The 131,143-nt window shown below is 42.9% G+C and overlaps 2 protein-coding genes and 1 long non-coding RNA gene across 3 annotated transcripts; 2 read left to right on the top strand and 1 right to left on the bottom strand.

Annotated features, from left to right (window-relative positions):
• The first annotated feature begins 2,160 nt into the window (after nucleotides 1–2,160).
• Nucleotides 2,161–10,112, top strand: CKAP4 (cytoskeleton associated protein 4). The gene is made up of 2 exons (XM_064654866.1): nucleotides 2,161–2,597; nucleotides 7,092–10,112. Exons 1-2 carry the CDS (start codon nucleotides 2,253–2,255, stop codon nucleotides 8,421–8,423), a joined length of 1,677 nt encoding a protein of 558 aa, XP_064510936.1. The 5' UTR covers nucleotides 2,161–2,252; the 3' UTR covers nucleotides 8,424–10,112.
• A 23,384-nt stretch (nucleotides 10,113–33,496) lies between these two features.
• NUAK1 (NUAK family kinase 1) lies at nucleotides 33,497–82,293 on the top strand. Its single transcript, XM_064654865.1, has 7 exons — nucleotides 33,497–34,252; nucleotides 57,562–57,682; nucleotides 68,238–68,389; nucleotides 69,706–69,771; nucleotides 76,573–76,692; nucleotides 77,001–77,133; nucleotides 78,195–82,293. The coding sequence occupies exons 1-7, from the start codon at nucleotides 33,512–33,514 to the stop codon at nucleotides 79,346–79,348; spliced, it is 2,487 nt and encodes an 828-aa protein (XP_064510935.1). The 5' UTR covers nucleotides 33,497–33,511; the 3' UTR covers nucleotides 79,349–82,293.
• A 3,908-nt stretch (nucleotides 82,294–86,201) lies between these two features.
• Nucleotides 86,202–88,102, bottom strand: LOC135415274 (uncharacterized). The gene is made up of 3 exons (XR_010431042.1): nucleotides 88,044–88,102; nucleotides 86,781–86,874; nucleotides 86,202–86,418 (listed from the first exon to the last, which is right to left on the bottom strand). It is a non-coding gene; the product is annotated as an uncharacterized LOC135415274 (long non-coding RNA).
• Between the last annotated feature and the right edge of the window lie 43,041 nt (nucleotides 88,103–131,143).

Below are 131,143 nucleotides of genomic sequence, written 5' to 3'. Positions count from 1 at the left end.
GGACCAATCAGTGGAGAAGATTTTTAGCATGTTTTTAGGCTTTTAGGATTTAGAATTTTAGGATTCTCCAGTACAAACTCTGTTACATTGGATGCTGTTACAGCACTGTCTTAGGTCCAGAATCCTGGATTCGTGTGCTTCACAGAAGCTTCCAGCAACATGCAGACTCCACATAATTGCAAGTTATCTTCTATTAACTCTAAAATAGCAACTTCCGATATGCATCTTCCTTTGAATTTTCAGGCACTTTATGAGACAGAGTTTCTGAACAGGAGGATAAATCTGGCTTCCTGTTTCAGAGAGAACAGTGAATGAGACATCAGCACAGGGACTAAAGAACTGAAGAAGGCCAAGCAAATACAAGTGCAATCTACTCCATCAGCTAGTATATTAAAAAATCTGTATTGCTATTGCCTGCAATTTATCTATTAAGGTTAAAAGAAAATATGTGCCAGTCCTTTCTTGTAAAAATTAAGACTCACTTACAGAATTGTAACCCAGTTACAATAATCAGATGAAGTGACGCACCTTGGCCCTGCACTGTGCATGTGTGGACAGCTTTACATAAAAGGTCACAAAAAAATCTTTCCCTGTAAGCCATCAGTGATTAAGGGTCTAGACCCAAAACATCCTAAAACTCATCAGTGATCTGGCAGAGCAGTTAGCTGCCTATTACACGATAGTCACTACATTAGCCACTTTGGGCTAAAGGACAACACTGATGAATTCAAGATGTAGTTTTGAAACAGTTAAGTTTTTCTGTGCTAACACCTGTCTTATAGTCTGGTCCAAAGCAGTAGACAGACAGCAGAAGGGGACTTAGGTTGTATTTTTCAAGTTTCCACAATCAAGCAAGTCTACGATAACAGTTTAAGACACAACTACTCAGTTTCTCAAAAGGGTTTAAGCAGCTCTTTGTGATGCTGGAAAATCTGTGGGATTTTCAAAAGACGTTTCAAAGTAATTCCCATATGATATCTCCATTTCACCTGAAGAAAGGTGTAGTGCACGTTCTCCTCCCCTTTTCACCACGCAGAATACCCATACCCATACCTCTGTTACCAGTGCCCTAAAATTGCGGGTTCAAGCCCATCCAGTTCCCTTGCATAAGGATCCTCAGCAACACGATGAGATGCATCCCCCCCGAATTGACTGCTGATTAATATAACGCACAATAAACTGTTTCCTGCACCAACACCTTATCCCTCTGCTCTGCCCCACTCTCTCCTTCCCTACTCTCCTTTTCTTGCCGGCATGTCCAAATCACTCAGCTTTCACCTCCCTCTGCCTCTTTATTCACAGGAGAAAAACGGAGAGCACGAAGAAGACAAGCGGGGCCCCGTGCTGCGCACACGGGGCGGCTCCAGCTGGAGCCAGCGGCTCAGGGAGAAGGCCTGCTCAGCCTTCCCTATCCTGTCCTGTGCCGGGACTTGCTCCGTCGGGAAGATGAAGGCAGCGGGCTCCTGTAGGCGTGGGGAGGAAAAGGAGCACGCTCGGAGCGGAACGGCTCCGCGGGCACTCGCGGTGCTGAGCCTCTTCTCCCTTTCGGACAAAGCCGTCCGTGAGCGATGGGCGCTGGTGTCGGGCCAGGAGCGGTCCTGCCAGCCAGGGCAGCTGCTGGGAGCCCCAGGGACCAGCCCGATGCCAAGTCTCTGCTCTACAGCCACTAGAAGGGGGATGGGGATGGAAGGGTTGCGGATGGAGAAAAGAACTTTTTCTCCACGCCTTGCTCTCAAGTCACTCCGGAGTTGCTGCAGTCATTGCAGCCCAAATCAGAACCCAGCAGTACACAAGTTGCGTCGGCGGAACGCAACCAACACTACACGCAGGGCTAAAAACTAGCAGCGGGACCAAGCTGGGCTGGGCTGGGGGACACCCGGGGGCCGGAGGCTGCGAGAGTGGAGGCCTTGGCGCACCCCGCTCCCGGAGCACCCCGCTCCCAGAGCCCCGCGCCGGGTGTCGCGGCCGACAGAGGCTCTGTCACTGCGGGGTGGGGCGGAGGCCGCCCCTCTATCCACCCGCCGCTCCCCCGTCCCGCTGCCTCCCCCGGGCCCCGTGTGCGCCACGTCCGCCCCCCGGCCCGGCCCGCAGCCCATCCCCGTGTGCGTGGCGGCTCCCGGGGCGGGGGCCGGGGCGGGGCGGGGAGTGCGGCGCTGCCCGGGCCGGCGCCCCCGCCTTCCCTCCATCCTCCCTCCCTCCCTCGCCCGCTCCTGCTGCTCCCGCTCTCCGCACGACGGCGGCGGCGTCCCGCCATGTCGGCCGCCAAGCACCGGGGCGCGAAGGGGGGCAGCCCGCCCGCCGCCGCCAACGAGAAGGGCGCGCAGCCCGGCGGCGCCGAGGAGCCGGCGGCGAAGAAGCCGGCGGCGGCGGGGCACGGCCGGGGCGGCAGGGCCGGCGGGGGGGGCCGCTCCGGCGCCGGCCCCCGCCGCGGTTGGGCGCTGCTGCTGGGCGCCGCGGTGGTGCTGGGAGCCGCTCTGCCCGCCGGGTGGTACGTGCAGCAGCTGCGGGAAGAGGTCGGGCGGAGCGCCCGGGAGATGGAGGCCTCGGTCCGGCAGCGGCAGGAGGTGGCCGGCACTCTGGACGCCGTGGTGCAGAAGGTAGCGCGGCGCCGGGCACCGCCGGGGGCGGGCGGGAGGGAGGCCGGGCACCGTCTGGGCGCTCGCTGCCGCTCAGCGGGGCGGGGGGCAGGACGTGGGGTTCGCCCCTTACAAGGAGCTGTGCCTCTGTCGGATGGCTGGGCTTGCGGGAAAGCAAATCTGTCCCGCTTCCACCCGCCCCCCCCCGCCCTCCTCTCGCATTCTGTGCTCCCTCAAAGATGCTCTCATAGCATCAGAGGGGCAGATGGAGTCAGGGCCGCGGTTTCCCCCGTGCCTGCAAACGTGGCCTCAGTGCAGCGAGGAATCCCTGCCAGGCGGCGGAGCTGGGCGGGACGGGGCGGGACGGGACCCCGCGGCAGTGGCCGCAGCCCCCAGCTCGCTTTTCCAGGGCCTGAAGCCATTTTATGGAATGCAGCCCGCACGCTTACGTGTTGGCAGCGGTGCAGACCTGCCGTTCCGAGAGAGCCTGCGGCCCGTAATTCTGTATCTCCGAGGCCCGAAAATCGTTTAACCCAGCTGCCGCATCGAGCGGCCAGGTGTATGTGCCGATGTGGCAGCGCCGTCAGACGTGGCAGGGTCCTGTCTCGATGTCTCCACACTCTCTAGAAAACAAAACCCATGTCAGCTTCACCGAACAGCAGAGGCTGTGCCAGAAGCGCTGCTTCTGCTGTACCCTGCCTCCCACGTTCCTGCTGCTGTCTCCGACCAAGGGAGTGAGACGCAGTGTCCAAGGCAGTCCAGGACCCTGGAAGAGGTGTGAAGTTGTTGGCACAGGGTGTGGCTCAAGTGAAGTGAAATAAATGCTCATTTCCTTTCTCATTTTTTTCACTCAGGCCCTGACTAGCCTCTCAGCTGGAGTTTCACAAATAGCACTGTCCATCTGAGTACATCTTAGAGTGCCTAAAGCCTTTAAAAATGGCATCTATGAATGCATATCATCAACACGCAACCAAGCTCCTGTCTAGGGAGTAGTTAAATTGGTTGGAAGGCAGTATGTAAAGTTATGACTGAGTCAGATCAAAGAAAAGGAAATTCTTGTCTCAGCTTGACTGCTCTCTTCATATCAAACCATGCAGATTCCCTGTGTTCCCTGCGAGCTTGGGCCTGGGCTGGCGATGGGGGGACAGGGAGAGGGGACAGGCACTGGCAGAGATCCTCTTCAGTAGTACTTCCACAAGCACAGCAGCCTGCTCACGTGGAGACTGTAGGGTCAGTCTTGGTGTTTCCTCTCCCATACAACAAGAAGGAAAAGGAAAACTTGCGTGAAGGGGGGAAAGGGGCTTTAAAATTCAGGGCTATAATGCTGTTTCTGAAACTAATTTTAAATCCTGGGGGTTTTACTCGCTGTTGACAGGGCCATGATTGGAACTAGCAAAGGTTGCTTTTTACTAGTTTTTAAGGCATTTTTATGGACTATTAGTAGGAAGGAAGAAATTGCGATTACAAGATGTAAAACTACAATATGTGAATATAGAACCCAGATGTATGTGCAACATATAAGCCCTTCCAAGCAAAGGAATGGGTACAATTTGCTGCCTTCCGTCTCCATGTCATTGCAGAAAATCATAGGTATGTGTTACATATTCTAGGAGAGTATATACCATAAATATAGGTATATTTATAAACTTCATATATTCTAGGAAGTTTATAAATAGTTGGTTTCAAAGAGAACTGAAACTTACTTGCCTGTGTACAGCAGATGGCTGATGTTAGACATACAGTAGTGCAAGAATTAAAGGTGGGCGAAAGAGATCACACAGAGTTTCGATGTAACCTTGAAAGGCTTGCTTGCTGTGGTTTGGTGTTGTCTTTACAGAAGAATGTACTTGAAGGAGAGGAGACCAGGCTGTATTTCATTGCTTTACAAAGGTGTAGAATCCTGTGTTGTACTTGCAGAATGTGGTCAGTGCAGGCTGCTGTGTGGCTTTGCCCTACAGTCTTTGACTGCAGGGAGCTCCTGTCAGGAGTAAGCATTATGTAAACTCATCTGCTTTACACATCGAGGAGAAAGGAAATCATGTGGAAGTTTAGTCTTTAACATAGCACCATTCTCAGAGAGGCCAAGGTCATTTTGTGTTTAAACACAAGACAATATGACCAGTTAGAGAAGACACAGTCATTAGCTGTAGGTACATTTTTATGTCCTATTTGCAATGTTAAATATTTCAAGGGCTATGGCATCAAACCTTACCAGCCAGGTGTGGCAAAAAGGCAGACTTACCTGCGGGTGCACACATAAACCACTGCCTAGTGAATATGAACTCCTGCTTTGGAGTTGTGAGTTTTACCCCTCTTGTGCAAGGGGTTTGCTTTGGGCCCTGGTGGCTCTTGGTTAGGACAGGTCAGATTAGAAGCTGGTCTAATTTGAAGACCAATTTAATTATATCAGAGCTCACTGATCTCCAAATGGCTGGTCCAGCTGGAAGTGTAGGAGAATAGCTTCAACTTTTACACCATGAGCATTGCCTAAAGGCAGTGGAGGAGCAGGTATAAAATACTTCCACTGTGGAGCGATAGGATCTGTCTCTGTCAGTCATATAGCAGCAGAGACCTGGCCCTGTGGAGCGTTCTGGCTATTTCTGATGCCTTTTTTTAGACTGACAGTTGAAGATAGTTACTTGCAAATACAAATTTGGTGATTTAGTTGGAGTGCATCAAAGAAAATAAATTCTGTCATACGAGGGGGAGAATTTTCCTGTGCCCTCCTGTAAGATTTCTAAAGTCCATTTATAGTGATAAAGAAAAACCTCTTTGTGGAAAGAATCAGAATGACAGCTAAGATGTAATGAAAATGAGGTTGGTAAATCAGTCTAATGGCAGGTGCCCAGCTGCAATGTGTATAGCAGTACTACCTTCTCCACCCCTCCCCCTTAGCTCATTTCTAGTTTGGTATGGGAGCACTAGAGAATACCAGTGTGGGGAATGTAAAATCGTTAGAAACCTTTTTACTGAAGAGTGTGGAAAAAAGAAGTCACCTTCATGGGTATTCCTCAAACTGGAGTGATCTGTTGAAGCAAGGGCAAATCTCATGGCAAACTCTACAATCCTTACACAGTGTAGACTTCCATGAAAACTAAAGAGGATTTGGCCAGGGCTTTGCAAAAACACATAAAAATAACTTAATTTCTAGTTAGGAAGTCTGTTAGGTCTTTTGAAAATAATTTCTAGGTTCAGAGTCAGACTGGGAACTGCTGGAGCTTCCTTCAGTTGCAAAGAAAAAAAAGACAGCTCTGTATATTTCTTTCTAGGACCATATAAAATATACTTACTTCTATTTATAAAATAAAACCACCCCTCCAGCTGTGTATCTAATCAGTAAACATGGCAGTGCATGTGGCACGACTGATTAATATACCCCTTAGACACAGGGAGTAGCGTGAGGCAAGGCAACATGCATTACTCAGCACTTGCCATCCTGCCAAAGCCTCGAGGTATCTTCTGTGTGATGGATTCCTGTTGCAGCCAGTGGGAGTTCTTATGTTGCTTTACAAAGTTGAAAAAGGTACAACCCACACACCCATCAGTCTTAAGACTGATACTCTGCTTGGCCTCAAAATGAAGTAATGTGTCCTTCTCTGGCCTGGATCTTACCTTTAAATGCGAAAGGAAATGAATGTGGTGGCCACTCACCCCTTGACGTTCTCCCTCTTCCTGCTACTAAAACCACTTGTAAAGGTAGTTTTTGTAATTGGGAAGTTTAATAGCCTACCTGATCCGGAGGTAGCAACTTTCTGTTAACCTGAGCTAGATGCAAGGCAGGCCCCTTGGCAGCTGCTACGCCTTTGTTCTCTGCCTGTGTACATGCATGAGCCCTGTTCACTGAGAGCATGTGGGTGTATGCAGGAGTGAGAATAATGAGGTACTAAGTATTTAGAACATTAAAGCCTTTCTAATTTTTTTATCTTAAAAAATACTTAGCAAGAAAGATCTATTGTGTCGCCATTGGTGTCTAGGAGCGGTAAAATGTCATGATTACTGCTCCCATTCCTCAGTCCATCCCAGCTCCCTTTTCCCCCTAATTTTTCCTGTCTCTCTTTCTTGTCTACTGTGAAACTCCTTTTTCGTGGTCAGGAATTGGACTTTGCTATTATTGCCTGATAAAGTGTAATCCCAGCTTTTCTATATTCAGAAGCTGATGCCAGATGTTCTTTTGGCTTTTTTTCCCCCCTCCCTTTCCTCCCTTATGGACCTGTGGTCTATATGCAAAGTCTGGAGACTTGAATTCCTTTTTCACTGGATTTGCTGGATCATCTGTGACAGGTCAGTGAGGCCAGGGATCCTCAAAAGAAGACATGTATCTATGATAGAGCTGTAAGGCTCTAGAAGCCGGACTTGTTATGCTTCCCATACCTGTATGCCATAGGGTCACTTCAGGTAGGGAGCATGAAGGATTGCAAGTTGATCATTTCATTTGGTAACAAGGGCTATAAGGATCTTGGACAAAAAGGGAAAGGATGAAATTACAGGTATTAACTGGGTGTATTTGTGTTTTAGGTACATTCTCTTCAAACCACATTTGGAGAATTTGAATCCATGATGAAAATTGTGCAGCAGAAGCAGGAGGTTACTGAGAAGGCTGTTAAACAAGGGGAGAGTGAAATAAACCGGATCAGTGAAGTGCTTCAGAAGCTGCAAAATGAAATTTTGAAAGACTTGTCTGATGGCATCCACATGGTGAAGGATGCAAGGGAACGAGACTTCACATCTCTGGAAAACACAGTGGAAGAGAGACTAACAGAGCTAACAAAGTCTATAAATGATAACATTGCTGTATTCACTGAAGTCCAGCAAAGGAGCCAAGATGAAATCAACAATATGAAAACAAAGGTTGGTTCACTAGAACAGGCAGATGTGTATAAACATGAAATTAAGGTGCTAAAAGATGCTTTTGATGAGATGCAAGCATCCATGAAAATCAAAGAAAAGGACATAGAGACCTTGAAGAGTACAATAGACTCCATGGAGTCTGATGTGTATACTGAAGTGAAAGAGCTAGTCAACCTCAAACAAGAACATGAGAAGTTCAAAGAGGCTGCGGACACTGAGCACCTTTCATTAAAAGCTTTACAAGAGAAAGTTCTGAGAGCTGAGGATTCAATTATGCAGCTCCCTAGTGACATTAAAAGACTTGATGAAGATTTACTGCAAGTTAAAGCTGACCTCAACAAATGGGAAGATAATGAACTCTTCAGAAGAGCATTAGAAACTTTTGGGAAGAACAGTGAAGGACTGGAGTCTCGCTTGAGGCATATAGAAGACAGCCTGGAGTCTCTAACTTCTGTTGTTGCTCAAAGCAGTGAAAAGTTGCAATCTTTCTTTTCTAAGGAGGCAGAATATGAGAATAAACTCAGTACCCTACAACAAAGCATTAGTACCCTTCAGGGTCTCTCAAATACGGATGTAACTTCAGTCACAGATGTTCTGAAAAGTCTCGGTGAAGCACAGACCTCGCTGTACAATGACGTGGAAAACTTAAGGAAAAGTATCAGTGACCTGCCATCCTCCGGTGCTCTCCAGGATGTCCAGAAGCAAATTAGTACTTTGTTGGATCAAGGAAATCTTCAGGCAGGTCAAGCACATTCTCAAGGCTACCTTGAAAAGTTTTCTTCTGTGGAAGGCTCTGTAGATGAACTGAGATCTTCTGTTAGCCAGGTTGATTCTGATTTGAAAATGATAAGAACTGCAGTGGATAGTTTAGTCGCCTACTCAGTGAAAATAGAAAGTAATGAGAACAACTTAGAGTCTGTGAAAAGCTCAATAGATGACCTGAGGAATGATCTGGAAAGGTTGTTTGTGAAAGTAGAAAAAATACATGAAAAAGTTTAGGCAGCAGTGCTTCTTGGGCACATAATGGATTAAGGAAAATAGCTTTTGTATGCCCCATTTTTTACTCTTTTTAAAAGCAATTTGATACCTCCAAAGAGAATGAGAATAATAATAGAGACAGTTCTGCTTATTTCCTTTATATCTCTTCTGTGTAGTGTTTTGGGGGTTTTTGTTGTTTGTTTGTTTGCTCCTTAAATTCTGTTTTAAGAAAACATGGGTTAGTTGGGGGTTGAGTTTCTAAGGGCGCGTCTTCTCTATAAAGTTGTACCGCTGTAACTGTAGTGGTGTAACTAAGGCTTTACAGCCTCGTTAGCATGGGCACATATCTAATGGCATGAAGGTGTTTCACACTATGACACCAGATATCCCACACAGAAGGGCTACAGCTGCTCTGTACACACTGCTGTACACACTGAGGATTTTACTGGTATGTTTTGGCTTCAGAAACAAATGAACAAAACTGCACCCTGTCTTTAACTGTTTACTGCGGTAAACTTAAGTGGGGAGCACGTTTGAAGCACCTCATCTGTTTCTGGAGTTGGGGACTCAGCCATGTGTCCAGTTTACCAGGTGTCAGCTGAGCTGTACTAGATTCATGAATCCTTAATCTGTACCAAGGAGCTAACACAAGTCTGAGGTAAGTGGCATTGCCTGGGGCTAAGGCCTAAGAGATGGGTTCCACCACATGACTGGAGAGGTTGATTCTTTGTGATAACAGGCTTCTTTGCCAGCATCTTCAGCTGCTGGTGCAGAAGACCGGTGCTTGGAAGGGACATCTGAAGGATGGGATTAATTTCAAAAGGGTACAGTGTCTTTCCTGGGAAGGCCTAATTTGGTCTTTGATACAGGATTTCTCTGTAAAAATGATCACGAATTTGAATGAGGAGAGAGAAGGACCAAAATTCCACCCGTTGTGTTCCATATATAACAAGCATGCTAACAACAATAATAATAATACACTCCAAAACACACAAGAAGGAAAATCACCATGAAATCAGCAGAATTGCTTCTATGGCATATACGTTTCCAAGTTTTCACACAGCTGACAGTGACCTGAACTCTTGTTACATATTCAGGACTTGGTGCCTGATTCTTGTCACCATTTTTGTCATCAGGCTGGGGCATTGGTAGCAAAGGATCCTTTTAGGAGATGGCCAAGAGTGAGGAGAAAGTGTCATAATTCTCTAGATGCTCTTTTAAAAACCCCTTTGTCATGGAGGTTTTTTGGGTTTCTGTCTTTTTGGAGAGCATTTCTAATATTTCAAGTTTACTTTTGAACTTTTCCAAAGAATTGGTAAAGGAGTGTGCACATGGATACCTTGGAAATAGGTCATGGGCATTGTGCCCACCTCACCCTGCACTAGATAGATCCTTGACTGTGTTAGATGAAGAATTCCTAGAAATGGCATCTCCCAGAAGTAATGTGCTTATGGGAACAGCACCAGTAAAAAGGAGTTCTCCTAGGTAAATAAGATACTTAACCATATCTAGTGTTGTTCCCCCTGCGAACAGAAAAGGAAGAGGGACCCATGGCATTAAGGTAACCATTGTTGTCACTGTTGGAACTGCACTGTTCTTTGTTGACTTCTCGAGTTCTTGAACAATGTTGTTTAGGTTACTGTGAAATGAACTGTATGGCTTATTTGCAGTATTTTTAATACATAATAAACATTTGGAATATTCTTTGCACCTTTTTTTTGATCGCTGCTTACTTACTGTCGTGTTTCCCAGGATGCTTCCAGTGGGGTACAGGAAAGGGCTTGGGGAAGCAGCAGATGTGCTGCAGCCCTATATTTGGTCTCAGCTGCCATGGGGGAATGTGGAGGTGCTCTTACCTCTTATGGTTACAAGCCTAGGCTTGAAAACGGGGCTTGAGTCAGATCAGCATGGCAGTGTTGACTACTGGGCTTGGAAGCCCAAGATGGTGGTTGTGAGGTGTGAAGTACATGATCTAGGCAATGAATGAGTGCCATGCCAGACACCACCAGCAAGGCCTTGGTAAGACTTTCTCCATGCCCAAAGCATGTAGAACAGAAACATTGTACAGCAAGAACCTGTGCAATCTTTCCAAAGCTGCTCCTTTTGCTTAGCTTTGAATGCTGGATTGTAAGGCCCATAAACTGATACCAGGTTCATGATGGATGTCTGCCTTTCAAAAGTTTGGGAAAGGGTGTTTTCAGGAGTATGGGCATCATCGTATCCTGGCAATTCCTTAGGCTGAAGTCACAGAAATAGCTAATTGTTATTAAAATACATATGCTCAACAAGGCAGGTGAGCACCCATGCCCTTGCATCTAAAGGTGTTTGATACAATATGTTGACAACAAGCTGGCGAAGGGCACAAAGTGACTTTAAAGGGTAGTAGCTGCATGACAATGGAACTTAGGCTGTAAAGCCAGCAGTGCAGCTTTACAGTAACTTAATTTTTATGGCAAGCTATTGAAATTACTTAATAATAATTCTCCATAAATAATGACATGTCTGGAGGCAGGCACAGAGACAAGGATCCTTTGGCAGGCTGGAAGTTCAGCTTTTATATCTGGCTTGACATTTTCATCCAATACAAACATTTTCTAATTCCCTCCTAAATGCTTACAGAGCACATGCAGTCCTAGTGCTGCTCTTTCCTGTTGTTCTTACACTTTGTAATAAAGCAGTAGAGAAGGTCTCAAGCAAGACAATGCATTGCTAATGTTGCTTTATATTATTAGTTCATCAGTAATGTGCTGTTTCAGTGACAAATTTCAACTGAAACTGTCCACCTGATTGATGAGGTATTGATTGAGCTGGTTCATTAACGTCTGCCTTCATTTTCATCTCTCCTGAAGGGAGGAACCATTACACTGAGGCACTGTGGACTTGATCACTCTTGAAAGGGCTTGCCCAAATAGCTATGTTTGCAAATGTGGTGGAGATAAATCTTGTGCTGCTGCCTGGACTTCTCCCAGCGGGGTTTCAACAACTGCCTCAAGTGAAATAACCAAGAAGGGTGGTCTGGTGGCCTAAATGTGTGTGTTAGAGGTTTCATTAAAACATGGATTAGTGATTTAGTCTTTTTACCATCTTATTTGACATAGCTGGTACTGTAAACAAAGCTGCCGAGAAGTTTAATGACCATGGGAAAAAAGTCTGTCTGAGATGTACAAACACCACAGCAGCCCAAAAACATCTGCCCGGCTTGGCACTGCCAAGGGCAATCTCTGTCCAGTTTGAAGCGCTGCAGGAAAGGAGTGGTTGGGCTGGAGAGACCCTCCAAGAGAAAAATGGAGGTGATCGAAGGTAAGATGTTCCAAGAGAAGAGACTGAACAACTGGGCCTATTTAGACCTTGGAAAAGCGGAGGGAGGATTGAAGGGAAAGGGGGGATGAAGTGAAGGGCGAACCACCTCCGGCCCCGCACAGGGCGGCGGGCGCCCCCCGGTGGCGGCGGGCGGGCTGTGCTCCCGCCCGTCCGAGCCTCTGGAATTCCTCCTCTGGGCAGGGGCCGGGAAGATGCCCGGCCTGGCGCCTTCGGCTGGCAAAGGACAGGCGCCAGGTGCCCCTCCACTTCCCTCCCCAGGTCCCTCCGCGGCACCCGCCCGTGTGCCGTGTTTAATGCTCTCCTGCTTTATTACTCTATTGTGTCATCACCTGCTTGGTTTATAAATGTTTAGGTAAGGGGAAGCTGCAGCTGTTTTGGGTTTAATATCAGCAGTATGTGATACTTGGCACTGTGAGATAATAATAATCCCTGTTGGTCCTCTGAGTGCTTGCACATTGCTGCTGCCCTGGCCTTTCCGCGTGCATTTTCAATCATTGTCACCATCTGCCAGCCATGAGCAGAAATGCACCAATGCCAGAGATCAGAGTCAGAATATTTACTCTCAGGACTTTGTGCACAATTATTTGTAAATCCAGGCATGAGATGGTCAAACAGCAAAGTGATTCCTTTGCCCAAGAACCCACTTGGTCTAACACTGACTGGGGATGCTCAAAGGGCAATTCTGTCTTGGACACCAAAGCAAGAAGTGTATTTTCTGCTTGCTCACATATCAAAACCTCTCCAGAGTGTCTAGTATACAATTTATTGCAATATAATGTAACTTCTCTGGAGTTAGTGCTTGCTCATGCACTCAGAAAGTGAAAGAACTTGCAAATCTCTTTATGTGAGCAGAGCTCGATAATTCCTGCATTTATAATGCAAATACTAAAACCCAGAGCTATTCAGAGTTAATACAGCATCACAGTTGTAGCTTGCTAGACCTCAGACAAAGAGACCCCTGAACTCTGCTTTTTTTTTTTATATTGGAGCTTATGGAGCAGGTGTTCCCTTGGCTGCCACGGATATGCAAATAATACATCTCAAAATATTTTCCAACATGATGCTATCTTGATGCTGTGCTTAGCATCAAGGGGACAAATCTTTTCTCAAGTGATCCCAGTTTCACTGTGAGAGGAATAAAAGCCAAAGAAGCAATTTCTCATTTTACTGCGTATACTATTTAGAAAAAAATAGTTTTGAGAAAATACTTATCACACAATTAACTCCTGGGCCTCACCCTGATGTCCATCTACAATTCTAGAGGAAGAAGCTAGTTCAAATAAGGCCGGCTTTGTTCCACTCAGAAGGACTTTCCTTTGGCACTCTCTAGATATAAATATGTCAAATTCCAGTGGATAATCCCTTCCTGTCAATATTGCTTAGGTTGGGGTTGGGAAGGAATCCTAGAGTTATGAGTAAGGATGGAAAACATAACAAGTGGAGAAAGAATCAGGGTTACCTTGAAACTTTCAGGGTTTTTTTTATTGCTCTGACTTTCAAACAAAGATTTGATAATGTTTTCTTTTCCCCTCTTTTCTCTCTTGTCACTAAACTTCACATCAGGATATACATAGCGTGGAGATGCAGAATATTATGCTTACATTATAACTGATTTGCAGTAATAATTTGAAGTCAGAAGCAAAACCAGATGAGATGAGAGCCACTGCAGAGCCACTTGTTTAGAGAGAGCACTGCAAGAAATGTGATCTAAACATAGATAATGGACATCCTTGTTAGTGGCATAAAACCAAAATATTGCAGTTCTCAGAGTGTGTTTGCATAGTTCACACTTTGGTGTCAGTTAGGCCAAAAAACCTTACTGATGAGTACTTCCCTGCCCTGGAAACTCAAAATGCTCTTGCAAGGGAGTGAGATCAAACCTGCAAGATGGTGTGCTTGTGAGCCAGAGACCTGGGAAGGGCAGCAGGATACTTCCAATCTGTGCGGCCTGGGAAGCTTCCCTTGGACAACCTCTGTGGAGTGCTCAAAGTCTGTAAATTGAAACAGCGAGGTTTTAAAAGAAAATTTTCACACAGATGGGAAACTTAAAAATTACAGAGCGACAAGGGTCCTGATCCACATCCCACTGAAGTCAGTAGCTACACTCCTCTTTTCTTTCCTGGTACAAAATTAAGGCCAAAGCAATTCACCCAAAGGCACAGAGAAAAATGTGTAACATACCCAGCAATGATTTCCAGTACCTCAAGCTCAAAAAATCGTCTCCTTTCCTATGAGTGCATCAGAATTGCTTACCAGAATACCTACTAGCTAACAGATCTTCCCGTACTGAGCAAGCCTTTCATTTTTCAAGTTCCCTTCTCAGGGTCTGGACACAGCAGCATAAGAACATTATCAGAGACGACAGTACTGACTTATATGGTTTATGGTTTAAACAAATGTGGTTTATGGTGTCAGGGAAGCAGGCTGGGCCTCAGGGCACGTTTACTGGCTATTTCTGTTCAAAAGACTAACAACTGAGACAGTCCAATGCTCATCAGTAAGCTCCAGAGTAAACACCTCACTGAGGGACAGCCTCCTTGATAATGTTGTTTCCAGCCCCCTGGAGTTTCAGGCAGAGTAGTTACGCTGGTACATGTTCAGCTGATGCCTTGAGAGATCCCATCACAACCCTCAGAGCTAGAAACAAAAGGGACGATGAACGTAGTGCTCTGAATGAATGAAGCTGTTGTTATTCCTACATCAAGCATATAATACCAGTGCCCAGAGGTTCAAACCCTATCCTAACAGGCACTGGATGAGAAGACTTATTTAGGCACCTGTCCACTGGAATGCTCTGGGCACCAAACCACTGTCCCAGTCACATATTTTGTAGGATTAAATGTGGACTTCAAGCACCCCATTCTGATAATTTTTGCCTTGTCCCCATACCAGATTTCTAACATCATACATGCAGGTCTGAAGATGGTATTGTTTTTAGCACATCCATTAAGGATTACACATTCTTAGGATGGTTTCTAAGAGAGAAAAAAACCCTCTTGGTTCTGTCTAATGTGTTTAACATTTAAAAATAAGATATGCAAGTAAAAGAGCAGCTTTTCCATTCAGGAAGGAGATATTTGTACTGCTAAAAATAGCCCTACTAAGCTTTTGTGAGCATGAGATTGATGGAAGGATAATTAAAGTTTGCCAGAGTCTGAATCCTTACAGATAATTAACTGAGGTGATAATAACCTCTTAGAGCCATGAAAAGTACCTCTGTAGCTGAATGTGTTTGGTGATCAAACTGCATTACAGCATTCCAGAAGAATGTCACAGCCTCCCAGTGACTAAAGGTTGGGGACACTACTGGAAACAGCCCTGTACCTCCTCCCTAAGTCATTGGGGTTTTAAAGCTGCAGCAGCTGTAGAAACAGTGGGATGGCTCCTCATGGCTTCCTTTGGGTTCAGAGGAACCTCTTTTGATTAAGTCAGGCCATGAGACATTGTACAGCATTCAGAGTGTATTATCACACATGCACATTTGAGTTATCCGGTAACAACACAGGGAAAAATTCAGCTGTGGAGCTGTAGGAAGTGAGGCTGCAGGCTACAGCTGTCCTTTGTGTCACTGCTCCCTGTGTGTCCACTGTAAATTCCCTGCCCAAAGACATGAACCACCCTGCCCAAAGGGAGAAAGACAAGGTGTGCAAAAGCAGTAAGGCACAGCAGAGAGATCCACCAGTCCAAGGTGGCTGGTGGCAACCACAGCACCTGTTACATTCTTATGTTAACTTTAGGTGTTTCTACATCCTCCCCTCCCTGTCTTCTGTGGAATCGCATCTTTCATGCAATAAGATCCAAGGTCCATGGACACTGGTCTTTCTCTGTTGATTTCCTTAGTCATTTGAGTGGTTGTGTGGATAGGGGAAGGTAAAGACAGGGATAGGGGAAGGTAAAGAATTCAGTTACAAAACAAAATTTGCAAGTACTAACTAGAATAGATTCGTACTGCTTTCCAGCCTCCAGCCCCAGGATACATTTTCCAGTGCTTTGGGAGCTTTATTGGTTTATAAATCTTCCCAAGGCAAAGAATCTTCTGTTTCTTCTCTCCATTCTTTCAGTATGGACAGGGAATACTTACAATGCAGTTGGCAATAGATAGTGGTATTATTTGTTAAATATAACCCTTAAAAATAATTTTTGGTTCAGGTCAAGGAATAAGATCAAGGACTTCAAGCATTGCAGCTAAGTGCTCCAGAAGTGCTGGCAGCTCCGTAATGCAAGATAGAAATCACATGTTTGAATTCTCTAGAAGTGGTGTACTTTCACCAAAGTCTACAGGAACAACCAAGGGTAGGGTGAGGGGTTGCATACAGGTTTCATTATTTGTTCATCTGGTCTGGGGGATCACTACTCACATGTAATCTTGCTGTTGTAGTGGATGCTCTGCAAATACTTTCGGCAGAGAACTGTGTGTCTCATATGACATCTTAGGGACCTGCCCCTTGCAGAACTCATACTGATTCTCTACTTATTGTGGCTCAGTGATGCAGTGCTTGTACATGTGAAGGTCTGCCCCAAACCTCAAACAGTTAGAGTAAAGGCTTAATCTAAGTCCTACTACTTTGTCCTTTGTTCAGATCCTGATTTGCTTTCTCTTGCCTTCACAGAGCTCTTCAGTTTCCTTAGGTTTACTATTTCACAGTCATTAGAACTAGTATAATTTACTACTTTACCTATAAAATTAATTCAGTAACAGAGCTTCTGTTTCAAATGGTTGCACAGAGCTAAATCCCTCTTCATGAATTTGAACTATAAAAAGAAACACATCTATTAAGAAGAGTTTTTGGAGTGCTGTTTACTGTTCCTTTCAATTTCTCTCATGTCACCATAACAAAAAGTTATCCTCCTCCTGAAGAGCACTGAAATAAATCTAAGTGCTTACAGTCTTCACTGCACAATCCACATTAAAGACTAAGTGTGCTTTCTTGTGTTGGCAAAAGAGAACTGAGAAAAGATGTACTATAGCAAGTGAAGTTCAGTGTTTGTCATTTTTGCCTGAATTACTTAGAGGCAGCCTTGATTTCAACATTTGCTGGACAAAGTCTAGAGGTAAATTTGTCTTGAGATGGTGGCTGACTCTAGAGATTCCCGCAAAAAGGAATCAAGAATGCAACAAGCAAATGTACATCACCACATGAATCCTGCCAACTTCATTACTGCTGCCTGCAAAAAGGAAGAGAGTTTTGGAGGGTGCAGCTCTACTGTATCTTGAGTGTGAGCCCAAACTTCCTCTATACCTAAAGCGTTTGGGCAAAAGCCTATGCTTGGGAGTGGGGTTAACTTTGCATTTGGGCAGAGGAACCCAGAGGAGCTTCTTTCCTTCCCTCTCTTCCAGTCTGCATCCAGAAAGCAGAAGCAGGGGTTTACTATGGGTTTGTATGGACAAAGGGGGGCTGGAGGCTCAGGCTAGCAGCTAACTCTCCCAGCAGTAAGTCAAAACTCCAAGCCAAAGTGCTGACACCCAGTTTGAAGTGCTTAGGTCCCTCTGAAGTTTGTACTTAGTAGAGATAAACACATCCTGAAGTGCTTTGTTAATACCACAGGGACGGGCTTGACACAGCAACCTGGTTTGAGACAGGAGTTCTTCACTACAAATGAAAAAAATCTAGTCACTGGGTGATTTATTAGTCTCTCTTCAATGATACTTTTGTTTTAAGAGGGCTTCAGTTACCCTTCAGTTACCCTTCTTAAAGAAGTATTGCTCCTTGACTTGAAAAATTACTTCCAGTGAGCAATAAATGCTGTGGGCCTCATCCTGTGGCTTCGGGCATGACGGCTCACCACCGGTCACTTTGCCACGGGATCCTTGCCATTCTTTCCCTGTTTTCTTTTTCTTGCCTTATGCTTTACACATGTTTGTAATTAACTGGTTTTTTTTTCTTTTTTTTTTTTTTTTTTTTTTAGTTGCCTTGTTACATCTCCCTCTGTTCCAGGCTGTCAGCTCTGGGTTTCCCTGTATTTAAATCCCAGACATTCCTCATCAGTGTGCTCGCTGAAATGCTTTTACCACTGGAAGAAATCCTTTTCTCATATTGTTTCCAGTACAGTGTGGCAGAGGGAGTCCTTGCAGTTAAAGAAAATACCCTCCAGGGAAAGATCTTAAGTGCAGTGAAAGACCACCAATTAAGCTGCTTTCAAAAACAGCAACATTTTAGGTGTAGCTGAAATTCTTCTTGTACATTTTTACCTTATTTGCACATTTCTGACAATGAAACCTCTGTCTGTCTGTATTTTTGAGTCTTCTTTGCAGTTATTGAGAAAAAAGGTTGGGTGTTTTGGCAGTTCTCTAATGCAGGTTCTACCAGTAAGTTTACTTAAAACAACTGTTTTCTTTAATATGAGTCCTGGTCTTGTGGAGAATCTTAATATTGCTCTACCTCGTATTAACCCTCAGTAGGGATCTGTGGGGTCTGTCCTTGCCCTGCTTTCTTCTGCTCCTTTCAATAGGAGTATTTGGCAAAAACAAACACTCTATTTCAAGGCAGTTCAACTCAATTTTCTCTTTTCAAAGTCAAGATTAAACCATTTTAAAGTAGGTTTTTTACTTATCAAAGAAACTCTTGCGTGCTTACAAATGACAAGAAAACAGCATGCTGCTGCGATGCTCTAACAATGTTCTGTGTCTAAATGTGAGTAAGCAGCTGTGTGGGAGACCTTCCCAGGGCACTTGGGTTCAGCAGGGTGCAGAGGTCCATCGCTGCCTGGTCACCCTCCTGCACTGCTCCAGCAGCGGATGGCAACCTTGGGACATGATGCCACAACTGTGGCACCCTTAGGACAAGATGTAACGCTGAAGCCCCTAATTCTGCAGCTTGGTCTGTTGAGACATCAGAGCCCTTTCTCATCGGTCTGGCAAAGTAAATGTAGTTTAAAGGTAAAACAATTCCATAACTGGTCAAGAACTTTTATTACTGAAGATGTTGTGTAGAACAGGTCTGGAAGTGCCCATCTTTGGGCTAAACATGATGATTAACTGCCTACTGCTGTCCCAAATCCCACAGTATTCTCAAACTGGGGCAGAATTTCCCATTTGCTGCCCTAGCGATGCATAGATAAGCCAGCTTCTGCTGGCCAAACTTCCTGTGGTGACTGAAGAGATCACATGAGTAATTCACACAGCATTTGCTGAAGTGACTGTGGATCTCTGAAGAACACTGATCACTTTTATAAATATAGTATAATTTATAATTTATAGTATTTCTTAAACATAGTATAAACATGTACAAGTCTTCCAAAGTACAGGTATATATTGCAGTTACCTTTCTAGCTGATTTGCCTGGACAGATTTTCAACACTGATAATATCTTCTGACAATGCTTGAAATTCTCCTTATTTTTCCTTATAGTCCCTTATATTCTTATGTAAGGTAATGGGAGTTGTGCCTGGGGATCCTTCCACAGCCTCCAGCTCAGCTACTGCAATAGCAATGAGCAGTACTCACTCCTGTGGGAGTAGCAGTGCCTCTTGCTTCATGCAAAATTTAAACTTCAGCTTTGTGCTGAGCCTTCTTCAAAGGAGGCCAGGAAGAGCAAGGTTGCCAAACCTTGCTGCAACCCTAATGGGATTCAGTCATCCAGTTCCCCACAGCAGCTGTGAAATCCCACTCTCAGCTCCCTATCTTGCTCTTTGCATAATGTTCACACCCCCGTGCTGCAGCCAGGCTAGTCAGTCCCAAGGCGGCAACTTGTCTTTGGCTGTCTTAAAGAGCTGCAATTTAGTTGATGTGCCCAAGAAAACACAGGAAACACATCAGATTAAAGAATGGAATCAAGAGAAAATCAGATAACAACTCTCATCTTCTTCCAAATGAGATGTAGAGAACAGAAGGAGCAGCCACCAACTGAATAGGTCAGGTTGCCAGCATGAGGCTATTTAGACAGAGAGAGCAGGAATGGTGATCAGATATGCAAAGCTTTTGAGATGTAGATTAAAATTCTCCTGGTCGAATGGCTTCAGATGTGCTCTAGTGTAGCAGGGCAGAATTTTTTCCACAGTAATCCTGCTTTCTCCTCCAGGTTTCAGTGACAATAAACTTTTCATGAGGGCCCTTAATATGAAGCACAAAAGACTTCAAACTAACACCTGTTGCACCTATTTTTGTAAGTTGTGGGACTGATCAGTTTTACAGGGGATTCAAGAATAAAACATATTTAGTAGCCACAAAGGTTTTCTATTAACTTTATGTTTCTTTTCCTTTCAAAACCTGGGGCTATATAACCTATATGTGCCACCTGCTGCTGTTCCTTTTTGCATAAACCTCTCTTTGTTTTGCTCCTTTAAACTTAGTGCCAGATTCTGCTCATGCTTGTGCCCCTGTAGATCCAAAATAACTCCTTGGGAACTAGTGGTGCAATTCCAGGTTCTCTCTAGGGTAACTGAGAATAGGACCTGGCCTTTGTCAATTCAAATTTACCCTTGATGCAGCTTCATCGAGGGCGAAGGAGCTGCCATGAGGGTATTTTGGCCTCACTGCCCTGTGACACTGAGTATTTCCTGCAGGCTGCTAACAGAGTCCAGCCAAACGTGGTGAGTGCAGTGGGTCAAATACCTCTCATAAAGCTCTGGAGCTAAACTGGGTCAGTGGAGGCACAACAGTCCACATCAGCTGCAGAGTGGCCCGTGTTATTTATGTGAAGGAAGACAAATATGTGCGCACGCATCCATCCAAACCTGTAACTGGAACTGACAGAGGTGAGGGGAGTTCCCCGCTCCGCTCTCTCATCAGATATCCTCGATAATAACCCCTGACAGAGAAAGCCTCTTCCTGGGCAGCTGCGGATTTAATTTTGGTCTTTGTCCAGCCCAAGCAGCTCAGATCTCTAAAGAAGTGGATTTTCTTTACAATAGGCGTGGGATGCACCGAAGCGTGAGGAGGAGGCGGGACACCAGATGTCTATGAATGAGCTAACCAGGAGCCTGAAATGCCTCCGTAGCCCTCCCCTGCCCCCTTGTTCTGCCCTTGGACTGTAACACGGAGCAGCACAATGAATCACTATTAGCCCCGGTGCAGCTGTGAGAGGTCAGGCCCTGCACTTTTGTATGGGCATCTTTAATTTAGGCTCCTCGGGGACTCATTTTTAAACTGAAGAGAGGGCTAATGCTCGAGCTATCAGGGGAAATTACATCAGTTGGTGAGAGGACAGGCTTTCAGGAAAGGCAGCTTGTACTTTAACCTCTCCTACCACACCCTCGGTGTGGTGCTTAGGTAGCCTTTTCTGCCTTGGTCTCTTTTAAGTAGCCTGTATGAAATCAGCAGTCCAAATCTGTTCACCTATTTTGCCACTGACCTTCGGGAGTGCAAAACTTAAGGAAAAAGGTAATTGTTTTGGTGGCACTGGGTGCAAAGTTAAGTCCAGAGACACAAAGTCTGACAGTAAAAGAGCAGAGATAGATGTGTGCTTTTGATAATTGCATCAGAGGGAGAGTTGAGATTATCCTTGTTGTGGTCTACACTCCTGGCTGCTAAATATTAAGCCATTTTGTTTGGCTCTGATGGTCTACAATGCTGCCTGCTACCTCCACACTATTATTTTCTACCTGGTTTTATTGATATCACCTTATTTATTAACTGCAAGCTATTTCTCCACGGAAAATCAGGTTACCTAGCCAACCCACAAGGAAGATAAGGGATGCCTCATACACATGAAACAGGACCCCTCTGTCTCCAGTCTCTGGGCAATTAACAAGTAGCATTAATGAACTTCTGGAGAGCACAGCCTTCCTGTCTGGAATGGTGGCAGCTGTGACGGTGGCAGGAGGGAAATGCTGGTGAAGGCAACACGGCAATCCTTGGCATCAGAAAAAAATGGGGAAAAACATCCACTCTAAGGAGTAGGTAGTGGATATGGGCACTGAATGCCTGGTTGCCTTCTCTTTGAGACTACAGAAATCTGAAAAAAATCAGAGGAACACCACCTGCAGAAAAACTACAGTAAAGTAGGAAAGGAAACAGGCTATGAAAGTTGTCATCTGGCATCTATGCCGAAAAGCAAAAATAAAAATTTTCACCACTTATATGAATTAGTATTATTCCTACCAAAGTGGAATTACACTGGCATAAACACAAAGAAAAGTGAGGTCTCTGGATTAAGTCCATTACTGGTGTAAACAAATGCATTCCACAGACCTCAAAGGAGCCATGGCTGCTTGTACACACGGTGAATTTGGTTCATTTTCCCCAGAGGCCTTTTTCCATTTTAAGTATAGCGTGCATGCAGATGGCCAGAGCTACAATGAGGTGCCCAGCTTTGTACTAAAACAGTCAGCTTGACTTCAGCTTGAATGTAGTGCTGCGCTTCGCTATGATTATATTTTTAAAGCTACAGATGAACAATATTTCAACTCCTTGTTGACATATACATAAAAGGACTTTTAATATTGGTAGCTAATGTTGACAAGATCCCTACTACAGCTGTTCAAGCAATATGAGCAGTATGAGCTTTCATGTGTACATACATACATGTATGTAGATATTATTGTTTATATATATTCATATATATATATGCTGTTGTTTGTTATATCATGAACACACATGCACAAATGCATAGAGTTACTATTGATTATAATCATCCCTTGGAAATTAGATTCTGCCATGTGTTTTGACTCAATTTATCTACTCTCCCATAGGGTCAATCTAGCCTTCCCGTCAGGAGTGCTGAATAGCCATGCTCTGATCCAATGCCGTGGCAGCCATGCATAATCACCTCCTCTGAAAATCACACTGAGCTCTCAGAAGCTTGTTTAAGATGGGTCCTGGTCTGTTGGTGCTTTTCTTCTTTTCAAATAAAAATATTTCCATTATATGTCTCCAGTATCATACTGAGGAGGATGAGTCCAACAACCAACAAAACTGGCAGCTGCTCTTCTTGAAATGGGAATCTGCAAATCTTCACCTCAGACTTCATGTCAGGTCCCTTTCATCTTTGCCTGTCATGCTAAGAAATGTATTTTTGAAAACATATCTCTGTCATTAGGAATGCTGAGTCCTTCTGCTGCTTTTCCAAACAGCAGCACCTTAGGCATCTCTGGCTGTGTTGCAAGTTTGCAGGCAGGCAAACAGAATGGCCACTGAACACCTGCTTTTTTAATTACAGAAGCATTAGCTGGTACAGAAGAAGATGCCCTTTTATTACTCCTGGGGCTCTTTTCACTTGAGCAGCTCCCGTGAAGGGTAGAGATGCCTTTGGTCCCTGCTGTTCCTGGAGGAAGAAGAGAGCTAATGCAAAAGGTCAGCGATGAACACAAGCTTCAGTGTCCAGCTTCTTGGCCAGAAAACAAGTAGGGGTCATTGGCTGAGACCTAATGATACCTACAACTGATGAATGCAGCAATTAAAGGAGGACATGATAGCTGAGAGGCATATTACACCACATGCCTTTCTAAGGGCTAATTACCACAGATGCAAGGGTTTTACTCCTGCATTGAAACCTGCTTAAATCCATTTTACACAGATGTATCCTGATGGCCAGAGCTACAATGAGGTGCCCAGCTTTGTATTAAAACAGTCAGCTTGACTTCAGCTTGAATGTAGTGCTGCGCTTCGCTATGATTATATTATTAAAGCTACAGATGAACAATATTTCAACTCCTTGTTGACATATACATAAAAGGACTTTTAATATTGGTAGCTAATGTTGACAAGATCCCTACTACAGCTGTTCAAGCAATATGAGCAATATGAGCTTTCATGTGCTCTGTTCCAGTACTTTAGTCTTTCCATGAGTCAGATTTGTGGGTTCAAATAAGCTGTGAACAGGACAATGCCACTGGCTTGGTCTCCTAAGCTGGATGCTTCTGTGCTCCCGAGGACCATGTTGGGACCCAGGCTTTACAAAGGCCATCCCAGGCAATCCCTTTCCCTGGAAGTCTCTTTGTAGTGGGGGTGAGCTTGAGCAACCAAGATGTTAGAGGCTCCTCTCCATTGTAACAAGACTCAAGGTAAAGGAACCCTCCTTGAATAGCAACCCTGAAGATAGAACGGCAACAGCTTGTAACATGTCATACGAAAGAGTTTCACTGGTCATATATCACTGGCACATGACAATTTTACACCAGCAGCCTCTAATGGTGCCAGGAACCAGCCCCTGTCTTAATTTCTATCACCCTTGCATGAATCACTTCAAATCTGATTTATAAATTAACACTTTTTTTTTTTTTCCAGGAGAAAAAAAGTAAATTCTGCTAAAAAAAAGCATTTCAAGATCTTGCCTACCACTGATTCTTGATACCACTTACCAGTGAAAAAATTTGTCAGAGACCTGTCTCTCACTCTGTGCCTATAGCACTCCTAATACATCCATGTCCTGGTTCACAGATCAAGAGATCTGCTGACCCACACCAAAACCAGATAAGTATTAAGGTTTTGTCAGTCTTCTCCTGACAGCTTTAAGTGCAACACATCTAATACTGTCTTCACCCACAGCTGCACTGACATTAATCCAAATTTACATCCATTTTACAGGCCAAAAATCATATTTACCACTTAAAAGACTGTAAAGTAGTTAGAAAATGTTGCTGTGAGGCACTGCTGTTTGTTTTGCAGACAGGTTTTTCCAGAGATGCTCAACCACTTGGTGGTGCTACAGAAAGGTTCTGCTTCGCTTCCTAAAGCAAAGCAGGTTTCTTTTTCCTCAGCAGTAACCAGAGATCGTATTAGATAAAGCTGTGGCAAGCAGCACCTTTCTTCCTTTCTCTTTTCTCTTTTGAGTATCATCATTGCAATGGTCGGGCTGAAATCTTAGAAATCTAGCTATTGTATTCCTCCACCAAATGTGTGTGTAAAGTTACAACCTCAGCCAATTAATTTCCCTCTGTTGGATATTTGATCTACCTATTTCCCATGGAGCTGAAAACTGGAGGAGATGGGGTGTCCTGGTACAATTCACCAATCTGAAAATGCCCCACTCCACGGTTGCTTTTCTTGATGATCCAGCTGTAATTTTTCTTTTTCTCTGGCATTACTACTGGCAGAAATCAAGCAGATTGCAGGTTCGAGAATTCACACTGCAGTGACACAGAGTAGAGGATGTGTCACAGAGCAGACAATGTGTGTCACTCGGTGCAAAAACAGTGAGATCCAGGCACTGACACCCCTTCACCTCCTTGAAATACCCAGGCATACTCTGTAGATGCCAGCTGGCACACGGGAATGAAAGGTGAAAACTGTCCTTTATATCTAGCCAGGGCAGAAAGGCAATGAAAACCCTGATGGAGCAAACTGTCTATGTCCTAAGGGAGAAAATGTCCCCAGCAAGCCTTGCATCTGTCCCAACAAATGATTGGCTTTGGGACTGAGGGAAGGGAACAAAAGTGCAGAAGGATGAGACAGAAGACTTCAGACAGTATCATGGTGAGGGGGCATGAATATGGAGGGAGAAGAATAGTAATTTCCAGCTGTTTTGCAGCAGCATGTGGTTGATTCTAGGCAGTCTAACTAGTGTCATCTTCATAAGCTTCAGTGCTGGCAAAGGCTCCTGTGTGTGGAGCCCTCATGGAGATTAGCACAAGCTGAGGTAAAGTTAAAAGGATTTGGCCTTGCTAAAGCAATGGGAAGTATGCAGAGGTCATGTTGCTCCTCTTATTAAATTTGAATACTTTTTTCAGTTTAGTAACAGACCTTCAAACATGCTCTTTAGAAATGAGTGTCCTGTTCCATTAAAAATAAATCTGTTTCTTTCTTATAACACAATTAGTGTCAGCAAAGCATTCTGCAGATCCAAGAAGATTTATTTTTGTATAATTCTTGGGAGGCAGGAAAGAGTACTCTAGTTCTTCAGGAGAGATAAGGAGACACAAGTTTAAAAGTGTTTTTAGGCCCTGGGCCAGATATTCTGATTGGCCATAGATCATGGAGGAGATGGAGGCATCTCCTCAAGCCTCTAAGGACTTGCTGGGGAAGGTGGCTCTTTCCTACAGGCATCATTGCCCTAAGTGTTGTGCACTTTGCATTAACAGAGGCAAGGTGGTGGCATCAATGTGTTGCCTTGCTTCTCCCTGGGGGATTGGGGCTGCATCCTAAGATCTGTGTTGTCTTTTTGGGGTTGTTAAACTTTGTCTGTGGCTTCAGTGCAGGCTGGAGAAGCCTAGGGGTGGTGGTCATGTGGACCAGCTAGCATCAGCTTCAAAGAAAATGACCTGTCAGTGCATCAAGAACACCTCTTTCCCACCCTTAAAGCCCTCCACCCCAGGCCTGACACTCACCCTTCTGCGGGCCCAGCAATGGGGACAGCATTGGAGTCAGAGGGGCTGTCACTGTCCTCCTGGATGACAACAGATGAGGGGCTGGCATCCTCTCTCTGCTCCCCTATGCCCACTGTGGGGATTTTAGAAATTTGCAGTTTCCTTTACAGTGTATGAGAAGCACAAAGGAAACACAAAGAGCCACAAAACCTTCCCCCTCATAATGCCAGAGCCAGCAAAATGAAATTTTCATGCATAATGAGGCTTTGATCAAGTTTGTCACTTAGCCAATTTGCTATTGATTTAAAGAGTCCTCTCTGCTAGCAAACAGGCATAAAGGATGGGATTTTAAAAAGATCTAATAGAAAATTATATTTGGTTCTCAGGCATCTATATGCAAACAGATCCATTTTCCACTTAACTGCTCTTTGCAGCTTGCTGCCCTAGAATTCTGGGTAGTCTTTTTCCTGCGAAAGTCATGCTGTATCGTCCGTACACATCCTAAAGTTGTAATGTTCTGTTTACATCCTTCTAATCACTTACCATAAAATTATTATATTGCCATCAATAGTTTTTATTATTTGACCTAATTTTATTTACAAGTCACAGACAACACTATTTTCTAAAGCCAGGAAGTGACTGCAGACAAATGAAAAATAAACGAAATAAAGCTAAAGGAAGCTGGCAGCCTCTGTGCTGAATCTATTTTATAATTTAGTATTGTTTTGACTCTGACAAACTAATGATCAGTGAAGGAAAAATACAGCCAATCTTACAGCTATGAAGCCATGATGCACACTACGCTGAATTCCAGTATATCAGTGGGAATTTAAGGGGAGGTGGGGAGGAGGAGACGATTTCTCCATGTCAGATTTTGCCCCTAGCGTGGGGCCTGTGACAAGGTGTGGAGTTGTCCACTGTTCCCCAAAACACCTCCAGGAGGGGAAAGGGCTGCCTTTTGAGAAGGCACAGTTCAGCCCTTGCTCCCCTTTGTCTATGGAGGGAAGGAGGTTACCAGGCAGCCTGCAGCATGTGTGAGAAAAGAGAGAATAGAGGACTATGTTGTCATCAATTCCCTATAGATATGTCTTCTGACAAGAGCCAGGTGGCACACAGTGCCCATTTCTCCACTAGATTTGAACTGTATACTCACGCTGCCAAAGGAAGTGATGCATGTTATCAGTCTAATATAACAAATGCTGTTCTGTCTGATGGGGTAAATTGTATATCTATCATGACATGGTAGATGTTCTGTTCTAAGTGTCGTGGAATCCATTTTTGGTAATTGGGCATCATTTGCTGTCATCATCCCAGATACCTGCCTGCCAGTGATAGTCATGGGGAAAGGCTTGTTCAGGTGAGTGCATCCAAAGGTATGAACATCCAGTAACTCATTGGTGTCCAGTAACACATGCAGCATGACTTTTAGCATAACATCTTGTGCTTAATCATCTTCACTCTAAAAAATATATATATAAGAAAAGAAAGATACGTATATTTTTGTCTTTTTTTATTGGAGCAGCTTTACCCTTGTATTTGCAAGAAAACTGGTTAAGCATCAAATAGCTTCATGAAAAGAGGGATACAATCTAGACACAGATCCACAGACCTCAACATCAAAACAATCATCTTGTGCAAAACATTTGGTTTTCTTCATCATAGGCGTCAGCACAATGAACACCATACAAAACCCACAACTAAGGCTAATACCTTGCGCCTTGCAGGATCTACCCAGTGGCTGTGATGTCTCCATTCAATCGGACTGGGCAGGAAATCCCAGAGTCCTGGAGGGATGTATCTGCCCCATCTCATCCGTGAGTCATCCAGGATGAAGGGGTCACAATGGCAAAAGTTCATGCTTCCCCGTTCTGTTCCCAACAAACATCCCTAAGTGAAGGCCCCTGCAGCGCGCAGCTCCCCAGCACAGGCTGGCAGGCCCCAGCACCTCGTCTGCATTTCGCTTCCCCTGCCTCTGCCCCAGCTACCTCCCAGCCCCAAACCAACCCGCGGCTGCACAGCTCCACCCTTTTCCGCCACAACCCACAGGCACCACTGAGCACCAGCCGTGTTTACACGGTAAGGGCTCGTGGTTTCACCACCAAAGCCCAACACTAAGATACCTCGCTTGCCTGCACCATTGTGCTGTGGGAGTTGGGGCTGGAGGAAATGGTGCAAAACGGAGGCCAGTGATGACCACTCCTGGTGATGCTGTGGAGAAGCTGTGTGTGTATAAGCTACGCTGAAACCAGGTGCAGCAGCTGGCAGTGGGCAAAATGAGCTGGGTGGAGATCTGGCTGCCTACATGTGGCCTAATGGGCTGATGGTGGAAATCAATGCAGTCAGTCAGTCTCTCAAAATAAGGGCAAAAAACCAGAAGCAGCGGAAGGGAGGAAACTGAAGGCAAAGAAGGGAAGTGATGAGAGGCGGGGAGTGTGCTGCTGAGTGACTTAATTACATTTTAAATTTATTTTCTTGCACTTTGCGTTGGTGGAATGAGCAATCCATTGACAGTGGCCCAATGCAATTCCCTGCTCATGGTGATGGAACTTGTATGTGGACTTTAATCCCAAAAGTATTAATGTGCAGGGGGACAGAGGAGGATGGCAGTTTGGATTGTGTTGCTAATTAATTCAATAAAATTAATATATAAATAACACGGTAAACACACCATCACAGAGTTTTACATCTAAAGAACATTTAAACTGAATGAGAAATAGGAAAGCAACAGAAGAAGGAACTGTGTGTGCTCAATCCTTCTGGAAACCCTGCAACAGAAGAGACACTGAGCCTCATCTGCTACATTTCAGTTTTGTCTCCTGAGCAGTTCAGGTTGTTTCTCTTCACTTCTCAGTGGTGTTGAGTGCCCCATTTTAGCAATAACAGTCAGGAATTTTGGTGTCATGTGGAATTGTTGATTGTAGAAAAGCAGATTTTGTATGGATAAAATCATGTGACATAAGCATACAGGCACAGATACGCTTATGTAAAGGAAGCACATGATGTAAATTCAGCAGGTGACTGCTATCCTCTGTGCTATGGATATTCCAATAAAACATAACAAGCAGAAGAAGAAATGACCAGTATTAGAGGAAAAAATTGTAACTCATTCATTGTTTAAATTCTCAATGGAAGTCACTGAAACAAAGGCTTGAGGCTTGGAAACGGAATTTTAAAAGATATTTTATGAACATACAGCTCCTCTTCTATTGAAAGTCTTACAGTCTTACGAAGAACCCCAGCCTAAATTCCAAAGTCCTCTCCAAACAGACATTACAGACATTATTCAGTTTCTTCACTGCCCATAAAGCTCTGTAATGGGTCCGGGATCCAGACTCAGAGGGCTTAACTTCACCTAAGTCTCTATTTTTCCTATTGCATGAACATCTCAAGAGGCCTAGAGGCAATCAAATAACAAGAGGAGACACATGAATTTAGAGGGAAGTTATAACCTCTGAATCTGGGCCCTGTCAGTGTTCATTATTCGACTGAAGTATTGTTTTAATAGTAAATCAACATCTGTGGGATGCAAACAAGACACATCTCAAAAGGCCACTACTTGTCAAGGTAAAGTTTTTTTATATGGCTCACTACAGAGAAAATCAGCATTACCGTCTTAATCCTGAACTTTCTTGACTCCTGCAAGTTTCATAAAGCATACAATTACAAAGACTGGATGTGATCTGCCAGGGCAGATAATATGCAGATACCTGCCACAGCAACCAGATGGATGCCAGCTGTCTCTGCCAGCCGCTGCTTTCTAAAGGATAATCCCTATTCTTGAGTGGAACACATTAGCATGCTTTCACTTCATCAGACCAAAAAGCTCTCTCTCAGCAGGTACTTAACACAGAGGAGAAAGTTCAATTGAGAGAATGTCCTCTGGTTGTCATCTTTAGATTTGCAGTCTGGACAATGCTGAGCACTCTAGCTTGGTCCAGCAAATGCATACACCTACACTTATTTTGATTATCAAGTGTGAGCAGTCAAAGCAAATCAATTGATTTTCAGAACTATGGTTATGTTTTTCTTCATGTACAGACTAGAGAGCTGAGCGGAGGGGACTGATATCTAAGAGAGCAGCCTGTAAGTATCTGGGAACACGTCTGTTGCATCTTTGAATCCCTTTAGTACTCATTTCTCCCCTTTCTTTTATCTTACACTATAGGGAACAGTCAAAGAAGGTGTTCCAGCTCTCCAACAGACCCCCCGGAAGCCAACTTTTGTATGGGTGGTAACAACACTGTTGAACATAGGCAAACACTGAGAAATGCTTATGAGCAAAAAGTCTGAGTACAAATCATACCATCTCACCAAGTTAAGCTGCAATAAGCATAATCGTTGCACAGAGAGTACCTGGTCTCAGTTTGTAAAATAAGTATGTGTAGTAAGTATCTTTGAAATCCTGTTTTGTTTTGCTTTGGTTTTTTATTTAGCTAAATATATGGAATGAATTAACATCAGCTCTATGAAACTCATGCCTCATTTTAGACGCTGTCAGCTTTCTGAGGAGACCTAAATATTTGACTGAGTGCTATTAAGCCAGTGGGTTTTTTTATCCTGAGTGTCTCTATGCCAGATAATAAATGAGTTGTGCTGTTTTGAAAGTTCGTGGCAAAATTAATCCTAAAAATGCACTGAATTTTATGATAAATTTTTATTGCTAGCATGCTGCAATCTTTTAAGACTACTTTCCAACTCATATTGATTTAGGAAGGTAAGCCTACTGAAATCAATGGCTGTGTTTTTGTTGTTATTGTGATTCTCTCTATAGTTTAGATTTGGTGCAATATGTCCTCCAATACTGTTTTGCAAATTAGAGCCTAATCCTATTTCCTTTGAAGCTGGCTAGCAGAAGTCTGCTGGTTTCAATGGAAGGATAATTCCTTTTTGTGAATAAGGAAAAGCATTTACGTAAAATAATACTGTCAGAAATGAAGAATTCCCTAGTGGTGTCTATAAACTCAGAGAGCTGAAACTCTCACCAAATGTTTATTTCAGAAACAATGAAACACTACATGTTTTGTACTGACATGCTAAAAATTAAAAGGAAATACCTCTGTATGTTGGTGATACACTCAATCAAATGCATACTTCTATATTTATCATTTTCAATTACCATTGCTATTACATATGAGCACAGAAAGTTTCTCGTGTCCAATTTTAATTTACATATTTGATTTGCTCAGTGCTCTCTGGCTTCACACTTAAGAGCATGGACATTCCAAAGGAAAAGTGGTATTTCTAATACTACATAGTACCTGTGCTTACTCCATTAAAAAACTGGCATTTTTCATTTTGGGGTTTCTGGTATTTTATCTCTCCAATCACAACATATAGCAATGGTTCATGACATATTTCCTTATGGAACTGATGATGTATGCTTCCAAGCAGCTAGAAGAGAACACTCTTGGGAATATTAACCACGCTTATGAGCGTAACATAATGACACCTATTTTCATCACTGGCACTCATGCTTTTCGGCTATTCAAGTGGTATAAAGGACCTGAAAACAGGCTATACTGAGTTCCAGCCTGAAGGGAGCTTCCAGATAGTCTGACAGCCATTGCTCTTCCCTGCTGCCTCTGGGGGGCCCAAGCCACTCCTGAGCTGCTCCTGCAGTCCAGCGCGCAGTCAGCACAAGTCAGAGCAGGACCCGGGCTGCTCTCCTCTTTGGTGAGACTAGGGCTTGCACTGGACATGCAAAACCACCAGGCGGTTGCTACTGTCATCTTGACAGACTGCCGTGCCTTTGGCACGCAGCAAGATTGGACTCTGATTGAATCTATGTAAGTGAAGTTGTGCTGAGGTGAACAAATGCCAGGACAATTTTTCACTTCTCCTGGCAGTCAAGGACACCCTTCATGTTCCTTGTGTTGCCAGCCCCTCTCCTAGCTCTCTCCTGCCTCCTGGTGCTGCTGCATTCCCATCCATGTGCCAATCCCTACTTGAAGCAGGTTTGCCCTGCATTCCTTCATGTGGATGTTTCTTGGGGCATCCCCTCAGTTTGAGAAGAGCTACGTAAGTGGGTTTCAGACTGGGGGCATTGAAGGCAGCCACTGCAGCAGTGATGTTCCTCTCCTGTGTGTAGGTAGCCCAGGCCTTGCTTTATTCTGTGCCAGCTGGGGGGAATGCAATAGCACTTCAGAGCACTAAAACAAAACAACAAAAATATCAAAGCTACAACTGTCACCTCACTTCTTACAAAGAGAGGGCCACAGAATTTTTGTCCTTTCCTCAGCTAAAATAAAGGAAGGGGCTACAGGAGGATGAGGCACTCTTTTTTATCTGTAAAGTAACAGAGTGAGGCTTCCCTTTCCCTTTCTGCTTTGGAATAGCCAGTTTGATGTGTAGTCTGTGAAAGAGATGTTAAATTTCATGCTCTGGGGCTTAAGTCAATATCAGGCTTCCAAAGATCAAGAAGCCAGCAGAGGAGGTGTTACTTCTGACAACTGCAGGATTCTTTCTGTTTTCTTCAACCCTTGTGGCGTGGTGCTGGTTCCTGCCAGGAATAGGGTAGTGCACTAAGCAGACTTGCCTTGAGCCAGCTGGGCACTTTTGCTGATCCTAAAATGAAGGTGTAGTGATGGTAATTACAGAGAAACTTCTGTTTTCAAGTTCAAGTCAGAGGGGCTAAGGCTGCAGTGTTCACTGTCTCAGGAAGAAACCTACTGGCCCAGAGTGTTAGAAGAACCAAAGATACCAAAGCTGGTATCACCCCATCGCCTTGACACCCATGAGTTACTTACATTTGAGAAACATGAGCCTTTGCAAGAGTCAGCCAGTAAAATTGGCTGAGCACACAGACCAACTTCTGTGCTAACACTCCTGCAGCGAAATGGAGGGATGGGGCTACTGACTCCTGAAATTCTGTGCCTTGGCATCGCTGTGAGCATGAACTGGAACACAGAATTTCAAAAGGTACCTGCCCTGTTCTTGCAGGGCAGACAATCCCAGCTGTAACTTGCCTCTTAAGAACAGTCAGCAGGGAAGAGACACTCGAAGGCCTTTGGACTGGTCCAGCAAACTGGCCATACTGCAGCACGCCAGAGCGATTTCACCCCATGCAAATTTCCTGTTTCTGCTACTAGAGACCATCTGCCTTCACTGGCTGTGGGCTTGGGGATGGCTTCTTTTCTAAAGGAAACATCTGATTCGACTTAACCCTGGCAACAATTTATATGTCTGTATTGGTTTAAATTTTCAAGCTGTCTCTGTGACAGAAATAACCACCTTACTTTAAAATGAAGAAAGCATAAACCCGATGCATTCTTTTGTTATTTCAAAGATCCTGAAAGCACAGGCGAGGTGCTCCCCAGCTCTAGATCTTGGCGCCGAGTTTGCAAGTTCACCACAGCGGGATGGGGCCAGGAAGGTTCTGACAGGCAAAAACCTCCTGGAGCGGGCAAACAGCGCCTGCCCATGCTAAGGACAGGCGGCACCCGGGCGTGCCCGCGTTTTGCTGCCAGTTCCATTAACATGGAAACCCTACAGGAAACCCTCGCCCGCGTGGTGAATGGGGAAAATTAAGCGTTTTCTGGAAAAACTTTCCAGACCTAAATTTGGTGCGGTCTCACTCGAGCCCCTGCCCGCCGTCCCTGCAGGTGCAGATGCCAGACACGCGGGGCCAGGGCGGGCGCTCCGCCTCGCCCCAGCGCGGCCCCGCTAGGACCCGGGTCTCAGCCCGGGGCCACGCCGGGCCGGGGTTCGGCCCGGCTGAGGCGCCTTCCAGCGGCCCGGGAGAGCCGCCGCGAAACCCCCGTCGCTCCGGCGCACAAAAGAGGGCTCCGGGCAGGCAGCGCTCCCCGCCGCCGACGCCCCCACAGCCACCGCCCCCCTCCGGCTCCGCGGCTGCCGGGGCGGGGCGAGCCGGCTGGAGGGGCCGCCCCGCGCCGGATCCGCCGCCGGGGCGGGCGGCGGGGAAGGGGCGGAGAGCGGGGGCGCCGCCACCGCCCCCCGGCCCGCCCCGCCCGCCGCGCCCCGTGGTGCCGGCGCGGGCGCGGGGCCGAGGCAGAGGCGGCGAGGCCGGCGGGGCGCTCACACCGCGCCCGCCGCCGCCGGGCATGGAGGGCGCCGAGGCGGCCGCCCGCGGCAGCAGCAGCCCCAGCCCCGCGCAGCCCCGCGGCTCCTCCTGCGGCCCCGGGCCGGCCGGCGGCGAGGCGGCAGCGGCCATGGAGGAGCCGCTCGGGGAGGCTCCGTCCCCGGAGGTAACGGCGGCGAGGAAGCAGCAGGGGGTGAAGCGGCATCACCACAAGCACAACCTGAAGCATCGCTACGAGCTGCAGGAGACCTTGGGCAAAGGCACCTATGGCAAAGTCAAGCGGGCCATCGAGAGGTTCTCTGGCAGAGTGGTAAGGCTGGCGGAGTGGCTTCTCTCTCTCTGTTCGTTTCATATGTACAGGTATATGTAACTTGAATTTCCAACGCCGGGTGCATTCCGTCGGGACGCTGCCGCCAGGAGCCCCGTCCCTGTGCGGGGCTGCCGTGTTGTGGCGAGGCGGGCGCTTGGCGTGGCCGCAGCCCGCGGGGACCCGGGTCAGCATCCCACCCGTGCCTGCGGTCCAGGGCTTTGTTTAGAGTGCAAATCCAGTAGAGAGACTTCTGTATGGGTGGAGTGGTGAAGGTATTATAGTAGCACATTGGTACATTTTGGAGGGATGCGTTATCATTGGAAAAATAGGGTGGCTTATTGTTTTTGTTTTGTTTTGACATGCCAATCTGCTGTGAACAGTTATTTTTTTCCCCCGGTGGAAATTCGCGGTTTGGTGAAACCTGTCACATCCCCCAGCTGACCAAAGCTGCTCACAGAGTACTGTCAGAAGGGCAAACGTTGGCTTCTCTGTTTAAAAACGCCGTGTTTCAGTCATACTTTTGTGACCTGAACTTTGCTGACACCTAAAAAAATTGCAGGGACTGCAACCCAGCCCCATTGGTTTTTACGATCCGTTTCACCGCTCAGCGGTGCCGGCTGGCTCGAGACTTGAAGCAGCCCGGAGGTTGTCCAGCAATAACTCAGCTTCAGCATTTCCTCACTGGTGCAGAGCTCCAGCCGGGCGCAGAAATGCGATTGAAGCAGTGTACACATTAGTCACAGTTATTGTCATTTTTCCTTCCCAGAAATATGTAACTATTCACAGAGGGCAAGCGAATGAGAGGCAGGCGTTGTTGTGTTAAAGATTGTTCTGAGGAATAGATGGTTTTCTACAGAGGTCTCCATGCTGAAGTAGACTAATTGAGTTTTCACTCGACTTCATCTAAAAGCAAGGCATTTCCCTGGTGACGTTACATTTATCTTTCCCTTTCGGTTGCTGGGAAGCTCAATGTGCACCCAGAGGCAGAAGGATCTGTAAAACAGAAAATGAAATTTCAGATGCTATGGCTTTAATAAGGAACACTTACTTTGCAACTGAATAGCTTTGTGTCGACAGTGAAAATGAGAGTTTCAGCCAAGTTGTAGAGTCATATCATATATGCTTTCAGTTTATTAGCTCATTTGGAGGCTGGCTAAAGAGAAACCAGAGATGGACATCTCTGCACATGCTCACTCTAAGTCCATGATTTTTAAAGTTTGCTGTCTTGGCCATTTTACAACTTCAGGCTAACAAAAGCTCCAGGGCTATATTATATACTATCATTTTGTAAGTAGATTATTTTTGACTTACATTACAAGATGTAGTAAATAAGCAAGTAAATGGAAAACATCTTTTTTAAAAGAGTTGAGAAATTAAAAAGGAAAGGTGACAGTAATGTAAATGAGATTTGGCTTTGGGAAGAGCCCTCACAGGAAAAGATGTAGAGTGTATCTCATCTGAGTTAACAACAGACTAGGTCTTTCTGTATAACTGTCAAGCACTTCAGCTACACAGCTAAAGGATACTTTGGTGATATGGTCTGAACTGAATTTATATGGCTAATGCCATCTTGAAATGGAGAGAATGAAAATCAGAATACCCATGCAATCTTAAATGCAATAAAAATGTAACACTTGCACTATCAGCTGGTATGTAGAAGCTAAACAAGTCCTTACCAGGGTGTGAGTTTTTTTACTGGAGTAATGCAAGCCTTGGCGTGTGGCACTTCATAATTATTAACTAGTCTGCAGGCAAGTTCTGGTGTAATGTGTCTGTTTGAACTGGAACATCTGCAAGTGTATGTAAAGTATCCACATTTTGTCTGCTTGCAGAATAAAAGCTAGTTGTCAGGAATCCAGCCAGATCTAAGTGAATGGAAAACGCTTCTTGTTTTCCGACAGTTCCGTTGTCTGGCTGATACAGTGAACAGCGATTGCTTTCTGTAGGTGAGATAAGAGCACCGACAGGATGACTGATCAGAGAGGGGCAGAATTTTCCTTCCTTTTTTCCACCTCTCTTTCTCTTCCCTTTCCTCTTCTCAATTCTTACTAGTGGACAGAGCACACATCATCCGTGAGTGGGTTGGACCAGATGCTGCTGTGTCCAGCAGGGGATGCACAGAGCAGGGGATGTGGCCGGCACTTTCTCTTGCACCATGTCCAGTGCCAATCCTATCTCAGTCGGCAGCTAGGAAGCGAGAGTCCTAAGGTTGCTGTAGTCCAGTCTGTTTGCTTCCTATTCTGCTACTGGTTTAGCTAATCATCTCTTTCTTTACTCAGTACTAAGCAGGTATTTGAAGCTGGATGGTAGCAGATTGCGAAGCTGGACCTTGGCAGCAGCACTGTGTTCCCATTCACCAGCCTTGTCTAAGCGATTCTCCTATTTGGCCTTTCCATCTCTTGTCTATCAACAATCTCTTTAGCTTTAGTATGGCATTTCATAAAGATATTTGCATGACTAGCCAGGCTTTTAATATGAAGCACAAACTTTGGATTTGTCATCATCTGTATAAATACAGAGCTCGGAAATGAGGTAGAAACTGGCACGTTTGGGTAAATAAAGTGGGACCTGTCTTCTTACCATGGTTTTAAAGTAAAGATGTACTTTAGTCCTGTGCCACTGGAAATCAATAGCAGGATTTCTGTTGAATTGAATGAAAGTAGCATTTGGAATGTGTTCACAGGTTACAGGTTTATTCAAATTGTTATTCCTCTTAACTTTAACTTCATTGTCTTTCCTCCTAACGCAGTGGTACATGATCATAAAGCTTCCTGCCATAAAGCTTCAGGGTAGATTGTATGATACATTTGGTTTCTTATTGGAAACAACTTAAGTGAATTTGTGTATTAGTTGCCACAGTGACTGCAGACAGTATTGCATGCTGCATGAAGCAGTTAAAATATTGCCCTCTACATGACGTATGAGGCGCCTAATTTTGCCAGCAAGATTTTCTTCATTAGTACTGGCTCAGTATACACAGTTGTAACTTATGATATTTTAAATTAAGGCACCTGTTAGTAAGTGTAAGGATGAAGAGATGATATCACAAGCCTGTGAAGTAACACTCATGTTGACGTTTCTTTGGGTGTTTTCTCCACTTGACAACTTGCACATGTTAAACTAAAGAACTGAACTGTTGTTTGTGTTGTGTATTCAATATTTGTTAGCCTAGAAATCCACTGTTACACTTATATCAGCCTTAGTTAAGGTGTGCATTGACCACCTCTGACTGATTCTGTGTGTGATGCAAGAAGATGGTAAATCCTGCTGGGTTTTTCTTTGAGTAAATGATTCCCCTGGAGTAAATACTCATTAGAATGCAACTTTAAATTACAGATAGGTGTTTTCAGTCTTGTTATCTGTATATTCCTGATATTATACAGAAAACAATACCTGAATTAAAAAAATGCATTAATTTTAATTAATGTTAACAGAGGAGCATGCAGCTGTCTGAAACATGGAAGATGCCAGGTAAACCTTATTAGACTGCCTGGAGCACTCCCAGCAAAGTTTAACGCAGGGGTTCAATAGCCTGGCCGGTGTACAGCTCCCTGGGGGTGCCCTCCTGCGAGATGCTCTGCTGGGAGGCCTTTTGCCTTTCTCACCACCCCTGGACCTGGAGCTTGTTAATGTTGCTGGTTGATTGTTACAACCATTCATGAAGCTCCCTGTGTTATCTGCACTTCCTTTCTGGTACCACCTGTCCGCAGAAGAGATTTTGACGTTTTCGAAAGCCAGGAGCTTGTCTCCCTTTCTCTGCTTAGGCTGCACTGAGGAGGCCATGGGGAGTAGATGCAGGAGCCTCCCCCTCCACCTTCATCTCCCCCTTTCTGCCTGAACCATGACATCTTTTCTTCCTCCTCACCAGCAGGTGGAGGAAGCACTATTCTCCTCCAACCGTTCCTTCAGAAAGTTAATTATTTTGGGAATTGATGACAAGCTGCAGCCCAACATGAAAAACAGGCACATGGTTCATATTTGGGCAGGCGAGTTATGTGTAGTGGCTGGCGCCTGTTATTTATCTATTTTGCATAAAAATTCAGGTAGAAGGATGTTGCCAAATGAAATTGGTTTCTGAATCAAATCTACACTTTAAAGCAACAAATCTTTTTATTTGCAGCTCCAGTGAAAACCTCTCCTTTGAAACAGCTCTGCATTGTGATGCTTTTGAAGGGTTGCACAGGATTTTTGAAACCCTGGAACAGCAACAGATTGCATGAAAGGAGGACCTTTGCTTTGCTGATTGTATTTCTCCATATCATAACAAAACCAAAACATGAATGCCAACAATGACAGCTCTGTCATATCAGTAATTAAGGCCTTGTTGGCCACACAACCGTTTGTTTGTTTGCAGTGTGGTTTTTAAGGGTTCCATATAACAGGATAAAAATGTGCTCGTGGGTCACTGAGGATAGTGAAAGCCAGGTGAAATGTTTTTCCCAATTCTCTTATCTGCACAGCTGATATCACAGAGAATGCTGGTATCCCTCTCAAGCATGTGAATTCTTTTGTCTTTAATGATATGTTATATTTCCATTTTTTTCCCCCTAAGAACTTCTGCTTCACTTAGCACCTGGGTCACTACTTCGTATTGATTTTTATCTTGATCCCTCAGTGCAATATCCAAACTGCGCAGTATAATGTCCAAATCTGACACAGAACTGTTTATTTTTTTTTTTTAAGTTCTTTGTTGCTCTTATTAAGATATCTTCCTTTGTTGCAGACACCGGTGTAAGTATCTACACAACACTGCTGTGATGTGAAGTGCTTGTACAGCACTTTGCACAGCAGGTTCCTGATTCGTGAATGTGCCTTCCACAGCTATGATAATACACTTGAATTATAGAAACAATAGCTTGTATCACTACCCAATTTTATACATGAGAAAGGAAAAACTTGCCAATTAAAGCCAAAATCGTCAGACATATCAGCTAGTTTTGAGTGCAAACCTAATACTTGATTTTTTTTCCAGCCACGTAGAGTACGTAACATCAGGGTCCTATGGATGATAGCCTCCTCCTCAGGCTCTCCTGCTTCCTGGGCTCTCTCTTTGCCCTGAGCTTTTGTCCCTGTGTGACATCCAGCTTCGGTCTCTGTTCCTGGCCCTTTTGTACTCCACTGCCTCTTGCTTTGTTGTGCATGCCAGCGCTGTGACCCGTGCAGAGCGTGCTGCTTTGCTCCCTGCTTCCAAGCTGGTAGCTGCCAGCACGGTCTGCGCAGCCTGGGGTGGCTGCTGTGTGCACCTCTCCTGCCATGCAATGCTTACGTGGGGCCAGAGGAGGGGAGGAGGAGAGGTTCTTGCAAAATGTGTCACCTAAAGCTTATTTATGTATGTATGTGTGTATTTATTTATTTATTTAAGATGTGTGAACTGAGTTCTTTTAGGGACTCGTAATGTGACTAAATCTGGACAATGTTTTCATGGTGCTGAAGGCATGTTAGTGAAACTCAGGTCATCCTCTGCATGCATGGAAATTCTAGATCTGGAATGAACAGAAGTTGGAAAGAGTATATGGGCTTGAAAATAGTTTTGCTGTTAATTTGTTATTTGTTCCACCCTTAGTTATTAGATGTGTTCTGAGATTCTGCTTTAAAAAAGAAAAGAAAACAGGATTTGGAAAAAAAAAACCACTGGAATTAATCTAGTAAAAAACACTGGAATTAATCTAATGTCATTCACAGTGAATATTGTGGGCTTATTGCCATAGGAGTTACTACCTGGTTGTATAAAATTACTACGGTCTTCACATAAGCACTTGTTTAATTGAAATGCCAAAGAACACCTTAACATCAGGGGCTGCAGACAGAAATAACTGATTACAGCATGAAGGTCATCAGGAGAAAGGCACTAGTACAAAATGCTAGTTTTCTACATGAGAATTTTGTTGGAGAAGCAGATTTGTTCAGGGGAGTATGGTTCAGTGGTATGAAAGTCTGAATTAATGACTAGCCAGTGAGGAGTCATCTGAATACACTAGCTTGTCAAATCTTTTACCAAATTAAAGAACAACATGTTCTTTGAGCTTTGAGTGGACATCAAGTAATGTTCTTTCAATGATGTTGCACTTTCTTACAGGTGAAGAAATTAAAAGTTGCATGCTTTTTTTTTTTTTTTTTCCCCTCCTGCATTGGATTGAACAATTTTGGGCAGGTCAATGAACTTTCCTGTGTCTCAGTGTATTAATTTCTGAAGGGATACTACTTAACATAGGAAAGTTTAACCAATCGACAGGGCCCATTTTGGCCTGAGACATACCTAATATGATTCCCTCTAAATGTGAAATTCACAACAGAATTTGAGCCAATGTTTATAATGCAGCCTTCAGCTAAAAACGCTATAACATGTCTAAGCATTTTTACAAATGGTTTCACAGCACCATATGCTAGGGAACACAACAGAATGGAAATTGCTTGTACAAAGTCTTTCATTAGATATTGCTGAAATATACTGCGTTTTTTTAGTGGCATATGTTCTAAAAATTATTATTATTTTTTTAGGAACCACAATGTGGATTTGCCATGTGGATACAATTACTGTATATATTGTAGTTCGGGGTCATACATGTTTGAACAAAATCGTGTGGAATGTGCAGTTCTTGTGAACAATTGTTTATTCTTTAGAGAACTGTAATTGTAGTTAGTCTGTGTTTTGTCTGGTAAATAAATAACCCGAGAGTCTTTGCTGAAGCACTGGGAGGAGGCATGCAGTGTCCACAACAGTGCCAAGGAAGAATGACGAATGTGGGTTGAAACTCAGTTCTGGATATATCAGCCTTGAACACCAGCAGGTGAATGTGTGTAGAGCCATGGTTATCCAAATGTGGAGCATATGGGACATGTTTCCAAAACCCACATACCAGGGATTTGGAAATTGGCTGCTGACCTTTGGTTTGACGTAGGCATCTCCCTGTACCATGCTTATGCCTGTCTATGTGAACCAGGATGCCCATGCCAGAGCACCTCCTCTTGCTGTACAACCATGCTTCTCTCAGCAGGATACTGTTCTCCTCATTGTGCGCTCTTCCTGTGACTCCTCCTCTGTGTGGAGTGGCCGCAGCCTCAGCAGCTCCCGACCTGGGTAGGGGTGGAGGTTGCAACCAGTGTCCAGCTCTGGTGGTCGGTTTCAATGGTTTACACACCACCGGTGATGGGTGCCTTGGCATGGGAACCTCTGACCTACCGAGAATGTTGTTCTCTTCTTGCCTCCTACATAAGTCAGGATTTGTCCCTAAATTGCCCAGGCGTGCACCAGACACCTTATAGAAAAACCTCTTGTCATTAGCCCTGATAGGCTGATGTACTTAGGATAGTTGGTATGTCAGAGGAAATGTCTTAGATGAAAAGGTCTCCGACTAAATATGTAAATGATATTTGTCAGTGTTTCCCTCAAATATCTTCCAGCAGATGTGAGTACCATGTGTGTCCATTTAATAAACTAAACTCAAAATAATTTCCACTTTGCTAGATATATGGGGAATAGCTGGGCAGGGCGGGGAGCGAACTACAAAGCAAGGTAAAGGGTGCATATGTGTGTTGTTATATTTGATGACCAATTCATTAAAGCCATAAGTGTATCCAGGCTTTCAATAGTGTTCTCCTGCTGTTGCTTCCTGTACTCCCTGGCTACAAAATCAGTCTCTATGGCTCTCATTTGTCTTACCCACATGAAAGACTTCGAGCATCTGCAAGTTATGATTTGAGAAGTATCTGCTTTTAAACAGAATATATATATCACCGTGTCTTCACAGGCAGAATAGTATGTTGTATAAATTAGGGGATCCTAGACCTTTGAACACTAGGGGGCTGGGTGAGATGCTCTGTGTGCTTACTGTGTCTGGCCATACCCATCAAACATCCTGGACCCACACCAGAAATGCCAGATGTTCAGTACACGTGGAGGCCCTCCTGCAACCTTTGCTGCATGTTGCAAAGGGTGGAGGGGGCAAGGCTGTAGCCCTCCCTTGATCTTCCATTGTTCTAGTACTCTTACTTGAGCTCAGTAATTTTTGTATTTTGAGCTAAAGACCATGGGCCAAGCCTCAATGCAGTCTGTTAAACTATTGGATGGTATAAGCTCCTCGTGTTCCCTAACTCTCCAAAGACAAATGGGACTTGCTTCTAGATCTGATGGTTTATGAGACTCCGTCCTTAAAGCTGCCACTGGTCTGAATGGGATGCAAGTCCCTAGTCTTGCTCAAGTGTGAACGTTTTCAGGCTCTGTTCTTGCCAATGGAGGACATAATAAAACACTTTAACGGGTGGCTCCTTTCACTTGAAAAAAACCCCAGTCACACAGCAGTTAAGGGAAAAGGGGTTGGCATGGCTGGCATGTGTGAAACTGTCCTGGCCAGTTGTAGGTGAATGCAAAATCACAAAATAAATGCAGGTCTTGTTGTAAGTTTTAAGAAGACAACTGAGGTTGCTTAGTTTAACGTGCACATAATGTAACTGTTAATTTATGGATTCTTCCTTAACCTTCCCTTCTCCCTGTTGGCATTTCCCACCTCACTTCAGCCACACCTCTGGCAGGGTGCCTGAGACCCCTTGCTATTGGGTCCTCTGGATGCCAGCCTAGTGAATGGGAGGGTCTGCTGCACCTTGTGTGGGGCTGGCTACCACTGTGGTGAAACATCAGTGCTTGGCAGGCTGCTCTGTCCCTGTTGCTTCACCTTACTGGTTGGCCTGTGGTAATCCCAGAGCCCTTTGGTCACTCTGGCCCAGCAGCCGGCATGTGGGACGACTTAAGCAGAGAGGCTGGAGGACTGTCTTTGTTCTGAGGTCTGGTGGCTTGAGGGACTTGCAATTATCCTAATGTCTTGCTGGGCTGAGGAGCTGAGTCAGCACATTTACTGCCTCAGAATAAAGACACTAGTTAAGGGATATTAGGCTTAAAAAAAAAATAAATTGTTCCTGTGAAAAGGTACCATGCCAAGCTCAGAGACTAAATTTGGCTATTCATGGGTAGCTCAGAAAGACTGGGGTCCTGCTGTTGATGGAGATCTCAAAGCCTCTATATCATGTTTCCTGTACACAAAAAGGCATTTGATCTCTGCTGCAGTTTCTAATCTCCATGAAATACCTGATGGTGAAGGATATCTCTCTTTATTTGAGATACAAGTGTCATTTTAAAAGTGAGTGTGTATAATTTTTTAATCACAGAAGACAGCAATGAGGGTTGGGTAGAAATACGTTTTTGAGCTGTGTGGTAATGAAACAAATGTTCCTTTTTGTTAAACGGTGCTTTGTTGTTTACACAAAAAGGTTAAGTCCTTTGCACACAAGTTTGACAGGGGAAGACAGCAAAGCATTTGTTAAAAAAACAGTTCCTGAGGCATGTGCTCAGAGCTGTCATTTATTTGCATATTTTTGCCATCGCACTCTGCACAGATCAAATATTACAGCTTTCCCGGTGGAGTGCAGCTCAGGAAGGAGGAGCGAAGGCCACCCAGTCCCTAAGGTGACCAGAGACACCTGTGGACACCTGGTGCAGTGGATTCAGCAGGGCCGAGATGGGGGCTGATTTTTGGCATGCGGAAAAAAAATAGCCTTTGGGAGGAGAGGAGGGGAGAGTGCAACCTTCCTAGCTGGTAATGCTCTAATGCCATGTGGCCCGGAACCTGGAAGATTCCTGTAAATACCTGCTGGAGGCAATGCAGGCTTAGCTGACCAATGTAGGGATGCAACTGAGAGGCATCCACATTGCCCCCTTGGGAAGATGTGTTTTTAATCAGGACTATACATAAGCAATAACATCCTTCACACTACTTTTTTTGTCGTGTTTATATTCTTTTCTTCAGGGTGCCAAAATGGGGTGAAATAATTAAGTGGTGATCTGTGGGTTTAAGCTCCATCTCCTGTAGGAGCTGGTTTTTACACCGAGTGTGTGAATGGTTTCCCTGAGGTTCACCCAGAAAGTCTGTGGTGGAACCGCAGGTGGCCACAGCTCCAGCGCTGTGCTGGGCCATTCCTTTTGTGCGTATAACCATCTCAGGAAGATTTCTCTTGAAATGAACGTCCTCTTCCATGGCCATAGCCACACTTCGAAGGAATGGTGCCAATTTTTCAGAAGCCTGCCATCTCTTGTCTGTTGGAGGCAGGTCACCACTGTTGAGCACCAATTGGTACCAGTTGGTCACTGTTGTGTCTTCACAAACTGGGAGGAATGAGGGCCTTTAGCTAAACTGTGCAGTGCACTTACATCCAGGTCAGGGACTAGCCATCTTTTTCAACTACCGTTTTTTTTTCTGAGTACAGTTTGAGATTTTTCTACCAGGCTCTCTGTTTCTGTAAAACAAATGTATTCTCCCATCCTATCTGGCGTTTTGTGATGAAAACGTGGTCTAATGGGACCTGTGAAATGCCTCGTTGTGGGTTGTGCATTACTCATGAGGAATTCATCAGGGAGAAGGATTTCATGCTGTACTTCAACCTCCTTCTAGCCTTTCTTGGATGAAAGGAAAACTCTGCAGCCGTGAATGTAACTGGTTATCATTATTGGATGTCATTACTCACTCACTCCGAGCATAAACCAAAAAAATTGCATCCCCTGTGATGTCCATGGGTAGAATGCTGCTCTCAGTTACATTAACACTTGTAAGCTGAAGAGTAGAGTTCGACCCTTTGTTTCAATTGAAATATTTGTTTAACACAAGCAAGGACTAAACAATACACTTGAAAGCGATTTGTGTTATTGTCTGTAGAGCAGAGCTTGTATTTTATGAACTGACTGATCATAAAGGCAGCATAAATCACGTAAAGCATTCTCATTTGCCTTTTCTTTCTTTTTTTCTTTTTGCAGATGGGGCTTGTAGAGTAGAGCTGCAGTCACATGGCTGCTCTAGGATATTTTAGTTGAACTGTGCAAGTCCATTAAACAAATGTAATGGCTTTTTGGAAAGAAGCGCTGCGTGTTTCAAACCAAATGTTTTACATAGAGAACATCTGGGTAGTTCTGGGTGTTTGTATGTAGAGCACATCAGACAGCAGCCGTAGTGAGCTCAGCTGGGAGGTTGCCTGGGATGTAGTTGTAGGATATGACAGTTCAGTTGTTATGGGGAAAAATTCCTATGAAGTATTGCCATAAACTGAATGTTTGGCACAAACACCTGTATCGTTGTTTTGCTGTACACCCAAGTTATTCTTCTTACCTGCCCAGCAAAACTCTAAGCGCTGTTTAAATGAGCCAGTAAATGCTGGCACCTCTGAGATGTGGCACGTGCATTAAAGTGTGCCTGAGGAAGGGGAAATGAAGCTTGCTCTGTTCTCAGTGAAGCACTATCGATCCCTGCCATGGGCAATGCAGTGCGAGTGAGCGATGAATGCAATATGTGAGAACGGTTTGTGTGATTGAGTTGGAATTGATTGATGTTCCAGGGGTGTGCTGTGGTGTTGCTTTGAGGAATGTGAAAATGCAAAACCGGTGAAACGCATGTAATTAGGCTGACGTTAGAGTTTATTGGGGCTACTGGAAGAACTTTAACCTGGGTGAATTAATAAGTCTGTTTTTATTTCGCAGCATCGGAGGTAATATATTTCCAGGAAATGTAGGAAATGTTGAAAAATGTCTTATTTGGGAGTTGGTTCTTAAATTATTTCTGCAGTTTAACTGAGGAATGTGTGGTTCAAATGAGATTAAAGTTGTAATTTCCAGAGTAGCAACGCAGCTTCCCCTTTCAGGATTGTTTAACTAAAAAGTTAAACAAAGTGGGTTAGGCAGTCTCTTGGTCCCGTCCCTTGTGGACAGCAATTCACATTATGCAGCACTGCTTTAATAGTCCTGCTCGGTCTGACATGATTTGTGGTATTTGCTGAGATGAGTTTTTGGACCGAGCAGAGTGAGAGGGAACTGCTCCTCACTCTGAGGAAGGGGATTTGTCCAAGTCTGTGCGAAGGTCACTGGCAGGGTGAAGTGGGAAGCCTGGGCTGCTGTTGTTACACTACCTAACAGCTTAGCTTCTGGCAAGGGGATACCAGAAACCTGAGTTCTAACTCTCCCTTGTTCAACTGACTCCAGCCAAAACACGTGCCAAAAAAGGTGTTTGTGCGTGTTGAAGAAGGGGGCAACAGTGCTGGAGATCTCAGAGTCTGGAGGAGTTCTTAGGCAAAAGCTTTCCAACGCGAAAAAAAAATTGGTTTGCTGTTTCTCCCCTCCAAAGTTAAGCCTCCTCACGACTACTTAGAACAACTGCCTGCAGTTGTGAACTCCTCTTCTATCAGGGAAAGCTAGATTATGCGTTTCAGGCTACCAAATTGCTTGATCACCAGCCACTTAATTGTAGGAGAGCGTAATTCATTTCTCATCCTCTCGTGTCTACTCCAAGCCCAACTGGCTGCAGGGAGCAAGAGTGTTCCTGTGTTACTCTCTCCACTGAGCCATTAGGGTGGCCCTGGTAATATACTTTCAATAAATAGAAGGGAACAACAGGAGGTTCCTCTACCTTCAGGGGTATAAATATTTCTCAGAAATCAGAGAAGGATGGGGAAGAAATTTTAGCAAACTCCTTTCCTTCTGCTGTAGCAATTCCACCACATTCTGTCATAAATTCTGGGATGGTCCCTTCCCAGAAGGGTCCGTTAAATAGGTAATGTCCAGGCAGAACAATGTAATACTGAAGCAGTGCATTAACAAAAGCAAATTTAATATTGCAAAGTGGTCTGTAAGCCCTGGAGCAAAATAATCTGGGTGAGGCTTTGATACACGATTGCCATTCTTTTTGTTTTCCAAGAGTATTTTTCCAGATAGGATGTGGGTTTATGGTTTGCTAGATTCCTGCCAGAAAGTGGTGTTTATATTTTGATCCACCTTAGATCAATTTAGAAAAATATACTAGACATGGGTACGTCTGATAGTTCTGTGTCATTAACCCTTCCAACTTTGCTGTTTAAACATATCTGTGCACTTTCCATGATATAATCTGTGTGGCCCACCATCTTTTCAGAATGAATCCCTGCTCATCAATGTTAATCTGAAAGCCTAAACTGTATAAATTCAACTTTAAAATCTCTCCACACTTCAAAATTCCATTGTGTTAATCTGGAATTTGAGGTGGTCAAGCAGTATGGTGTTGAGTTTTAATGAGTGTTGTGTTGCATAAAGGTACAGCATTTTTTCTAAACAAGAAAGTCTCTTCCCATGTTTTCCTTGTACTATCGTAATTCTCATGGTGAAATAGCACTTTCTTTTGTCCTCTGAAGGACTGCAGAACCAGGAGAGCAAAATTAAAAGATCTGAAGGTGATTTCACAGCTGTGGCAGAAGAGGCATTGTAAAGATGTGCAAAGCTCTCAGTGGTTCTGAGATTTCTCTGAACTCGTGGAAACTTCACTGAAAGAGAGTAGAATAAACCGAGCTACATTTATTTACTCACAACTTTCTCAAGGAGAACGTACCAATGAATGAAAATGTGCTGTGAGGTGGCTTGGGAAAAAATAGTTCTAAGAATGAGTTCAAACAATGTCTAACCTTCTTCTTTGTTTAATGTGAATTACAGCCTTGCACTGATGTAGCACCTTTCACCTAAACCTGCAAAATCACTTTAGAGACTCTGGTAACTGCTGAGGTTACCATTATTTAGCAATTATTTAGCAGCACATTGCAACAGTTTGCAGTGGTTGCTTAGAGGGTGTGAATAACCCTATTTCCAATTTAAATTATTGGGAGGAATTACAGGAGACTGTGTAATTTTCAAACTGGAACTAGATCCAGGCACCAGGGCTTTATACCTGTCTTCTTTAAAAAGTCATAAAGGGCTTTTTATAACAACGTAGCCAAGATCTTGGTTTTGTGTTTCATCCCCAAATTGATGCCTTGAACAGTGTGCACTCCTACTTTGGAGGATTACTTCAGTGTGGTTCACTGCTTATTCACAATGAAAAAACAACATTGAATTAAAGTCCCTCTCTGCTGCCTCAGGTTAGCATTTTGCATTACATCAGCAGCTGTGGTAGCTGTGAGATCAAGCCTCAAAATTAATGTGAAATCTATCTTCCAGTTTTTGGAGACTGGATCTGGAATACCCATGTAACATTGAGAACAGTAAACTTGGGGCTTGTGAATTCTTTCACTCCTCTTTATCCTGACTTGCTAGTAATTTAATTAGTGCTAAACAGTCTGTGCACAGACTTGCAGAAGTTAAAAGACTGACTGACATAAGATTCACTTCCAGTGACTTTTCCTCTTTTGCACATGTGCTGGATGGAGCTATGCTGTATTTGGAAGTTGATCAATAATGATTGCACAACTCTAACCTCATTTAAACTATGATATAAACAGACATGATAGAAACGGATGCTACCAGTTTTTTTCCTACTTAAAAGTGAAGTCAGCTTTTTTTTTCTTTTCTGCCTTTTTTTTCACCTCCTTTTTTTTTTCCCCCTTTGTGGTTCCAACAAAATTGTAACCTGGAAGAAAAGCAGTTGGACTTTGTGAAATCCCAATTCAGTGTAGCATTTGGCTTTAGTAAATGTGGAAGCCAAAAATAAACATCTGCTTGGCAACTTCACCAGACGTTAACTGTAAATGCAGATTTCATCTTTTCAGTGAATGTGGCATTCAGTGCTGGTTAACATCTATTAAGGAGAATGATCCCTAGTTGAGGCTGTAAAGCATTTTTTTCTTTTAATTACAGTTACGAACCTCTATTGCCTCGGGGAAATCCCCTACCCCAGTTCCTTTCCAGATATAATTTCTTATGCGCCAGAGCATGAACTTTTCTTGAAAGCTTGAAGGTAGTTGGATGGGATATTTGTGAGTTACTAGGCTTTGGAAAGGAGATGGTCTCCCATCAGTCTGTGCCTGACAGCCCCAGAACTTCAACTGGGCCGTTTTTTTTTCTCTTTTCTTTAGTCATTCAGATCATAAGCCTCTTTTTTGCAGGCAGAGTGATCAATATTTTTAAGTATTAGGTTTTGCATCTTTAGATATTCAGAAGGCTATGATGTTACATTTAGAAATGTATTAGAAAAAATGTAAGCAGTCCCATTCTTTTCTCCAGGAAGGTGAAGTCTGCACATGACAGGATGCCAGCCTTGGGCTCTGATCCTGACAGGCCACAACTGGAAACATCTTGTCAGATCTCTGCTTTTCAACAAATCCTTTGCACCCTCTGCTCCTACCAGGGCAAATTCATTTTACTGTGGATTGGAGAGGATTGAAGAGGGTACAGATTTGTGGTAACGTGCTGCATAGGTAGCATTGGGACAATGGGGAGGGCTGAGAAGGTGCAACTTGAGGTAGCACTGTGGGAAACACTTCATTGCTAGGGATGGTGATTTTTTGTAGGATCTTCCTTCTCAAACTGAACAATCCTACAACTTGGAACTTCAGTAATGCAGTGTAAAAAGCTTTTTATTTTGGGAAGTGAGAAGTTTCTTAGTAGATTTCTAACACGTATGACTTCAGGCCAGGATTCTCACCATTGAATGAAGAAAGGTCTGCCAGGTAAATTTGTCAGGGAATGCATGATGTAAATATGCCAGGTTTCATATACATAGCTGAGCATAGCAGGTACCAAACAATGAAGGGATGTAAACTTCTCAGTAAGGCAGTAGCTACTCAGGAAATGTGCTCACAAATCCTGTTAACAGGCACCGTATGCGGGGGTGAGGAGAGAAGTGGAGGAAGGGTGTTGTATGTGTTCCTCCTGGCACCCACTTTGTATATGTGCAGTATAAATGTGTTCATCTGGTGCCTTCCTGTTCATTAAAACTTGATTCCACAGACGTCTTTATGAATAAAGGGGAACTAGAGAGAATATATAATCCCCTGACCTAGTGTTCGTAATTAGTTAATTCCTCTTCTCCACTTGATGGATCGTCATTTATATGATAGCAGCAACTATGTCCAGAGAACCAGAAAAGGAAAATTAAACCCGAGATAATCGTACCTTGGTTCTCCAAGAGGCAGCAGCACATTGTGCCTCAGCTTATGCAAATAGAATTTTTACTTGAGACTTGGCACAAGAGTGAGTTTCTCTACAGGTAATGACATCAGCTGTATTTAGAAACATAAGCTATTTTATGTGGTACATTGTGAAGAGGGGAATGAAACAGAGTGATGCATAAAGATGTTTTCTTTATGCCTTACCCGTGCAGAGTGAGGCAGCTGTAAAAAATACCTTTACCTCGTACAAGCAAATGAACCTGGAAGGTGCATCACGGCACGTGCATCCTCACCCTTTATGTGTACAGCTGCTGTCTCACAACAACAATAACAGCATTTTGTGCTTGGTAACATCCATGATGTGAACAAACATGTGATGGAGCAGAGCAATGGGGAGATGCCCTGAGATTTAAATCAGCAGAGTCTCACTGGGTGCAGATGGCACCGGTTACCCCTTTGAGCAACTCCCCTGATTACTGCATAGTTTGCCAACATATCAAACAATAGAGTTGGGCTGCTGATAAATAATTAATAAGGATTTTGTTGCATGCTTGTCTCCCAGGCAGTATCACCATGGAGATGATCTGGCTTTTAGGATGTGAAAACTAACAATCTCCAAAACAATGGCATTGTGTCAACCTTACTCTTTCTCTGAAAGGGAGAGCTCTCAGAGATGTGTTAGCAGATTGCACAATGCCAGACACTAATTTTGCTTCCACTCACAGTGGCCTTTTGTCCAACCTTTTAGTGAGTGCATGAAATGTTTTCAATGACCATGCAGAAACTTGTTCTTAGAATTACATGTCCTGCATGATGCTCTTTAGTACTGCATTTGGCCAGGAGTTGGAGTCTCAAGACAGCTTTTTTTCCAGCAAATAGACACAGGAAAGATATAATCCTGTGGGAAGAGGCTTACAAGAAGTCTGCATGAGAATACCTTTGCACAACCCTTTGGATGCTTCACTTCCCCATAGGAATATCTGTCCATGGCTCCTTCTTCCCACCTGGAAGGTCTAGAGGCCAGATAGACAGGCCTTTCCATTTTCTCCTTTGTGCAACCTCTGGAAGTGCCATTTCAATGCAACTGCATCAGTATCCCTCTCCTTATCATTTGATTGCAGCCACCTTAGGGACCACACAATTTCATAGCTTTGTTTCTTTTCCTCTTGTGTTGGTGATGTCTGGGGCAAGAGCCATAGGCAGAGACTCCCCTGGAAAAAACATAATATGGTGCCAGACTTTATTCTTTCTTGCTCGACTCTGTGGGGCTGGAGAAAGAACAATGTATCTTTTCTCTCCCCACCCCCAAACATCCTCTGCCTCCCTTTCTTCCCCCCTGGTTGATCCACCTATTCTTTACCTCCACACCCCGTTGGCATTTGGCACATTTCACTTCCCACCTCCCAGTCTCAAAGAAAGGAAGCAGAGCTGTGAAACCGGCTGGGCTCGCCCACTTCCCATTGCTGGGTGGGGATGGCCTCAGTCACAGCTTTCAGAAAGGAGAGGTTTATGTGAATTTAACCCTCCCCTCCCTCTTCACCTCCCACAAATAATTTTTAATAATTTTCTTTAAGCTGCTCTTCTGACATACCTTGCAGTGGCAGCAAGCTGGTTTCCCTTTCTCAAGGGACTGATATTTTTTTGACTCTCCACAATCCTATTGCAAGAGCCTATTGGAATTTGCTGGAGCATGGGTGGTATGCACAGGCGCTGGAACCAGCTTAAAAGTCACAGTCCCCATGGTGGAAAAAAGAAGTTCGTATCTCACTACAGTCCTAAAAATAGCCTTGGTAGATAATAGGGAGTTGGAAGATTGTTTTCAATGGGACTGAATGTACTGCACACAGAGGTTGCTGGGGAAGGTCAGTGGTTTGTGACATTCAGGTGGTCAGCCTCTGCTACAGCACTCGCCGACTTAAAAATCTGTGACTGCACTGTGGCTCGTTTTGCCTTTGTTTATATTCACACATCTTGGCTGGAAATGAGGCAAACGTAGGTTCATTACATTAAAACAAACACACGAACCAACTTCCTGAAATGAAGTGAAACAGCTTTTTGCTTTGATGAACATACAGCATTTTTAGCTCATGCCATAAACGATGATGCCAGCAGTGACTCAGCAGACACGGAGATTTGATATGGAATTGGGCACCTTCTGCCTGCCATGCCCTTTGCCAGACGTTTAGACTTGGAGGTATTTTTCTGTACGTGATGGTCTTGATCAGGCTCTGTAAAAATGAATGTCACCTGTTTTACTCTGCTAAGCAGCCGAGAAGCTTGAAAAGAAGGAAAGACATTTCTCTTGCAGATAGGACTGAATGTACAGAAACCTTTGCAACCGTCATCTTTTTGAAGTATTTATAGTTCAATTCCAGTTATTTGTATGAAACAAAAGCAAAGAAGCATGAAGTGTGTTGGAAAATATTTTATAATCTCTCTACACCAGTTCAGAGAGTGACTATAAATTCTCTTTCCAGCAAATGGAGACAGGTAATTTATTGCAGCCTTGAAGAAAGCAGCTTATTTCTCCACGCTTCCTGCCCAGCAAACTTTGCAAGCTGACTCACGGAGGGATGGGAAGCCAAAAGCTGTGCTCCCTCTTTCCTATTTGCTTCTGGAAGGCAGAGCAGCAGTGGGGCAGGGCCTGTGTTTGTGCAGAGCTGTTGGGAAATTCGTGGCAATATTAAAGGCTCACAACCTCCTGCTTTCTCTCCCCTCTACCATACATTTTGGGGAGGGTATTGTCTCTACCTGCTTCTGAGCAGAGGTTGGTACCAGAACTGGCGATGCAGGCAGAGGTGGTTTCAGCCCATCTCTGATGGTCTTTCTCCCCCCCTGACCCCATGTGTGGGACCATGCAGCCATCAGAGCTGCAGGAGAGATACTGAGGACGTTATTGGTGTGTACAGCCAGTATTGATTCCCAGAGGGACCATCACATGGCCTAGTTTTGAGCTGTGACCTTGGTGCTTATGCATATATTTAACTTCATATGTGTGAGCTATCCCACAAAAGTCACTGGCCTGCTCACATGTGTGAAGTTAGGCATGTGCTAAAGTGTTTTGCCAGATTGAATACTGTGTCTACAGGGGCTTTGAGTGAACTTGAACCTATTTTGTTGGGGTTAGAGGCTTAAGATTTCATTATTAGGAATCTGATATGTTACACTCTCTGAATGCAAGGTCTTGGAGTTATCTGAAATTCTCATTAAGACAAGAAGCTAGGAAAAATACAAATTCCTCCCCTAGTAAAGTTACTAAAAATACTATAATTAAATTATCTAAGTCTTAAACCCAGTAAAATATATTGAGAAAGTGTGGTAGAGGTATAAGTACAGTGTTTTGAGAGTACCAGAGGGACTAACAGCACTTTTTCTGCAGATCTTGAGCTGCAATATTTGGAGTAGTTAATGTAGCTGATGTAAAAAAGCATGTTGTGTTTGCCCTACTCTTGATTCATAGGCTGTGACCCTTAATAAATTTTGATGTTGCACGCAGTGAAGCTGTTGCTTTCAGAGAAAGGAAAGTAAGCAGTCAAGAAAGAAAGAAAAGGACCTAAAGAATGAACAAACAAGTTCTTTCATAAGGTATTTCTCAATTGAGATTATTTGTTATTAACTTATGTTATTCAGGTTCATCATGTAGCAGTCCCGCAAGTGGGGTTTTGAAAAATTGAGCCTGCTCTATCTGGTGTTAAAAGCATAAGCCCACTTTGAAAATGTATTGGCTGGAATATGTTTCTGAGAAAAATACATTTAATGAAAAAAGTTACACTTTTGATATTTTAAAATACCTGCAAGAGAGGCTTGTTTTACAGTCTGATACCATAACATACAGGTAGGGGTCTTGTTTTGCTCAGAGAGATGAAAACAATGAAATATATATATATATAGAGAGAGAGATATTATAAATACCTCAAATGCGCTCATGATTTGTAATGTTTTCGTGAAATACTAAGAAAACCCAACTGGACTGCTTTCTTGTTTGTGCTGTTTCTTTCACATCGGTAGCCAGGAGCCTGAGTATCCCTGCTGACATGGTCTGGAGCAGACTGATGCAGGGGAAGGACACTTGGCTGGCAGAAATCCCTTTCTTAGAAGGGAAGAGCTGGAACAAACGCTGTCCTGCTGCTCCACTAATCCTGCTTTGGGATGCCACCTCTGACAGTGACAGCCTGCTGACAGCAATCACTCGCTGTTTGGCCTTTCAGACCAGGTCACCAGCAAGGCCGTGCACTCCTGGTAGCCTTTGAAATGTGGAGCCTGCCCACTTGGGGATCGTGGAGGCCACCAGGCAGATGCCAAGGGATAAAAAGTATTTATTGCAATGCCTTAGAACCTTTCGCTTTCGTGAGGCTCTTTTTGAGGAGAAAAGCAGCAACTGAACGTGGGGAAAGGTAAATCACCCTTTAATAACCAGAGGGGTTGTTGAACTTCCATGTTGTGTTGCACAGTTTGGAAGGAAGAGGCAGACAGCGAATGCTGTCGCTGCTGTCCTCGTTTCCTTCAGGAGTCACATCAGCTTTCTGTTCCGATTTCCTCATCTCCTAGAAGTGGATGAATAGTGGTGTTTCACCACTTGCCTACCAAGGTTTAATTCATAAATGGTTGCACTCTGTTTTGAGCATGCTCACGTGTTGTGCAAATGGACAGTGATACTATTTCATTAGTATATGCAAGTAAGCCTCACTTACTTATGGAGTGCTTATACTGATACTGTACAAGGGGCATTCCCTCCTCCACAGCACTCTTGCTATTTGTCAGGATCGCAGGGGATGGTCTGACCGTGGGCAGGTGGATGCTTACAGCTGCCCTGGCTCCATTTGCACCACTGGAGTTAAGATATTTCATGCCTGCCAGTTGTCTTTCCTTGTTTCCAGGTGCTAGTCACTGTGAGCTGAAGGAGCTGAGGGAGGGAAGAGAAAGTCTTGAATGTTAAAACCCAAGAGATGTGTTCAGCTTGAATTCTTTCCTTATATTTCCTTGCAGCCTGGATGTCACTGACAAAATCCCAAGTAGTTTGACTGGGCTGTTGAATTGTACCCATGCAACTGGGAAGTGATGCTTTCAGGAGGTTAAGTACTATCTTCAAAATTCAGTTAAACTTTTAGGAATAGCTGTTACGAATTAAGGCTCCTAGGTGCCTTTTAACCACTTTTCAGCATGGACTGTGGGACTCTAAACTCTCTGGTCCTATTGAAAAATATGTTCCCAGGCAACACATCTGTTTGCATTAGAATATTAATCCAAACATATATTTACAAAAGTGCTGCCACGCTTTTCAATCACATTTGCACTTTTGTATCTAAAAATGTTTTCCTTTATACAATTATTAAGTAATTATATGTAGATGTACAGAAGTCCTGCCTGTGAAGCACAGAGTCAAGTTAGTAGGAGATTGGCATGTCCTCTGGGCTGCCTTATTACTTTACCAGCCCTGAATGGGGAAGAATTTGCTCCTCGTTGTATAGACAATGAAACCCTTCTTAAATTCTTCCTCAGAGCCAAGTACAAGGCTGTCTTTTAATAAAAAATGTGTTTTTACCCATGTCTATATTTATTTCTTGCAGGAATGCACATGCTGCTCCAAGAGCCACCCACATCCTTCTGTAGACAGGGTGTATTTGCATTTGCAGTCGGTCCCAGTGCAAACGTGGGAAGGGGGAAAAAATCTAGTGTCATCTTTATAGTTGGTTGCCTTTTCCATCTCAGAAATTACTTGGAGATTATCTTGGGCACTCATTCAATTAAGATCTGTTGTATTACCTTTTCTAGAATTATGTGCCATGTAAATAAGACCGTAGTTATATTGTTACTGTTAAAATCTTTATCCCAAATATTTGGGTCAAGAGGAAGGATAGAATTGTTTTGGTTTTAATTTGCAAATCAATTTGTCCATTGACGACTTCTTTTTGTACTGTTGTCTCAAAGTAGGGGAGCACATGAGCATGATCTTGATTTTAAGCACGTGCTGCAAGCTTTGGGAATTTGAGGGGATGGGGCATGTGCATAATGCTTTTTTGAACAATGTTGCTTTTCGGAGTTGAAGTCTTTGTAGGAAACCTGATCCTTTAAACTGGCTCCTGTTTGTGTACATTTCAGTCTTATAATATTTTAAGTTTTTCCCTTGTTTCTTCAATATCCTGGATGCTACATCATATAATGAGAACAATACTGGTCATGCCACTTGCAATTACTGAAGTAGGCAGTGAAAGTTTCTTTTCTGGAGGAACTGGGAAAATCCCATAAATCACAGATTTACAAATGTTTTCCCAGGAGAAGTCCACAGTAGTTGGCTGAAAAGAATGACACAATTTTGGTTTACCCATAAAAGGGTGGTCATCTCAGCAGGTCAGTGATGTTTTTCAAAGACGTATTGTTGATTTTAAGCTAGCTGGTAATTTATTCCTTGAACTCTGGCTTACAAAAATAAAGCAGGGTAAATAGTGAGTATAATAAAGGCCATGCTACCATTCAGTATGCACAATGCCCTCACCTTCCCTCTCCCACAAGCTTCTCTGCATTGTTGGCTTGTGCATTTCTCATAGGGCATGAGATGACCTCCGCGATTACTTATGGTGGTGTTCAGATAAGCCCTTTTTTCACAGGCAGCACACATACACACACTCACAAGGACTGTTATAATTTGAATTTATATTGCAAGTTTAGCTATCACTTCCTCTGTTCCCACCGTGCCTTTTGGAAGGATACCGAGTCACACGATATGCTTGTAAAAAAGGTTGCTGATTGAGGAAGGATGCAGGAAGGATATGGTTTTGCAGCGATTTCATAAGTGCTGATCTGAAAGTCTTGGGTTTATATGAGGACGAGTTTAGATGTAAATTTCAAAGATTTATTTCTTCTGATTTTTGAATAAGTCATAATTCCTAAACAGTTTGCCTGCTTTTAGAGAACTATGGACTAACCTGTGTTAATGGGATCCTCTATGTATTAACATGGACAAATACCAGTACGTAATCAGCACCCTGGATTCCCTCCTTCTGTTTCTTCAGAGATCTCAACCTTGTTTCTGAGAAATTGTCTCCAAAGCTTCTGCTTGAAATTTTCAGATGCAGTCATGTCTTAGCAAATGTACTGCTCATCGAAATCTCTTGGGAGTTCTGCCATTTGCCTCAGAAGGAGAGTACTTAGGCTGGCACAGAGATCCTTCCAAGAAGTGCTGTGTTCCCCCTCAGTGAAGTCTTAAGACCTGAAGACTCTAAAACTTCATGTCACCCATTACTGTAATGAGAGTGTATTTATTGCTATAAAATGAGGGAGCTGGGGCATGGAGGTTTGTGTTTGAAAACTTTGTTTTGGTCATTCCATTCTGCCAACATCTAACATCTGTATTTTATTTTTTGAACTCTTCTTAATGGATTAGATGCATCTTTTCAGTTCTAAGAATAATGCTTGATTTCCTGAATTTATAGGTTGCAATAAAATCCATTCGTAAGGACAAAATTAAGGATGAACAAGATATGGTTCACATCAGACGGGAGATTGAGATCATGTCATCCCTCAGCCACCCTCATATCATCACCATATATGAAGGTTAGTGAATGTCATTTTCCTCTCTGAGTGCTCTGTTACGTTCTTGCAGACCTGATGTTCATGTTTCTTGAGATGGTGCACCAAACAAACTCCTAGTCCTAGTGTAACCCATCCCTTACCAACAAGACTGCTTTGAGCACTACCTTCCCTCTGAGCTACCAGTGTTTCACAGGTGCATAACCCTTTGCTTGGAAGAGCTTCTTTCTGTGTGAGTTAAGCGCTGCATCCGTGGCAGGTGGGTAATTGTGGCATTTGTCACCTCATCTCCTTGCTCTCATTGGACAGTTCAGTTTCATTTCATCCTCACTCTTGAACCAGCCTGATGTCTGTTTCTGTTCCCAGCCCCTAAACCAGTCCTTGTATGCTTTATTTTCCCTGGACTGCACAAGGCTGATCTCATCTGCTCTAGGACTTTGGTCCTCCCTTACTTGCCAGTTGTCGTTGCTGCTTTTCCCCCTGAATCCTAGCATCCATTTCCTATCCACCTTCTCACACTTTCCTGTCAGTCTGGTCGCTGGCTTATCATTCCTGTTTCCTATCCTGCCTTCCCCCTCTAACTCCTTTCTTCCTGGGACACAGCTGGGAAGTCTGCTAATTCCTGCCTCCCGGAGCTGCTCCCTAGTCTTACAGCAAGGAACAGGAAGCCAGGGGCATTCCTCCCTGATTTGCCAGTTTGTTTGTTTATATATTCATAAAGTGTCACTCTGTAGTAAAATCTCCTCCTCCTTCCTTCCTTCCTTCCTTTCTTTCTTCCTCAAGTAACATCCCAGCACTAGCTGAGAGATTCGGGCTGGGTACATGCTAAAAGACACCGGCCCAAAGGTCTGTTGCTGCGAGGAGGGTGGCTGCGTGGTGGACCCACGTTGTAGATTCCAGAGGTTCAGAGGGACCTGGGTCGGGTGGCCTTGTCCCTGGGAATCACATCTTCTCCTGTGTGCAGAGCAGGCAGCTTGAATTTAGCCCTACATGTTTACACAGACGTGAGGTAAATGCACAAGGTGATGATATGTGTATGGCAGCTCTGCTCGGAGAGTTGAGACAGCTGATTAAAACAAGGGCTGTCTTGGCGTACTGTTACAGTATCGCATATTGAGTTATTCAAAAGCATGTTCTGGTACTTGAAAAGAGATGAGTATCTGTCTTTTTATTGAATAAACTCATAAAAGGATCTGGGAACAGAAAAGGGGAGGGATGCTGTGTCAGCATGTGGGTTGCAAATGGAACAAAAGTTACTTCAAATGTGGACGGGAACTTGGAAAGAAAAAAGATTAAGCATGCTGTGGTCCTTTGACCAATTGCCCTTCTCATCCTTACTTTAAATAGTTTTTACTGAGTTAAAACATTTGTAAAAGTTAAAAAGATTACAGCATTTTTAGGAAGCAGATAATAAAGTCCTGTGAGAGCAAAACTTCCTCCTCTGGCCCTGCGGGAGGGAGGAGCAGTGCTTCTGCAGCAGACCCAGTCAAGCTCCACGATAGAGAGTTCATCCTGTCTGCAGGAGGATGAGCACCTATGTTAGGTGATGGTTTATTTTCCAAGCAGTCAGTCAGTACTTAGCCTTTAGTAGCCAATGCTGTAACTTAGATGTGGTAGCACTGGGAAGATGTGTTGTTGTGCAACTGAACCCACAGGAGTAGTCACATACTGCCCAGAGGTAAGGATGTGAGCTCAGGGATCCTTATATACGTGCTTCATTATAAGCTGAAGGATACTTGTAGTGAAGTTAAGGGACTACATCTAGGACTGAAGTATTTGTAGCCTCTTGAAGCTGGATTTTAAACACATGGCTGTTCCTCTTGAGTGATGCATAAAGAGTGATAATATTGCTATCCCCTGACACAAAATGATGAAGTCAGTAAATCCTGAGAGATGGGCTTAATCTCGCCAAATTTAAGTGATCCATCATTTATGCAGTTGGTGTATGCTACAAGTCTGAAGAGTCCCTCTCTAGTCAAGAGGGATCAGCGTCTTCACAGATGCTGGCTTCCTCCTGGGAGATGTTTTTTCAGATAGGTGGGATAAATGACATATTGGAGGCTCCTGTTGGTTATAGATGGAGTCTAGCTGACTAACTTAGATCAGATGCTTAACTTTTAAATTGAAGCCACCCCAGAGATATTTTTCTCCTCTCTCACAAATTGTTACTGTAGGTTTTCAGACTGCCACTGCAAGTCTGACAGCGCTTTCAGTAGGTGCACAGATACACCTACCATGGACAATGCTGTATCTTCCTGTAATACCTTTGGAAGTTCTTTGTATTGCATTTACAAACATGTGTTTTCTTTAAGTAGCATCCCTGTTTAGGTATCCTTTTGACCTTCCTGCTTAGAAGCAATTAACCTCTGAATTTGTCAACTTGATTTAAACACAAGCTTATCTTTTTTTTTTTTTGATACCAAGCTAATTCAGATATGTGGAGACAAAGCTTTCCAGTTTAGAGATCTTTTTTGTAATCTAATCAAAAGACTTGTACCTTCCCTCTTACTGTGAGGGCAGATGTACCGTTGTGACTCCAAAGAAATTCCATTCTCTCAGCAGGACTGTAATTGGCAATCTGTTGAGTATGGCTGTGAGGGAAGTGCTCTTTCAAGTGACTTTAAACTCCTTGAAAGGGAGTGGATACATGAAGTTGGCTTTGCTGGCAGTGTTCTGATTTCAGCATATAAATTTTAATTTATAGAATAATGTCTCTGTCCATTCATCTGTCTGTCTCTCCCCTGCCCCCCCCCCTTCCCCTGCCCTATTTCTTTCTTGCCTTGAAAACTCCAGGATTTTATAATAAAGCCTTTAAGAGCTAACATATTTTTCCAGGGGTAGCCTGAGTGCAAAATCTATCTCATCTGGCAGTACTTTATAAAAGTTAAACCAGGGAAAGAACATCAGACCCAATTCTGCAAACATTTAAACACATGTTAGGCCAATCATGAGTGTGAAGTTAGGCTTGCTACATTCAGAAGTGAGCTCTTGAGTCCTTGTAGTGTGAACTACAGTTGTCTACATGACTGTTTCTGTGCTGAAAAAGTTGTCCTTGGTCAGCATAAGCATACAGAGAAGTCTTGGCCATTTGCTATATGCACTTAAAAATGAACAGCTAACATGATTGTAGAAATAGTTTAATGAAGATATTCCCTGAAGAATGAATAAATATTAGGGTCACATTTTGGTGCCGAGGGAACACGATGGCATTAGCGTAAATGAGTAACTGAAGAAAAGCACGTGCTGAAGTGCTTGGCTGGGTTGGGGCCAGAATGCTTATAATGGTGCTGGACCCTTTGCATCCACAAGGCACAAAATATGGATTTCCTGAGTAAGATGTACTTCTTACTTTTTTTATTTTTAGGTTGCGTTTTTGGTACCCTTAAGAAAAAGCACAGAGATTCTCTGTCACGTGTGTCTGCCAGTCCACAATGGCTTTAGCTAGGTTGCATGCTTTGGTTAGTCAGTAAACTGGTTCAGCTCTTCTATACTTTCAAATCCCAAAGGCAATGGAAGAAGATCTGACAGTGTGTAATGGCAGTGGCAAAATATTCCAGGATACTCATCTTACTTGCCAAATACTTGTTCAGTCTCACATTTTGTGCCAGATTTCATGCAAGAAAAAATAAACACACACTTGATATTTCAGACACACGTAGGCCTGTCTCCAGTGTGGGGCTCCTTGAATTGTGTCAGTCAAGTCACCGTGTCATCAGCAAAAACATCTGCATTGCCAAAAATCTGCCTGGGTGGCAGCTGGCAAGGTGTGTGACATGAACCATTGCTGAGGAGCTGCATCCCCTGCAGCAGCACTGGCTCAGTCCAGTGTCCCCCACCATCGGCTGCAACACGCACCTCTGGAGGGACAGGCAGCCAGGGACCGGAGTGGCAGCTCACGCCACTGTCGGGTTTGTGCAGGGGCAGAACAGTTATGTGTCTCAGGCTGACAGTTCTGGGGAGAAAATATCAGCCTCTATCCCAGCCCTGCTATCTCCTGGCTTTCAGACATAATCAAAACAAACTTTGGTGCCTAATGACCCCACCCCTTCTCTGTGCAAAACACCTGAAAAAGTCAAAAGTCCCTTAAAACATTACATGGATGACTGGGCTGTAATCAAGAAGGATGGAAGGTGGAAAGCTGAAGTGATTCTGGTTTTTTTTGTTTGGCCGAGAGAAAGTACTTCAGCAGTGATACTATTTAACCACATTTCTAATTGATTTCCTCTAATTATGTAGGCTTTTGACCTTCGAGTGCTTTATTCCCTTTGTTTTCAGTTGATAACATCCAAGAACATAAAGTAATATTTCAAGTGTCTGGCGATAGTAATGAAACAAGAATAAATAAACTTAACTCTTTAGTTACCATACCCCAGCTTTATGAATTTCCTGTCATTCAGGGTGATTGCCTAAACTGCGCTTTGTCAGACATGACATAAACTCAAATGGGAGATCACTGACAGGTCCAATTCAGATGTCAAAATGATTGCAAGCAGTGATGAAATTTATTTCTATATTCCCATTTACACAATCGTCCCGCTGCAATGTAAATATTTGCTTGTCTGAAGTTCCTTGGCACTTTTAATCATAATTTAAAAAAAGGGGAATTAGCTCTTGTGTTCTTTGCTGAAACAAAAGACAATTAGCGTAACATGTTATTGTGGCCAAATTAGCAACTGTCACTTTTCCTTCCTTTTGAAAGAGTAAGCCGTCACAATCTGCATATCCTCAGTCTCGCTCTCTAAGAAACTACCTCACCAAGGATAATGGTTCTCATTCTGATTTAATCTTCTCACTGGGGAGTAAATTATAGCATGCTGTCTGATTTAAAAAGATTATTGCAGGATCTTAACTACATTCCTTTAATTTAAAAAGAGGCGCAATTTGGCTGAATAAGTCCATAATTCAGAAAAATGATTTAATACAAGCTTAGCATTAAAACATCTACTATACATCTTGCTATCTTCAATTATAATTAAGCATATGTGTAAATTTATGTGTATGCATACAAGTGGTTTTCTCATTGGACCTTGGATATTTTCATGACTGCTGTATGCTCTATTAAAAACAGTAATAAAATAATACTACTACAAAAAAAAAAAAAAGCCAAATAAAAAGCATGCCAAGGGGCTCTAAAGCTTTCAAAGCAGTCAAGAACATGGAAGTTGCATCAGGCTGAATTTCTAAGGTAAAAGACCGTTTTCAGTATTCACATGTCTTTTTGAAGAATAATTCAAGCCTTATTACACGAGGGAGGTAATTGGGTCATACATGACTTTTCTGAATGAAAAGGTTATTCTAGTCTGCATCTCCAAAATTAAAAACAAACTCACTTGTTCTTTTGATTTGGCTGACCTTTAATAAAAGAGCATTTTGTAGCAGTGGAAAGGTACTTCTGTCTGCGGCTGTTAGGAGAGTAATAAAAATACCGCTGAATGGAAAGACACCAGATGGAAGGAATGTCAACATACTGGAACTAATTTAGGAGATTGCTCTGATAGAGAGCAAAGGCATGAGGAGAATTCAAATGGTTCCAGTGCAAAGAGATTGGCCGCCCCTCTTAAACTATCAAACTAAAATCCTTACCCCAGGGTTACATGTAAACCAAATGGAATCAGCCCACGAGGAGGTAGTCCATTAAAGGGGGGGGGAAATGCACCCTCCCGTTGTCAGCACTCGCTCTAACTTTAGTATCCTATAAGCTTGGAGGAAGGGCAAAAGCCTTCTGCTTTGTTTTGCTTTTTAAATTTGGTAGTAAATCCAAATTGAACTGTCCTAATAGAGAAGTGTACAATGTACTGTTGAATCTTTCTGACCGATGTTTGCACAACCATGCTCACGTGGGCTTTCAACAATTTTAGGGTGAAGCGCATCTTAGCATTTAAGAAGGATAGCGAGTATGTCCTGTGAATTTAAGAGGAGGTGACTTCAGTGTAGCTAAAGGGAAGAATTTGGCAGTAGGGTTGAAAAGAAGAGTGCTGATGAGCAAGAGATCCCAACACAACCAGCGCTATTCAGAAAATGGGAAGCTGTAGATGGGAGCTGAGTTCATAATTTCACAGCCTCTAAATATAAATAAGTGGAGACATTATATCCACGAATTATTGCTGTAGTAGAACAACCTGTGAAAGAGACAGATTGTTGATGTTACAAAATGTACTTTGTCTCAGATATGTCTTTGATAGTGAGAAGTGAAGTTCTTTCCCAGTTTCACATTTATATTCTTCAATGAGCTCTGAAGCCAGCAGATTTGTCTTCAATTATCAGCCTAGAAGTGTAGAACTTTTTTTCTGTCATTTTAAAAAAAGAAATAAACAAACAAACACATTAGAGAAGTTGTAAGAAACCTTTCTTTGACCACTGCATGTTAAGCACCCTTTGCTGCTTGGGTTGCCAAGGCTCTTGGGGTGAACAGACTAAGCCCAAGCAAGCTTGTGTACCACTGGAAAATTCTGTTTCTTCGCGTTGCTGTGACCAATTTCCTGGTACATTAACACAGTACTCTGCTCATCTCCTGGGGATACAATCACATTCCTCACACCTTGTGGTACATGCCGTTCCTGGTTCCTGATGTGTTCTCACAGTGCTATCTCTGCTTCCTCCCCTGTGGCCACGTGGAAGTGTAGGCATCTCAGAAGTCAATTCTTCAACTGGCAGGCTGTGTCTGCAGAGGAATACTCGCGATTTGCAACCACTACCCTACCTTATGCCACTTGACCACTATGGCTGAGGTAGTGCAGCAGCCCTCCCACCACATCAAGGCCTTGCTGCAGCTCTCTCAGTATAACTCAGCTTGCAGAGTGGTGAAAATAAACACAGTGGCTCAGAAATAAATGACACACAGCAAGCATTTCTCCTGCTACTGTTTCCTCTAATATGTGGTGCTCATGCCTCGTATCTAAGCAACCCCTATCTCTTGATTTTTGATTGACAGGCCATCCCTCCTGCTATCCATGTCTGGGTGTTGATAGCGACAGTTCTTACTGACAGTTCTCCACTTCTTTGGCCAGCTGTTTGCAGAGTATCGATCGTTTGAAAGAAGCTAGAGCAGCCCCACCTTATTTATATATAACCTCCCTCCTTCCCTTGACCTTGCTCAGAGTTGAGGAGCAGCCTTGTACAACACGGCTGTCCCAGCAGTAACACGCTGTAGGATGTTCCTGGGGTGGAGCATCCTGCCAAAGCCACATTTCTCCGTTGGCAGTAGGTGCAGCCAGGATTTAGGCACACTTCTAGGTGGGGGTGAGCTTTGGAATGAATATGCAGTAGGATGGCAGGTAATAAATCGTCTGCAACAAAAACAAAGAGTGAACCATGCAGTCCCAGAACCTATATGGAAGCGATACGTCTGTCATCAGCCTGCAGGTTACAGCCCAGGTGCTAACAGGGCGGGATATTTATTACCTCATTATTATTTGCAGTAAGTCAATCCAGCATTTAATTAATGCCCCACTCTCTTCCCCCAGCCATTGGCCACAAGGCTTTCTTGAGCATAGATTTGTAAAACTACATGCTGTGCTCAGAAGGGAAATTCAGAAGTGCCTGTGTGAAACCTGCCTGACATCCTAAATACTACAGTGGAAATTCATGGTGTTCTTGGCTGATGGTCTGAGACTTGCCAGAATACCACTCTGTCACATCCCCGATAGTTTTGACCACCAAGTTCCTCTTTAAGATTATGTGTGTGTATAGACATAAATTCCACTGCCTTTCAACTTCCTCTTCCTTCAGTGGCAGCTCTCATTTTAGTTTTTTTTGTCTGCTGTTCAGTTCGCTCTCCACAGGAAAGTAGCTGTGTGCCCTCTCATGAGATTCAGCTGGTATGATGGAGATGCTCTGAGCTGAAATGAAGCAGTTGTGAAAAAATACCTCCCCATTCATCTCTGCCACTTGGCAGAGAAATTAATTGCTGTTTAATTCTGTAATCATTCAGCTATGATGATGGTGAGGAGGCCTCTGTAATGTCATTTGAGTTCAAGGATAGTTTCCCTCTCACAATGCTCCCTCATGAAGGAGAATGTGCCAATTTGTCCCAAGTGTGCTGGTAAACTGAAAGTGGAATATGAGTTACTGAGATGATTCTATTCTCATCTATTCTAGCGTGGCTCTATGACAAAAATCTGAAATTTGGAACAGTGATTTATGCTTTCCTAAATTCAATTTGAAGGTATTATCTCAGTTTCCTAGAGGGCATAAGACAAAATTTGAAATGGAAAATGCCTTTAAATGCGCATTCCTCCAAATGAAGTGCTTTCCACCTCATTTCTCTAGAAATGTTGGAAAATATATCTGGATCAGGACTTGTATTAATATGGTGAATTTGAGTAAAAAAAAATTAGGTTTTGGAATTTAAAACTTCAGAACATCAAGGATGATTTGAGAAAGCTCTCGTGACTGAGTGATGCAGGCAAAATTTTAACGAAAACAGGCTGTAAGAATGCTCCATCGTGGCAGGGCTGTTACTGCTGTTACTGTCATCAGCAGCACTGAACACCTGGTAGGGCATCAGCAGCTGGGGGAGTGGGGTGGGAAGAGCCCATAGCTGAGGGTGGTCCTCGGTTGGAACTGCTTGGGATGTGCACTCCCATGAGAGTGCACTGAGATCATTGGTACCATGTGGCAACTTCACTTGTATGTGCATGATACAATAAGCCCTAACTCATGGAATCAGCTGGGTTTTTGGGGGGAGTGGGGATTTGTTGTTGTTGTTGTTGTTGTTGTGTTGTTAGTTTGTTTTAAAGCAGATCTCTTAAATAAGAGCGTTTTTAGTGATTTGTCTCAGCTTACTGAAAAGATTTCTTTTTGCCTTCTTAAACAAGCATATACCTAACAAGCCCTTCCAAGCTCAGAGAAACAAATGTGTGCATTACCCTTTATTGATAACACACCACAGCACTTCCCTATATGACACGGGGCACGTTCAGTTTTTCCCAGACAGTATCAGTCTGTCATTCTTGGAGAGGATACTGTATGTATAATCCATCCAGAGACAGCTCGTCCAGTTTCCAAAGTTTATTGCTAATGAGGATGCACATAGGATGTAATCACTTGCAGGAGCCTCTGCTTCGGGGTACAGTGAGGCCAGCAGACAAGTAAGCAGCCAATTTTATCTGGCTGTTTGCTCTCCCTTTTATCCGAGCTGCTTGGCTGGGGTTCAAGGGTGTTAGAGGGAACTGCAAAGGCTTTGGCTTGTAGATTTGAGTGACAAGGTGTGAGAGGACATGAGACAAAGCCTAAGAGAAGCAAGAATCTGTGTGTTGAGAGAGGCAGCTTCGCATTTTACTGCAAAAGCTGAAGGTTGATTTTGTTTTTTTTTTTTAAATCACTAAGGACTACTGGCTGAGCTTTACTGAAGAGATATAGGAAGGCATCATTCCAGTAGGGCTGGTCAAAACTAGCATCCATTTGTAATAAACCCTTTAACCTCATTAATTTGTAGGTGCCTTGCTGCTAGTGTGACCTAGCCTCAGCAGGCTGCTGCCACAGATAAAAAGGAAAATTATCATGTTTTCATCTAGCGGTGGCTATTTATGGCAGGTGCAGGAAGTTTCCAGTGGGTTGCAGTGGATTTTCAGTGACAGAAGGGAAGAACTATGTAGCAGCCAGGGCATTACAGCAATTCCAAACTAACAGCCTGTTTTACTAGATTAAGTATTAGTTATCTGCCACACACAGTGACGTCCTTGACAGCATGTGACACAGAGTACTCTTAGCCCCAAAGAAGACTCAGGTCATGACGTGTATTAGACGAATTTTCCTTGCACTGCTTACGTCAGAGTCGTGCACTGCTGCCGGCTCTGCGCGAGTGACAGAGGATTACAGCGTGCCATCTGAGGCGTGCAGTGGGACATGAAGTGGTGGCAGGAGATAAGTAAGCTTGAGGATGAGTTGGGTACATGACGTAGGGTACAGAGCCATACTGAGAAGAGCTGTACAGCTCTGGTGATGTTGCAGCCACAGCTAGCTCAAGCGTCCATGCCAACCGTGCTATTGCACAGCATTGGTGTGGAAGAGGACATGTGTATGAGTTCACTTGTTGGATTTTGATGGTAGGTGAAGGCCAGCCAACAGCCATTGTAAGCCAAATGGCAATCCTGTATCAAACAGTCATTGAAGACAAGAATTTATTATGCCTTCTATTAACCCTTTCCAAATGATGTGAGGGCTCCAGTTTGCTTCTGTTCTATGGCTTCAAGAGGGCTACTGGTGAGAGAAGTCCCTGTTGGAGCAGGAGCTAGTATTCAGGTGTCACTGGCACAAGTATCTACCTACATCACTAGGATCAAGTTGACTTTGCCACCCTTTGACCCCATATTGTTGAGGCAAAGAACTTCCTTCGTGTAGCCATATCAAAGTGAAGACAGCCTCAACTTCTTCTCTTGGTCTGAGATGATGTAAACTTCCTCTGGTAGAAAGTAGCTTTGGAACTTGCTTTTTGCAGTGGCATAGGTACGTATTTCCAGGCTTCAGTGGTGATGTAGGATGTGTTCAGACATCCCGAGTCATCTTCACTCTTTAAAGTGTCAGTTTTCAAATGTTGGATCAACTGTGGTGTTTTTTTCTTTTCTTTTATTCTGTGCAGTGTTTGAAAATAAAGATAAGATTGTGATCATCATGGAGTATGCAAGTAAAGGAGAGTTGTATGATTACATCAGTGAGAGGCGGAGATTAAGTGAAAGAGAGACAAGACACTTCTTTCGACAAATAGTCTCTGCTGTACATTACTGCCACAAGGTGAGCAAAGGATTTAATATTAAAAAATGCTATTTGAAGGCTGATTACTGACATATTTCAAAGCATGTCTGAGTCAACAGCATTCATTATTAAGTATCAGAGCATGTGATTTTATCAGTACAGCAGGAGATCTTCATTAAAAGTGCAACACTGAACTAGTGCCTGTTTTTGAAGACTAATGATGTTTTCCTATGTTATGGCAGATACCAGCCACTCCCTTACTTTAGCCCTACATTGCATTTTTGCCTTTGAAATGGTTCTCCTGACATTAAAAAACAAAAATTCCAGCATGAACTAGAGAAGGCATCCCATATAACTTCTACAGCATTTGTATTAATGCACTCAAACAAATGATAGTTTGCAATGTGAATATACTAATGAACAACTTTAGAATAGAAGATACAGTATATGAAAGAAAAAACCAAGAGAAAGGTATGAGGTTCACGTATGAGCTTTAGCATTTACTCATTCTGGATAGATAAAAGTAATTTTTTCAAATGTAGTGGAGATGATGTAGAAAGATACCATTTGCAAATGACCTTATCCATCATGGTACCCACTTGGAATGACAGTTTAAGCAATTAAACCCAAGGTAGCTGACTGTCTGTCATCATGGACTTTCTAGCCCTGCTTATGAACCAACCTCATAGAGCCAAAAGTTGTATGAAGCTAAATACAATGAGCACCTAACACACATTTTTTAATTTGAATTCTTTAACACTTAACACTTAAATCTCTACTTGAATTCTGATAAACAGGGGGGGTTTTCAAAGTCCTCACTGTGCAGTGCTGAAAAGCTGCAGTGCCATTCCTGGTGCAGTTGATTTTGCCAAATTTCTTTAAAGAAGACTCTGATTTAAACCCAGCTTGTTTGCTTCCATCTCTAACGTTTACAGTCCTTCAGGATTTTAACTCCTCCAATCCACATGGCTGCGCACTGGAGGAATGAGGGCTTTCGTAGGCACTGACGTCATTGACAGATATTTTTTTCTGGTGCCTGGGAAGAATATATTGCTTTCACACAGTGGGGGCAGGATCCAGGATGAAATTAAGTTCTGAAAAGACACCCCCTTGCCCTCCACCCCCCGCCCCCCCTGCTGTTTTAGAGTCTTTGTGGGAGGACAGATTCCAGTCATCCTTCCCATAACCACACACCAAGTGACTAATATAGAGCCTGTCACTAGTCACTGGGCCAGGAGTGTTATGACAGTGAAATCAGCACTGAAATGTAGATGCAAAGACCACCCTGCCAGCTCACCTTTAATTTTCCCAGTATTTTCTCATGTTCTCTTCCATTTTTTTCTTTCTTGTTTCAGAACGGTGTTGTCCACAGGGACCTAAAATTGGAAAACATCCTTCTTGATGACAATTTTAATATTAAGGTAAGATTCTTTTTCTCTGTTTCTCAGAATGGTTTTGCATGTTTTTTAACATTTTTATCCAAGGTATTAGAAGAGCTAGTGTTATAGCAACAGCTACTAAGCAACAGCATCTGGCAAGAGGCTCAGGAGTTTGGAGGTTGGGGAAGGAAGACATCATTGATTACCAGTAATACACACTAAATGAAGTTTTGCACACCTTGGGGGAGAAGGCCCTGTCTTGCCATGCAAGTGCCACGATTCCCGATGCAGCATCTATTTACTGGTAGAAAACACTGAGCATTTCGTGCAGTCAGGTTTATTGTACAAATGATATTATTGCTGGCTGCTTCTCAGGGTAGGAAAAAACTGTTCTGGTCTACAGGGTTCAAGTGCCTCCTACAGAACACTACACAGAATGTTCTTTTGATCATGGCTGGAAAATAAGCAAATAGAGTTTCAAAATAAACCTAGTAAAGCACATGTGCTTCATTAGGAAATGGCCTTGGAACTTCAGACACAAACGTATACTTTGGATAGTGATGTCAGTGATGTCATTTCCATGTCATTTCTCCCCAGTGAAAGCATGGGAATAACTTTTTTTCCCCATCTTTTTCTTTTATTTTTTATAGCTGTATCATTAAGTTAAATAATACAGACATTTATTTTCCAGTGTAATTCCCTATATATATCCTATATATATTCCTATATAAAATAAGTGTAATTTCCAGGTGGCTGAACCTGTTTCACTTTCAACTTTGTTCCTCCCTGGGTAGCTGGATGTAAGGATGGCTGGTTGGGCTCATCTATGGGCAAACAAGCAGAGGGATGAAAGCCAGAAGAGTTTCTGCTGATGCTTGAGCATCCTTGTTTAATTAAAAATCCAATCAAGGAGCTACTTGCATAGCCAAATACCTAAATAGCCTGAGTCTTCCTTTTCTCTGCCCTCAAAGCCACGGGGCTGCACGCACTGCCTTCTGCGCTCCATGCTGGAGAGACTGTCTTCATTTTAAGCTGATGTGGAATGGAAATGGAAAGTAACATGTGGTAGCTGCCATCTGTGTAATGCTGATGACAGAAGCTAACTTGGATCAACTAGTGGATTAAAGGCACATAAATATGTGGTTTCCAAAAATAGGCTTTTACAGAAGGCCCATCCAATGCAATATTTGGACGTTTTGCCGTTAGCATCCAGTGTCAGAGCAAACCTCCCCACTCCTGTTCCTACAGGGACACTGGCTGCAGCAGCCAGAGCTGTTCTCAGCAGCGCTGAAAATGAGAAGTAGCCTTTCTGGGACATTGTATACGAATCAGACTTCCGCAGGCAGGATGACCTTTCTTTCCACATTGCACGCTAAACTATCTTCCCAGCTAATCAGAGAATTCTTGAGAGAAAAGAGGAATTTGAGGAATTCGCTAGCTGCCGTGGGCTGGATGTCTGCACTGTGGTCCTCATATGCAAAACCAATCACATCCCCAAACCTCTGGGGAGCTCAGCTTTGTTGGAAGGCTCCACTCCCGCCTCTCTCTTCCTTATGGGAGTCTAATCCTCCTGTTGGTAGAACAGGAGGACAGAGCAGGGACAGGTAGCTTTGTGTTCAATTCAGACCATGGAGCTGATCCAGAGGCTTCAGAACCACAGACGCATTCCAGCTGCCGTAGTGAGTGGCACTGCTGTGGGAGAGGTTCATGTATCTGTACCTCCCCACATACCTTCCTATCATTTGGACCTTTTTTTGTTGAAGGTTTCCCTTTCCTGAGTTGTGCTGTGTTTAAGCTGCTGTGTGGGTATTTTGCCTACTTCCAATTACTTTCCTCAGGTACTTCTCTTCAGTCTTAAGGCCTCTGAGCAGGCATGGGCAAGTGGCTGCAAGCTTGCTGTCCCCTACTACCTATATTTGCAAAGGATCTCATGAAACTGAAAAACAGGCTGAACTTGTAGATATTTCATACATTTTATGATCAATAGTGTTTGAATTTTGATTGTTTCAGGAGGTGGCTTTTGGTGTGGTTTTCCTTTTTCTCCATGTTCTGTTTTTTTACACCTTGTGGCTAAAGTCAGCTCTGAATACTCAGTGTTAAGCATACTGCCACTATTTCCCTGGTTCTGAAGCTTTGAATATGTTACTGTGGTTTCTATGTTACTTGCACAGAATTTTACTTCCCACATTTTTTTTGTTTCACTAAACAGTAACCGTTGCCAAGGAAACACATATGGAACTGTAAATTATTTATTAGCAGTAAATTTATCAGGTCCTCGTTCTGAGAATATTTGTATGTGTTTTATTCAGGCAGAAAAAAAAATTGGGGTTTGGTATTGTCTGATGGCTTCAAATACTCAGTGGAAGGCATTTTCTGGAAACGGAGTGATAGTCTTATCTATACTTATCCTAGTATTTACATTTCATTACAAACAGATACAAAATTGGCAGTTTGATTTAAAAAATAAGAAAATTAAAGGAATCCCTTTATTCTTGGGTACAATGTGGAATTAAATACATGATTTTGAAGAAGCCAGTGATCTATACATTATGATTTCCAAAAACATGTCATAGTAATGTGAAGAAAAAATAAGATGTTGTAAAAATACATCCCTGTATAGCAGCTTAAACAATACTTTTAAAACAGGAAATAAAGAGGACAAGTAATCCATTAGAAATTATTATCCGACCTGAAAGGGCCCCAAGCCATTTTACATAATACTAACTTGGAAAGCATTCTTAAGTTTTAGCTAATTAAGTGAAGGTCAAGAAGGAGTGTATGGAGACATAATCAGCTTTTTTTATTTTTAAGAGTTACATGGTGAGTAAAAGTCTCTGGAAACAGTCATGTGTTAGAGTACAGCAATTAGGAAACACCAGTGTGTGGAAGCCGACAAAAAATTACACATTTTGAAGAGTTAGGTTTTTCAGGGACTTGGTGTATGTGGTACTATTTCCTGCAAACTATTACATAAAACCCCTAAATGCAGCAAGCATAAGTGAATAAAAGGAGTTTTAAACACTTGTGAGATTGAACACACATGCATATCTATGGCATACGTGAAGTTCATCCAGCCAATTAATCCCACAGATCCTTGCTCCCCAGATGCACACCCAACTATGTAGCAGAAACTCAGAGTGTGAGTGTTTCTCCTGGGATCTAGCCTGTCTGTGGAGGTCAACAGTGGGGCAGAGTCTTAGAGCTAAATCTTACTAAGACACTGCAGCCTCCCAGGCCAGAGGAGCGTTATTTGCTTTCTTACCTTGTTGTCATGGTGCCATGTTCTTTACAGAAATAACATGGCAAAGGGTTTCTGGAGCATGTACATTCATGTGCCAGATGGTAACATCACCACCTTAAAATTTACTCCTTTCAGCTGCCTGCACTTGGTGACTTGAACCCTACAGCTGTAGGCAGCTTGGAGCTGCCCCCTCTGCTCATCCTGGGTTCCTGGGGTGGGTACAGCTGCTGCCCCTGCCATGCAGTGGCAGAGCAGCCTCTCACTGGCATTGTCATCCCATCAAGAGGATGTAATCGTTCATCATCCTAACACAGCTGGAGGTGGACAGGGTCAGACAGGCAGGAGGGCTAAGGCAGTTCCAAAGCATTGAAAAAGCTGCCCTTTGTGGGAAGAGATTCACGATGGCTTCAGCATTTGCCTTCGGTGGTCTTTAAAAAAGCCTTCTGGTGGTGCCTTCTCTTCATTAGTTTTGAAAGGATGAAGCATGCTAGTTTTTGATTTATTGCAGCTATGGATTTACTAGAAGAAATAGCAGTGGGGCAAGTATGTAGCTGCCTCCATTTGCCCATAGCTCCTGCAGTTTAGTCTGATAAGAACCATATGTCCCCAAGCACTGCAGTTCTCCCCAGTGCCTAAACCTCCAAAACTGCACGCAAGGAGGTGGAGAGCAACTGCTGTCTAGTGTGGCAGGTGGGGAGTTAATGCCTCTTGCTGGACTATCCAAATACTGTGTTCCTCCCCCATGCCATAGGCTGCCCCCAGGGACACCTCTGTCACGCAGCCTGCCTCGATGGAGGGGCCTCCTTGTTCACAGTAGGGCTGTGGTGGCTCCTGGGCTGGGAATTGCACCTAAAAGAGACGTCTAGCAGAGGTTGACGTAAACCATATGATCAACCCCAAAGTGATAGAAGGAGAGAAAAATGCAAGTATAATAGTAACATAATCCTACTAACTGCACCTTCTCTTGGGCTGGTAAGGGGACACCAATCAGACTAACCACTAAAAACCCATGAGGGTTTCGTATATACAGAGTAAGTGTATGTAATTGGGATTTACCTTGCCGGAAGTCTCACCGACTGCACATACATTTCATGTGCTTTAAGAGACCTAATTATTTCTCTATCTGCAGTACAGAAAGACAGATTTTTAAGTGGGACAGAACTGACAATTTCCATGAGTGTGAACTTTGTGGAATTTGTATTCCACACTTTAAGAATAAATTACATCTGGTTTATCACAGCTAACAGTAAATATGAAACATACACTGCTGAAGTGAGGGGAATAAAACTCTACTTCCCGGCTCCTCCTAATTTAGGAAGTTTTTTTGACTTGATGCCTTAGTTCCATTTAAGTGCCAAGAACATGAAGTAATGTTGGCTTCTATTAATCTTGTTTTGGGGGGCATGACAGTTTTAATGGGAAAAGCTGATAAACATCAGTCTGTGAGTATGGGAGTGGACTGTAACATAAATACTCTTTTCCTGAATGGTCAAAATGAAAACATGAATGCCCAAGTCTGAGTTTCTTAGAGTGAACAATGGTATGCATATCCCTATATATATATATTCGTGGACATCCACATGCATTTTATACATTCCATGGTGTTAAGGGAATGTATTTTCATAAGGAATCACACTGTGCAGTGTTTGTCCTTGTCTTAGCTGCATCCTGAACTAAAATAAAAATCAATGACCAGCACGAATTTTTAACACTGAAATGATCCCATTCTTCCCCTGATTGACAGGGCACACTTCATAAGGCTTAAAACCAACTTCCTGCAAGCCAGGCAGGGTGACTTGATAAGAAAGTGGAATTCAGGGCAATTAAGTGCAATCTGAGCCATGAGAATATGTTTGCAGACTGCAATTGTACACCAGCTGTTTTCAATGACATTCCAGCCATACAATGAAGATTTTACAAACCGCATTTATTTAAGGGTTGACTTTTCTGCTGAGGGTTGATAATACACTGTTGGAGGGACTGAGTGAATTCAATCTATGAATTCAATCTCTCACAGTGAGATGAATTAACATTAATGAACAGGAATCAGCTGCTCTTTGAGCAGGATGAGTCCAAATTGTTGGTGAAACACCTGCACAAGCAGAACATCAAAATAGGAGACGGTAAAGCGTGAAATCTTGTATCTGACCTGTGACTTTAAAATTTGTGTGAAAATGATGTTTTAAAAAAAAGTTTATATTTCTAACATGACGGTATCTAACACCTATATATGTATCTACTTATGAAGTGTATATAGGTTTCTGTTTTGGTCTTGACTATGTCATGTTTCAGTGTGGCTGTAGAAGTTTAGATAGTAGAGACAAAGACTTTACCTCTCCTGAGAGGTCACTAAATGTTGCAATTCAACAGTTATTAGAGGCTCCAATGATGAACATTCTAGAAAACCAGAAGTGAATGATGCTGCTGGTAAATCCTTTTCTTTTCCGTTCATTTTGTGTTTCCATGAATTTTTGTCTTGTGAAAATTCCTGGGATTTAATTTCTTTCTGGTAGAAAACACATGAATAAAGTGAAGAAAACCCAGACAAAACTCCTATCTCTTATAGCTCTAATACCTTTTTAATGCCTGTGCTTTATGTCTTTTATGTGTGCCTTATGTCAATAGTGGGCAGTAACACAGGTATCTTTGCAAAGCAGAAGCATTTGGGTTTTAAACAAGTAAAAAAATGAGATGTGTTGCCTTGTGCTAGAGAAACAAAGAAAATGCAAAGGTTGTGGGAGTATTCAGTGTTGCTATCCTCAGCCTTTGTTTTGTAAGAACAAGAACAGAGAATTGAAGTAAACAAAATATTTGGACCTGATCCTGCAATTCCTACATGGGCAAAATTCCCAATAGTCTCAAGGGAAGTTTTGTTTGTGTTGGGAAAACCAGATTTGGGCCCATTGTTTCCAGTTAGGAATCAGACTTGTGTTTATTACCTCGTGATAGACATCTCATGGGCTTAACAGCTCAGCTTCCTCAGCCTGGTGTCCCTGAATCTGGAAGAGTTAGCAACTGCCTCACTTTCTGTCTCATTCAAGCATAGCTATGTTCCAGATGATTTCAAAAATTACTTTCTTCTGTAAGGCTTAGTTTCCTGCAACATTCCTGCCTCACTCCTCCTGTTGAGTTTAAAGGTCTTGACTTTTGGCTTGCGTGTGTGTGATAAGAAGGGTGGTACTTTCTATTTGCTTTCCTTTGGTATTAATGATTAAACAAGATGAAAAGCAATCAGTGGACAGCAGGCCCAGTGCCTCACAGTATGAAATTGTTTTTGCAAGCATATGCAGTTCATCCAGGATAAAATTACTGACTGATGGTTACAGTCAGTTGGTGACCTGTCTGTAAATGGTACCAAAGCATCCTTGTCCCTGACTGGGAGGATTTAACCTGTGAATCTTTCTTCTCTGAAAGGTCTGTAGAGAGGAAAGTCAAAAAATTATAGAATAATGGGTTGGCCAGGGAACCTGAGAGATTATCCACATCAAGATCCCTGCACTACAGCAGAGTCAAATATAGCTAAGTCTTTCCTGGAAAAGGATTTTTTTGTTTCTTTAAGATATAATTATTACTACAGAGGCCTTTTGCAATTCTATTTACAGATTGCTGATTTTGGACTCTCCAACCTTTTTCATAAAGACAAGTTTCTGCAGACCTTTTGTGGAAGCCCACTGTATGCTTCCCCTGAAATAGTTAATGGCCGACCTTACAGAGGCCCAGAGGTAAGAAGGGTCAGCTTTTCTGTGCTGTTATGGGGATGTCTTTGATGATAATGTTCTTGAGGGTTAGTCTTACTGCGAATGTTATTGTATGTGTGAGTTCGCTCAGGTCTGTCCCGTATTTAAAGTTCTTAAGCTGCCTTAGTTTGCTTTTGTTTGCTTTGCCTGTGAGTGGGTAGTGAGGTGTTAGATACCAGTTTGCCCACCAGCAGGTGCAGCTGGACATGATGCTGCTCTTGTGGTGCTAATGGCAGGGAGAAGGGCAGGGATCAGCTTCCCTGGGCTTCACACGTGTTGTGTCTGTATTTCAGGTTGACAGCTGGGCCCTTGGTGTATTGCTTTACACTCTGGTTTATGGAACGATGCCCTTTGATGGCTTCGATCACAAAAATCTCATCAGGCAGATCAGCAGTGGAGAATATCGTGAGCCAACACAGACCTCAGGTATGTAAAAGGAGGGAGGGCCATGTACTGAGCTGACAGGAGTTCAGGATGGAGAGTTTGTCTGGTCCCTTCCAACATGTTTTAGTGTCATATTAGAATGATGCAGAAAAAAAAAATCTCATCCTCTACTGACTTCATGTACTGTAAATGCCCATCTGGATACAGCATTTACCAAAAGCCCTTTTGAAATTACAATTTTGTAGCAGATAGATTTTGTTCCCTTGGGGAAGCTGTAGCAGGCTCTTTTAACTAGATGTGTGAGAGTGAAAGGTCTGTTAGCTATTGCAAGTGGAATTGTTCAGAGAAGCTTTAAACTGATACAACATACTAGTACAGATCAATCCTCTAACTACACTGTGGTATATCACAGCATAGAGATGATGAATGGTCAGAGCAACACAGTCTCCTATTCAAGAAGGCAGGCCAAAATCTGAATTAATGCCACTATGTTTGCATTGACTTCTACTTAGAGGATAACACATTAAGCAGTCACCTGACAGAAAAGCATCAACTAGGTCTGGGTCATTGATTATAATGATTCCTTCCGGCCTTAAATATCTATGTATACATTATATTTAAATTAATATTTATCTTATATCAGTTGTTTGCTATCCCTTTCAATTTTCTGTCTTCTTGCTCTCTGTATGAAAATAAGCCCTTAAAATACACAGAAGACTACACTGTTAATGGAAAAATAAATAGAAAAGCAAATATCCCAATTCACCTTTGTTTCCTCTAAGTTTTGTCATTATTAGAGTCAATTGGTTGGTGACTTCCTTCAGTAATATGGAGCTATTCACTTTCTAATACAGTACAAGTACTAATTTATTTGATAGCCCAGTGTACATTTCTCAGAGTGAATCATATTCTTCTGATGAGAAGTAATACTGAAATGCATTTTCTGTCATTGACTGATGGACAAAGCCTTGCCCTCTTTCACTTCTCCTGTTGTAAAGGGCGTTATTTTTGCGCATTTGATTGGCTTCACACTTCCAGTTTAAACTGACAAAGCTAACAATGCTCATGTTCTAAAAATTTTGTATGCCATTCTTCATCCACAGATGCTCGTGGTCTTATCAGATGGATGCTGATGGTGAACCCTGAACGCCGGGCAACCATTGAAGACATTGCCAACCACTGGTGGGTTAACTGGGGCTACAAGAGTAGTGTTTGTGACTGTGATGCCATGAGGGACTCTGAGTCCCCATTGCTGGCAAGATTCATTGATTGGCATCATCGTTCTACTGGCCTCCAACCAGAGACTGATACCAAAATGAAGTGCCTTTCTAAGCCCAAAGGTCCTGAAGTCACACTAGAGAGACAAAGATCTCTGAAAAAATCAAAAAAGGAAAATGACATTGCACAGTCCATCCAGGAAGGAGGAGCTGAAAATGCAACCAAACCCAATTCCAAGAGACCCAAAGGCATCCTGAAGAAAAGGAGCAACAGTGAGCATCGATCTCACAGTGCAGGTTTCATTGAAGGAGTGGTCAGCCCAGTGTTACCCTCTGCTTTTAAGCTGGAGCAAGAGTTGTGTAGGACTGGCGTAGCCATTAAAAGTGTTGTGGAGGTAGAGGTAGCTGGCAAATATGGCACTAAGCAGTCTTCACTCATGCCAAAAAAAGGAATCTTAAAGAAGACTCAGCAGAGGGAGTCTGGCTATTACTCCTCTCCAGAACGAAGCGAATCTTCTGAACTCTTGGACAATAATGATGAGACAGTAAATAGTGACACTTCTCCAGGGGTCACAGAGCTATCCAGAAATGGGTCTTACAGCCATTCCTGCAGGCGTAAGGGCATCTTGAAACACAACAGCAAGTATTCTCCCAGCAGCACTGAATCTACTTTGATTAGCCCTGAGACACCAACGCTGGAGGCCATGGAAGAAGCGATCCTGCCTGGAGATGCATTACCTCGAAGTTACAGTCGCCCTTCCAGCGTGATTAGTGATGACAGTATTTTGTCCAGTGACTCATTTGATTTGCTGGATTTGCAAGAGAACAGGCCAAACAGACAGAGAATACGGAGCTGTGTCTCTGCTGAAAATTTCCTCCAGATCCAAGACTTCGAAGGACTTCAGAACCGCCCACGGCCACAGTATCTAAAGCGTTATCGTAACCGTCTGGGGGACAGCAGTTTTTCTCTTCTCACAGACATGGATGATGTGACTCAGGTCTACAAGAAAGCCCTAGAGATCTGCAACAAGCTCAACTAGTGGAGGGAAGATGGAAAAGGAGGGAAGGGAGGTTTTCTGTGTACCTTTATGATGGAGTAAGCCAGGTCACTGATTTGCTGACAATGGTAGGTTTTGCTTCAGAGGTGCTGACTGTACCTACTTAGCTGAACTCCTAGTAAACTAGCCCCAAAGCCATCTCACACTTCTCTAATCTTGTGCCCTCAAAATATTACCTACCTGACCAGAGAAAAACCTTTGGTCTTTGTGTCTGTGAGGAAAGCACATCAGGAGCTAGCTGGCAAAAGCATCAAGATTTGATGGCTCTAAGTCAGACAGAATTAAAACTGGAAGTGAGGGATACATGTTTTGAGATGTTTCTAATTAATATCAGTTAAGCTTTATCAAGAGATGAGCTGAATTCTTCAAGTCCAATTTGGATGCCTTTTAGAAAGAGAGGCTTTAGTTCCCCCTGAAGTTATTCATCTGAATACAGTTATTGCACAGTGGGGACCTTTGGCTTGCATTATGCAGCAGGCCAGGCTAGGTAGTCACCATAGTCCCTTCCACCAGAGTGACCTGAGAGGTTCTGAACATGTTCTGGGACAGATAATCTGAGAGACTTGCCCCAGAAAAACACCCCATGAGGTGTTTGTGGACAAGCGATGGAGCAGACATTCAGATCCGGACTCTCCCACAGGGTCCGAAGCCATTGCTCTTCAGTGAGCAGAAAGTTCTAAAACTGTTTCCAACTACTGCTCCTACTAGCAAAAAGAGAGCCACAGAAACAATAAAGGGATCTGGAAGGAAGGGATGTTATCAGCAGCTAAATGACCTTTTAAGGCATTTCAACCCATGTGTTCCACTTGTGACTCTTTCAAAACGACCAGCCAGATGAATGCTCAGATAAAGATGGATCTGACAAAGGGTCTCAACAGTTAGCTGACCCTCCAATCTAGAGTTCAGTCACTATCAGCAAATGGTGCCACCTTGCTGCTAGCTTGTAGTATTTGGGAGTGACAGGTAGTTTGTGACCTGAATGTTAGGTAAGGAAAAGGTTGTAGCATGTAGGAAACAGATAGAGGTCAGAAAGTTAGTGGGAAGATGCCTTTCTCCGTATGAAAATGTTTTTAGGTAGGTGGTAATGGAGCAGAAAGAATTGAGCGATGAAATGATAATGTTAGGTTTAATAACAGAGTTAGCAGACCTGCTTCTATCCTAGTGTAGCTGGTACTGAGTGTGCAATGACACCAGTTTGAAAAAAAAAAAGGATATGTGTTTGTGTTCTCAGATATCCAACTATCCAGACCGAAGGCTTCAACTCCCATAAAGGTACCACATGGGTCTACTGGATTACCTGAATGTAAGCCTATGTCAGAAAGGCACTGTGTGTTTGACAGGCCTGGGCAAACTGGAATATTCAGGCCCATTTCAGTCTCATTTCCGTGAGCACATAGCCCCTGGCTTTCTTGGAGGTGCACTGGTGTGATTAAATCACAGGTTTCAGCCTATGCTGTCAAATGATCCACAGCTGCAAAACTTGCATCTACATGCATACCCAGAGCAGAGGAGCATGGGGCAAGTTCTGGTCTCACTCCTGCCCTGAAACTGGAACTGAAAGCAGAATTTGACCCACTGTGTCCCAAATCCTAGAGGTGGTGCAGGAGCGGAATAGAGTTCCTCTGGGGATTCCTTGGGAATTGGAGATAACTCCATAAATCATTGGCATCTGAGGCAGGAAGCTATTTCACTTGCAGATTCCTTATTCAGTGTATCATGGTATTAAGTCTGGTGGTTCCTCCTAAAAATCAACTGGGCTGCCTAGCATAAAGATGAACCAACTTGAGTTTCCTAAATCAGTTAATCTGCCTCTATGGAGAACCTTTACTTATTACTTATTTCCTTACACTGGACCAAATTTGGCTCTGAAATAAATGGCATCAATACCATGAAATCTCTGAGAGACATGCTCTCAAGCAGTCAAGTGAAATCTGGCTCACTGTTGTTTGCCTAGGAAGGGCAACTGCAAGTCACTTCTCTGCAGATGTGTACCTCTCTGTATGATAGTCAGACATCTCAACTTCTCTCACAAGCCCTGCATGTGCTCTTTTAGCCCATCCCAAACCAACACCCCATTTTGCAGTGTATCGAGTTAACAGGTTTGCTGTGGTGCATTTTAAAACAACTCAACATAGTCTCCATGGCCCTTCTGAAACAAGGGTGGATGTGCCTTGCAGCCATGGCTTTTAACCCGTGCCCTGGAGTGTAAGAGCTACATCCTTAGCTGGTGTGAATTAGCGCTGTCCCGCTGACGTGCCGGAGCATCACTTCGGTGGGGTTACGCTGATTGACACCTTCCCTGCACGTGTGGCACTAAACTTTGAATGGATTGATAGAGGTTTCAGGATGAAGGGAAGGGAACTCAGCGAGCCATGGCAGGGAAGTGAGGAGCACCCCAAAGGCTCCTATCTCCCGAGGCTTTTGCCCAGGCCTGCTTCCTTGTGTACAAATGTGAATGAGTGAGTGACTGCTTGCTGCCAAACTGGAAATGTTATGTAGGGATTTACTGGCATGTTACTGGCATGTTACATGTTTACTGGCATGTTATCATTCCTAGAAGAGAAGAAAAAAAAAAACTTGACTGCACATTGTTATTATTAGTGTTGTGATTCTTATTTAATTTTTTTGTAATACAAAGTCGACTTTTTTATTTGAATTTGTTTTTTTTTTTATTTATTGGTCTGAAAGCCATTTCAAAGGTATAATAATATATTTGGTGTAATTTAATTGGTGCAACATTATTTTACAGCTCCGGCCAAAATTGTTTGGTGTTATTTTTTGGGTTTTTGTTTTTTTCTCCCAATCCTTGGTTGGTTTGAGCTCTATGAGGCACACAGGGAAAAACGCTGGATAATCACCCAAAGTGTTTGTATTTTTAATCTGATACTGTTTTTTATTAAATAAAATGAAGTTAATGTAACTGTGAAGAGTCTCTCTCTCTCCCTTTTCTTTTTTATTGTACATCAGCATAAGCCAATGCCAAATGGTAATGAACTTGTCATGCAGAAATACAGCAGCATCTCAGCACTTTGTACCAAGTTGTTTATGCAAAGCTTCTTGGCTCGTTTGTACATTTGAATATAATGTGGGTGGCCACAGACACTCCCGTGCTACGAAGTGTTTGGCACTACAAAGCACCCAGAGCTTTCAGCTGTGGAAATGTTTGGTGGAGAATAGCTGACTGGGGTTTTTCTGTTTGAGATAAATGAGGTTTGTGGGCCAGGTGTGCTGTAGGTGAGGCAGAGCTGGCTGGCTGAGCAGACACAGCATAACTCATTTGTAGCCCGGAGACAGACGGTCATGGTCCTTTTTCCTCTATTGGGAAGAGGGGACAGTTTATTGACAATGTACCTGTAGGTAAAATTTAGGGGTTTGGAGCAATTACTTGAGCAAAAAAAACTGATGGCCATCCGCTGCTGTCAAATGTGAGTTGATTTCACTCAGATGGCTTTGAGCAGCCAGCATAATCAGCTAGTGAGAGGGAAAAAGGGGAGTCAGTTTTCATTTTTTTGGAGTCCCCATGATAACCAGAAGGCTTTAGATTGTTTTTCTTGGAAAACAGATGGGCATCATAAGGGAAGCTGGGTGTTAGGTATGCTGTGTGTGCTGGGGACTTGTTAAAATAAAGGAAATGGTTGGCAATGTCTTCATGTTGGCTCTGAGCAAGACACCATTAAACTTCACCTTTGATGCAGCCAGCCAAGATACCTGTAGTGTATATTCTGCTTTTTAAATTACAGGCAGTTTGGATCAGGATCCGAGGTTTGGATATCATGAAAAAAAAAAGGCTTTTTTTTCCTGATTCATTTTCTCTCTCTAGCTTTTTAATGCCAGAAACCATGGCTGTAGGTGCTAGATTTCTTACTTATGACCACTTAAAAAGCACTGGGAATAAAGGGAAAAAGCCAATGATGCAGAAAGGCAAACAGCCGTTAATACATTACAAAGGGAATGATTATCTGCTATGTGCTAATTGAGTCAGGAATTATATGGTGTATATTCAAAGTCAGCACACGTGTTCTTGTACCTGAGGTGAAGAAAGTCTAATTGTGTGGGTGCTGGGTGGTGGAAAATGTACTGTAAGTCTCCTCTGTAATAGCAATTATGAACCAACTTTTTTTTATTTTTTTTTTTTAACACACTAGGAAAAAAGGGAAGCTGAGGGCAAACTATTTGTTTCATTTTAAAAATAATGACTTTTAAAAGGTTCTGGATGGCTGGGCATGCTGCGCGTTTGTGGCAGGATCTGAGGAGTAATTACGTACGTGTTTGTACAGCTCTGAGAGTGCACACTTCTGGGGTGGGAGCTGAGAGTCTGATTTTCCTATTTATTACAGTAGATAAGTGTACAGCAATATGCCTTAGCTGAAGTTACATAGTAAGTCCGTAGACAGACCTGGTCTTCTTTCGTGCTTGCTTCATGGGCATTCCAGTGTTTCTCAGGAATCATTGAGTTTTTATGGATTGGGCAAGACAGGAGCAAGGAAGCAAGATAAGCCTTGGGAGCTACACAGTTGAGTGGCAAAAGCAGTAGTGTGGGTTTTTGCTATACAGCCATAAATAGTTTTGTCCATTATAACCCTTTGTTATACCAATTTCTGATCCTGCAAAGCCTGTGCATGCTTGTGTGTAACATAGTATTGCCAGGGATCCCTTTCACTGCTGTGGTGGGCTTCGCTCAAGTCCAGGGGCCAGCTGACATGGGTAGTGCTGCCTGATGCTGAGCAATGCTTCCCTATATCGGTAGGGCACTTGGAGGCCAGCACAGAAACTTGCAGGACAGCCTGACACTTGCTCCTCAAAGCTCACTGGCCCCAAGTCACTGGTGCAGAGGGAGAGAACTTGTGCCAACACAGCGGGATCTCCCAGTGCTGTCACAGCCTGAGTTGATGCCCATAACCAGCCCATAGTGCTGGCAAGAGAAGCAAAATTCTCAGAGCAAAGTGATACAGCAGAATTTCTGGCCATAAAAGTTTGCACTTGGTGTGTAGTTGCGCCTCCTCACAGAAGAGACTGGTCTCTGTTTAGAGAATCCAGGGACTGTGAAAGCAAGGCTCTAAATTGGAGGGAAGAGATGGCATTTTTAGTTATTGCAGACAAGTGTATTTACACATAAATTTGCTAGTGACTCCATAAGCATGTTTAATAGTAAACTTCACGACACCGGAGTCTCAGTTATAGCTACAGGGTAAGTCATAACCAGCCTAATGAATGAAGGGAGAAGTCCAATACTCATGTAAATTTGGTGTATATGAGAAGATTATCAGTTCAGTTAAACATCTCGGTGATTCACAGCTCTTTTTAATGAGATGCTTCTGGAGACAAATCTGCAGGAATGCTTTTGTTGAGCCAACAGAAACTCTAGTGTTTGAATCAGCCCAGGGTCTCTGGTACCTGTCCCCAGGGTCAGTGGTTTCAGTTAAAAGTTTTACCACAGAAGAGAACAAGCCGTGTTTCCACTGGATTGATGGTATTTAGAATTCAACTAGGGCTTTTTTCTTTTTTTATTGTCTGGTGGAGCTGTCTTTTCCTCCTTGCCAAACCAAGACATCTTTCTCATAAAAGACTGAGTAATTTGGCTGGAGAAGCAACTTTTTTGGACAGATGATCTGAGCATTTTGTTTCTGGCTATCTCTCTCTAGCCCTTACTCCTGACCCCATATTTCCTGGAATTTCATCAGTGCAGAAAGCCCTTTGATTTGCATGTCATCTGGCCATACAGAGCCCTGAACTTTTAAGGAAATTATATTTATTTGCACTTATGCTTAATTATTCCTTGCAAAAGCATTTTACAAGACAATTTTATGTATCACCAGAAGATTCTCCGTACCAATACAAATGCTGGGCTTAGAGCTCACACAGAATTGTACCAGGCCCAGAGCCATGAAAGAATTAGATAGCTGACTGCCATCAAAATAAGGAAATCAGCTGTGGGTGCTGGACAGAGGTGCCCTTATAGGTCAGGACATCACCCTACTTCTTCATTCAGGAAAACAGCTCTACTGCCAGTGGGAGCTCTGTTTTTTTTTGACAGTAAGCACCTCTGAAAACTCATGCCTGAGCTTTCTCACAATGCACATCCAGCACTGAAGCCTTTACTGTCAGACAGCATGTGGAAATGTTGGTGTCAACCCGCCTTGACATTTTCTCTTTGCCCTTTTGCCTTTCACTTTAACCTATTTACTTAACAGAAACAACGTGTGTCTCTCTCTCTCTCTCTCTCTCTCACGTAGTCCAAATCTTGTTTGCCATCCTGTTTAGTTTTGCTGCATGGACTGTGCAATAGCCTGTCGGGACAGTGGGTTGAACTTTGCTCACAAGGTCCTTTTGCAGCCCTAACCCTGGCCGTGTCACAGCCTCTGCTTTGGAGGCTGTTTGGATCCTCCTGCAGCGGCGGCTCTAGTGCTGGTGCTTTGCAGCAGGTAGCTTTTCTTCCAGTTGCAGAAACTGTGGGACCTTGAGCTAATAGTGGGGAGCTATCTGGAAGAGACACCATGCTAAGGACAATTACAAAGCTAGGCTGCTAGGACAAATGTGTTAAACCAACCAAATACAAATCCCTAGAAGTTGGTGGTGAGATTATACCCTCCCCAGCAGGAATCCACTCAGAAAACTGTGCTCCTTTCATAGGCTAGGTAGATGCCATTGCATTTAGAAATACAAGGAAGGAATAACTGTAGAACTGTCTGAAAAGCCAGGGAGGAGGGAGCATTTGTCTTGTGGCTCTGCAGTACAGAGAGTTTATTAACAAACCCCTCCAAATTTCAGCCTTGGAGATAATAGGACAAGACATACTTTAAATAGAACCAAAGGGAAAACAAATTCATAACAGATGTTAGGAAGTATGTAAATATATGTTTATATTTACATATAAAGCCCTAGCCCTCGCCTGCCAGGCGAGATTGCTAGGACCAGAGTGTGTGTCATCATCCCGGCTGCACTGGGAATTGTCGAAAATATTTCTTTAAATGTTCTCTGTTGTTCTCTTCAGCTGCACGTCCCACAGCTTGACGGTTTCATCAGAAGATTTCTTGAGAGGAGGGATCTGCTGCCTGAGAAGAGATCTTTGCTAAATTCCCATACAACTCAGTGTCACAAGGAATGTTCAGTTAGCTCCAGCCCTTAGAAACCCCAAGGTAGTTAAGCCCCTTGCCCGCCCAGTAAAAAATTGTGTCAGAGTGGAAAGAGACAATGGGTAACAGTTGAGTACTACATCCCCAGATGGTGCAAACTGCTGTTGACCCAACATGGACAAGCATCCAGCCTTAAAAAGTAAATTCCTATCATTGTGAAATTGTGGTTGGATCAGTGGGAATGGCATCAGGCCCCACATGCTCACCATTTGACTTCCCCCTATGAAGAGTTCTGTATTTACAAAAGTGGTGTTGGAAATATCTGATGTCTTTAGCCTTACCTTAGCTGGCAGGGGTCTTTCAAATCGTTGACACACTGGGGCATTTTGTAAGATCCTGCTTCCAAAACTTTTGGGAAATGGAACAATTCTTAACCTGAAGAGGGATTTTATCATTGGTGGTGATTTTTTAGGAAATAAAAATGTTTTTAATTTCTCAGGATTGTATGACTCAGAGTACTGCTTAGACAACAGGGAGCTTCAGCTCCTTGTAAACAAGACACTTGCAAAGGTCCCAACAGCTTGAGCATTATAGTTCAGTAAATCTGTCATTTCCTAAAGGAAGTGAAGTGGTACTGTGGGTCAAGTTTCTAACGTGGTTTTATCCCAGTATATCCCACCATATTAGTCTGGATAGGCATAGAAATTTTTCTCTTTTGACATTAATAGAGAAGACACATACAGCCCAGATAAGTAGCACATGAACAGTGTCACCTGATCTATGAAGAAATAACTGCAGTTGCTTTTTACTACAGCCAAAATGCTGTTTTCTGGAAAGTTCCAAATTATTGTCCTGATCTGGCAATGACTAAGGTAGGTAATTCTGGAAGAAACAAAACTATTATGATTACAGAAAACGAGGCAGAGTGGGGGCTACGTTTCAGCTTGATGAAAGAGCTGAGGGATGGTCTTCTCTTGCACTAGAGATAAGTGAATAAATTAATTTCCTCCTGGTGTTACATTCTAAAATTGGAGGAGATTTACTGGAACTTTCCTCATTCCTTGTCCCATGGCAAGAACATGTAGTTGGGTTTGCTCACAAGAGTTGCAAATTTGCACCTTGTCACCATTTGCAACAGGACTGCGATATTGCACAGAGAATGGGATCCTGCTTGCTAACTGGAAGAGGGAGAGCTCTCAGAGCCCCTCTAGGGAGCCCTGGTACAAAGACAACTGTGTGAGAGGGATCAGAGTCCTTAATGTGCTTGAATGGGGCTGTCAGGGACAGCTTTTGTTAAAGGTCTGCCATGCAAAGAAAAGAAGATTTGCATATTTTCCCCTCTGACATAAGTGCACTCCCCAACACCTGCAAAAGCACTCTTGCCACAGAAGCCATCTCTAAAAATACTTCAAAAAATACATGTGTTGTGAGCAGACCTGATTGCTTCAAATAGCAGAAAAGCCTTTTTTTGTCAACACACTCACTAGACCTTAATTAAAAATGTACTGTTCCACTGCAAAGTTATCTGGCTTTTCTTCTTGCAAAGCTGGTACTATTGAGACAGGAATTCCCACATCTAGTTTATATGCTTTCCCCCCTTAAACCTTTTCTTCTGAAGTAGCCTTGGTTAAAAGCAGAAGCAAGGTCCTCCAGTTATAGAAACAATACTCAAGTCAGTCTGAGAAATGGAACAAGAATTACATCACTAATGACCAGTCAAAGCTTGTCCACACAGCCTGCATGAACATTCCACGTCTAGTGGCAAATTCCCAGAAATACTGTGAGGCCATACTGACTAACTGCCCCCCCAGAAGGAAATGTGTTGGAAGTATCAGAAGGCTCTAGATTGATTTAGTCCTCTGCCCTGTTATATGTACTCTTTGCTACAAACAAACATTTGGTTGGCCGGTTTCTCGGAGGACAGAAGAAAGCCTTGGAGGTGCCACAGTAAGTCTGAGAAGTTCAAAAGAGAGATTTGATTTTTCACCACAAAAGTATCCATACTCTCATTCACATGCATGGGAATAGGAAGCCTTTGTTCAGATTGAGCCAAGAAGAAATAAACTATTGTTGGAAGGTCATTTCAGCTTGCTTTGAGGGGTGAGGAAGAACTAGAAAAAATAACCAAATGTAGTTGTCTTACCAGTGATTACAAATACTGTCTTTCATCAGAACAGGCAAGTTTTTGTTAGAAATTTCTATTCTTGTGTCGGACTAATTCATTGTAGGTTCAGGCTAGAGGTTTTATCAAATTTTTAGCTGCCATGGTTTCTGAGGGTCCCACTTGAGGCACTCTGGTGAGGTTTGGTTTTTAGAGAATGAGTGGTTCCTACGAGGACACAGCCAATGTAGGCACTTGATCTGCCTTGCAGATCTTGGTATTGATATTTCAAAGCTTTGCTTGAATTTCATGCTCCACCTTAAGCTAAGTCTACCACCAGGTTGGCAGCAACCACATCAAGTCCATCTTCCAACAATCCACCAGCACTTTTATAAGGAAGAGTCTTGCTACAACTAATGAATGCATTTTAAATAGAGGGTGGGGAGAGGAGATGTGACATTTCAAATCCTCTGCCATGATTTCCTGTAGTTTAGTCTTTTTTATGAAATCTTCCCCCTCACCTGTCCCATATGAATGCTGATTCAGTAAATTACTCCTGTAAATAACTTTCACATGTTTAAAGATAGGCCTGCCCATTCATTGCTGACTCAGGGCTATGGCTTTCTATCTGACAATGAAATGCTATCCAGGAAAATCAAGGGTCAGTTTTCAGTATTATTTTTTGATGTGAACTCAAAGAGGCTGGCAGAAATGCTTCAGTAGAGGTTTTCTTGAAAAAACCGAGCAATATTATATATCTGTCTTTCAGCAAATATGAAGCTTTGGTACAAACCACAGCTTGCTTGACTATGTCCTGTTTTCTTCTATTTTGAGTATTTATTTCTGCAGATAAATGGCTTGCAGTAGTCCATCATACAAATGGTCATTAACAAATCAAAGCTGAGATTTTCAAAAACATTCAGCATAAGCCTGGTTCTGCTCTTGTTCAAGTTACTAGCAAAACCCCAGAAATATATTTTTTCTTTTTTTTTTCAGCAGATAATCCCTCAAAAGCCTATCCTATGGCTTTGCCCCAGAAGAATAGTTTCCAATTTCTGGTAGGATCATTATAGGAGTTATTGCAAAAGGAATGAACACTTTGGCAAGATTATAATGACAACCCTGATATTCTCTTATATAATTATGGATTCAGAAGGAATTAAATCAACAAGCTTAGTGATGGAGAGAAAAGCTGAAGAGGCTGTTTCACTACATCCAGAGTCACTGTCATTTTTAATTTTGTAGCCCATGAAATCTTTCCTGCTGTAGTGGACAGGTCATCCTCACCTACATATAAAATGACTGGATTTATGTGTGGATTTTTCTTTCCTAGATGGCATAGATAGACTCCTTAGGCTATGGTTTAAACTTCTTAAAAAACCCAACAAAAATAATAAAACTGACCTTTAAACTGCTTGGTTTCTTTGTAAGTGCCAGAGCAAAACAGAGGAAAAGAAGAGGCTCAAAGGAAATGGATATTTCACAGAGTCTCTGCTCACCTCTATCCATACTGAGTTTCCTTGTCACACCATAGGCCATGTAGCATGTCCCAGCATGGGTGCAAGCTGGATACATCTGCAGTAACCTCTGCCACAAGCCCAGACCTTGCTCCAAAAGTGCCATCAGACCCCAGAAACCTCCAGGATCCCTATTACTTTGTCCCTCCAAAATATCTTCTGCACCACACACACCTTGAGCTGAATGATCTCCTCGGGGTTTTTTTTGTACCCCATTTCCACCACTGTTTTGGTTTTATTTCCTGGAAGGGTAGTCTGCTGCTGCTCATTGCTAATCAAGGGCCAGGGTGCCCAGACCATAGGTTTTCATCCATTTTGTCCAGGCTGATTTGATTTGAGAATTCCTGCCAGCAACAGCAGAGACAAATTCTTAACTGGACATCCCATCCCATGGTTTATTCCCACTGGCTCCCCTAAGACAAGGCTAATGTACACCTGCTGCTGGGGAAGGCAATTTACTTTAAAAGTCAATAGCCAAGTTCAGGAAGGCAGGAGGGGCTGAGGCGATCCAAGCAGTTGGTTTCCATGCTGGGAATCCCCATTAGGCTGAACAAAATCGCCCTTGTTTGGTGAGCAAGAAGGGAGAGTCAAATCGGGACACTTCAGACCTGCAGTAACCTGCACAGTAGCAGCCTCAGCTCCCCCAGCCACAGCAGATGGGGAGGTCAGCTTGCCTGCATCCAGATGGATTTCTCTCAGGCGTGTATCTGCTCCTGGCTGTTCATTCAGCTTCCTTCCTATTTGTAAAAATGAGTAATGTTACAGTATTATTTTTATTTTAAAAAGGCAAACTAAGAAATAAAGCTGTAGGCTGCATCTTCTGTGCACCCTCCCATATTTTTTGATTGCTGCTGTCTGTGTGGAGCACATTGCAGGTTGTGAACTCCTTGTGGGGGTACAGCTGCATGTACACAGCTATGCAATTTTTATGTGCATTTATACAACAGTCCTTAGCTGAGCACAGCTCTGACTGATGTCATGATTGCTCATGTCAGATGTCTCATGGTGTCTTTCAGGCCTTTGTTCCACTTTCATGATGACTATGGGGAGTGGTATTGGGCAGATCTTGCAAAAGAAGTACCATCGTCAGCAAAAGAAATGGAAGTCAGCTAGGATTTTGCTTCTGTCAGTGAGTGAAATCTGCAGTTCAGGACATTCTTAGCTATTGTAATAACAAAAGCAGCTCCCTCTCTTTTCATTTTCATTTGCTTGGACTTGGATCTTTCTCTCAACTTTTCCATATTTGAATTCCTTATGAACTTATTGTGCACTAAACCAAGGAAACTGGAGACCTGCATAACACAATTACTGTCTTAGTGATTCTGGGTACAGACCCATTCTCATAGGAAAAATTGTGAGAACAACACAAGCCACTGAAAAAAATTGAGAATTTTTTTCTTCATCCCTTCAAATTGTAATTAAAGAATTTTGTTTAAATTTCAGAATATGAAAAACTTCAAGCAGCCACACTGATCAGTCATTCTGCAGCTGTATTTAGAGGAGATTTGAGAATTTGTACGTAAGAGGCCTGAAGAACAAAGACTTCTGCCCTCAGGAAGGATATTAATATTGAAGGAGGCCTATACTTGAGCATGCTTCCATCCCTGTTTCAGGGGATTTTCTTGCAGTGGGGATTTTCCTGCTTCAGTTGCTAATTTCCCTGAAGGCATTTTGATAAGTAGGATTCCTCTTTACACTTTTTGTCATAGCTACGGTATTCGAAGGAGCTGAAGTGAAAATCTACAAATCTCTGTGCATACAACGAAGGAAGGAGCTGTTAGTATATGCTTAAGGGCAAACAGAGGATTATTTTATAATCTGCTCATTTTGCTAAACAGAAGTTGTACAGATTTACCAGATATGAGTTGCATCTGTTTAAAATACAGCTTATCATTTAGAAAGTAACCAGCCTTGGTACAAGCATTCCAGTGGATGAAGAATCAATTACATTCCTGGGGAAATTGTTTCAGTCATTTATTACTAATGAAGCTGAGATTTTCAGAGTCACCTTGAGCAACCCAAGACCTGAAGGCAGTTCATCTTTAAAATCTCCATATGGATGAACTTCTTCAGCATTTTGATAGTGTACCTCTGGAGCACATCTAAAATTAAAGTGTTATCAAGTCCCTGAAGGCTTTTGACAGGGAGAAATTAAAAAATTTTAAAATGGGAGAATGGGTTGGAGAATATGAATACTCAGTTCATGTCCGCTGTGTGCACTTAACCCCCAGCCTCCTTCTTCCCAAAGGAGATATATAGAGAGATACATATAAGTATATATAAACAATGACTGAATGAGTAAATAGATATTGCCTGTGTCCAGAATCAGTAGGTGTGCAAAACATTGCTCCAGTTAAGCTTCCATGTACTCCTCTGGGATGCATACAGTGGGAAATGCTTCCTTCTTGTTTACATAGATCTGAAAAATGGAGTTTTGGCATCCTGTAGCAAATGCTTAGGGAATGAGTGCTGGGACATTGGAACATTTGGTTCACCAGTGCCAAACAAGAAAACAGTCCTGGATAATATTTTCTAATTGTTTTTGGAAAAAAAATGTCATTTTTCCACATGAGTTAACACATTTTCATGACAGGTAAATTAATCTTCCAGTAGTGTTCTACCATTGCCAGTCTACCCATAAAATGCGCAGAAAATTCCTAATTAGTCTCTTACAGCAATTAGCTTTGAAAATACTGTACAGGATTTGAATGCTGCAAATATTAATTGATATAACAATTCAAAGAAAATTATTTGACAGCAAAACAAAGTCTGTGTTACAAAGAGAAAAAAACTGGCCCAGGCTAGAAACCACTCCTGATCCGCTGTCTGATTTTCTGATGCCTCCTCCTATTGATATCAATGATGGCGTGTGAAAACCAACCACAAAATATGTAGCTTCATCATACCAAAAAGACACGTAAGTAGGAGAAGGGGACTGGATTTCAAGAAAGCAAGCTGGATTTATGGAGGAAGATTAAAAAAGCTAATTATGTTTAACTTGGCTGACAGACAGCTAAAAAGGGGATATGATAACTGCCTACAAATATTTGAAAGATGCAAAATACACGAAGGAAAGAGGGAAAGAGTTTGAGACAAAGTCTGGTAAAGCGAAGTTTAGGCTGGGTAGAATGCTAACAATGAGACCTGTCAGACTGCAGAAAAATTTCCCAAGGGAACTAGTCAACACCTCATTAAAAATACCTTGGTCAACATGCCCTGAGGGGGATTGCAAGGAATAATCCTTCAGTGAGAAAGTCAAGTACCAGGGAGCTTCAGAGGCCATATTCTGCTCTATTATGAGTGCTGTTGTCAGCATATGATTTTAAAGGTTTTCCTAACAATGTTTTTGGGGCAGGAGACTTTTAGTTCCACCCTAACAAACAGAAGGTGGAGGGAAGCTCTTTTTGAGGGAAATCACTCTTTTTATGGAAAATCTGAAACATCAAGGGAAAGTCTCTGTATTTGAAATGGGAGCTGTGGAACACACCAAAATGGTGTTGTGCCAACCTTCCCTTTCCCCAGGGAAGTGTGTCTGGCAGGTGAGCTCTGGTTGAAGTGCCAGGGAATTTGAGACAATCTGGGTTTTGGATCATGTATGTAGCTCCTGTTCAACATGAGCTCTGTGGTGGACTTGCACTTAAGCAGCTATCCCATGTCAAAATCAAACCTACCTTATGGCTGTGGGGTTTTTTCCCTAAATCAGCTAATTTGATTTTGTCAACCCAACTCCAGAGCACGTGATTTTTTTGCAGTCTAGAGCTGCCTTCACTCTTAGGAAGTGCAATTTCTATGCCAGAAATACCAGCCTATATTTTTCCCCAGGACTGGCTCCTCTGCATGATCTACCATAACTGAGACTTAACATAGCTCGAATAGAGCAACTGCGAATCTACTTAGTGTCAGTCTTACCAAAGTCAGTGGAAACAGCTGATCCCTTAAAATGAGAAGAGAACCAGCGTTTCACTGCACATTATGCCAATGTAACTCCTCTGCCTCATACTAGGATAATCTAAAGCGAAGCAGCAGTGAATCAGACCTAATGTTTAGTACTTGTATGTTAAATTTATGAGGCACCCAGTGACATTAGCCTTATGTATAATGGTAGCACTCCCAGCAGGATGATCTAATCATTTATGAGGAATTATGGTAGAGTGTTGGAGTTTATTTAATGCTTAATGTTCACAACAACCTCCAGCACTGATTTTAATCTGGTTACTGCTCACACTGTGAAACAGATCTCTGTGGAGCAGCAGCAGTAGCAGAAGAGATCAACCACATCCCGTGCAGCGTGGCATATATCAGCAGTACAAGGTTGCACTGTTTTTCTGACAAGCAGAGGAAGCAGAGTTGATTCACTGACCAGAACAATTCCTCTCACCAAGACACTTAGGAATGCATCAAAGGAAACCGGTCTCTTTCTGCAAGTTTCCTCTGAGCAATGGGCTTACTGTAAGTTGGACACTAAAAAAATAGCACTTTTTAAAAATGGTGCCGTTGACAAATGGAGCAGGAAAACCTGTTAAAATGTGGATGCAGCAAAATGAATTTTCAAGAAGTGTTAATTTTGCAATATGTACTTAGAGTGGCACATTTTTCTGCTCTTAACATTTTATTCCTTCCAGGAGGGAGACTCAGGCCAAAAAAAGTCCTCCACCTCCAGGAGATCGACTGTCCCTTAAAAAGAACCAAGAACAGAGAAAAAAAGGAGAAAAGAGGACTTTCTTCCAAGTTGCTTACTCAAATTCTAAGGAAAATGTTTCAAATCAGTGAATGAGCTTTTCATAACTAAAATCCCCTTCTGGGGTCCCTGCAGCTTGGTTCATGTTGCCTTCAAGTCATTTTAACAGCAAATATTTCCTGAGCAGGAAGGGCAAATTGTCCTTATAGTGGAATATAGTCACAAGATTTTAGGGAAATAACATTAATATTCACATCTGCTGTGTCAGTGCCACAGAAAAGAATCAGCTTCAGGAGGATGACTGGTTTGTATCCTGTCCAGTCTTCATCCAAGACTGGCAAGGTCATTTTGCTGATTTTCCCTTGGAGAGATCATTACTTTATCCCCTCAATGATTTCTTGAGCTACTCTCTTAAAAGATGTATTTACATGACATCTGTTTGTGTGATTGATTGTTCTTATGACTTGTTGCCTGGCAGCCACTTAAATATTACAGTAAAAAAAACAAACCATAAAAAATTCCTTCCTAGTAAGTTAAAGTTACATCAAGGAGGTTCTCACATTTAACAGTCCTCCTGTGACCACATGTGACAACATGGTGAGTGGCAGGACCCATCCAACTTGTTTGCCTTGGGCTGTCAGAAAAACAAATGACTGTATACTTTTCTTAAAGAAAAGTATAGCATCTTATAGCATCATTTCAAACGTCGTGGGGCAACAGCCAAGGCTCATGTATTCTCCAAACAAAAACACATTGCCTGTGATGAGCACAACTGACACAGATCCTGGTTTCTGGCTAGGAGGAAAAGCAACCACACTGCATCTCCCACAGCCATGGAAACAGCTGGCAGACTGTGACAGCCTGATGTGGATCCTGTTCTCAGCTGCCCCATGCTTGCAGCACAGTCTCCCTGCTGCCCCTCGCGTGCTGCTTTGCTCAGTGAAACAACCCTCAGCATGCCACTTCTAGGCGGGTCTCTCTGCGTGCCCTGACCAAGGATGCTGAGTAGGAATCCAAATTGAAGCTGCATACTGGGCTTTATTATGGGGAAATAGGGTCATCTAAGAGTAAGATGGAGGAGGGAGAGGATTTAGTCATAGTAAGAAGCTCAAGAAATTAGAGTCAGGCTGTGACTGCATCACTGACTTTTGGGGTAACTGACAAAGTTCATGGTACAGAACATTATTGGGTACCCCTGGGCTTCTCCCCGGGAAGGTTTGGAGGGCTTGATCTCACCATTGGCAGTGGCCATGGGGCTGCTGGGGGAATGTCCCCACAAGCCTGGCAGCTAGTGCTAATTATCAGTCACTCTGCAGACGCTTTGGATGGCATCACGCCCTGTAAGCTGGCACTGGTGTGCACAAGCTGCCAAGGAACAGTGCTATTATTGGGTAACATGTCTGGTTACTTTATAGACCCAGTTAACAAGAAGGGGTAGGGGGGATGGTGTGGGGAAATTCCTACATTGTGCAAAGGACTCTTTTCTGCCCCCCCTGTTGTTTGGACCTTTGCCACTGTTTAAATTTAAGCAGATTTTCTATCCCAACATCTGCAGTTTGATTATTTGACTATTGCCTGGCTCTGGGTCAAACCACAGCAGAATACACTAGTCTGTGATTTACAGCCTGGGCTGTGATTATAATGGTTTTATTTTAGTTGGACCCCTATTTACAAGCTCATTTGTATTAGTGCACAGTGTTATAATAACAATGGTAGAATTATTAGGTCTCGCAGAAACAATCACACATAGTAAATGGCTGCAGCTCACAGGGTGCTGCTTAAGTGCTCTAACAGCCCGGAGATGTCTGTAACACAGAGGTTGCCATTTTAATAGCAAGGTGGGGAGGGGAGTGAGAAGAGGACCAGAGAGGGGGAAGGAGCTGTGGAGAACCGTGGTTGTGATTCATTCTTTTCAAAGTAAATAGAAAGGACGTGTGTTTCCTGGATTAGCAACTGAAAACAAATGCTGAGAGGGAAAAGAGCTGGTGGTTCCCCCACCAGGGTTAAATAAGGTACTCTGCCACAGCGCTGAGGCTGGTGGATGCTTAGAGCCACACCCCATGCCACATGAAACCCCACGGTGGGTGTGCCAAGGGGCACCCATATCCACGGGAAGGGTTGTGGACAACCCAGGGTGTCTTGGCTCACGCTGGAGAGCCCATGGCCACCTCTGGTGGAAGTGCCTGCTGTGCAGAAGCTCAGCCCCACAGGCCTTTCCTGGCAGAAGGGGAGAAGGACGAGGTGGGGCCAGGGAATTTGGTGGTGCTTCTGATAGGCGTGTGCTGAGGCCTCCCCACAAGCACCGGCGTGAGCCATGGTCAGGGTGTCCCACCACCACACAGTGCGGAGTCACTGCTCCACAGGCATTTTTGGGGCTTGCCTTGGGACCACTGCATCACAGAAACCCTCCCTTATCAATAGCTGGAAGAGTACTCAGGGCTTCACCTGGCACACCACGGATGCTGACACCTCCAGACCCTTACACACGACCTTGGCTGCGTATGGCTCAAGCAGAACCACTGCTGCAGACCTCACATGTTTGATCTGCCAGTGTGAGGAACACCAGCAGCTCCCACTGCAGACTTGTGGATGTCAGGCATTCCTGAAAATGAGGCCCTTTAAGTGATTCATGGCCCTGGGGGGTCAGGGCAGAGCTGGGATGGGCGGGATGGAGGGGAAGCCAGGCTTCAGTCCCTGCCACTCTCCTGCTGTCCCTGAAGGGAGCAGGGAAAGGACAGCTTGTCTCCTTTGTGGAAATGCTGTCCAAAGACTTCCACCTCCTGCCTCACCACTGGCCAAAGCATGAATATTAAAAAATGATGATTCTCTAGTCACAGAGAGCAAAAAACCATCTAATTTATTGCCTGGAAATAAAGACATCACAGCCCAGGCTGCTCTCATACTCACAATTTAAAGTTTTAGACCCTCTTTATCCACTATGTAGCAAATATACAGAGGATATTCCCACAAATGAAATCAGACTGCAGTGTAAATATATAAAAATATAAAAACCCCATACACATATCTCATAAGGAATATTAACAAGGAAGTGAAGCTAAACATATTTGAGTTCCACATTGTCAAGATGCCTCTGAACAAATACAACTCAGTTAAGACTCCTGGAACTGTGACCACGATATTGCAGGGACATTTGCTAATGAACATCATAATTTGGCTAACTCACACTATATATTAATGTAATAATCTGGAGATCTCTGCCTGCTTCAGAGACTTCAAAATCAAATAGAAAAATCAGAGGAAGAGAGGGACTAAGAGTTATTATCATTCTTTGTGAAGAATGTAAGACAGGGAAACAAGCCCTGCAAGTTGGGCCAGAGCTGAGTCCTTTCCCTGATGTGACTCCCTCAGCCATCACCCGAGTATTCACATGAGGAACAGATGAGCTGAATCATCCTCTCCCCTGTGACTGTGAAAGAAGCATAGGCAAAAAAACCCACTTTATATTCATGTTTCAGAGAAATTACTCCAGATGCCTGAGATTAAATCAGATTTAAGATATTCTATTTAAGATGATGGTTATAAAATCAAGTGTGCTTGATGCTTGTCCTGTGTTTAGCTACTCTTCCTTTTACAGATAGTGTTTGGTATTGCTGACTAGCTCTGTTTAAAGGTAAAACCCTTCAAAGCCAAGAGAAAAAGTAGTATTTCTCTTCCTCTGGCTGACCTCTTTTTTTGTACCTCTCTCTTTTTAAAAGCTGCTGGTTTCCTGGGTGTTTTGGTCTTTTCTAAAAGAACCTTCTGATTAGAATTCTGTATAGTGAGAGTTTTTAGGGCTTTCTGCAGTCCCTTTGTACTAATTGATTCCCCAGTGCATTAGCATCACCAAAGCTAGATTAATCTTCTTTTCATTTTAGTGCTAAAAGCAGTGTCTGTGTCAACATAGTTTATTGAACCTGGTACAGTTTTACCACTTGCCTTTACCTCCTCTAGGATGGCTTTTCTCTTAAGTATGTCCTGAGAAAGAATCGCACTTTAAAACTCTCTCTGGCCAAGCTGTGGAGCAGAATTGCTCTCCTGTGGGGCATCATCCAGTGCCAGAATCTCTCCTGCCTCATCACAGATGCCAGATTTCCCAGCAGCCTGCCTGTCATCCTGTAGATTTAGGAATCAAGCTGTGTCTTTTCGTCAGGGAAAAATTAGGGTGGATTCGTCTGCTAAAGAGAAGGACTAGGGGGAGATACAATCACTCATAGGCTGTGCAGCCTAGGCTCTTCTCATGGGTGTAACACAACAGTTCTACAGTACAAAACTTGTTTTCTGATGGAGTTAAACATTTTCCTTGTATTTTTCAGGAGCCATTGTAAAATCAGGCTGAGAAGTAATTCCTATATAATTACCCAGCCTTATAAAAGACATTTCAAGGAAAGGATTTATAGATGGTCTCGCCTGAGCTCATTTATATCATGCCACAACAGTCTGTGAAAAGCAATCTTTCTGCTGGTTTATATGGATGGCACAGACAGCAAAGGGTCCAGCCCCACCTTCGGCACTGAGCCTGCTGAAGCTGAAGCTGGTGCTAAATTGTCACTGACTTCGGCAGATGCACATGATCTCTTTTGGGTTGGGTTTGCACTGTTTTCTCTTCCCTTTACTTAAATGAGGACCAGTTCTTGCAAACTTTCTGTGCATTGACTGCTTCTACCAACTTCAAGGATATAGTTAAGTGGATGAAGATTATTTCCTCATATGTGACTTGCAAGATTAGAGCCAAAGATGCACCAATCTTGCCTAAGAGGACTGAAACAGAGCTTAGCTTACTCATCTGCTTCTGTCACTTGAGGCAAACCTGACTTGTAGCTCTGCTCTGGCTTCAGCATAGTGCTAAATACTTTGCAGCACAGCACTTCCCCAAAGAGCTGGGAACCCCTACATCTGCAGGGAAAAAACAAACAGATTGGAGAATTTAATTGTAGAGTTCCCACACACAGCTCTGCATTTAAAGTGAATACAAACAAATAGATCTGACAAGCTGGACTACTTTGAAAAGAAGTGAGCAATGCACACCAGAAAAAAATTAGTTTGCATTTGTGATATTCTAATCACTTATACTTTCATTAAACAAAATACTTAAGTAGATCTTATGCTTCAATGAAGTTGAAGGGACTTAAGTATATGCTTGAAATTCTGTAAGTGCTTAAAAGTACTGGCAAAAAAGGATACAAGTCCTCAAAGTGCTTGGGCTGAGTGTATACTTAAGTGTTTTGCTGAATCAGATCCATGGTGTCACAGAGACTCAAAGTGAGCTCAGAGGTTTCAGCTGAGATGAAGGATAAAGCCAAACAGCATAACAGGAAACTCTCAGGATTTTCCAGAGTCCATAATTAGATTAAATGTGCAATCCCATTTTGGGATTATGAATGGGTTTGGGTTTTTTAAGATCATTAAACAGAGAAAGAGCCTTCCTTTGCAGACGTACACAACATCTATCATGTAGCTTTGCCTAACTTGCACTTTCCTAGTATGTGGCATTTCAAAATTAAACAAATGTCAGTGACACTGCAGTTTAGTCCTGAGTAATAAAAAATGTACAGCTTGTGAGAGCAAATTTTTCTTCTGTGTTCATCTAGATAGCATTAAATTTCTTCCCAAGTTTCCCTTCGGCAACTAAATGGATTGTAATGGTATTGCAAGTAAAACATAACACTGACCATAGCAATTACAGCTAAGCTGTGCTAACCATACATTTCAGCAAACAATTCTTCTTGATCATATACTTTATGGCACATAAGCATATTTATTTTAACATATGTATTTAATTTACCTATTTTAAATAAGTTTCACCTACCTCTAATCAGTGTTAGCCACATGTATTGCCTGCACAAATGTGTTCAGCAGAGCAGAATGAACAGTTTTGTCCCATTGCTTCATGTCTTCATTCCCCTTAAAATTCTATCCTATTACTTGGCCACAGCTTGATCATGCCCTTCAGCACTACTGAATTTCAAGGAGGTGATAACCACTTTGAAATTGATGGAAAGGGCCATAAAGAAAACTAAAGGCACAAAAAGTGTCTGTTACCTTCATGCTGACTTTGCCTGTAACTGTTCTGTGATTCCTTTCAACTGTTAAAATTTATTCAGTCATCCCAGAACAAGTCCTGAAATTGTACCCTCTGTCAAGCAAAATTTAATTGTTTTTAACAAAGACATTGCACATCTAAGGAGAACCAGACTATCTTTTGCTCTTATCTACACTAACCTTATGCTTCATGCATCCTGTTTGCTGGTGTTCTGTGACCTCCCCACTCCAGGGCCAGGGCCCTTGGGGCAGGAATGTCTGCCAGCCCCTGTTAGCTGGGCTCAGATAGCCCCAAATGTGAGTGACCCAGGAGCTGAGGTTGGGTGACCCAGGCTGACTACTTGCAGACACACTGAGGTGTCTGCACCATGTGCCTCGGGTAACAGCTTTTCCCTTTTCTGGGATATCTCAGCAGTCCCCCATCATCTTCCTTCCTCCAAAGAGCTGGCTGCAGGGCAGTGCCCATCCCAGGACCTCAACTGTGCACTGATGTCTGGAGCTGGGATCACAGGTCACACTTGACTGGACAGAGCTTTAGCAAAGATGAAAACAACCCTAAATTGTAAAAGCAGATCCATTTCCAAGATGTTGTTGGCTTCCTTTGCCTTTCATACTTATTTTACATATCTGACTTTAGAGTGGGTTAGCAGTAGGGTTTAGAATCAGAAGTTAGAAAGATATACGAGGGTTTGATTCCCTGTGGGCCTCCCTTACCCTGCTGTGGCTCCACCAGGATGACAGAGTAGCCCAGACTCCAGAAGAGGGTTGCCCCTTCATCCAACACAGGCAATCCATGCAAGGGCCCTCCCCAGGGATTACAAGCAGCTGCTCTGTCCCAGCTCCTCTGTCCTCACCTCACTCTATGCACAGTTGTATAGATGCCACATGTCCTTTTTCTCAGGCTTCAGCTCCACAGTGCAATAGCCAAACGCAGGGGAAGCCATAAGTTGCCATTTTCCACTATCAGCAAATTACTACACGGATGATCCCAAAAGAAAGTGTGGAGGCAGGCACAGAACAGTATTTGCATGCTGCTCCAAAGGGAACAAACCTGGGTACTGACTTTTCCCATATACATCTTTAAAGGCACCATCTGACTATAATTACTTCTAAAAAATACCATTATATCACAATGGAGAGTATCCTGCTACATCAGCTTTAAAATCTACTGAATGCAGGACCAGTCAAAATCGAGACCTCCTGTGAGTGATAGAGTCCTCAGTAATAAGGAAATTAGCAGCTGGAAGATGATTTCAAGGAAAAATGAACCAAACATACCTTTCAAAAGCACTTGAGAAAATATCATTGAGAAAGTTCAATTAAATATGGATATCGTTTAAAATGTATGGGAGGAGGCAGCAACAGGCAAGGAACAGCTGTGCCTGTTGAATCCCATCCCTTTATTTGAGCAATAACACAAATCCCCACAGATGTGGGATCTTTTTTATTATCTTTCCCTCCACCCCACATATACTTATCTTTATTTATAGGATCTCTAACAGCATCTCAGGTTGTAACCTTGATTTACAATACTGGAAACGCTGGTGCACCATTTCGTTTGCACAGAAGTTAGATAGGTGGATTGCATAGCTGAGCTGTAATGTTGCTGTGAAGAATAGCAGATGTTTAGCTGTTTTCATTTCCACTCCTCGGTGGACAATCAACAAAGTCTGAGAACTTCTCTTGCTTGCTATGGGGTGGCCCAGAAATCGAAGTGGGGGGTCTGGCCAGAGAATAGCATACTACTGGATCAGCAGAATACCTCCATCAGCATTTATATGGGCTTAATGACAAGAGATAGCTCAGTAATTTGGGTATTGTTTAGGGCTTTTCATGTTCTTCTGATTGTCCTAGGTCTGTTGCCAAACTTTTTTGGGTTGCTTTGCATATGTGATACAGTCCTCTTTTGGGAATTCCCACAGGATGTCAGGCACCTTTCTTTTCTCTTTTCAGGAACTGAAAGCACACAATACAGAGGGCTGAAAACACTTTCCCCCAGTGAATATTTTCACTTAAACAGAAACATCTTTATTATAACTGAGATTCTCATAAGCTCTTAATGAGAAACCTCCTGCTTTTCAGAGGAAAACAAATAGGCAAGCAAAATCCTCAACCCACCCATGTGCTCAGCAAGTTCCTCCAGGTAGGAATCCAGCCAGACTGCAAAAATTGTGTTGTGTAATGCCATTGAAATGCAAGAAACCAACTAATACTCTCCCTCATCCCTCAGCCAAGCCATCTTCCCACTCTTTTCCACTCCATTTAAACTAATACCCATTCAGTGACTGCAGAGGAGCCTCTCTCTGGAGAAGTCCTAGACTGCATGATGTGGAGTCTGGGTCACCCAAGCTATGTCATTATTTGCACCAGTACAATTCAGCTCAGCTTCTCTCATTACTCTTGATTGATCAGGATGCATTGCATTGGAACCTCACTGAATTGTAAACCAGTTGAGTCAATCCAATATGAAAGCTGAATCATGATGACCCAGTGTAGGTTGATTTTGCTACTTGAAAGGGTGTTAACTTCACCAATGTCGAGGGAGTTGCTCTTGTTCTGTGCCACTATAAACAAGAGCAGAGCTAAGCCATGAGTCATTATCCATCTCTCATTTACTGCTTCTATTTTCAGAGCAGATCTACTTGCTTTGCTGCTGGCTGAGCTTGCAGAGATGCTTTTTGGAGCTTCTTGCTAGTTAAACAGGAGTGGACTTTGTTCTCTGTGGGAGAGCAGAGAAAATCAGGATGTTATGAGCTGGGAAATGCTGAAACCCAAAGGCTCACATAGTATTTTTAGTAATATTATAAAATACAGGTGTCCCAAAGCCTAGGTTTTGTCTCAGCTGGTAACAAGCATTTGAGAGTGGTCATGCTGTGGCCACACTGGGTTCCCAAAGAAAGTGCTTGTCCCAAGTGATTAAAATAGAAGTTCCAGGGAAAAAAGTTTATGATATTACTGTGACCTGGACAAAGATGCCTGGGGGGAATAATTGCTTTGAATCTCTGAAGTATCTTTGCATTGTCATATAATCAGGAGGTATTTTTAGTAGAGACAGCTATTTTAAAACTCAGTTTTCTGAAACAGGCATGCAGAAGCAGGATGCATCCATTTTCTAAGACGGGTGATGTAGCAATCTATCAGCTGAGAAACATCTGAAAAAGGGTGGTTTTCCTGAAAAGGAAAATGGCTAAAAAAGCATGTGGCTCTCAGAGGAGAAATACTTTATTATTATTAAAGAATCCAGTCCACAAAACATTTTTAGTCTGACATTTAGCATTTGAACTATACCATGTGGTCCAGCATTGTAGCTATTAAAATCACTTGTTTGCACCCACCAGCCAGCAAGTAATTCTGTGGCCAAGGTGCTGTGTTCGTATCTTTCTTTTCCACCCCAGCTGCCCCTAGCTGTCTGGTCTTTGCCTCCATAAACCACTCCTTGCTTTCACCAGGCCTGAAAACAAGATGTGGTAGGAGCTATTGCAAATTAACAGATACTGTTTGCAGACTTAGGGATGGATACCATGTTCATGGGAACTAATGAGAGTCATGTGTTCGATGCACACATTGCTTTTGGGTACAGATTGTCCTGAAGATTGCCATACTGGCAAAGATCTGCAAAATAAGATGAAATTCTCCCCTGTGTAGGCAGCCAGAATGGGGTATGTGCTTTACCACAGTCTCCTTTGAGCTTTATTTTGACAATGCAGTAAGGTACAGCCTTTTCTGCTGGTCTTCTGAAAATCAGTGAATTCTAGTCTTAGAGCTTAACTGGTGTCACATTATTATGAATCACCACCAAAATATTGTTAGTGCTCCTTGGAATAAATAAAAACCAAAAGAAAAAGAAGAAGAGCTACACAGGAATTTAGTCCTGACATTAGGGGCCACAAGACTACTCTAGTTAGAACCCTATAAGTCTTGATATAGAATGTTCTAACTAAAGTTGCCTCTTTGTTCCTTTGGAGCTACGTTTTCTTTAATTTGCAATCAGGCTGAGTTGGGGTGATTAGTGTTTCTGTGCTGCAGCCCAGCAATCAAACAAAATAACACACCATGCTGGCAAACATAGAGAAAGCTTGTGGACTGTAAGCTCCACTGTGGTGTGTGTGCATGCATGTGTAGATATGCATGCGTAGGAAGAAATTGGAAGAGATCCTCCTACCACTAGGATGGGTTCTGCTGCTATTGTACCCAGGCATTTTCCATGCAACCCTGTTGACCTTGGTGGAGTTATTCTATCCACATGGCAAGAATCCTTAAAACAGAACTTTGACTATTGGAAGTAAATGGGAACTATGCCACATCCATTGGCTTTGTGAGGAACAGTGATATTGTTGGCTTAAAATTACAATCAGCTTTCAATTTTTATTTCTGGCTTAGGATGGAAGGACTTAGAGAGGAAAATGGATAGAGAGAAACATTCATTAAGGAAGTTTGAGAGCAACATCATTATGCTTTCTCAGAACAACAGGAACACAGCAAATCTCGAGAATAACGTAGACTGAAGTCAAATTGCATGACTTGTATATTTTCCCTTAGAAAAAATGCTGTGGTGAAAAATGTTAATGATTTTTAAATAATGCTCCATTTTGCAGGGAATAATTTTCCAAGCAGTGTTTGCCTCCAAAAGCAATTGCTGACCATTAAATGACATAGTAAGTATCAAATGCTGGCAGAAAGTTCATGTGGTAAGGACCATATAATCACAAAGTAAATTCACCATTATTTTTGCCTTAAAAACCAGCACACGTGTTAAATGATATTTTTGGGTCTACTGTGTGTAATTACCAAACATCATACACTTCAGGAATACATAATTACTATGTATACTCCTTGCACTAGGAGCATACAATTACTCCCTCAGCATCCCTTGGATGCTATGACTGTCCTGTCTGATGGGCCAAGCGTAAGCCCTAATATAGAATCCTTACTGACCAGGACTTTGGTGAATGTCACATAAATAGCAAGTCAACATCTTGCCCTGTTATGGTTTCCTTGAGAACACTTTGGGTGAGGCCAAGGCCTAAGGCAAATATTGCAAAGGAACTACAGGCTGGCTTAGTTGATTTAGCTTTATCTCAAAGACAAAGCTGCTTCATCTGCCCATGTCTTCCGCTTGTCATTGCATTACTGCTCTGGACGACACTGTATCCACCTTCAAATGGAGATAAAAAATTTAAAAATAGGTGCAGGAAAAAGAATGACACTGTGGCTGGAAAACATGCCTGACAGGCAGATGCTTAAGGCATCAACAGGAAGTTCAAAGGGGTGACTTGAGAAAACACTAAGTACAAAGTCAACTAGAGGCACAATAATATAGGTGCCTGGGAACTAATGTTGGACAAGACCAACTAAAAATTAAGGGTAACAGTTTTAACAGTCAAAGTAATTAACTACTGAAGCAAACTGTTCAGGAAACTATGAAGTCTTCACCTCTGAATGTCTCCTAATCCAGCTCTGGAAGGTCGTTCAGGAAGGAAGACAAACAGAAATTATGGGGCTCAGGTGAAACAGAGCATCAGTCTACAGCCTTCAATATACAGGTCACACTGGTGCCAGTGCAAAACGCCTTAGAATCCCAAGGGGAGAAGTCAGGAACTAGAAAAATCTGAGCTTGAGCCTAGACAAGAGACTCAATGACAAATTGAACTGTGAAGGCTGCTCTGTTTGGAGACTGACCCTGATGCTACCATCAAGTGTGCTATGGGGCGCAGAGTGTGCTGCAGATGGGAGCAGAGCCAAGTATGTTGCAGTCCTTTGGACCAGTGTTTGGGGTGTATTGGGATGGACATTGGGCAGAAGCAGCCTCCAAAGCTTTGAGGAGCAGAACAGTTCCTGCCCAGGGAGCACACATGAAGGGTTTGTAAAACGGGCAAGGATAGAGCAGAAAATGAAGAAATTTCTTGGGAAAGGCTCCACACTGAAATATGGTGCATAAGGACATTTTTCACCTTACTGCATATTGACCAGATGACTGTAATAATGATGTAGCTGCCTGAGGCTTAACTTCTCAAACCTGGGCAGAAAACTACCCATTACCTGGAAGGAGAGTTGTAAAACCACCAGTCATGCATCTGCTGGAACCCTAGAGGAAAGAGAGGGTGAGCCATTTCCTGGGCTAAACAGTTGAATGAATCCCTCAGGAATGCTGCCTGGTGACGTGGATATGATAGCCAGTGTCAGTTTCAAATAGGAGAGAAAACCAGCATTATAGCCAGACATGATATCACACCAAATTTCCAGAGAATGCACAGAATGATTAACTGGAATAAAATATTTTGCCAGAAAACTGCCAGTTCTATAATGTTATTTCCTACTGACTTCAAATCTCTAAAGACCTGGTAAATCCCTTTGGTGAGCAAGAAGAATCCTTTTTGATTTGTAAGAGACAGAATTAGTCAATTTGCATCTGATATCTTTGAGTCCTGGGAGTGTTGATTGTGGACTTTTTTTCAGCCAAACACTGAGCAAAAATATTCCTTTTGGGTTCCCACTTTGACATATTTTTCTCCCTACAGTCAGTAGCTGACAAGTGGTCACTTTACATTTCTGGAAAAAGGAAGAATTTCACTCCAGCAGGTGAATGCAACAACAGGACTATAAACACAATTCACTAACACTCTGCTATCCCTTCCTGTGACTCAGTGATCCTGGTATATCTGAGGCACATCCTGACACCCTCTTTATCCTTGTCTCACTAAGTACTTGATGCCTGAGTTTGAGAAACTTTTATTAGTCAGAGCTGTGCTGTATTGTTGGAAGTAGATAAGGGCTCCAGGTCATTGCAATTCAGTGTATGCCTGGTTTGCTTAATCTGAAGTCCATTATATATATAAGTCCATTATATAACCCCATTATTTTTACTCTGCAATCGAGAGATCTCAAAGCAAATGCTAATTAAATAAAATACAATTTAAATAAAAAACATACTCTGAGAGTTTGGGAGAAAGGTTAAATTTTGCAAGTACCCCCCTACTAGTGCTAACCAAATCCTGCTTGTTCATATTTTAAAAGTCTTCCATATAAATATCACAAGCACATCAATTGCTGATGGAAAGCAACTGAGAGCTATTTCAGTGTGAAGCATTTTGCCGTGTGTCTAAGTAGGTGATTTAACAAACCTCAGGCTAATGTCAAAGGTCTGGATGGCTCAAACACTTTGAGGCTACTGCACTTTGCACTGCCTGACGTCTGCTGTGCCTCAGCTGCAGAGATTTTGTTTGGGATAATGCTTGAAAGTATTCCCTTTGATGTTAGATAGCACTAAGTGAGTAATTGAAAAAAAAAAAAAAAGAAGAAAAAAAGCCAGCCCTTAATCTAGAATCCAAATTTTCTGAAATATTCAGGGTAATAGAGGGCCTGTATTCATGGTCGGTTATCAAGAGACTGTTAATATCACATTAGTTCCTCATGCTGTTTAATACTCCAGCACTAACACACATTTTGTAATTATTGCAAAATTGTGCAGAACCTAGAATACAGCTTCCAGCTTGTGCTGGGGCAAGTCTAGTGTAATTCTCCTTGTCAGAGGGTTGAGTCAAGCCTGATGTGAGCAAAAGCAAACTGAAATCTACAGTCTTTATTTGTGAAGAAATAAAAATAGCAGTGACACAGGAAATATCTGGAGGCAGTGTGACTCAGGGGATTAATAAGAGTGACAAATGGCCCTTGTCAATTTACAGCTACTCACATTTGGTCGTATATCACAGCCACCTTGTGTTTCCTTTGCCCAGATGTAAATGACTAAATGAGAGCCGGGCACTGGCAAGTTAAACCCTACATGAATATTTCTGATCTTGTGGGTAGTGACAGGCAGGCAGTGTTGCCTGAGGTACATGGTGCAATACCCCTCGGTGCACCTGGACACTGAGGTATTAGGAAATAAACAGTACAGGGAAAACTGGAGCTGCCTGCAGCTGGGCTGCGCAGAGCAGCACAGGGGAGTGCCAGTAGCTGGGAGGGAACCATGGCTCAAGGACAGAGAGGCAAAGTTAAGAAAGGCTGTGGGTGTTCAGGAGTGCCTCAGAGATGGACAAAGAAGTTGTTTTGGCAGAGCAGAGGGAATGGGAGCCTGGACAGCACAGCCAGGTCTGCAAGGCCCGGGGAGCAGAAGGAAGCATCTGCATGAAGTGCAGCCCTTTGCAGCTCTTTTTGCCAACTTTTGTTCTTTTTTGTTCCTCTTCTCAAAATAGTTACTTGTTAGAACAATCTTCTTGCCAGGATGTTGCAACTGAGATGTTTGCTCCTGATTCTGGCTGGGATTCCTGTAGCACAACTATGCTGGGTAAATCAACCCCCCCCCAACAAGTGGCAGAAAACACAATCCTGGCTGCACTGAAAATAACAAACTTTGACTCACTTCCTTTTCAGAAACTCTTCAGTATGCCCCATTATGCAATTCTCCAGTCTCCTGGTACCAAGAGGCAACTAATATCCACTTAATACCTATAAACAAGCTTGTAGGGGACACTTTTTCCTTCACAGCTCCTTCGGTTTTGGTCATTTTAAAGTGGTGCAGTCCTGTGCTGGCCAAGGAATGCCCTGCTACTATCACCAACCAGTTTGTGTATGTTTGTGTGCATGTGATCAAGATCTCTCCTTGCTACTTATTTCATGGCAGATATGAGTCACTTGGCATTTTAGCTAGAACACCTCAAATCCTAGCTTATACTCCAGCAATTCAACCTTTCAGCTGTATTGCAGTCACCAGGAATTCTCACAACTCTCTGTCATCAAACCAGCACCTGACATTAAAAAGATGTAGGTTCGACCTCAGTGGATAGCATACATTTCTCTGATGACTGCTGGGAAGTAAGCAAGGAAAAAGAGATGGACAATTGCTTGTTTGTGAAATACGCATGAAGAACATTTTCATGAGCCTGGACTGAATCAGTGTCCCAGACTGCAGTCTTGCTGGGTTTAACATATGCCATTGAGTCCTTCAGACTTCTGAGCTGCAGCAATAAATCTTTTTTTTTTTGTTAATGACATCAAGGCAGCATGGCAACTGTTTAGGCAAAACTGTCCTGCACGCATACATACAGACACATGCCCTTTTGGTGACTGCTTGTTGGATGAAAAATACTCAATAGATCAAGGACAGATGTGCAAAATTAAAAATATCTTCTTAGTTGTTGGTGTGAATGAAGCTTTCCTAAAGAAATGAAGACAGTGAAAAGCATTTCCATGAATGCAGGTGCTGGCTCAGCAGCTCTGCCTATAACAGTACTGTTCCTCTGCTGAAAACTCAGGCACATGCATATGAATAGTGCTGAATCCGTGGAAGACCAGGGGAGTCACAGCATACTGTTTAGCCAAATCACCCCCATTTTACCTGCAATTTCCCACTGAATACAGCAAAATGGAGGCTCTATCCCAAGCATGACAAGATGCAGCAAGACACCAATAATGTATCATGAGGATGAATACTCTAAATTCAATGCATTGTATTGTGGCATCTTCTGGTAATAACCTCGTGGAGTTTTAGCAGAGCAGGAATACCTGTCATGGGGGCAGAGGACAGTCCTTTTGATAAAAACCCTGTTTTATTGCCACCCAGAATGATGCCACAAATCCTCCAACTCACAGGGATCTACTATTAACTCTTAAAAAAACACAACTGCTTTTGAAATCTGGACTTCTGTGTTTTATTAGTGCCCCCACCACAGACAAAACCCTATTGCCCCAAGCCCCATTCACATCCCTCTAATCCTCCAGGATTTATAATTTAAATAAACATATCAGAGACATTAATCTGGACAATCTAAGAGTTTCTTTGGGGGTTTTATTTCAGATTACAATCAAAGAGATCAAGGTCTGGGATCTGGAGTCTTTTCTTCTGTAGTCAGGTGTTTCTTCTAAAACTGGGACAGGGTTAGGAAGAACACCTCTGGCTGACCCTGGGCATCTGTATTCCCTCTCAGACCACATCAGCTCTGCTACATGATGAATTCTTAGTTGGTGGTCATACACAGTCAGCACTGATGAAGCAGCTGGCAGAGAGGTGGGCAGCCTCTCCCTTGTGGCTCCTCCAAGTTGCCTGTTGTTTGGATGCAGCCAAGCAAGTGGAGTGCTCACGGGGAGATGTGTACGTGCATGCAGAAAATTAGCAAAACACCTGCCTTGCCAAAGAGCCTGGGTTGCTGGAAGCACATGTTTGGTGGGCAAAAGCCTGCTCCTCCCAAATCTGGAGGCAGCCATGGCCTGGCTGACACTATGACAGGCAACCCACGTGCGTGTGGGCTCAGCCTCCATGGAAGAGCCAAAAAGGCAGGTGAACATACAATGTGGCACACCTGCCTGGGCTTGCCTGGAATTATGCATCCGACTCTTTACAAAAACACTGCTTGCTTTCTCTTGGAAATGTAAAACAACCACATTTGGTTGTTGCCTTTGGAGAAGTTGTTTATTGTGCCTGTTTCCATGGAGAAAAGAGTAGGTCTCTTAACATTTGTGGAACTTCCCAGAGAACACAGATGGGCGCAACACAAGGTAGAGTTACTGTCTGAGGTATGATGCTGCCCATCCTTTTGCCCTGCTCTGTTTCACAGACCCAGGTGATCCGTGCAGGTTCCCACTGAGACACTCCCCAAGGTTCAGGCAACAACCATATCTGGAACCCTTCTTCAGGGCTGCCAAGGATCTGCAGCATTTCTGGTGCCACCTCACACTACCTAGGGAAATGTGGCACTGAAGGGGCAGTTTGATGGCACAGTCATCTGCAGCTCACTGCCCAGGTGGAAGGATGATGCCCTGAAGGGGGGACAGCTGAGGCTGCTCTGGCTCCAGCACAGCTCAGTGTCTTCAGAAGTGATGTCGAAGGTTGGTAGTGATGGTGTTTGGTTGATCTGAGGAAGACACAAATATGGGAAATCTGCAGTGCATTAGGGTGACGAATGGAATTTAAAATTATCTCATTGGCTTAGAAAAACTGACTGGAGAAAGTAGGATGAAATTCAGTAGAGACATATGCAGGATGCTATATTTAGGCTTGACCATACAGTTTTTTAAATCTTTCATCTTGAAAGAGTGAGAAGAAGTCCTGATCTGCTGAGCCCTGGAAAAGCCTCAGCTGGATTTTCATGTTCAGTTTCATGGTCTGCTGGAAGACCAGGCCTCTACAGAGTTTCTTTATGACTCAGTCTAAAACAGAGACTTTGTAAAACAAAAGACAGTAGCTGTTTAAAGATCTGTCATCATTCCCCTCTGGCACAAATATTTCTGTTGGTTTGGTTGTCAGCATAAGCTTCTGGGGTTTCAGTCTGAGAGCACCGGCATTAATTTTGAGTTTCTTCTGGAAGATGATGACTAGAAAGTGTATTGGAGACATATTTTGAGTGGGAGAAACTATGATGATGTGGTTGTGTTGGGGAATATGCCTTGCTTTCCGCCTGTGTTGCTCCAAGTCAGTAGTGGTATTACTCCAATAACATCAAGGGAAGTAGGCTTGTATGAAACTGGAAATAATGCAGTGCTTAATTAGATTATTTTGATAAGAAGAACTTAGGGTAACATGTGTATCTAGAAAAGATTAATTGCAGCTTCATTTCCCAAGGTGATTCCATGTAGGATTGCCTCTGGTCACAACACAGTTTCATTGCAATGGTGCTGTGCAATGTTAAAAGTCAGCAGTCATTTATTTTGTGCTGAACAGACTACATTATGAAGGAGTAATCCAGTTTGCTGTCCTTTTGGCTGCTTGCTAATGATGCAGGGCAGCATAACATCACATGGGTTCAGAATTTTGCTGCTAAGCTTCAAGATTTACGCTTTGCACATACTGTTATTCCTCAGAAATAGTTTTTTGCTTTACCCCAAAGCTCTGCTTCAAATTTATCGTCACTTCTGGCTAGTGTCTAAAGGGCAACCAAATGACATTTTTCTTCATGCCTGTTAAATGATGTAGTATTGGGTAGCGGTGGGGGGGAAACACTGGTAATTAACATGGCCAGTTAATTAACATGGCCAGTCTGCTTTTGTAAGAAGCAGACAAAATGGAAAAGAGAACTGATTTGATCTGACTCATTCAGAAGAGGTTTTAACAAATCATCCATTGCTCTAAATCTATGTATGCCCTTTGCCTAGAAGGAAAGATAGTCCAATGGTATGAATATTAGCCTAGGACCTGTGTAGGGCTAAGAGCTGCCTGGACCATGTTCCTCCCTCCTCCCCTTCCTCTATTCCTATCCCCTAATTTCCATGTAATGAAAAGCCAGGCCTGTGGCCGGGAGCCATGGCACACACAGCTGGCAGCACTGGTGCCTCAGGTTTGAGTCCAGAGAGCAGGGGTAGATAAAGCTTTAGGAAGGTGGGCTTCCATAAAATCCTATGAATATCCTGCCCCTCTGCTCTTTGGCACTTAGGCGGATTGCCTAGCTCTGCCCTCTGATCACAGCTAGTGTCCTTCCTAGGGCAGAGGGAAGGACAGCAAGTTTGTGCTGGGGAATCTGTAGCTCTTTCTGGTGTGGCATCTGCAGTCACAGTAAAGGTTGTCTCCTGGTTTTGGTTTGCATGAGCTCATATCTTTTGAATTTTACTTTCACTTTTAGGAAGAAAAAGGGAAAATCTGCTAAAAATGGATAGCTGACTGTCATTTACACCACATGTTATCAAAATTGCTTTACCTTGTATTGGACTCTCCTAGGGTAATTTTGCCATAAGTTTGATTTTTGAGGGTATTTCATGCTTAGAAATAGTTTCAGGTTCCCAGACCATAACGAACCCTTCCGGAAATCCTGCAGAGTTTGTCTAGTGACCTGTTGGGTTTGAGATTTGGTGTGGTTGGTTAGTTTGACTTGGTTCATTGTTCATTTGGAGGTCACCAATGAGTAGAGGGCAATTGGTTCTTCTTCTTGCTTCTATTCATAAAGGGTGGGAACTCAGGCACCCCCTGACAGGGCAGGTAGGCAGAAGGATCAGGCTGGGGAGAGCATTCAGAGTGGATACAAAAAGCCTGACCTTCATGTCCTGAAGCCAAGGGAGTCTGAAGAGTGATTCAAAGAGGACAGGAGGAGCTGACACTCGGCGATTGATGGGCAAAGAATATGATCTCAGCAACCGCATTTTGAAGGGAGGCCTTCAGAGGGGAGAAAATAAAAGAAAAAAAAAACCACAAAAAAAAAGAAAGAAAATGAGATCAAGCATTAAAGTAAAGTTTTACAAAAAAAGGTTGACCTTTATTAACACTAACTGCTATGAATAATATCAGTTTATACCAGCAGAGGAATTGAGGCTGAATTTATTTTTCTTAAAGACTTCCCTGCTAGATGAATTCACTGGTGAGTGAGATAAAAGTAGGAGGAAGCTGAGTGCTGATACTGCTAACAGTACAGTCCACCTCTCAGGCCAGCCTTTCATACAAAATAGCTGTGATCTCATACTTTTGTGCCTTATGAAAAAGACCAAAATAAAGTCGAAACTGTGCTGTGCTGCACTGAATGGTATTTATAGCAGTGGGGGCTTCCCAGGACCTTAATCATCTCACCCTCCTCCCCTCTCCTCACCCAGTAAAACCCAGCCAGATGGAAAAGGGTTAATATTTGCCAAAATCTGGGCTAGGTCTTCCTGGACATGAGTGGGTTGCCATGCTGACTGCCCTGGGGTTTGTGGCTGATGTGGGGCACAGAAGCTGGAGTGTTCAAGCCCAGGTTGGATGGGACTCTGAGCAACCTGATTTAGTGGGAGGTGTTCCTGCCCATGGCAGAGGGGTTATAACTAGATCATCTTTAAGGTCCCTTCCAACCCAAACCATTCTATGATTCTGTGCTGATTCTATGATAAAAAAGGATAAAATTCGAGTGGTAGCATAAAATGGAGCTCAGCAGAGCCAGGCTCCCAGCTCAGGATAGGTTGTCAACAAGTTAAATCCTGGCCTTTCAAATGTTGTAGCCAAAATCAAGAAAGACACAAATTGGTGGTCTCGGAATGAAGAGAGGGAAAGAGAGGAAAAAGGAAGCCTGCTTTTAATAGCTGGAAGGCTCTTAGATACAAAGGGTCACCCTGGAAAAGACAACACAGAGTAGGCAGAAAAAGCAGCATTTCTGAATGGCTCAGGAACAAGGAAGGAAGGAAAGCTAAGAGCTGAAGATGACTAATTTTAAGGACCTGAATGACAAGGAGGATAGGGTATTCAGCAGTTTCCCATGAAGACATGAAGAAGCACCTTTAAAAACAAACCTCATCTTTCAAATAAAAAAATGTAAGAGAGACAAAACCAGAAGGCTTCCATGAGATTTTGAATATTTATAAATGTCTTTTGAATTTTTCTCATCTTTAGAAAATTCCTTAAGAAATCAGTGGATCATTATTGTAGGCGGGAGCTTTCATCACCATATTGAGTGAGCAACAGTGTTCATGTCAATCTCCTGCCTTTGGATCACATAAAGGGCTGTGTGTGTCATCAGATGGGCTGTGTTTGCACAATGCCTTAAGACACTGTTGCTGATGCTTGTGGAAAGTACAAAGCAGTCCCCAGAAGGCACGGTGCCCCATTGTCCCATACCTCTTTTTTTCCACTCTTTATCAGCTGGTGATACCGATAAATATCTGTTTTTCTGCTAACATTTCTGGTTCCAGTTCTCCCATGATTTATATAGGGTGTGAGTGAGAAGTATCTTCATCAACACCCTTAGATTTACAAGGGTTTTGAATTAATAGGCTGAGATGGTGTAAGCCTTCTGGATTTAATTTATATAATCCCTATTTTACAGAACTGTTTTTTTTTTGTTTTTTTTTTTTAATTGTTCTCTCTGGGGAGAGTAGATTATCAGTGTGACACCATGGTATGACATGCCTGTATCTTTTTGCAAATATGTATGCAGAATAAGAGAAGATCATCTTAATCCTTTACCCATTGAGACAAAAAATCACCCCTATTGTTTCATGCAACTTGTGATGTACGTGCCTTTCCTTGCTCCTGCTGTCTTCTCAGTCTCCTCTGCCATCTCCATCTGGAAAGACCTTAGAACCCTACATATTCTGTAGGAAATAAGACTTGAAAGCATTTGCTATGCTCTTTCACATTATCTTTTCCCTGCCTCTGAACACCAGCGTTCCCTTAGTTCTCTACTACTGGACTACTGTATTAAAGGCAGAGATTAGTGCATTTCAGGTGAATATCTGTGTGCAGGATAAGATCCCCCACTTTATGTGGGAAAAACCCTGCAAGAGAGAATGAAGTCAGTGTCTGAGGTTTCCTGTACTGTGGTTTTCCTGGGTGGTCTTTCTGATGAGAGGTGATAGGTATATTGGGGAATTTTGAAGCTGCAACTGTTGTTCTCTCTTGCAACTCCACTTCCTCACTAGGATGTGGAAAAATTCATCCTAATCAAGCCAAGCACCATCTTTCAGGGGTAGCTTTTGTTACTGGTGTTTTTTTTCACTGAACAACATAGCTCTACATACCATCTTGCAGCACTGCTCTGTATCACATTTACAAGGCTACTTTATCATGCTCATCCTGTTTTTCCTAGATAAGTAATTCTACTCTCCACTGGGTGTTAAACCTGTGCAAATATTTATGTACACCTCTCCCCATACCATCACTCAGCCAGTAGCTTCAAACTTTCCTCTGAAGCCCTTCACATCTGTGGTAATTGCTGTTACTCTTTTTCTCCACTCAGTATTCTTCAGGCAACAGCTTGACTACTATATATATTTCTCTTTAAACTTCCTGTAGACCTACCCCATCTCTGTCCTTTTTCCATAGGCAACAGCTGTTGTGATAGTGATGGTGCCATCCTTTCTCTTTGACCAGAACAGGTGCAGATATTCCCAAACTGCACATCTAGTGGTTTCGATCCTGTGGTACCCAATTGCTGTCTGTAATTGTAGGTCTTTTGCAGTGCTCCTGCATGTGGAATTATTTCCTCTCTGCTTCTCCACCACACATTAATTTATAATGAAGGAAAGTAAGTTGCTCACTGTTCTGGTTTATATAATTATGTGTTTGGAGCTTTAATTAGAGCACCACGAAAATAAAAGAAGACAAATGAATCTATCTCTAAGACATTATTTAATCACCTAAATGTATTTTCAAATTAAGACAGAACTCTTTGATAGCAGAGCCACTTAAAACAATCCACATTGGTAATACTGTTTACTAAGAAACCATGCACACACTGCTACCTTCATCCACCAAAACTAAGGGTGCTCTAAATCATCCAGTGCCAAAATTAACAGCAAAAAGATAAAGAACAAAGAAAATAACATACCAGTCCTGGGTATTTTCTCTCTAATCTTTGGAAGAGCCTTAGGGTAAACATGTCAATTATTTTTTTTGTTCCTCCTTCTATTCACTGTTTGCATTACAATTTGGTATAATTACTTAAGAAGCCCTAAGTTGTGTTGGATGTGGGTGGTGGATTCATGGCTTGGAGACTGTGTTGTTGTTGCTGTATATTACCATCTAACTCTCAGGAGCCTGAGCTTACTGTACTCTGCCTGCAATTAATGTATCACTTTGCCTGCGTGTTTTTATATAGTGTACATATTATGTATAATATATGCATACATACTCCTGTAGCTATTAAGCAATACAATTCTATTTTTCCCTGTTATAGCTGTACTCAGTAAATGTCTGCCTAGGCTTCTTCATTTTTGATCACCTAAAACACGATAGAGTGAGTTTTGTGCCATGTGGTTTAGTGAACAGTAATGTCAATTTTCTTCTAATGTTTACAGTTCTCAAGCTACAGTGGTAATAACTACACATAGCAAGACACTGTAGGTACACAGCAAGATCTGCAGCTCATAGATGTAGCTTAGGTATTCAGGCATTCATCCTAGCTTTCCTTTGTTAAGGATTTGGTTCAAGAAACTATCATCTAGAATCTGCGATATTTCTTCTTAATGACTGTGATAGGAGAGACATTGAACACATTGAGTCAATAAAATTGTGCTGGAATAACTAAAAGAAGGATATGATCCATATTAGCCTTAGGCTGTACCACTGGCACATCATCCAAGAAAGCTGAAATAGTTGCATTCTTCTAAGATTCAAGTATGCTTTGAGGTGAAAATACCGTTTAGCAAGCACATATATCAACAATTCATTTTGTGGCCTTCTGCCTTAGTACTGCAGACTGTAGACCAAATTCAAGACTCATGTCTGCTCCCTGGCTTCAGTGGGCTTTCATCCAAGATAACATTTGGTGTCTTCCACTTAAACCAGAACCAAACTCCTACAGTGAACTACACAAGTATCAGGGCAGTATTGGAATATATGTAGGTAGTGAAATTGCTACTGAGGAGACTTTGTGCTCTAAGTGTAACTGGACACTAAACAGGAAGAGAAACTAATCATTAAGAGCATTAGGAATTCTCTCCCAAACTGACATGACAATCAGTTTGGTAAACTGATCCTGTGGCAGCACAGAACACAGGCCCTGTCACTTTACGGAACAGGTATTGACTGAATTTAGTCACACTGTATTAGGAAATACTGTGAGCTGTACACCAAATAGAACAAATAGTTTTTCAGTGTTGTCGGGTTAATAAGGAAACTCTGGGAAGAACAACTTGTCTGTCCTTCCTAAGCTCTTGCACTGGTCTAGTTCACCATCATACTCTACTGAGTAGGTGCATGGTGGAGAGCAGGTCTAATCCCCCTGCACAAACCGCCTCAAAACCACAAAACGTGGTACGCAGAAGCTGGGAGTCAAACCCTTCTTCCTTGCAGTCACAGGAACTGATAACCCTGGCCTAGAGCAGGCTATGTGGAATGAAGGATCACATCATACCTAGCTGCAGGAAAACCTGCAGGTTGTTTCCATGATCTTAGGGCAGGTAGGGAATGAATAGGCAGCAGATGTCTGGCAAGTTGTGTCATACCACTAAAGAAATGTGAGAGAAAGCTCTGCTGGTTTAGCTTTATTTTCATCCTCTCTGCAAAGCAGATAGTTCTAAATCATGCTTATTCCAAAGCTACTTGTTTCTTGGACAATGTAGCAGGTCCTCGTAAAGAGTATGAGTTAATTTCTGCACACGTAGGGCTTCAGAACTGTATTTATAAGCCAGGCTTGCAAGACGTTTACCACCCAGTCATAGCACTGTTTTGCAGTCAATCCCCTCTCCGCCCACTTAAGAGTGCTGCTATGCAGAAGCCCTTCAAGAATGGGGGAACACCAGGTTGTGCTCTCTAGTCACACATATTAGCCATCTGTTGCTTGTAGACTGTTAGGCCCTCTGTGTTTGGGGTGAGGACCGACCTAGAACACTTCAGCTGAAATTCTGACTACTATAAAGCATAGCTTGCTGTAAAGCAGAGGCAATAAGTGGATTCCTCCTTCCACTCAAAGACACCTCCTGTTGCCTTAAAATCTGTCCTAGTTTGGCCAAACTTTGCTTTTGAATAGCCTTAGCTACATGTTTTGCTTAGAACCCAAGTTACAGCCAGATGGGTTTTGCATGCCATTACCAAATTTGACAGTGCCCTAGGGTAGGTGTCATGCTGCAGAGCCGTGTAACATACTCAGCCTGTTGGGCATGAGGCCACACACTCAGTGGGAGGCAATACCTGGCAAGGCTGAAGTGCTCCCACAGCTTTCTGCTCTCCTCTGTCAGAGGTAAAACTAGGGTCGGTAGAAATTCCTGGGTATTTCTCCAATGCTAGCAATATCTCCGTGAGTGCAGCCCCACTACACTGTATATTTATTAGACCAGCGAGTCAAGCATATACATTAATGGGCCTTGTCAGGGAGGGAAAATGTGAACTGTCTAGTCCCAAAATCCATGCTACTCACACTTCTTTGTCACTTGAACTAGAAGTTCTTCCCTGCTCTAACCAGGTGGGCGCAGTCTCCTGTGCTTAGTTAACTTGCTCACCTTCTATAGGCAGACAATCTACTTTCACCACTTGCTTCTGCTTTCTTAGCTTTTGTGGCTAAGACATCTGAGCATGCACTAACCACTTAAAGGAAACCTAGACACTAGACAGAAGACCTACTGATAGAGAATCATGTCTTTTATATGTATTCTTTGACGTAGGAAGGAAGAAGCCTCCAAGACAAGAACTGTGAGCATTTTCTGTGATCAGTCAGTCATGGCTGGGCTTCACGAATGAAGATTTGGGAAGGGCTCTACCCACATTTGCTGCAAGTGCGCTGGTGGCTAAAAAGGCCAATGTGAGGTAGACAAGTCCAGTTGCAAAAGGCACAGCAGAAAGACTCCTTAGGTGGTATCAGCAAGACACAGTTCTTTCTGCATTGTCTTTTCTCCTCAAGAGTGATCCTGCTGCGTTCTCAAAGGAAGCAGCAGCATTATAGATGGTGTGTCTCCAGACCTCCCGATTGGAGGCCAGAGTAGACCAGTGATGATGATATTTTCTGTGATAGTGCTGTGGTGATAATATGGTTTTTAAATTCAGGTTTAAAAAGGTGTGGAGTCAAGCCCTCAATGATGGGTAAAAAAAAAAAGTTGTGGCAGCAAAATACTTCTAAGGCAAATTGTTTGGCCATTTCTGCTGTGTAAGCAGAGTATACAATTCAGACATGAATAAAATTGTACCAAAGTGTGAAAAGCAAATCTTCTTATTTATGAATAACTGGATAAACCCAACCCTAACTGAAAATTTCTGTGTAATTTGATCATTATGTCCATGGCTATAATTGAAAAGCACAAAGGATATCAGAGAGGATAAATAGAGTTGTTACATGGCAGGGGTCTGATTTTCATTACATTTGTAAGGCGTAGTTGTATAAGTTTCTGCTTACATCCTAATTTATGAGGATGTGGGTCAAAGCCATTTGTTACAGCTCAGAGTAAAGCCAGGAGATACATTCTTTACCTATTATGACTAATATGACATCTGTAGAGAGTTAAATAAAGAGGATCTCTTCTCCATGGGTTTTTTAAGCATCCTTCTACTACTGAAATGTGAAATTTCAGGTTAAAGGGTCATTATAGTACCAAAACCAATAAAGCAAGGACAGTCTCACATATGTGCCTGAAAGCTGATGAGCTTCCAGAAGAGCTCTATCTCTGAGCCAGAGTACGTGGAAGAGGTCAAGGAGAAGTGGAAATTGTGTGCTTGATTCTTTACTTGATTATGCTGGAAGAGGGAAGATGAAGTTTCAACAGTCTGATTTGCTGATTAAAGACTAGACAATGACAGTGTGTGCTTTTAAATAAAAATGTTGCTGACCAATTGATCAGCAAATCTACCATATAACCCTAAAACATCAGTAAGAAAGTAGATGCACTGTGTCAGAGAAGTATTGCCACTGACCTCTCCTGTCATCTCAAATTAATCAAGTATAAAAGTGGGTTTGAAGAAGTGATCATTGCATCTGATTGTCAAAGCCCCAAGCCGGACTTTTTGCAAGGCCCTGAAATTCCAGATGAACACGAATGTTTTTCAGCTGGGCAGAATATTTGAAAATCAGGACCAAAGTAGTTTGATCCCGAAAAGTTAGAAGGTGCTTATTACTCACTTATGCACATTACAGACCTACTTCAAGGCTGAACCAGTGATATGCTTTAAGTCTTGCAATGGAAAATCATTCACACGATGAATGGCAAGTTTATTCTTCTACTGGTGCCCAGTCTTTTTTTCTCACACATAAAGAATTTTATTGTAAATTGTGGAGTTATTAGCCATTTTGATGTTTTAAGGAGTGGTCCAAGCAATTATAGGATTATACCAAAACATGGTGTTCTAGGAACGTTTTAAGAAATGCAATGAAATTTGAACAAGGACTTGGCCCCGATGCAAAACAAATACAAACACCAAGATAAAACATCACCTCAAAACTTGAGACACTGGCTGAGATTTTTGTTAACTAGGGTATTTACTTGTCTTGTGACTCAGGTGAAAAGTAATCACCTGATGCTTATGGTTCTAAAAAAAAGTTTTGCAAAGGGTCTGCTTCTAGCCTGGTTTATAGTGATTCTCACACACTGCTCACGAAATATTAAGGAACACAACTCTTCTGTGCAGTTTGTTCACAGGATCCTCTGAATATTGACATTTAGGAGCCCCTCTGCGCCGAGATGTTCGTATTAATTAGGAGGAAAGGGATATTCACAGAGTTAAACATCAAATACAGGAGCAACCCTGTTAGGCCTATTACACTGAATGGAGAAACATGAATCACAGAATATTGTGTGCTGGAATCACCATGACTGTAGCCACTTGTCCTCTTAGGAACAGAAGTATTTCCCAACAGCATGTACTCTGGGGGAAGTCTAGTCTTCTGGAAGCAAGCCCCTAAACAAATGCATGGTTTCTGCAAGTAGCTGGTAAAGGTAGCTGAGAGCAAGCACTGAGTAAAGGTCTTGGGTAGTGAAGGACTAAATTCTGTGCTGCTGCACAACCACCTTGCAGTCGAAGTCTGCTCTGTTTAAATTTTCCATTGCAGGTAAAAGATGAGGCAGATTGTTTTGATAGCAGCCGTGGACACCTCTTTCAGTAAGTGAGGTGGGCATCTCAGAGCTACCCAAGGACTCTATCATCTGAATGGACCTTTGATTCCTGTTTTGTGGCTGTCATACATTAGCACTCTTCCCCTCATATCCCAAGGACTCCCATTTTGCTTGCCTTTGACTGCTCCGATGAGACCTGAGCGATGTGGGTCACAGTCAGGGAGGGCACATGGTTGCCCTGTTCTTGAGCAGCTCTCCCACTACTGCAGCCACAGCTGTGCTTCCCTTTTGGATCAGCCTGTACACTCTTGCTTAGTCTATCTCTTCCTTTTTGACACAATTTAACTGTCAAAAGTATCTAGTCTGTAGATTACAGCAGAAGTTTCTCTTGTGTTCTCCAAGGTATTGCAAATGAAGATTTGTATCCATGTGGGCTGGTTTTGGCTGGGGGCAAGTTAATTTTCTTCACAGTGGCAAGTATGGAACCATGTTTTAGAACAAACAGTTGTGTGGTGCCTAGTTGCTGGAGGGGGTTAAACCATGACACCATGCAATTTCTCTTAAATCCTTTTAAAAACTTCTTTTTAAAGAGGCATTACTTTCAAAATCTGTGCTGCCAAAAATGCTGAGCACCTTTGTCATCCATAGCAGCACTGATGCTACACTATGCTCATAGCATGTGTAATAGCCTTTGAGAAACCTGAGATCAAATTCTAAAGGATTTTTGCCATTTTGTAACTCATTTGAATTTTCCTCTGACATTTCTAGCTCTCTTCTCTTCCCTATTCCTGTGAGAGTTTTCCTCAGGGGACAGTATGTCACAGTCATTTCATTAGCTAGGATACTGTTAGCTTTGCTTGTGATTCCGGATTTGCTTGGAAGTTTCTGATTTTAAAGGTTTGAAAACTTTTCCTTCTGGCTTACAATATCCACTACATGATATCACAGGAATAAAACTTTTAATGGGAGACATGGGAAGCACAGATTTCTTCTTCTCCATCTCCACTACTTACTGCATCAGTCAGAGTTGGACAAAGGCTCAGATCCTTACTGCAGTACAGCTCCTGGGAGATGTCAGGACCTACGTAGTCAGTATGTCTCAATTTTGTAGATGGGCAATGAAAACTTTGCTATTCCTGAACTGGGTAGAAATGCAGAGCTAGTCATGACTCTTGCAACCCAGGTGAGGTTAATTTTTGAAAAATCCTTATTAGGATCCTTTATAATTTTATGACTGCAACCTGGAAGCCCACAGAAAAATGTTCAGTCCTGCAGGGGATCCTAAATCTTTTCATGCTGACAGTGATGAACATGTACAGATTATCCATACCCCTAATGCTGAGTGATTTCACCAACCCAGTGGGAAAGATTCTTCTCTTAATTACACAGGAACAAGTAAGGAATTGCTCTAGTGACGTGAATGGAGTCATTTTGGATAGACACCAATACAGGAGAGAACACAATCTGGCGCCTCAAATGCTGCCAACAAAAGCTCAGTTGTATTATCCCATGATTTGACTGTGGCAGCCAGTCTCACTGAACTGATGTCTGACCTAGCTCCCACGGAAGTCAATGTGAGCCTTTGCACTGATTAAAATGCTTTTCAGTAGACCCTCTTGGCAGCCAGATCGGATTTCGGATCAAGGGCTCCCCCACCTACTTTGCCTGAAACCCACAGCCTCGATGGCGCTGACCTGACTGTCATCTTATCTCAGGACTGGCCCAGCTCTGACTGGCGGTGTTGGATCAGGCTACCTTCTAAGGGCTTCTCAGGTATGAAATATTCTCTGTGACTTGGTAGTGAATAGGGCTGTGGAAGACACAGCAATGCTCTAGTCCATGAGCCCAACCTGTACTTTCAGTGGAAGAAAGACTCCTGCGCAAGTGTCCTTGGGAATTTTAGGCATTATTTAACTACTGTATTAACATACCTCTTCTTATTACCTTACGATGCTCTCATCGTGTTACAACATAAATGAGGACAAGCCTCAAACCCCTGAGATTTATCTTCTCTAAAGGAATGCTTCCAAGGCTAGCCCAGTAAACACTGGAGTTTAGCTGGGATTTAGGAGGAATGACTTTTCCTATTGATTTGCAAAGCTTATGTTTCCTACCCCACTACAGATTTCCAAAATTTCGGATGATAGGTTTCATTTAAGTAATTTAAACTCCCAAGAAAAAAACACTTTAATTTTTCATGCAGAAAATATCTCAGCTGACACAGTTTTGGAGCTATATGCCAGTGACACCAGACTGCTAAAAAATACAGTTTCTGCAGGATCCATCCAGTCACTGAGGTTTGTGCCCAGCAAAATTTGATTTAAATATTCACTTCTAGGTCTTCTCAGCTTTGCGTTTTGTTTTCCTTGTTCATCTTAGTCTGAGTTTTTGCACACTGAAAAAAGCTATTTTTTTTTCCTGTGGAACTTTGGACCAAGGGTGGGGATGTGGTAGCAAGATTAAATAAGTGTGTCAAAATGAATACCTATTAAAAATCAGAAGGGAAACAAAAATAGAGACTGGCCTTTCTGCCAGATTCTTTTGTATATCTTGGATTGTGGAAAGACAGATGATCTGCCTGACTGACCACTGAAACATATTCTTCTTCCTTACTGCTTTTGACCTGATGAGCAGCTTATGAATTGCTGACAATGTTCCCCCCAGTAAGAAGATTGCATTCTTAAAAAAGGCAGGCTCGTCTCTACCCAGTCCCTCTCCCTCCTCCCAGGGTTCAATGTCCCTGTCCTAATCTGGACAGGCTTTCTGTAAAATCATGTTGCAGTTTGGAGAATGTAGTGCTCTGATATCAAAGAGGTCACATTAGGATAATTCATCTTCTCCTTTTCCTCTTGAAAATCCAAGCCCATGAATTGCTTGTTTAGAAAGCAAAAAATGGTCCAAACCCCTCCAGATGACCTATAGAGTTGAGAAATGACTAAATTAGAAAAATAAAACACTCATAGCTGTTGTTATATAAGTGGAGTACGAAATATTCATAATTAATGGTGAACTAGTCCAAAACTTACCATAATTGCCATGTTCTTACCAAAGATGACATGTGGCCAAAAGCACGAACATTTTGGCAGCCAGTTTGGTACCACAATAAGACAAGCATACAGCATGCAGGTCCGATGATATTCTGTATGATTATGATATTAAACCAGCAATGTCCTGCACCCTAGTTGTAATCAAAAGATCCAGGGCCTGATATTAATATAATTTCATAGAGTAAAATTTTGGGCAAAGTTGTATTTAATCTGATACAGACCACTACTGAAATCCTTACATGGTGAAATGACTCATTGACGTCACTGGAGTTTTGCCCAAATAAGAACTTCAGAATAAGGCCCTGAGGGATTATCTGCGCTCTTCTCTACTTACTCATTAAGTAAATCTCATGTAGATTCTAATGAATCTAAAACGTGGAAATATGGGTCTTATAAAACGTAAAAAAGGATTTGCTGGATTTATTGCAGATGCCTTAATTTGGGTTACTTTTTAAATTTTTTTTCCCCCTCTAGAAGAGGACTCTATAGAAAAACAGGACTAAGAACACCAGTAATCCAGATAACAGAAAATCTCTCGAGGACTGTGATTTTCAACTTTTTTTGATGTGAAGGACAACTTCCAAGGGAATTGCAGACATCCTTCTAGGGAATTTATGTAGCCTGTCAGTTGAAAGAGTTTTCTTCGTTATTTTTTATGCAGCTTTTGAAAGTAGCCCACCTACAGACTCTCAATTTAAAATCAGTGCTGTAAGGGGCTGACTTTTTCCAAAGGGGCAACAATTGCTACTCCTTGGGTTGGTCTCCATAAGCAAAGACACAAACATTTGAGAAGGTAACATTTGGATCCAGTGCAATCACTAGCCAACTCTGGGGCCTCATGTGCAACTTTCTTGCTCCAAAATGTTGTAGGAATTGTCCTACTGGACTTATGGAAAGCACCAAAAAGCCATTGCGATACCAGAAGCACTCCATGGCAACTGTTTTGCTTTCATACAGTATTAAATGTACTGCCCCTGTTTTCCAGTGCCACAGACTTTCCCATTCCACTGGAATTCAATGCTGAGGTGCTGATCTAAGCTCCCTGGTGCCTTCACAGCACAGGACACACTCTGATTCTTCTGACAGGCTGGCACTGCTACAACCTTGCTGTGTGAAGGTGCTGAACACCCTCCCCTATTGATGGCATCAAGGGAACACCTCAGTTACCCAGCCTGGAGATTGGACAGATAAGAGACAGGAGGGAGAGGGATAACATTCAACCACCCCACTTCCAGAATTAATGCTTTGGTTAATCACGCTGACATTCAACTAAGATGTGGATTAATGCGTGTTAGACCAGGTCCATGTAGAGTCCTGGGCTTTAGTGGTAAATACTTTTTAGTATCTCTCATCTTGTCTAGGACAATCCCTTTCCTCAGCCTCTCAAACAAAGCCATAAATGTGAGACTAACCTGAAATGTTATTCCATTCATTGGCAAAGTACTTTTTCATATTCTTCCCTAATACCAGGGCTCTATTTTGGAAGGCAGAGAACTTAGCTAACCTTGCTATGTCCCAGCAAGTAAAGACACTCTGTTTGTTGTGTCATGAAAATGAACAACACCTTTCCAATGTTAAATAAACATTTATCCAAAGGTTCAGCTGACTGCTTAAATCTTGAGTAAATCAATCACTGTAGGTTAACCTTTGCTCATGACACTATTTTTTCCTTCCAAAAGCACTGTAACTATCAGATCTCGCAGTTACATGGTTTTTCAACATGCCACTGTCAGGAGAAATACTTAGTGGAGAAATCTGGCACAGCAAATACTTTTCCACCCAATGCTCTGTGGAGCTCAATAAGTCTATGGGTTGCTGTGCTGTATCTTAAGGACATTAAATATACGCTTTCAGCTACAATCCATCTGGAAAAATACCATGAATGTGAAACTATTGAGAGTTTAGCAGAAATTAATGTTCCCTGGCACACGCATATCAGCGCAGTTCAATTACACAGTTACAAGCATGCCTTCCGTCTAAATCGGCTCTGGGGAGCAGCTCCCAACATGTCATACCAAGGTGTTTGCATTACAAAGGGTTATTGTGCTGTGGTTTGGCCAAAGGAGATGAGAATAAGAAGACACAAGAAAACATTTGCAAGGAATTGAGGCTGTGGCAAACAGTGGCTGCTCTCTGCCCTGATAGAGCAAATATTTTTGTATCTGCAAAGCTTCAATTAAGTTGGGTAAGCAGAAAAGTTACCCAGCTTAACTCAAGACCAAAATGGAAATCTGAGAAGAACAAGGTGTCTTGCTCACTGCGAGGCACCATTCTTTGTTTAAGAGTTCATTCCCTCTGCCAGTCAGTACAGATCACTGTTTCACTCTGCCTGCACATCTGAAGCAGGTGACAGCACTGCACAAATTCAAGGCAGGAAAAACATATGGACTGAGAACAGAAGTGGAGTTCTTTCAGTCATGGGAAATATTTTTAGAGCATATTTTTAGAGCAGGGCAGATGATACGGTGGAGGTGGACAAGGTGGGATCCTTTTCACCACATGTGGCTGAGCCAGCTAATGCTTGTTCCAGAGGGATTCTTAAAGGATCTTCTCACTTCTCTGGAAATTCTTTTTTTCCTCCTGTAAAATTCTATGGCACTTTTAGTTTGGATGAAAACCAACTGTGACAGGAGCTGGAACTGTGGGGAACATACCTTACGTGTCCTGGCTACCTTTCGGACAACTGGAAATGCTCCTCAATTTTTTTTACTTAATGCCTCAGTTCTTCCTTCTGCAGAGATTTTCAGTGACAGACAGAGAAAAAATCTCAGTAATGTTTAAGCCATGTACAGTTATGGAATCTTCTTTCTTTGTGTCCAGTGAGCTGGACTGCAGGCATACCAGGTGGGCTTACAGTTTCATCCTTCCTCGATCACTGAGGATCCCTGAATCTCCAGTGAACTGTTGCTGTTCTCCCAGTATGGCAGCTGTCATCTTTCCTTACTCAGCCAGACCCAAGAGTCTCTTTCAGCGATGCTATTCTCTAACACAGGAGGTGGACCGTGCTTCTACGTGCTTCTTGCAGCCAAGCCTAAGACCTCTGGATATACCTTCCTTTCTCTTGCCCGTGTCAGGACTGCTGCAATGGTTTGCTTCTTCCTTACAGGTTTGCTCTTTCAGGCTGCTAGGGATGATTCAGGCATTTGCTTAAATGTATGGCTTGAAGATGGAGAGATACCTAAGGAGTCTGTAGCCTGACTAGTCTCTTACTCTGTGTTCCCACTTGCACGAGGCCCTTTTGTCTACCCTCTGTGTAGAGATCCCATTTACAGGGCCAGCCACGGATATGACAATTGTATGAACTCCTAAAGGGACAGGCCACTCTGTCACAGCCTTTCTGAAGCACTCAGTTGGGCACAAAAATTACCATAATCTACTTCCACATTATTTGCAAATTCTGCAAGTGATGGGTTTCTGTGTCAATGTGGGGCACACTCCATGTCTCCTCGCAGCTTTATCTAGAAGTTTGTTTCCTTCATCTCTGCAAGCCCTTTGAATTAGGACACACGCAACATTATGACTGACTGAAAACACATTAAGACTTTTCAAATCTCAAGACATTCCAGCCTGCTCCCCGAGCACATGCTAGAGGATACAACCTGAAATTCAGGTGATACTGGCAATATAAATGGAAGCCAGAAAACCCTGTGAGATTCATTTCCTCAAGTCAAATGAAGAAAAAAGTCATCCTTTGTGGGAAAGTTCAGAGTGAGCACCTAATTTAGCTGCTTTGCATCTCTCCACAGAAAAAGGTGTCACTCTGCTAACTATAGGAGAAGGCTAGAGTGATCAGACTCACTGGGACAAAGATAAATATCTTGTGAAGCCCATTTCTCCCTGACCTGCAGCCTCTCACACCCTCAAAATCCGCAGTCTGGTAGTGGTCTGCCTAGAGTGATAGACATCTGCTTATTGCTCAGGTGAGGATCCGTTGGTGGGAAACAGGGCATATTTCACTTTTTACCTCCTACATCTCACTGAGATGCAGCCCCTCTACCCTCTGTGGGGGTGTCTAGTGCAATCCAAAGAGCACAAAATCTGACTATCTCACTCAAATTGTGTCTCAGACAGTGAGAAGGAGATTGTTTCCAGTTTGGACAACAGACTGCCTCAGGCTATAAATGTATCTGCTGAAAAAGCATGTAGGTGGGTAAGATGTTGGTTTCTCCTGCAGTTGCTACTGGGGCGCCCTGGATGTGTTTGTTGGCATCCCCACAACCCAGCAACCACTGCTACCCGCTCAAGTCCATGCTGGAAAATCCCCGAGTTTTGCCACAGAACTTTCCGTTTTCTCCACCTCTAAGTGATATCCACCAACCCATGCTGCTGCAAAACCACTATGGCTGTGGTAGTCTTCTGCTTAAAGAGCTAAGTGATTTCCTCCATTTTTTGAGGTAAACCACTAACCCAAGTCAATTGTGTACAGTGTTACTGGTTTGAGTCTCACCCTAGAAAAGCTTCATCCAGCAACCAGAGAGGTGTTAATACACATTGTCCCTTCCATTAGTGATGGCAAGATGGGCTGTGGTCGCTCACATGGGAATGCCTGTCACTGCTGCCCACTTGCTTTGTGGGCACATCACTGCCTGCAGCCTGGGGCACAGACACAACCCTCTCAATGAGTGCTTTGCATGGACAAATCCTGAAAAGATTTTCCTTTGAAAATTGCCACTACACGAAAGGGATTGGCCTTGAAGGTACTACTTTGCTTCAGTCAAAAAAGCATATTTCAGACTCATCCCTTTGAAAGAAAAACTGCAAACAAATGGTTGTTTTCTCCAGCCATACAGCAAAGTACTGTTTGAAGCAATTTGCCCCCAAGGCAGAAAGTACAAAAGATACACCCCAGTTACAACCAGCTGCAGCTTGCTGAAGAAAAACCACTCCAGCAGCGCTGGATCCCTGCTGCAGCGTGACTCACTAACAATGTTTATCCTTCATTATTATGCAGGTTTGGTTCATTAATTGCCTAACTATTATGTCACTAATTAAAGAACCTTAACTGACTAGGACAGGAGATGTTCACAACAGCTTGGTGGGGTGGGGGGAGTGACAAACAGGTCAGAAACTAGATGTGACCTAGCTTTAGAAAAGCTGGAGAGCTGGAAGGATCAGGAACAAAAACTTCTTGTCTAGGGGTCTCTACCCCAGCTGCTACAAAACGAAATGTATTTCTTGCCAGGCTGTGGGCTGCAGAGGCAATGCTTTGCCATAGTTGGCTTATTCTGTGCTTATTTGTAATATGGGCAGGGAAACAAAGGTGGGAAAACAAAACAACCACATCCTTTTAAAGCTAAGTAATTCTCATAAAAAAAGCAACAAACAACTAATGTCCTACTTGGGCAGAATGCTGTATGCTGGATGAGTAGGGCATGGCACAAGAACAAGTTACATGGAAGAAAATCTGCTCTTTCACATTATAGGACTTTAATTAATCTACTGTAAATACATTTGGTCTTAGCCCTCAGTAGATGTGAGGTCCAATAGCATGCTTCTAGGCAAAGACAGCCCAGTGTCTAGCACACTGTATGTTATTTGCTTCTTGCTCACTCCAAAATGATTGCAGACATAATTACTCTAATAAAGTAGCTAAAAAATCACACCATAGATGTCCATAGGATCTATATTTATTAAAGCTGCTAGTGGAATAGTCTAAACTGCTCACAAGGAAACACCCAGGAAAAGAAGGCAGTTCAGCTTAGAAACAAACTGCCTGAAAGTAAGAACTTGAGGAAGTTGAAAAAGCAAGCATCAAAATGTCGGTCCTTCATGTTTGCAATTAGCAACTGAACATATGGGGGAGTGGGAGGACCCTGTTTTCTCAGAGAGAAGCGTCTGTTACACAAGAGATGCAGCAGTGCCAAGATTCCCAAGACCAAGGCACACAAACTTCCTTGTGAAGCAGATGTACAACCACGTGCCCTGCCCGCATGCCCCATCCTCATCGTCGCACCGAGCCATG

The sequence above is a fragment of the Pseudopipra pipra genome, chromosome 5 (assembly GCF_036250125.1).
Source record: "Pseudopipra pipra isolate bDixPip1 chromosome 5, bDixPip1.hap1, whole genome shotgun sequence".
Lineage (NCBI taxonomy): Eukaryota > Metazoa > Chordata > Aves > Passeriformes > Pipridae > Pseudopipra > Pseudopipra pipra.
This window is presented reverse-complemented; position numbering and strand designations above follow the sequence as displayed.

Excerpts from the sequence above, each read along its gene's own strand:
- NUAK1 (XM_064654865.1), top strand. The coding sequence starts at position 33,512 with ATGCCAGACACGCGGGGCCAGGGCGGGCGCTCCGCCTCGCCCCAGCGC. Across the intron at positions 76,693-77,000 it reads GACCTTACAGAGGCCCAGAG|GTTGACAGCTGGGCCCTTGG; the intron begins GTAAGAAGGGTC and ends TCTGTATTTCAG. Across the intron at positions 77,134-78,194 it reads TGAGCCAACACAGACCTCAG|ATGCTCGTGGTCTTATCAGA; the intron begins GTATGTAAAAGG and ends CTTCATCCACAG.
- CKAP4 (XM_064654866.1), top strand. The coding sequence starts at position 2,253 with ATGTCGGCCGCCAAGCACCGGGGCGCGAAGGGGGGCAGCCCGCCCGCC. Across the intron at positions 2,598-7,091 it reads TGGACGCCGTGGTGCAGAAG|GTACATTCTCTTCAAACCAC; the intron begins GTAGCGCGGCGC and ends TTTGTGTTTTAG.